This window comes from Cupressus sempervirens, chromosome 7 (assembly GCF_028749045.1).
Source record: "Cupressus sempervirens isolate cs-2001-9-10 chromosome 7, ASM2874904v1, whole genome shotgun sequence".
NCBI classification, from domain to species: domain Eukaryota; kingdom Viridiplantae; phylum Streptophyta; class Pinopsida; order Cupressales; family Cupressaceae; genus Cupressus; species Cupressus sempervirens.
The window spans coordinates 12,792,779-12,936,957 of NC_143124.1; the positions used below are offsets into that span (position 1 = coordinate 12,792,779).

At 34.6% G+C, this 144,179-nt stretch overlaps 1 pseudogene; it reads left to right on the plus strand.

The window, feature by feature from the left end:
* The first annotated feature begins 13,707 nt into the window (after positions 1–13,707).
* Positions 13,708–82,704, plus strand: LOC149545164 (cytochrome P450 703A2 pseudogene; annotated as a pseudogene).
* The last annotated feature ends 61,475 nt before the right edge of the window (positions 82,705–144,179 follow it).

A 144,179-nucleotide genomic window follows, 5' to 3' on the forward strand; every position in this document is an offset into this window, starting at 1 on the left:
ATCTCGTTTGAAGAGATGTGTTGAACCAATTTTATGTTTTGAGTTCACTTCTATAAATATATCATTGACATTGTCTTACTTATATTGTGAAATATGTTGTACAAACTAATTCAAAAATGAGAGTTTACTTCTATTTGAAAGTTAAAGGTATTCACTTGATAAATTATAAATTAATTGTCAATTTAAGTAATTACCTCCTATTTTGTTCCATTACTTTTACATTCAAGCATGCTTAAATTAATGTTTGTTTGAAGTTTCAAATTACTATTGATTGTAATATTAAAAACAAGTCACTTGTACATGATAATTTAAAGATCATTATTCATTGTATTGATTATACGTTAGATCATTATTCATTGTATTCATTGTATTAATTATATCTTACATTACCAAACAACACATTAAGATCACTTATGATACATTGTTAGGTACGTTATCTATACATGTGTGTCTTAAGGGGACATGGGAATCCTAATAGGTCATAATAATTTTTATACGTTTTAATAAGTCTTAAAATGTTTACTAGCACATAATAGGTATTATTAGGTGATAATGAGTCTTACATTACCAAGCAACACATTAAGATCACTTATGATACATTATTAGGTACGCTATCCATACATGTGTGTCTTAAGGGGACATGGGAGTCCTAATAGCTCATTATGTCTGTTATAGGTTATGATAGGTATTCATATGTTTACTACCACATAATAGGTCTTATTAGGTAATAATGACTCTTACATTACCAAACAACACATTAATATCACTTATGATACATTGTTAGGTACGTTATCCATACATGTGTGCCTTAAGGGGACATAAGAGTCCTAATAGCTCATTATGTCTGTTATAGGTTATGATAGGTATTCATATGTTTACTACCACATAATAGGTCTTATTAGGTAATAATGACTCTTATATTACCAAACAATACATTAATATCACTTATGATACATTGTTAGGTATGTTATCCATACATGTGTGTCTTAAGGGGACATAGGAGTCCTAATAGGTCATTATGTCTGTTATAAGTTATGATAGGTATTCATATGTTTACCAACACATAATAGGTATTGTTAGATGATAATGAGTCTTACATTACCAAAAAACACATTAAGATCATGTATGATACATTTTTAGGTACATTATCAATATATTTTTTAATCTAGTAGGTCAATTTTATTTGTATGAATCTCAATGCATAAATTTGATGTGATATTTATCCAATAATGCTCTATAGATAGTTAAAATTATCGTTCATCTTGCATATATACTTACAAAATGTGTCATATGTTCATGAATAAAATATGTCAAAATAAAGAAAATGGTTTGAATATATTTAAAACATGATGAAACATAATAATATATACTACATACACAAGCATGATAAGAAGTCGTAAAAAAATAGTATATGGTCTAACATACATCATAACATGATCTATGAAGTGAAAAAATACATGGTCTAACATATAGTTTTAACTATCCTAACACAAAGTGTATACATCATAAAAACACAATCTACTAGTGCCAAAAAGACCTAATCTATCTGATCAAATGTCCTCTTTACTCCACTCGAAGAGGACTCGGATGGATCATCATGTGTAATATGAGTCGTCTCGTTATGTCGGACACCCTATGAGGTAGATGGATCACCCTGTGTAACATGAGGCATGTCTCATTATGTACATGCTTAATTGAAATGGTTTTCAAACTCTAGCTTGCAAATAAATTAAATATTCACTAGATAATAAAATAAATACCACATGAGATTGGTGTCCCTCAGTAACGGGAGGAGGCACACTGTGAAAACTACCAAATGTAGTAGTGGTGAGGTCTTATAATTTACAATACATATATTTTTAAAATTTGATTTTAGAGCATAATGAGCTATACATTATGTACATAAATCACAATACTGACCTCAAATGATGATGTAGGTACCTCCATCTAGCTAACTCCTATGCTCTCAGCAACACTCATGGTGACATAGCCCTAAAATTATGGATACATAAACGTTTAATCAAAATTAAATATACATGAATAATTACAAAGTACATAATTTCTACACTACATTTTTTATACACTATAAATTTAACATGTATATATATGTGTGTGTGTGTGTGTGTGTATATATATATATATATATATATATATATATATATATATATATATATATATATATATATATATATATATATATATATATATATATATATATATATATATATATATATATATATATATATATATATATATATATATATATATATATATCATACCTTAGTGGTAGCCAATGTCACAGATGTGTCTATAGGTATGCTAGCATGATAATCATAAGATGGAGTCGAAAATAGACTATACTGAGGCCTATATGGATGAGTATGATATGGCTCTTGTTTGTAAAATCAAAACACATAAAATATATATACATGTGAGTCAAAATTGTTCAAATTATAAGTTAATAATAATGTACATACATAAAAATAATACAAATTATTTGTCTTTAGTCAAAAGTTCATAACACATGTATTTGAGGCTGTGCCTCAGTGGTAACTGGAGTAGGACCTATACTAACATCAATCTGTGTAGATGTAGACAATACCTACAAAATCATATAAAAAGAACATATGAGCACATGTTTTTAAATTCGAGTTCAAATGTACATTTTTACAGTGTAATTCAAAGTGCATACCATATAGGGATGCCAACATCTATAGGTCTTAGAAAAAGATTATATTGCCTCCTAGGAGGAATAGTATCATCCATCCTCTGTTATTTCAAAAGTACAAATTAATATGGTTAATACAATTACACATGTATGTAGAAAGTAAATAATTATGTGTACTTTATAGTTATATTAAAATCAAAATTTTACTTGCTTCTCTTGACTCTCTCTAGGCTCTCCCTGCTGCATGAGGTCAATAAATGATGACACGTCTATCTTGTCACTACCATCACCATGGGCAGCATATATATCATCGTCAAAATTTGCACCCTCGGCATAATGGCCATCATGTGCTGCATTAGGATTTCTCTAGGGGCCTATGCATATGCCTCCACAGCTAGTACAAACATGTCCAAGTGGAAGAGCATGTATCGCTTGTGTCCATTGATGTACTAAATTGCTTGAAAGGGCACTCAAATGGGTAAGAGAAGATGAAATTGCTTGATGATGGTGAGGACCAGGCACAACAGGCATATGAAGAGGTACAAGGGGCTTAGTTCACCTGCAATTTCTCATTCTATCGCTCATCTTTGCCCCAGGCCTATCCTAAGGCATCCCTCTACCAACCTCCTAAAATGCTTTCATATCAAAATAGTTGGGTTTCAGACCTAACTCAAACTCAGCCCATAAATTCCTAAGGAAGTACATGGGCACCTCATGGTTAGCATGTGGTGGATGGTCAAATACCATCCACCACCACTCCCAAAAATGTGTTGCTATACGTGGATGTGTACATCACCTGATGGAAATGTGAGGCTTCTTCTCATTAATTTTTTCACCCATCTTAGGGTCTACAAAATAATGTTTAAAATTCCCTTTACCTATATGTAGGTTATAAACCTGTTTGTATGATAAGCCGTAAGAGTAGAAGTCACACATGCTTTCCCCCCATGATCTAAATGAATCAATTTCTGAATCAAAATGATTGATGGAGTCAATCACACCTTGCATGCTATCTGCAAGACATAGTAGGTGAGGGGGGGGTGCCTCTCACATCGAATAGCCTCTATATCACACATGAGGTCATTGAGGTTACACATCATGGTCTCATGGAGCTCATCTGTAGTGGGTGGTGGAGGTGTGGGTGGAGGTGGAGGTGGAGGTGGAGGTGGAGGTGGAGGTGGAGGTGGAGATGGAGGGGCAAGAAGTGAGGGTGTGGGAGGGGGACAGGGTGGTGGTGGGTTCATCAAATATAATTTGCATATATGTTTAAACAACATAAAACATGACAAAAGTACTATTTAATAAAATTTAAATCTAAAATTTATCAACTAGATCTATATAAATGTGCATATCTTTATTAAAATCATATCAATCAAATAAATAAAGTTAAACACTTAAGTCAAATTAAACATTAAATACCAAAATTTTAAGTCTAATCATAAAATAATACTCCAAAAAACTATATCTAGGTTAGTTCAAGGTTTCTTTTCTTAAAATAGGAGCCACCAAGCTAATTTTTCTTTCATGTACACTTTTTTTGTGACACTGGGGGATTGTATGAACTCATTATGGATTATATGTTCGTCTCAGGATGAAACAAGGTTAAGATTATGGAAAGGTTATGGTTTACAATTTTGTTATGTTAATGGTTTTCATGATGGCTAAGCTTAAGATTATTATAATGATTATGGTCCTTTAATGTTAGGGAACTTACCTAGGATTATGATTTTAGTTAAAATTATATTTAGGTTTTGGATATTTATTATGGTCTTATTGTTTATAGGATATATAATAGATGGCATTAGGATGAGAGTTAAGATTACAATTAGAATAAAAGCTTAGAGATAGAATTATGATTTGATTAAAAATTATGTATGATTGTAGTTTGAATCCTAAATATTATCCACTTTTTAATGCAAACTATAAGTGTAGATCATGTCAAGTACTGAACTAATAAATGTTAACCCTATTCCTATCCATATAATAATCCTAATTCTAATCATAATCCATAATTCATTACCTTATGAAGCTTTGGCTATCCATTTTATTGCCAGAGTAATCCCTTGACCTTTCTTAAAGTTTTCATTCCAACTTACTAATCTTCTTTCTTTATGTGAACTACTCCTGGTAGCACGATTCTTCATATTTCCTTTTCCATGTGATCACAAAATGTTCCTAATAGATTTATATAGAAGACCAAACTAATTTAAATAAAATAAGCAGGAAGAAGAGAAGTACACCTAATATGAGTAGAGAATCTTTTAGCATACTTGAATTCTGCCAACCAAAGTGAGATAATTAGAGTTCCAGTTGTTGAGTTTTCCAAAGATTTTCTTGTTGATATAAAGACACATTTCATTTATATGTTAGGGTTTGCTACAAATAGAATCACTGGGTATCTAACCACTTAATTATAACATCTCCATCTAATACCATATTTACTACACAAGGTAGGGGACTCAATATTTAGCCCCAATAAGATAGATGTAGAGATATAAATCTTACTACTTGATACAAAGAAAAGAGGTCCAATTTGATCATTAAATGACTTGTGTTGCACTCTTCTAGCTTAAAAAGAATACAAATATTATCAACAAACAACAGATTAGATACTTATTAATTATTTGGAGAGTAGACCTTCTAACTTTTAGAGACAACTGGTTATCTCTAAGGAGATAATGTAATGAGTCAACAACAATAAAAAAATAAAGAGGATGCAAGAGGATACCCTTTCATAATTGATTTAGAGAGTCCTAAAAATTATGATCTAACCCCATTAATTTCTCTACTAAAACCTTGACACCAATCATAAGAGAGGACACCATTTGACATAATATTGGATGGAATCTTGGGCTTGCAACATCATCATAGTGAAACTCCATTCCACCCTTTTGTAGACATTTTTATAATCAATTACTTAAGCATGCCTACACTCTATCTTGGAAATGTTTCCCAATCCAAAGTCTTCCAATAGGTTATCAAGTTCTCTAATATGTATAAATATCCTTAGCAAAACACTTTTGTGTAGGGTTAATGATCTTGAGTAGGATATCTTCTAGTCTAGAGGCTAAGACCTTGGCAAGAATTTTGTATGATGTGTATTTAGGAGTCTCATGTCTCTAATTTTTAATGAGATTCTTATCTCCCCTTGGGGATCAATTTTATGAGCCCTCCATTGATTACTTGACCTAGGGATTTCTCATTACTATTTTTTTGGATGGAGGAGTTGATTTATGATAGAAATGGGTTTATCAAGGAATAATGCATCTTCATTAGGAATGATGGTTCTCATTTTATCGCTATCTTCTAAATCATTTTTCTATCATCATCTTCTAACCCAAAAAATTGATAGTAAAATTAGGGAAAAGATCTTACTATATATCACTAGGGGGTGGGTATTTCTTTTTATAGAATAAGGCAATATTTTCTTATGTGGCCTTCCATTCTACAAATGCAATAAACATTTAGGCTACCCATACAAGAAAATAGGAAACAAATAGGGGAATCTCTAGTCTCCAAAAAAAAACTTTTAGGCACTTCCAACCCAAGATAAATAGAAATTAGTCCACCCTAACATAATTATCTAGTTAGGGATTGGGGTGTTAGAGTGCTTCAATACCCTCCTAATTAGATATTACGTGATGAATACTCACTTAGCATATAAAGGTTTAGGCATCTAGTGGAAAGACGAGTTATTCACTTCTTTAGATATATTGTTAGGCATCCAAGGGTTTAGTTTGGGCTCCTGCTCACACTAATGTTCCACCTCCACCTCTTGATGGTGAGGGAGGGTTACTTAATTAGATGCCTAACTCGTTCAAGTCTCTTCTAATTTTTTTATGATGTATCATTTTGAGACCTTGATATCAATGTTTAATTAGTTTTAGGATTAGGATTCAATTTGGTTTACTATTTGATTAGGTTTACATACTTAGGTTTCAATTAGGACAAGAGTTAATACATTTAATTAAGTTTTAAAGTGCTAAATTTGGTTTTAGATATAGAATTATAGTTAGAGCTTTTAGATTAAAAACCAACATTAACTCAAAAAATTTAGGTTTGAATTTTGTTTTGAAGTGTTGAATATATTATCGAGTTCTAGTTTAGGTTGATTTGGTTTAGTCTTAAGGTCAACGTTTAATTTGGTTCAATCTTAGGGTAATGGTTCAATTTGGTTAATGGGTTGGGAAAGGATTCAAGGCTAAATTCAAGGTTTGTGCTGTTAAGTTGGGATATATAATTAGGTTTATGATCATGGTTTAATTTAATTTGGTTTATATGTATAATATTAATTAGTTAAGGGCTAGGGTTACCTTTCAATCTAGTTTGATATATTCAATTTGGTTTAGGGTTACTCAGGGGTTAGTTTATTTTACTGTTAAATATTAAGATATAATGCTTCAATATCACTCATTTTTTGATATTTTGATTATATCACCCCTATACATTGATAGTATATGTGATGAATCTTACAAATATTATTTGATCTCATTACATGTGTCATGGTAAATTTTTTTAGTTTATGTACATGAGATGCTCCTATATATGGTGTTTTTCTTTTCTTATAATATATAGTGTTATATATATAAATTTACCTAAGTACCCTTCTTGATTATCTATGATGGACATGTCGTAAATGACATATCTCTATATGATTATTTTGATATGATATGCATGGATAATATTTATAATGAAAATTTCAAATCCTTCCTATGCAATAAATGATGTAATTAGATATGTACAAATGTTTTTAGATTCACATGTACATGACATGTAGATGTAGATATGATGTTCCTCTAGGATAATTTAGTTTATCATAAATAAGGTTACAATTTTAGGATTTGACATTTATAAAATTAGTACTCAAGGTAAGATAGGGAAGTTATTTAATTATTTATATATTACCTAGTGTAGGTTTTAGCAAATTAAGATTAAGGTTAAGATGGTAGTAAGGGTTATGATTAGAGTTAAATTGAATATAGATTGACATTATAGTTAATCCTAAATGACGCCCAGCCAAGGGATCCAAAGAACTAATCAAAAGTTTTACTACGCAAGCAATAACATACATACAATAATTTACATTTATAAAAAACATAAGAGATTGCATTCCTTAATGAGCACATTTACATTTCATTTTTAAATAATTATAAGTACTAAAAGTAAAATAAATAACACATCCACATGAAAGAATATTAACTACTTCAATTTAATCCATTTAAATAATATATACATTTGTTCTGAATGCCACTTGGCAAATTAATTTAGAATGCATAATCATCCACTATACATGTCACAGTGTATGAAAGGCTAAAAGAATATACATTTATAAAATAGTTTACATCATCCAATTTTGATCTATGAAACAAAGTACAATACAATTTAAGTAAAATCATTTTAAATACTAAGTTTTTTGTTTGGATCCCTTGGCAAGGTGTTATGTGATTAAGTACTTAGTTATATATGTTTAGGGTTTTATTGTACATAACTATATGGTTAGGTTGAGATTATAGTTTAAACAATGAATTTAGGTCGAGGTTATAGTTTAAACAAGGTCGAGGTTATATGGTTCTAGGTTGAGGTTATATTTATTTGTAATTACATGTTTAAACAATGAATTTACATCTAATATAATCATTCAACATTGTAATAAATACATAAATTAAATACATTTCAAAACATCTATAATAATATTTTTTTAAATAAACATTTACAAAACTATATTTTAATTAACAAATACAAAAATTTAAACATCTACCCATTAACAATGTAAATTTACAATTTTATATATATTAAAACTATAAAAAATTAAAAAAAATTAACATACATATAAAACGTAAAATTGAAAAAAATAAAGTAAAATAGTCAAAAACATATTAAAATACCTGGTATATCAAAAACTAGAAGCAAGGGGGTGGTCGATAGGGCTAAAAATCGGGCTCCCATATTCGTCTCTAATCGGGCTCCCATTTTTGAAGTCATGAAAATGACTGCAAAAATGCCAAAAAATGGGTTTAATAAAGTCTTTCAAATCAAGTACCTGATTTTAAAGAAATCGGGTACCCGATTCTAAAAGCAATCGAGCGCCCAATATTTGAGCAGCTTGGGCACCCAATCCGCTTTTAAATATCGGGTACCTAATTTTTGAATTTTAGCTCAGGTGACCAAAGTTTGGTTTTAGAAATGAGTACTTGATTTTAGAAAAATTAGGTACCTATTTCTAAGAAGTACAATTCTGCAGATTTGACTTCCATGGAATTATGACCCAACTTCTTGCGGTCAGCCACTAAGGAGATGTTTTTCATGCATTCTCTCTCATATTGACATCAATGACAAGGGTTTCATTATGTTTATCATCTACTCTAAGTCTTTAATCAACTCAAGTTTCCAAAGACACTAAATTCTAAACCAGATATCAAGAGTCCTAGATGACGCTACTCATCTTAGGTACTCCCCATATAGGAGCATTAGCATTCAATCCAATCAAGCAATAGTGCTTTGTAACCCTGGACTAATGAAATCTCTACATCATCTACTTAGAAGTAGGTAGGGGCATAACCCCAAGCATACCTCATAAGTACTCAAATATATATTTAGGTGAAGGCTTCATAAATATATCTATAATCTAATCTTTTGTACTAATATACTCCAATATGATTTCTTTCTTTGCAACTTTTCCTCTCAAAACATGATACTTAAATAGATATATACTTAGTCTTTGAATGCAATACATGATTCTTAGGCATACTCACTATACTTGTGTTATCACAATGTATGATAAAATATTCAAAAAACTCTATCCCAATATTGTTAAGCATCTGCTTCATCTACATGATCTGATTACAATTGTTTCCTACTGCTACATACTCTTCTTCTACTGTACTTTGTGAAATACAATCATGCTTCTTGCTTAGCTTAGAAACCAATCTTCCCCCAAAAAGGAATGCTCCACCACTAGTACTCTTTTTGTCATCCATATTGTCTACCTATTCCACATTAGTATAAGCACACAAAGTGAAATCACTTGATCTATCATAGCATAATCCATAATCATGTGTACCCTTCAAATATCTAAATATTCTCTTTACTATTGTATTGATTGCTTCCCTCCAAAATGTATTGGATAGATCATACTCAAACATCATTGATCTTGTTCTAGTAGGGTCACTCAAGTCTATATGAACAATCTCCAACTTCTTTGTATTAGTAAACTTCTTCTTGGGAAATGATGCCTTCTTCTTCTTAGCCATGATACATTATTTGCAAACAATGTTAGCAGGTTTCATGATTCTAAGAAAATCTATAACTGTAAATGTACTACTTGCCTTCACAATTTATCAAGGTTTATATGACAAAACATCTATGCCATAACCAATTTTTATCCACTTTTGCAACCAAACAAGTCATCTCAGTAGGATTTAACTGAAATACATTACATCTGGATCTTGTATTTGTCCCAATCATATTATCATCCTTATCTTTGATAATACAAGTCTTCTCTATAAACTATAATTGATAACCTTTTTCAACCAATTGGCTAATGCTCAACAAGTTATGCTTCAAACCATCAACAATGTAAATGTCATCAATTTTACTCTTTCCATCAAGATTAATAGATCCTATCCCTGTTATATGATAGGCCACATTGTTACCAACTCTAAGAATGCCTCCATCATGATTTCTAAATTTAACAAACTTGTTCATATCACTAATCATACAATGTGAACAACCACTATTATAATCTAATCAAATTTCTTTTCAACTTGATAAATTATAGATTTTTCTTCTCTAATTTCAATTTTAGAACTCTCTTCTTTTATAGCCACAAATCCTAACTCGTCATCACTTTCACTTAGATTTATTTCCTCTAATTCATTATCTTCATTTGCATATAAACAATCTCTAGGTCTTCTTGGCTTTAAAATCTTCTTATACTTTTTCTCTCTTTTGGGACACTTAGAAGCATAGTGACTAAATTCATTGTGAGTTCAACATTTAAAGATTTTCTTACCATATGGTTATTTTCTCACAAGAAAAGATATACCATCTTCAATCATTTTGTATTCTTTAGATTCAGATCTGATGTTGTTGGCATAGTATCCATGGGTGCCTACACTTCTTGATAAAAAAGGACAAACACTTAATGCACTAAAAATTGTCTCCACTCTTGTCAATTCTCTATACTACCTCAGACTTGATTCTTTTTCTTCTAGTCTTCCAAGAAAAGTTTCCTTGGGGAACTTCTTATTATAGAGTATCAAAAGCTCAATAATCTATGCTATGTAGTGGTGTCAAATTTTTCAAAATCTTCCATACAAACTCATCTTCCTCTTTGGATCTGTCATAAGACTTAATTCCTATAACAATGTCAGATATTTTATCAATATAGCTTCTCACATATTTATCTTCCATCATTTTAGCATCTTGGAACAAAAATATCCAATTCTATAATCTTACTCTTTTTGAATGTTTATATCCTTCAAACATAGATATTAAATATTTCCAAATCTTATGAGATGTTTCTAGTGATTTTACCCAACTATATTCATTTTGAGGAATATTTGTAGTAAATCTTCTCTTTGCATATTGCACATAAACATATCTCTTTCTACTTCGTTGCATTCCTCATGATTGCTTTCTTCCACAATTGCTTTTTTACTTTTTGTCAAAAGCCAATATCTTGGACCCATACATAGTAGATTATTCTTCATCTTTTCCTTCTAGTTGTCATAGTTAACTCCATGAAACTTGGGACTTTCCTTTCTGAAATGAATTGTCATTGATCTCCTAAAGATGTTAAGCTTTTTCTTCAAGGACTCGATGCTTTAATACCAATTATTAGAAAGTAAAGTCCACCAATATAGTTATACAACTATTATTACATTTATCAACCTTATTAATCCTTATGCATTTGAAAAATATAACCAACAAACATAAAAAGATACTCATACACAATAACACCAAATATGTTAACTAGGGAACCCTTGATTAGAGGAAAAACCCTAATGGGGAGGGTACCCACAAAATCATGTATGTAATTGATATAAATGTTCCTTATTAGAGGATGGACCTTATTAGGAGTCAATGAAATAAATTTAGTACATATTAGTCCTTGATAGTAGATTCCAACCATGTTAGGAGTTGTGCCAACCCTATTAGGAGTTGTGTCAACCATAGTAATCATTCTCACCATGCTATTCATCACAAACTTCACATCAATCTACTACCACCTCCTAAAATTCTCACCATGGCCAGGTAGGTGGCCAATAGTAGGAAATTTACTACAACTAATCTCACTCTCCCATAGAGACATGATAATCATGTGCAAGAAATACAACCCTCTAGTCTACCTCTGGTTGGGCATCGTGGATGCCATAACTAAAGATGACCTTGAAATGATAAAAGAAATCCACCTCAAGCAAGATGATGTCTTCACCTCAAGGCACATGATGGTAGCCTCCACCCATCTCACCTATAACAGTCATGGCATAGCATTTCCCCCCCTTGGTCCCCACTAGAAACACATGCACCACATCTACATGGAACACCTTCTCACCACCAGATGGTTTAAACATCACACGCTAAGTGAACCACCTCACAATAGGTGTTCCATAGTCATGCACTAGGCCTAGCTTAGGAATAATCTATTCAAGCTAAGGACTACTTTTCCCCTACCATGAGGTGCATTTAGATTGTCAACCCAAGGACGTATACTTGAAATGGTCAGCACAGTATGTGCACTAGGTACCTTGATGAGTCATTATGCTTGTGCTATAGGAAAGTGAAAAATGAAAAAGAAGGAAACTACACTACTGTTGTGGAAAGGAAAATACTGAATCTATGAATGTTGAAAACACAATGACAAGATAACAGAGATTCCATCTTGACTCATCCACTAGACTGTTCTCGCAGATGCTGCAGGAACGTTCATGAAGTGTGATGCTACAGGAAGGAATTAACTAGCTATGTCTTACTTAAAATACTGCTAATGCTAGTAAAATGAATCTATTCTATCCTAATCTAATCCACCTTCCAAGTGGGCCCCCTTGGTTGGCTTCTCTAATCTACCAACGCGGGATAGAAGCTAAAGAGAACTAATTCATTTCATTAATTAGTCATTACATGATTCAAAATTGTAAAACACAACTGCAACAAACTGTGAATCAGTGTTCTCTCTTACTTGACAAAACTTATCAAAAACCAAAACTTCACACACAGAAGTCGATCCCGACATATATAGGGAATCTACTCTTTATTACATAATACAAAAGTAATTGTCCTAAGTTAAGTTTGCAGGAGAGAATATAGGAGAACAACTGAAAGCGAAAAGGAAGGATAACAGAATTGGGGAGGGAGCAATGAAGTCTCAGCATCCGCTTGTTACAACATAAATGTAGAGAAGGCAATGGCTTGTAGAAGCTCCTCCTTATTCGCTTCCATGTTTCCTAGAGTGGTTATAACTTCCTTTTCGTGGTTGTTCCTTGATGCTTGTTTCTCCTTGAATGTTGTCGACAACCAACTTCTGGATTCTTTCGCTCATCCTTTAATCCTTATCATCAGGTTAGTTATGATATAAGACATATTTGCAAATAAACATCCATCAAACTAAATTCAAGCATAAAAATGCACATTTGGATATTTATATGAAATACTACATATTAGATATAATTTAGGAAAAAGATGACATAGTTTTTCTACCCCATAAATCATCAAACATAGGCTTATAAGTGTTAAAACAAGGATAAATGGAGTATCACAAAGTATCTTAAACATAACAAAATAAAGGAATTTTTTAGACTCATCACTAAGCTTCATTCCAAGACTAAAAGTGTTAAATAGTCAAAGTCAACTTAGTTTTCCAAACTTAATTTTCTCCTAAGTGTGTGATGTTTAAGGGTGGCCCCTCACCACTCGTTGCCTCAAGTCCTTTTTTGACCACCGCACCAAGAGGCCACTTACATGGTTTCCATGTGCACCAAGAGGTGACTTGCATGGACACCCATGTCATCAACCTATACTAAATTCTCAATATATTTTCCATAAACAACATCACTCAAATGCTACTTGGGAAGAATTATCTCGATGGTGATGCGGTGGACTTCATGGACATCACACATGAGCTTTTCTAGCTATTTGATGTCCTCTATGTTGGAGACTTTGTCCCACTTTGGTGGGAATTTTATTTTCATTTCTATGAGAAATTAATGCAAAATCTCAAATTTTGCATAGATGCATTTCATTGCCACATTTGCATCAACACCATAATGGTGGTGTCACTGCCAGAAAACTTCATCAATGTATTATTGTATCTTCTAGGGCTAGACAATTCCTTGTGGTTGGATGACATAGAATTCAAGGCTCTAGTGTAGGACATGATTGTGATGGCCAACATGTCATTGGTGACCAATGAGTGGGCTATGGTAGAAGTCATGAAGTAGCCATGGATCTGGGAGAAGATCCACAAGGAGCTCGATATATTTTTTGGGCGTGAGTTGTTGAGCAATCTAATCTAGGTGAGCTTCAATACCATTATTGTGTTGTGTGTGAGACTTTTAGGACTCATCTTATACCTCATGAGTTGGTTGTGGATACTAGTCTTGGAGATATCATGTACCTATTGGTACTAGAGTGTTTATCAATACCTATGCTTGTGGATGGAATACTAAGAGTTGGGATAGGGTTGAGGACTTTTTTCCTCAGAGGCACATGGTGGTGGGTTTTAGGATTGAGATTATCCATGGGACCGATTTCAAGAATTTTCCCTTTAGTGGGGCAAAGAGGAAGTTTCTTGGGGCTCCTTCTTGGTGTGTGCTTTGTTTCATTGGGTCTTGCTAGGTTTTTTCATTCCTTTCATTGGGTTGCTCCTTCTAGGGATGAGATTGATACTAGGGAGGTCTATGGGGTCAAAATGTCTAAGGCTTCTTGACTTCTTTCCATCCCCACACCTCATTTTCCTTCTCATTTGTATTCCAAGGTGAGGTTATAGATTTGGGAAAGGGTGGGTTCCTTTGAGTCAGTAGGTTTAATGGTGCCTAAAATATTGCTTACTTTTCAACTCTTCTTTATCATTATATTTTTTATCAATCATTACATAGATAATATATTAAATATAAAACAATGTAAATTTTCATATATTAAAGATACAAAAAAAATTGTGTATTTGAAATTTTATGAATTTAATTATCTAATATTTAATAAGTAGGTGATATTCTTTACAAGTTAAATTGCAAAATTTTGATATGGATTATATTTTCTAGTTATCAAGTCAAATTGATAATTGTATCAAGAATTACTCTCAACTAAAATAGGAGAAAAAATTCCTTAGTTCTATGGAAAATTTGGTTGAGCCATGTCTTGAGCTAGTTCTTTGGAAGATAAAGCATTAACTTTCTTCAGAGAAAATTCTAGTGTGTTTTCCCTTGTGAGCCATTATGGTCCGACCTACATCCAATTTATCTCCATTAGAAGAATGAAGTTTTGGTTTCTTATGAGGGGATTTGGATTTTAGGAATGACCAATGGACAATGTCCAATCCTGTTATCTACAAATTGACCCATAAAGAAGGTGCTAAGAAAATTTAAATAAATAATTTTGGGGTAAAAATGTGACTTCTCAATTGAATATTAATAGTCTCTTTAAGGTCATGAGATATAGGACCCCCTTACATTAGACCCATTGTAAAAAATTGACTTCTCAATTGAACATTAATAGTCTCTTTGAGGTCATGAGATATAGGATCCCCTTACATTAGACCCATTGAAGGTGGGAAGAAATGGGAAGGGACCCAATTCACAAGAATAGTAGCAGAAGAGGTGAAGATACACTAAAAGTTAAGCTTTTAACCTTGACAAAAAAACTAGAAACCTCTAACACCTTCAAAATAAAGTTCCAATAAACCTTTCATAAGTCATTGACATATCAATCTTTAAGAGGAGACCTTATTTTCTTCAAAATTAGAGAGTGTTTATTCTTATGAATACTAATAATAGAATCCAAAACATGTCTCCCTAGCACAAACCCTTTTTGTTGAGGGGATTTTAGGAGAAGGAGAAGAGATAGGATCCTAGAAGTGAGGACTTTAGAAATACTCTTGTAAAAGGAATGACTTAAACTGATGGGTCTTATCATATCCAATGAATCAAATCCAAGAAGCTTGGGGATAAGGACTATGAATGTAGCTTTACTTTCCTTGAGTGGATTCCTAGCACCAAACAACTCCTTCACTATGTTGGATACATCCTTATGGACAATGTGCCAAAATAACCTAAAAGAAAAACATAGGGGAACCATTAGGATTGAGGAATTTCTTACCTTTAAAGGAAAAACTTGTCTCCTTTATTTTCTTCTTAGTAGAGATAGAAACAACAAATTTATTTTGATCTTCAAAGATCCATAATTGGATAGGACCCAAAAATTTTCTTTGATCTTCCTCATTTAATTTAATACCCATATATAAAAGAGAGGAAATATACCTCACAGACTCATCTCTAATGTCATCATCTTTCCTTAGACAATCCCTTTATTATTGAATAACAAAAATTATAATAAAAGCTCTAGGTTTGGTAGTTGAAAGTGAAATAACTTGGTGTTCATATCTCTAGAATTTAACTAAAGATCACAAGACCTATGTCTCCACTAAATATAGTCCTTGATAATAATATCATGATATTTGACCAATATTTCCTTTTCCTTCTTCATATTATCAAGGTTACTGCCTTCTTTCTTGATTTTTCTTTGGATTTCCTCTAATTCCCTTTTAGTGGCATTCTTATTTTGAAAAATATCTCCAAAGAACCCTCTATATCCTAATGTTGAGTTGAAACATTATGAAAGGTTTAGAGATCAACATGGAAAGAGGACTTGTTGCACACTATGGACGGTTGTGAAGATGACAATTGCAGGAAAGGATTTGTAGAAATAGAACAAAGTAAAGAGTGTACAAGTTGATGTGGTGGAGGACATGTATGGGAAGAAATATTTCAAGTATTTTTTACTGAACCCTAAAGATGTTCTTCTTGTTGTTAAGAACATATTTTCTTTGCATGTTGGGTGTCTAATGCAAGATCATCCTCGGGAAGTTAGCAATCTTGTATACAGAGGCTTTGAGCTTGGATTTGTGGAATTATGGTTCACGCGATTGGAGATATGTTTGAGTCATACTATGGAATTTTTCCTAAGTGTTCATAATGATTGGAGTTATCATCTTAGACTTAGAGTCATTTTGGTGACTGTTGATCGTATGTTCCTAAGTTTGCGATCTAGTATCAAGATATGAAGGAGAAGAGGTTTAGTTGATAGGAAAAAGGAAGTGGAAGTAAAAGTATATCTCAATTTTATTATTCTAAAAAATAATACAAAGACCAGTTAGATAGTGAGTTCAATGGTCTTGCCCCTGAAGTTGTTTGGATAGTTATTTCATCTGCCTTTTACAACTCCTAATATGCTTAGAATCTTCTGATAGGAATTCAAAGTATCCTAACATGGACTAATATACATTGAATTTATTTCATTGACTTCTAACAAGGTCCATCCTCTAATAAGGAACATTTATATTAGTATGTATCATTTTGTGGGTACCATCTCCACCAAGGTTTTCCCTCTAATCAAGGGTTTCCCTATTGAAATTATTTAGAATAAATGAGAGGGGGGTGAATTAGTTATCCAAGATCTAGATGTACAAATAAAACTTTTCACAACTTATTCAACCCATATCCATAAATCATTTTCATCACACATGCATCCATTATATCATACAATTATTCAAACTTGTAGGTTATTGTCAAATCAAGCTTGCCAAATGTAAACCTAAAACATAATAGATTCAGTAACACATTTGAGACAATGATTTAACATGGAAACCCAATTTGGGAAAAAAACACTAGTAACATGGTACTCATTCTCACTCTTCTAAAGTGATGTCCTGTGAAAAGCCAACCCTATTAAAGGTTACAGTGCACACTATTAATGTTACATGATTAGAGGACTTCAATCACCCTATTAGGAGTGGGCCTTGTTAGAGAACTTTATGTCATTCACTTGGAATTTCACCAAGTTAAAGGATTTATAAATGACTATTAGGTCAACCTTAATCCAAAGGATTTACCCTAGACTGATACAATGATTAGAAAGTAATATTAAGGCTTGATTTGATAACAACTTACAACTCCACTTTATAGATTATAAATCTTTGTTTTAGTCCTCCATTCTACTTGGATTTCACACACTTCAGCTCTAATAGGTTGTTCACCCTTCATGCATCCATACCCTTAATACTTCTTTATTTTCTTTCCAATAGCAATCTCTTCTCTTAGGTCACTGAATGAAGCAATACCATGGATTACTTGTCTTCCTTAAGTTCTCACACATGACAACCCTTATTTCTAACCAACCATCTCTATATATAGAAAATTTAGATCTTTTTTTGTTTAACCTCCATCATCCATTTCAGGGTTAGATTAGATTAGGTAAGATTCAATGAATCTACCCATCAATTTGTTTTATTCCCTTCTAGAAAATTATCCTTTAATCCTCTTTGAATTCATCTCAAAGCATTTCATCTTGAATCTTGTGCCACTAGCTCATCAAGCTTATCTTCTACATAGTTCACAAAATCCAAGAAATCAAACTTGTCGGCTCAAATTCATTGAATTTGCGATGTTTCTCATAATGTTCACACTCGACACTAACTTGTTTATGATGCACAACAAATATTGCATTGCTCAGCATCCACTATCAAAATACTCAACATGAACTAAAGTTTATTGGTGCTCAGCATCAACTAAAATTTACTCAGCTTACACTCTATCAATTGGTATACATTGGAATTTGACTTTTCCCAGCTCGAACTAATTTTTTGCTCAGCTTACACTAAATTTTCTTGGCACCTTCTATGCATATTTTTAAGCTTGGCAAACATACTTTGTTTAACTTGTTCTTCTAAAATTAATTAGTGTATCCATCCTTTGCAACCTTAGGTAGATAACCAATGCACTATAATATCATTGTCTTAACTAATCCTTGTACTCCTTTTCCATATCATAACTCAACCTTTCCTCTAGGTGCTATTGTTACCTCATTTTATCAAATCCTCTTCATCAATCAAACAAATGATAGTACTCAAATCATCTAAGCAATTATCTTACCAACAAGAAGAAAGTTTGACATTGATGACAAAACAATGATTGAAACACATTTTCATAAATTTATCAATCTATTTTCAAAAATCTCACTCTTTGGCATTGATGCAAAACCAAACTTACCAAGCTTAATCAGTGCAACCAACAAAATACCAAAAAGAAAATAATTCCTTGTATTGTAATCTCTCCCTCTATTAGCAAGTTTCATCTTTTGAATAGGTTACAAAATTATAAACTGATTAATGGGCAATCAATTAATTCATTCTTGTGACTCCCACTAGATCACTTCTTATATTTCCCTTGACATTATCTCCCTCTGACTAGGTATTCCATGTTTCTTCTATAACTTCTTTCTCCCTTTTTGGATTTCTGAAATGCTCCCTTTATTTATGTTTATCTCCATTTATTTCTACTCTTTAGGATTTCTCCCTCTTTGACAACAATACCAAAGACTTGTCATCTTGATATGCACATATGAATATTTTTAGTTTCTTCTTAGGTCACCTAGCTTTTGACTAATTCATAGTTCCAGCTCTTTGATTACTTTTGGCAACTCCTAAAGTAAGATCCACTACATCAATGTGTAACATTTATCAATCATCTTGTTTGATGCAATTTAATTCTCATACTTCTTAAATAGACTTTGATAGGGGTATCACCCCTACTTTACCTCTTAGATACTCATGACGATCCTTGGGTAATGCTTTTATGAAGATATCAACTATTTAATCGTTTGTGTTAACATATTCCATCTTCACCTCTTTATCTTGAACTAACTCACTCAAGTAATAATAATTGATTAAAATGTGCTTAGTGTTTGTATGCATCATAGGATTCTTTGATATATTTATAGCATTTGTATTATCACAATGAAGTATCACAGATTTAGTGATTTCCTCCTTCATACCTTTGAGTAGTTGATTGATCTATACAATTTTTGTACAATTTATTGTAGTACCAACATATCTAGCTTTAGTAGTAGATTGAGAAATATAGTTTTATTTCTTGATAGTCCATGTAACCAGTCTTTTTCCTAAGAAAAATGCTCCTCCACTAGTGGTCTTTCTATCATCAATATTTGCATCCCAATCAACATCAATTTAGGCTCTCAACTCAAATTTTTTATTTTTCTTATAGTAAAGACCATAGTCTTCTATTTCTTTAAGATATCTCATTATTCTCTTAATAGCCATTAAATGATTCTCATTGGGATTAGTAGAGAATCTTGTAACTATCCCAACAAACAATACACTATCAGGTCTACTATGTACTACATAGTGTAATTTTCCAATCATAGACCTGTACAATTTTTGATTCACCTAATATGAATCAACATTCTTTGAAAATTTATGTCATGTCACCATAAGTGTGCTTACTGGCTTGGAATCTTCCAATACAAAAGTTTCTAGTATCTCCTTTACATATTTTGACTGAGTGATTTATATACCATATTTCATCCAATGTACTTGCAAACCCACAAAGAACTTGATCTCTCCAAACATAGACATCTCAAATTCTTTCTTCATTTCATTTTCAAAAGCCTTACATAAGGTATCTTGACCTCCAAATATGATATCATCAACAAAAATCTCAATAGTAAAATACCTTTTCCTTTCTCTATCTTTAAGTATATATTCTTGTTATCATCGGTCCTCTCAAATCCAATCTTCACAAGATAATTATGAAGCCTTTCATACGGTGCTTGCTTCAAACCATATAAATATTTATGTAGCATACATACCATGTTTCTATTGTTAGCATCAAAAAATCCTTCTAGCTATTCTATATAAACCTCTTCCTCTAATATACCATTCAAAAATGCTGACTTAACATCCATTTGATAAACTTTGAAATCTTTGTATGCAAAGTAAGCAAGAAGAGTTTTTACTCCTTCCAATCTTGCAATAAGAGTGAATGTTTCTCCATAGTCTATCCCTTCTTTTTGTGCATATCCTTTACAAAATAATCTTTCCTTGTTCCTTGTGACTTCACCATTTTCATCTAACTTGTTTCTATACACCCATTTGGTTCCAATCATATTTTTATCTTCTCGTCTAGGAACTAGAGTCCATGTCTTATTTTTCTCAATTTTTTCAATCTCTTCTTTCATGGCTTTACTCTCGACCACGTCTTCTAAGGCATCTTTCACTTTTCTAGGTATTTGCATACTAAGAAAACATGTATCATTTCTCAACTTGTTCCTTCTCATTGGCCTTGCATCTTTATCTCCAATGATTTGTGTAGTAGGGTGGTGTCTCTTGACATACTTTGACAATCTTGGTTTTGCTCTATTTTCCTCAATTGGTCTCTCAACTTCCGAATCACTATGAACATCTCTATCAGGTAGTTCAAGATCTCTTTCATGTATACTAATATCAAAATCAAAATGTGCCTCAAGTTCATTATGTGACTCAGCACCTGAATGTAGCTTGGTTCCTGAATACAACTCAAAGTTCATAGTACGTGACTTGATAGTTACTAAAACTTGTTGTTGATTTGCAACTTGATTTACAACATCTTCATTAGTAGGCATACCTTCATAAAAGTATACAAATGATTTGTATTCCTTTGTTTCCTTTATAGGTTTAGCCTCATGTACTTCTATATATTCATCAAATTTCACATTTGAACTTTCTACAACTTTGTTAGTTTTAGTATTTAAACACTTATATGATTTACTTCTTGTGGAATAGCCAACAAATATACCTTCTTTACTTTTTTCATCTAATTTACCATTCCTAAAATCCTTGAGAATATAACACTTGCTTACAAATACCTTAAAATATTTTACATTGGGTGAGTATCTATACCATAATTCAAAAGGTGTTTAATGAGTACCCTTCTTGACTTGTATATGGTTTAAGGTATAGGTAGTTGCACTTACAACTTCTTTCTAATATTTCAAAGCAACACTTTTCTCCATCATGATTGTCCTAGAACAATCCATTATAGATATGTTCCTCCTTTCAAAAATTACATTTTGTGGAGGGGTCCTAGGTGCAGATGTCTATCTTTTGATTCCTCTATCATTACAAAACATCTCAAACTCATTTGATGTAAATTCTCCTCTGTTAGATCTCAAACATTTTAGACTTTTACCCATTTCCTTCTCAACTCTTTCCAAGTACCACTTAAACATTTAGAAAGCATTAGATTTCTATTTCAGAAACATAACCATCATCATTCTAGAATAATCATCAACAAATAGCATAATGTACTTATCTCCTTTTTATCTTTGCACTTTAATTGGTCCATATAAGTTAGTATGAACAATCTCTAATATTCCTTTAGAGGTATGAATCTTACTCATAAAACTTGACTTTGTCATTTTGCCAAACTAACATTGTTTGCAAATTATATTGTCAAGTTTATTCAACTTAGGAAAACATCTGACTCTTCTCATTGTACTGATACCAACCAAGTTATCACAATTAACATGAGATAACCTTTTGTTCCATAGCCACACATCATCACATTCTATAACTAAACAAGTAGCATCCTCTATATCAAGGTAGAATAGATTACCTCTATTTTGTTGACCTTTTCCAATTAGTTTTCCATTTGTATAATATATCTTAGCAATCTTATTTTAAAACTCAACCTTACAACCTAAATTATTCAGTTGTGACACACTCAACAAAATGTAGTTAAGTCCTTCAACATAATAATAATTATCACATAAAATCCTTTCTATTAGTTTGATAGAACCTTTTCCTTTTATCATAGAGGGTGCATCATTACCAAAACTTACACTATTTCTTTCATAATAATAAGGTTATGAACTTACTTTTATCTCCAATCATGTGATGTGAACACCCATTGTCAATGATCCATCTACCATTCTTATTCATACAAGACATCGGTATAGTTGCCTCATTAGAATCATAATCATCCTTCATTGCAACATACACCACTTCATCATCATGATCGCCAGATCCCTCTTTAGTTTTCTCTTTAGCAATGTAGCAAGACTTCTTTCCTCTATCTTTGTAATCATTTTTGTCTTCATCTCTTCTACTTTTGTACTTGTCTCCAACTCTATAATTCTTCTTCTCTATACATCTAGCAGCAATATAATCAACCTCATTGCAATTGAAACATATGATAGGTAACTTACCTTTAAATTTTTCTTTTCCTCTAAGAAATGTCCTTGCTAGTAGTGCTTCAAGTTGTTCTACATCTTTCTCTTCTATATCACTGTCACTAGACACATATTTTACCTTTTTCTTCTTCTTCTCATTAGGTTCTTTCAATGGCAGCTTGGCTTTGAAAGTAGATACAACATTGTTAGGTTTGAAATTATCAAAAACTATGAGCCTACCTACCAGACCTTCAAGAGTCAGATTAGAACCTAGTACACATCTTAGTTCTTGTATTACAAAAACTCTAGTGGCATAAATGAATAGTAGTGTTCTCAAAAAATTTCTTAGTACAGTCTCATCATCTATTTTACCATTAGCTCCTCTTATTCCATTAATGACATCTTTTATCCTAGAGTAATATTGAGCAATATTCTCACCTTCTTGCATTCTCATATCATCAAACTTACCTCAAAGACTTTTAGATTTGGCTCTTAAAGCATATGTGTCTCCTCCATTAATAGTTTGAAGAGAATCCCACATTTTTTTTTCATTTTCATAACCCTTGTTGTTGTCAAACTTGGCATAGCTTAGGGAAGAGGCAATCTCTAACATTGCCTAGTTGTATTTTATCTTCTTTTTCAAATCTTCAAAAATTAGGGCTCTAGCAAGATCAACATGCTTTGTAGTGATGGTAGATTGTGCATGACCTCCAAGACCTCGTAGGTATAGCTTCATCATACTTTTCTATGTAGGGAAGTTATCTCTATTAAGCATGGGTACCTCTCTTTTTGACATGTTGATCTTTTTGCTTCTAGTACCTTCAAACTAGTCCTCTTAAGCAAATGATTCTAATACCAATTGTTAGAATTCTTTAGAATAACTAAGAGGGGTCTGAATCAATTATCTAAGGTCTAGATGTACAAATAAAAATTTTCACAACTTAGTCAACCCATATCCATAAATCATTTTCATCATGCATGCATCCATTAGATTAGACAATTATTTAAACTTGTAGGTTACTGTCAAATCAACCACTCTAAAATGTAAACATGAAACATAACAAATTCAATAATAGGTTTGACACAATGATTTAACTTCGAAACCCAATTTGGGAAAAACCACCAGTAACATGCTACTCATTCTCACTCTTCTGAAGTGATGCCCTATGAAAGTTCAACCTAGTTAAAGGTTACAATACACACTATTAAATGTGACCTAGTTAAATGATTTCAATTACCCTATTAGGAGTGAGCCTTGTTAGAGGAATTTAGGTCATTCACTTGGAATGTCACCTAATTAAATGATTTAAAAATACCTATTAGGTCAACCTTAATCCAAAGGATTTACCCTAGACTGGTACAATGATTAGAAAGTAACAATAAGGCTTGATCTGATAGAAACCTACAACTGCACATTACAGATTGTAGATCTTTGTTTCAGTCCTGCATTCAGCTTGGCTTTCACACAATTAAACTCTATTAACTTGTTCATCGTTCAAGCATCCATACCCTTAAACCTTCTTGATTTTCTTTCCAACAGTAATCTTTTCTCTTAGGTCACTGTATGAAGCAATATCTTGGACTCCTTGTCTTCCTTAGGCTCTCATACATGACAACCCTTGCTTCTAACTAGCCATCTCTATAAATAGAAAATTTAGATCTTTTTCCATTCAACCTCCATCATCTATTTTAGGGTTAGGTTGGATTAGGTAAGATTCAATGAATCTATCCATCATTTCATTTTTTTCCCTTCTAGAAAATTTTCCTTCAATCCTCTTTGAATTTGCCTCAAAATAGTTCATCTTGAATTTTGTGCCACCATCTCATTAAGCTTATCTTCCACATAATTCACACAATCTAACAAATCAAACTTTTCAACTCAAATTCATTGAATCCACAATCTTTCTCATAATTTTGACACTCGACATTAACTTGCTTCTGATGCTTGATACATTCTGTATTGCTCAACATCCATTATCAAAACACTTAGCATGAACTAAAATTTACTAGTGCTCAACATCAACTAAAATTTACTTAGCTTACATTGTATCACTTTCCATATACTGAAATTTTTCTTTGCTTGGCTCCAACTAATTTTCTTCTCAGCTTACACTAAATTTGTTCAGTACCTACTATGCAGATTTTTAAGCTTGATAGACATGCTTTTTTAAACTTGTTCTTCTGATCTTAATCAGTGTATCCATCCTTTACAACCTTAAGTAGATTATCAATGCACTATAATATCACTATCTTAACTGATCCTTATACTCCTTTTCCATATCATAACTCAACCCTTCCTCTAGATGGTATTGTTACCTCATTTAATCAAATTCTCTTTGTCAATCAAACAAATGATAGTACTCAAATCATCTAAGCAATTGTCTTACCAACAAGTAGTAGGTTTGACATTAGTGACAAAAAAATGATTGAAACACATTTTCATACTTGTATCAATCTATTTTCAACATTCCCTAGTTAACATATCTAGTGTTATTGTGTATGAGTATCTTTTTATGGTTAGTGATTATATTATGGTTAAGGGAAATAAGGTTGGGAATTATTATATTAGTTCTATAACTAATTCACCTCCCCTTCCCCCAACCCCCTCAATTATATTGGTGGACTTTAATTTCTAATAGATTATGCTCTAGTTTTATTTTAGGTGATTCAAGTTGGAGAAATCTTGGAAGTTTTGGATCTATTAAAGTCTTGTGAAAAAAAGAGTTCATCTGGTTTTGTGATCAAATTTTGTATTGGAGCATTCTCCATTTCTTATCATTGTATCAATATTTTTTTTTAAGTTGAGTGATGTAAATCTCACTCCAAATGTCATTCCCTTATACTTTATGTATCATGAACATTGGAATAAAGAAGCATGTTAGTTTCATTTGAAATGTATCAAATTGAGATGCTCATATGTGTTGTATTTAAAAGAAAGAAAGCATTGTTGTATTATGTTAAATAAAGATGTAATGTATTGAAATTATCCCTTCAAATAATTCTCTTTCATTGTATGTAAAGTCCCTTCAAATGTATATAATGGAGATGAGTTAATTGTAGAGTTTATATTATAATGCTTGGTAGATGTATTTCAATACTTTTATTGTAGAGGAGATAAGTTATTATTTTGAATTAGCATTCTTGTTGTATTTCAAATGCTAGTATGGAAATTTTAGTCATTAAATGTTGAGTAATTGATCTATCTCTACAAATAGCTTCATTGGTTGCAATAGGCATCAATAGTTTCATTAAAAAAATCAATTCATTCAATTACTAAAGCACTAATAAGTTAGTCCTAGTAAACCCAAAATTATTTGTTATAAAGTCACAATTTGAATATATCATGTGGACGAAAAAATGGAAACCTTAGTGCCCCTTGCTAAACTAATGCTTGTCCTCAAGCATTCCATTTTTTTGTTAATGACCTAAACTCTCCAATCTCAATCCTTCCTTTCCTACTACTCTTGAAGGTGTAGTAAAATCCTCTTGTTCTTTCCCACACTTCCCTTCTATGATCTTCCTATAGCTTGTTGATTCTATCGGCATTAATGTAATATAAAGGCCACAGGAGCATTGAAGGTTGCATGGTTAGGGGACACCACAATTTTGGTCTGACCTACTTCCCTAACTCTAGATACTTTGGAACCCTATGAAGTCTTGCCCTCAAGTTGATGGGACTATGTGGTTCTAACTTTTTAAGTGACTCAAGAAATCTGGCCCATCTACTTCTAACACCAATCATAGCTCTCTATCGCAAAACAAGGCAAGTTCTCATAATCAACATAGGCTTTGGTTCTTGTAACAAAGATTATATCCCTTACTTTTGGATTCTTCTCTCCATAAGTTAATGTGAACCAATCCCTAAGAACTTCATCTGGCTTGCTACTTTTGGCTCTTAAAGGCAAGGGCTCTGTCCTTTCCTCATCCCTATAATTATTTAGCTACCTATCATAGTTTGCTTCATTAGACATCCAAGACATGAGGGCTCTTAAATGTATATCCCCTATATAGAGCAAGGGATTCCATTGAGTCTCTAAAAGGATAACAAAATTATGAACATATAATTTACAAAGCAAATTTTGCTACCAGGGTGATAAAGTCTGATATAATCCATAAAATTCTTGTGCTAATTTGAACTCTGCATTAATATCCTTAAGAGTTAACATTATTTGAAACAAAAGAAATTGTTCTTTTAAACAGAGAGCATAAACTCTTGGTGATGGTCTACAAGCAAGTGCCTAGTCAGCCAACTTGAGGGCATGATCCATCTGTTGCTTTTGACTTGCTAATTGTTCCTTTAAATCTATGATTTCTTCACCATGAGATGCTATGACTTTATTCATATTTTTCCTCTCTTCTTCCCATGAGGCCTCAACAAACATATGTTGTCCAAACAACTAAAAAAGGAGTTTCTACAATGTAATAGAACCATTGTCTTCTTCATGATTTCTTTTCATCTTCCTTTGTTCCTTCCATAAATGTTCTACAAAACCAGTAATCCATGTTGATTTATGGGGAACTAGAGTAGTGTTTGGATTGTCTTACTCAGGAACAATTTCATCTTTACTACCTGAAATATCTGATTGACCTGCTAGGGTATCATTTGGATTTTCTTTGATTTCATCCCTACATTCCCCATTAGGATTTTTGGGAATGCTTGTAATTCAGGATGGGGAGAAGAGTGATCAAAGATAATTTGCACAGGGGATTCCTTAGTAGATGTTTTGGACAAAGTAGAATCTTTAGAAACTTGCCCTCTCATCCTAGGGCTTCTTCTTATGGGGGTCTCTTCTTGTATCACATCCTTTTATCTACCTTTCCCTTTGGGTGTCTCTACTGCAGGAGTAGTTGTTGCAAGACTTTTCTTAGTTCTCTTTTGTCTCACAACTATAGGGTTTGGCTCTTCCTTTTCCTAAACAGAGATTTCTTCTTGTAGTTTTCATTTCCTCTTTGCTCTACTAGAAGTAGGTTTCTAGGTTTCTTGAACAAGTAAAGGTATAGTCTCTTGAACAAGGATATTTTCTTGCACATTTTCTTGGGCATTTTCAGCTTCAGCCTCTTGGGTATTTTGTTTAGTAGGCTCATTGGTAGGGCCTACATTTTCCTCACTGGGTTGTTCACTAGGGGCAGCTTGGGGTTGCAGAGTTTTGGCTTGTACAAATTCATCCCATGTCATGGGAGACACATCCCTAAGCAACCTTTCTATCAATAATTTAATTAGGGCATGATGAGTAACAGAATTATCTTTTCCTTTTTGAGTTTCTTTTGCACTAATATAGAGCATATTGTACAAGAAATTTGGAATGTTTACTGAAAGATTATGTCTTATACAACTAAGTAATTTGAAATGATGTGCATGTAAGTATGATAATTTCCCTTCGCATGTAAGGTACCTAATAATATGCATGGCTAATTAATTGTATGGTGGAAACAATGACATTCTCTTGCAACCTTGCTTTGTAATGTCCATTTGAGGATTAGTAGGTCTAGTAAATTGAGCTCTTGCTAACCTCACATCATGTGTGTTGGGATAATGTTCTCCAATTGTAGGCAATGTAGTTACTTCAGCAATGCATTCCTCTATTGCAATCACCATTAAACCCCAAACGGAAGCTTCATCTTCATCAAACTCAAGAAATACCCTAACCATCTGCATGTATTAAACCTTCTTACGACCTCTACATCTGAAAGCAACATAGTATGTTCCACTAGTTCTCACCTCTACAACTGTCCACCCATTTTCTTAACACTTTCTCTATCTACTCTATTTTCCCCCTTTTGAATTCAAGTTGCTTTGTTGTTTTACAGACTCAACTCATATTTCTTTGTTTTAATAGGTAATTAATGTCATAACAAATTGTTATGCACAATAATATGGCTTTAATGAAGGTAAATCATGAATATTTGTGAGAATCGTCCAAAAATGAGGTTCAGATCACATAAAATTTAAACACAAGCCACATCATAGCTTGACAATAAAATCATTACTTGAAATGGTCGACACAATATGTGCACTAGGTCTCTTAATGAGTCACTAAGCTTATGTTGTAGGAAAGTAAAATGTAAGGAAAATAATTTACACTATTGTTGCAAGAAACTAACACACTTGCTCTATGAATATTGGAGATACAATGAAAGGCTAACAAATATTCCAACTCAGTTCATCCACTATAAGTGTTCTCACATATGTTGCAAGAATATTCATGAAGTGTGATGCTATAGGAAGGAGCTTACAACTCCTAATTATAATACTAAGAATGCTTGGAAATAAATCTATACTATCCTAATCTAATCCACCTTCCAAGTGGGCCCCCTTGGTTGGCTTCAACTAAACTACTAACATAGGATAGAAGCCAAAAATTATTTCATTACATTTTAGAAATTCATTACATAACACATAGAACTATAAAAACACAACTCACTATAAAAGTTAACAATCTATACTCATAAACTCTTTCTTCTAAGTAACCTAACACACTCGGTCTGATTCCTATATATAGGAGATCAACACTTATTCCAAAAATAAATAAATAAACTAACTAACTACAAATCCACAAGTGAGAAAGAAGGAAGAGTAATAGTTCAAGGTGGGAAGAATAAAGTCTAAACAATAACTGCTTGACATAAATGTAGAGAATATAGTAAGTGTTCAAAGTTTCTCCATTCTTGCAATCGTGTCCTTTGATACCAGCATGATTCTTCTCCACCATGACTTAAACTTCAACATTCTTTCTCCTCTTGAATGCTATTAACTATATTCAACATTCATCTTTAACTTTGCCCAATCATCTTTAGCTTCATTGCTATCAGGTTAGTTATTATGCAGAGACATGTTTGCAAATAATCATTTATCAAATTAAATTCAAATATAAGAGCACACATTTTGCTAATTATATGAAATTTTGCATAATATATATAATACTAGCAAAAGATGGCATAGTATCTACCCATCGGTTTATCATAGGTTTCGGTAAACATAGGTCCACAAATGTTTTGACAAAAATAAAACAGAGTATCAACAAAGTGTTTTAAGACTATCATGAAATAAAGGTAATATTTGGCCTCATTACTTAGCATGTTTAAGAAAATATCCTTAAACATTTTGTGCGAGAGAAAATTTACTAAATTAATTCATTCATTCTCAATCAAAAGTCATTCATAGATAATATTCTCTTAGAATATCCTCTTTTTTAAAATAAAAAAAGGTACCTATCCTAGCCATGAAAATATAAAAGAGTAAAAATAATTAAATATTATATATGTCATTATGGTGTGACCCCATGTGGGCCCCACCACTCCCCTTCTATTCATTTCCATTCCCCACACACATCACCTCATACCTTTGCACATAAACCAAGGAAGTCAAATCCCTACATTGGTAGCTTGGGAGAGTGTGGGGTTCCTCTATTTTGTAGACCTCTCCATCTATTTGAATTTCACTTTCCTATTAATTTCTACTAGGAACTATAGCAGAGGCTTTGATGTTAATTGGTGATTAAAACAAATATCTATATCCAATTGTATTTTAGTGTTTTCTAAGAATTGTTCTACATTTACTTCTTCCTTGGATGAAGTTGCATGCTCTTTAAGACCAATATTATTTTTTTTTTTTCTAATATACTATTATTGGATGCATTAGCAGCTGTAGGATGTCAGGTAAGATTTATATATTCCCAATGGAAAAGAACACACTCCCTTCAAGATGCTACATGAAGCTCTACAAAATTGCACAGGAAACATTGTTGACTAGTTTCTAAAGATCACCATCTCTAGAGAGAAAGTATGGATGAACATTAAAAAAATTAAGGTTCACTTTTTTCATGCAAGTAAGAGGTAGATATATTAGAAATAATTGAATCAAGTTTTCAAGATTCTTCATTCATTATTCACACCTTGGCCACACAATACCATGATATTCTATCCAAGAAAATCCAAGTGTGAAGGTGGCATTGAATTGATCCAAGTTGAGCATCACTCCAAGCATGTAGAACATAATATGCCATATTGTGAAGCTCAAGGAGCCTATGGAATTGTGAATCAAATCATAAACCATAAGCATCATTTATTGTGTTGCTCCTCCCATATTTCAACATCCTCCTACTAATCCATTTGTTCAGCTCAATGTTGAACATTAATCTCATCAAGAGCTAGCATGACACAAAAGTTGCAATTGAGAAGCCTCTAAAGAAAGGGATGAGGATGAATCCTTGTGCACAAAAAATTGTAGCAGTGCCTACAATATAAATAGGAAATTGAGGCCCAATGCAAATGTTTTCTATGGTTTGTAGCACAATATTTGTGGTTGTTTTTTTTTAACTCGATTTCTTTTAAAAACCCAATTAGGAAATGACAAAGCACTACCTTGTTTGCACAATAATTGAAAGAGATTTAGAAGCACACCAACCAAACTTTGACAACCATGATAAAATGGTGGAGATCATCTAATGACCTTCATATTCCAAATTATTGTTTCCTTGCTTCAACAAATCCTAGTACATTCCCTATTTAGGAAATTATTAATTACCATTTGAATTGATAAAAGAATGGTTATTCAATTTTTAATTCATATATTTCATCTCTATTACAAATAATTGATTTTTAAGGTCATGCTAATTTTTTTAGCTATCCATGATAAATAAATTGAATTTAACAACTTGTCATATGAAACATTTGGATGGAGGGAGGTTAGATTTTAGAAACCTTTTATGTGTTTGGCAATTTAGTTTTTACTATTTTCACTTAGATAGATTTGGGATTTTAGGTTTTATATTATTCTATTAAAAATGATAATTTGAATTGAAGTTTTAAAATTTTAATTTTCATTGTTGAGCAAGATAGTTGTTTGACAGTATGGCTTTCACATTCATGATTTTTTTTGAGACCATATTTCAAAGTCTTTAACTTGATTCTTTATTTTTTATTGTAAAAATTTCAGAATTCTTTTATAGGGGCCTAATTGTCCATTTCATAAATTCTCCTGAAATAGTTAGTGTTATCAACTTATTGAGATGAACTCTCCTCAATATTTGATGATCTATTATAAGTCTAATGATAAAGTTCTAAATTCTCATGTATTCTCTATATGGAAATTTTTTGGTTTAAATCAGATGATGATAACTTCTTTGTCCTCATTTTTCAATATTGACATTTCAATTTTATGAATGATAGTTCCTAATATAAGAACAAGTATGCTACTTAGTTTTCACCTCTTTTAGAAACTCGGTTGATATCCTTCTACATGATGCTTAAGGTCCAAAGTTTATGTTGTAAAGATGATGAAAAAAGTTCAGTGAAATATGTTCTTTCATTATATAATAAACTCCTAAAAATGATTATTTTAGATGAAACTATCTCCTCCTTCCATTCAATAGGCAAGCTCTATTATGATCCATTTGACTACTAATAGTCCTAATGGTGCCTATCTACATAAAGGATGTTCTAATTGCAAAAAACCACCATTGCCATCCAAATTGAAAATTGCTTCTAATATTTAATTTATTGCTTTTAAGATTTTTATATATCTAAATAATCCAATAAAATACAATTGGAGGAAGATGGAATAATTTCCCTTGTACTGTTTATGCAAATTGTACCACATACTACAAACTTTTCTACATAGCTATTTAGCCAACTAGGTGAGCAACTTCTTTTTATACTTGTCTTTTTATATTCTCATATTTACCTAATATTTAACCTAGCTTCTCCTCACACTTGTTAAGAGGAATCACCTAAATGAGCCCTCTTTTCCATGGAAGGAGGCCCAATTTTCATCTTAGGTCTTGTATTCCTAACATAAGTATTACATGGAAATTTAGGTTTAAATATCTAATGGTGTAAATTGTAGTTTAAACCTATAATCTATTGTGATTGTAGTTAAATGTACTACTTTTGATAGTTTATTCAATATTATTTTTATAGGTTGAGTTTGAATAGTTGAAAACTTATGATCTTCGTCAATTTCAATGTTGCTATTTGTTATGAATTTTTCTTATAGTACATCATGTTTCAATGATTTATTAGCCAATACAACACCTTATATACTAGCTATTTTGAGATTACTTTATAAAAAAAAATTCTTTAGTTTAAAATAGTAGTTGCACCATTTTTTTAAACTTACAAGCATAAAAATTTAAAATAGAAGTTGGATCATTATTATTATTTTAACTTATAAGAAAGTCTTAGTTTGCATTCAATCTATGCAGTGTGAGAGTATCCAATGAAATTTTTGAGATTTCATTTAATCTTTGTAGTGTGATAGTATCCAATGAACTACCTATTTGTGCAACCATTTGGCAAGAACTTTTCTACATTGCAAATCTTGATTTATGTGTCACCCCTTTCTCCTTAGTCTCCTTAGTGCATGACATGGGAAGGGGGGGTGGGGGGAAATGTGAATGGGTAGGTGGGGGGATGAGGTGAGAGGGAAGGTAGGTTAGTTATCTTGTTTAATTTTATTTTATTTATTAATTCTATTAAATAATATATATCTTATATGTTATTTAATATATATAATATTTAATATTTAGTAATTAATGTATTTATTAGATAATATAAAATATATTATATTTAATAAAACATTTTATATTATTTAATATATGTATATTATATAATATATTTTTTATTTATTCAAAATTGAATATTATTATAGATTTAATGGAATATTATATAATAATTATTATACATGGTTTTATATATTATTAATAATATATACAAACGTATTATTGTGAATTTAGTTAATGAGTATTTTATTTTAATTACTAGCCATAATGTTTAAACATTAATAATATTATTTGTAAATCCTTGTAATATATGGTTCTTGTAATGATGAGATATGTGATGTCATATTAGGTTTATTAAATATATTAAGGAATGTCTTTATAAATGATACTTGCATAGGAGACTTGGGTCTATAGAATGACATTGTGACATGGTAGTAACAACTAGGTCCTTAGTTGAGTTATTTTCACATTTCAATTATGATTGTAATAAGGGTGTTATTGATTGACCTTAAGGCTAACAATTGTTCCACTCATTTGAATTGGATGTTCAAAACATCAATTAACCTTAAACCAATTTAAAAAATCACAAGCATGATTTTGTATAGCTAATCTAGAAACAAAAAACAAAAATCTTTGACCATATATGGGTATGAATAATAGAATGATACCATCACATTTAGAAAGCTTGATCTGGGGGATAAAAATTAGTGGAAATTGAAATGTCCCCAATGCTCCAAGAATCAAAATCATTACAAAGTGATCACAATTCTAACTCCAAAGCAACTTGAACAAGCAAAATCAGAGTTTGGATGCCAAAGTTATGGCTGGTCAAAGTTTGGTCAAACCAATAACAGAGGCTGAAAAAAGGTGAAAAAATAATCATCTCAAAAGTGATCAACAATGGATTTCAAATTGAGGTAAAATATCACTAATACTAACATCAGCATGATGTCATTATGCTAACGTGACACCTTCAAAAAATTAACATTTGACACGTGGCATGTGGCATTTGGAGGGAAGGTTTGTTTTCAAAAAGTACATGGTCAAATTTGAACCCACAACCACTTTCTAAATGGTTTCCTAATCAACCGCCACACCACAAATAGAATTTACTAAATGACATTAGGTGACATTTGAAAAATAGAAAGGGGGATACTTTCAAGATTATTTTCCCAAGGGAGATTTTTTTTTTTTGATGGTTTAAGCCTAATTATGGCCAATTTTATATATAAAAAGAGGCATTAGTCCTTTGAAAAACCATCCAAGTGACAAGAAGGAGATTATGAACTTGAAGGCTTGTTGATTATTCCTACACATTGGAAAATAATGTTGCCATTGTGTTTGAAGGGAAAATCTTGTAAACACTTGTAATTGATTTTGGAGCTTATTGAATTGGTCCCTCTATTGGAGTAGTACCCAAAGACATAGTTCGACTCGTGGATGAGCTTCATTGTCAATTGTGTTTTGTCTTCTATCTCTTTATTCTACTTCTTTCAGATCATTACCTTATTATGATTTGTTAATTTAAGCAATTTAATTATGTTAATTTGCTAGTTATGTAATTATGTTAAGCATTCCTCTATAATAGTCCTAGATTCTAATCATATCAAGTTTGATATAAGAGCTCTTATGTGACTAGTATTGCAGATTTGAATGATAATAAGATCTAGGATTGAGAAAGGCAAAGGAAAGCTCTAGGAATACAATCCCGAGATTAGAAAATGAAGGACTAAACCATCATCACAAATGGTAGATGAAGGTGGTGGACAAGTTTTTCAAGATAAGAGTATCCAAAAGACTCTTCAAAATTTGCAAACAATGGTAGAAATTTTGGTACAAGAAAGAGAAGAAAAGATGCAAAGACATGCAACTTAGAAGGACAAAGGAAAAAAGAACGGAGGTGATTGTGATCCTCCAAATACACCTCCCTCTTCTCCTTCTTTTCCCTCTTCTCTTTCTTCCCCCTCTTCTCCTTCTTCTATGCATTCTGAGTCTTCTAACATTTTTAAGGGTGGACATAAGCCTCAAATCAAGTTGGATGTAAAGTTTGACTTGCCAAAGTATTGTGGGGAGTTAAATCTAAAAAATTAGACAATTGGATTCAACAAGTAGAAGTCTACTGTAGAGTTCAAAACCTTGTAGATGATGCTAATAGCATTCAGTTAGCCACTCTTTGGTTAGGTGGTATAACTCTAACCTAGTGGGAGAGTAGGACTCGGGATGAAACTTCATAGCACAGTAAGTTGAATTTGTCTTGGTTAGAATTTGTTAGTTCTTTAAGGAATCAATTCTACCCCCTAGGCCATATGCAATAGTTAATGATGAACTAGCAACAATTTAGGCAAGGGAAGGGTCAAACTATCCAAGAGTACACCCATGAATTTCACAAAAAGGCTATTTCTCTAAATGTTCCATTGTACACCTAGGATACTTTACTCAAGTACATAGGTGGTCTTCATTCTTACCTTAGACATTCTATTTTGGTTTTGAATCCATGTAATTTGGATGAAGTATGTGTACAGGCTACACATTTAGAGTCAAGGGGTAAGGGTACTTTCATTGATAAGGTTGATAATAAGCCATCTAAGTTTGAAGGTAAATCCAAAGACAAAGGGAAGGCAAAAAATATAGCTAGAATAGAGAAAGAGGGTGAAAAGCCTACATGCTCACATTGCAAGAAAGAAGGGCATGATGATTCTAAGTGTTGGAAGCTACACCCAAAAAAAGGCCAAAGAGATATGGTGGAAACAAAGGCAAATGAAAGACTGTTGCTATAATTCAATAGGATCTTGGATCTAATTCTGGAGATGAGATAAAGATAGTTTCTATTGGGATCCAAGGTAAAGGAAAAGGTTTATCTCTTGCATCAGCTACAAGTTCTTAAAATATAAGTGCAAGTACAAGTAAAGAATCTTCTCCTAAGAATGATAAGAAAAGGAATGAATTATTTCATATTTAGGTTGTTATCAAACATACTAAGGTTGATACTTTGTTTGATATTGGTTCTCAAGTTAATTTGATATCTAAAGAGCTTGTTAAAAAACTAGACTACAATACCTCATCCATAACAATATCCTCTTGGATGGATTTGCAATGATGCACAATTTCAAGTAACTAAATAATGTAAATTGAGATTTGTTATCATTGCAAACTTTGTAGATGAGGTAGAAGTTGATATAGTCCCTTTAGATATTTTTGGTCTTGTTCTTGGGAGCCCATACTTATATGATCGACAAGCTACCTTTTACAGGGGGGAGAACAAGTATCATCTTTTTGAAGATAAGACTGAATACATTGTATGGGCACATAAGATAAAGACTAATCTTGCATAGTTAATGTTGGTCAGATGAAAAGTTTAGTCAATTCTAGTAATAAATTTGTGTTAATGCTTGTAAAAGTCAAAGAAGATGAAACATCTAAGGCATTCAAAGGATGTGATTCTAAATAGAAATATAAAATGGTCAAAACTATTTTTGCTTATGATGACTAATTTCAAGAACCAAAAGGGTTGCCACCTAAGAGAGAGATTCAATATGAAATTCAGTTACAATAGGTTGTGCCACTTCCTAATATCAGCATGTATCATTTATTAGTTATGCAAAATAAAAAAATAAAAAAGTAGATTCAAAAGCTAGTTGAGAAAGGAGTTATTCATCCAAAAATTTCTCCTTGTGGTTCTCCTATTATGTTTGTTCCAAAAAAAGATGGGACTTGGAGAATGTGCACTGAGTATAAGGCTCTGAACAAGATAATGGTAAAGAACATATGTCCTATTCCTAGAATAGATTATTTACTTGATCAATGGAAACATGCAATTTATTTCACTAAGTTAGACTTGCGTAGTGGATGTCATCAAATTTGAATTACAGATAATGATATTTGGAAAACTACTTTTAAGACAAAACATGGACTATTTGAGTGGCTGGTCATGATCTTTGGGCTTTGCAATGCACTAGCTACATTTATGAGAGTCATGAATGATGTATTTTTTCCCTTTATTGATGATTTTTTCATATTCTATTTAAATGATATCCTTGTATTCAATAAGTCTTGGGATGATCATGTAATTCATGTAAAAAGAGTCTTGGATGTATTAAGAAAAGAAAATCTTTATGTAAAGATGTATAGATGTGAATTTGCTAAGACATCATTAGTGTACTTAGGCTATGTCGTAGGGGACTATCAATTGAAAGTAGACCTTGCAAAGGTCAAATGCATTGTAAAATAGCCCATGCCAAGTATAGTTACTGAAATCAAGAGCTTCTTAGGTGCAATTCAATACTAGAGGAAGTTCATTTCAAACTTCTCTTACATTGCATCACCATTGCATGCATTAACTAGTATGAAGGAAACTTTTCAATTGGGAGGTCCACAATAAAAGGCTTTTGACACTTTGAAGGAAAAGTTGAGCACTGCACCAGTTCTAGCTCTACCTGATTTACATCAACCTTTTGAAATTGAGATAGATGCAAGTGGGTTTTCCATGGGAGTTGTATTAATGCAAGGAGGTAAACTAGTATGCTACCACTCTTCAACTTTTTTAGAAGAATTAAGTAACTATCCCACTTATGATAAGGAACTTTATGCTTTAGTTTGGAGTGTTAAAAAATGGGAGCACTATTTAATGTGGAAAGAAACTATAATCCACACTGATCTCCAGCCACTACAATATTTGCACTCACAATCTAAGCTGCAACAAATTAGGCACTTTAGGTGGATAGATTTCCTATAATAGTTTCATTTGGTAATTAAGTATAAGAAGGGTGTCCATAGCAAAGTAGCAGATATGCTCTCTAGGGTCCTATTAAGAATGCTTTGATAATCCTTCATAATAGTTATATGGGTCATGAAAGTTTTTAGGAACAATATGGTAATGATGAGAACTTTAAGGATATCTATGCAGCTTTAATCTAGGGTAAACATGTAGAAGAGAAAGATTACTATGTGTAGGATAATTTATTTGTACCACTTGGAAAAACTATGCATTCCTAAAGATGAGTAGGCACATGAAATCTGTGAAGCACATACCTCTTTGATTGTAGGACATTTTAGGGTAATTAAGACATTGGTTGAATTACAAAAATATTGTTATTGGCTTCATATACAAGAAATTGTCACTCAATATATAAAAGGATGTGTAATGTGTGCAACTAGTAAACCAAGTAATAGGAAATTGGTTTTGTACACACCTTTACTTGTACCATCTCATCCATGGGAAAGTGTGTCTATGGACTATGTGGGGGGTTTACCTATGTCTACTAAGGTTCATGATTATATGTATGTAGTAGTTGATCGATTTAGCAAAATGTGTATTTTAATGCCTTGTAAAAGGCAAGTCACTATTGAACTAACAACTCATTTGTTCTTTCAATTTGTATAGGTTCATTTTGGGTTACCTACTTCTATTGTATCAGATTGAGATTCTCAATTCTTGGGGGAATTTTGGTCATCTTTGTGGGGACTCATGGACACCAAGCTAAAGAAGAGTACAACCTTCCATCCACAAACTGAAAGACACATAGAGGTAGTCAACAGGACAATTGTTCATCTGCATAGAGGTTACTGCAATAAGCATCCTAAGTTGTGGGATGAAAGTCTTCACTGTTGAGATAATGGGTGTTGCACACATTGCATAATATTGTTATTTTATTATTTTATTTTATTATGTAATGTTGTACCTAGATGGACATGCAACATGTAAAGATTCCCATGGGATATACTTGATGAGTTGTATTGTAACATTGTGATAATATTTGATGTAATTATTTAATATTGGGGAAAAGAATTTAATGCCCAATATTAAATGTGGGATCAGTGGGTTAGGTAGCACATGGTTTTAGCACATGGTTTATGTAATACCACTTGGTGGTTTTGTGGGACTTGCTACTATATAAGCAGCCACAAGGGTAGTTGTTATATATAGAGAGTGACAAGGAGAAGACAAAAGGCAAGAGTCGAGCGGGACAAGGCTTGACAGGTTAGCCAAGGGAGCATTTGTGAAGGTTGAAAGCATGGCATGGGATGTGTGGATTCATGCTTGTTCACATAGTTTGCTCGATTGTGGCTATGGCCATGAAGGCTTCCATGGTTGTATGGCAATGGTATTTTTTGCTGAATAATACATGATGATGGATGCTTTTAGAGGCTGGGTTTTTCCCTCAATGAGGGTTTCCCAGGGTATATCTTGTGTCACAATTTTGTGGGTATGTTTTCTATTCTCTTTCATGTGGATTTTAATTCCGTGTTTATTTTAGATCTATTATGGGTTATGTGGAAACAGTTATATTCTTTGTTGCCAAGTTTCCTTACATTCACTATGTACAACATGCTTACAACCATGTTGCACCCTCTTCCACAAAGAGGTCTCCTTTTGAGACTTGCTTCAGTTACTTGCCTAAGACGCCAATGGATTTTTCTTTTGGGAAGGACAATATTTTTGATGGATGTCATGATGTAGAAAAGTCTTTAAAGTTCATCTAAAAAGTCCAAGCAATCCACTAAGTAGTAGAAGCGCAGTTGGAGCAGAGCCAAGCAAAATACAAGGCTTGCCATGATAAGCATCACATCGATCACCCTTTCCAAGTTCATGATAGAGTTTGGTTACATAACAACAAGGAAAGAATGCAAGGTGAAGGAAGGAAGCTCAAGACTATCCAGTATGGTTCTTTTGAGATCTTAGAAAAGATCGACACCAATGCCTTTTGCCTTAATCTTCCTCCATACATGCAAATTTACTCTGTTATCAATGTTGAGAATATGAAGTTGTATAAGCCTCCAATGATCTTGGATAAAGACACAGACATTCAGGTTCCATCCATTGATGATCTTTCATTAGAGTACATGTCATAATTGTTAGAAGATGTTATCCTTGATAGGAATGTCAGAACTTCACAAAGAGGACTAGTTGAATATGTCCAAGTAGGATTGAAGGGGATGCATCAAAGCAAGGAAAGATGGATGGAGATTGGTAAAGTAAGGGAACTATACCCTCACCTACTTTCTAAGTAATCAAACTTTTAGAGGTTCAAAAGGTCTTTAGTGGGGAGGCTTGATTTGTGGGATAAAAATCAGTAGAAATTGAAATGTCCCCAATGCTCCAACAATCAACATCATTACAAAGTGTTCACAATTCTAATTCCAATGCAACTTGAATGAGAAAAATCAGAGTTTTGATGCCAAAGTAATGGCTGGTCAAAGTTTGGTCAAACCAACAATAGAGATCATTACAAGTTGAAAAAATAATCATCTCAAAAGTGATCAACAATGGATTTCAAATTGAAGAGCTTGTCAAGAGCTTTCCAATGACATTTGTTTCATTGAAAACAAAGTCCATATGAGAAAGTTATACTCATTTGAAGATTGAGGGAAAATGTCACTAATGCTCACATTAGCATGATGTCATCATGCTAACGTGACACCTTCAAACAATCAACATTTGACAAGTGGCATGTGGCATCTAGAGAGAAGGTTTGTTTTCCAAAAGTACATGGTCGAATTTGAACCCACAACCACTTTCCAAATGGTTTCCTAAACAAATGCAACACCACAAATAAAATTTACTAAATTTTGGAGGGAGTTTGTCTTTAAATTATAAAACTACCGAATGGAGTGAATGGAGGCTGGCAGAGTTGAACCCTTGACCACTGACCTCCCAAAATGTTGGATCACTGCTGTGCTATTTATATCAATAAAATATGTTGTGGTGCATATTTTATTCAAAAGTTGTTTTAACTACCAACCTTAGTTAAATAAGGTTTATTTGTTATGATAGCCCCTAAAAATGACATAAGGCCACATTTAAAAAATGGAAAAGGGGATATTTTCAAGATTATTTTTCCAAGGGAGATTATTTTTTGTTTTGATGGTCTAAGCCTAATTATGGCCAATTTTATGTACAAAAAGAGGCATTAGCCCTTTGAAAAACCATCCAAGTGACAAGAAGGAGATTATGAACTTAAAGGCTTATTGATTATTCCTGCACATTGGAGAATAATGTTGTCATTGTGCTTGAAGGGAAAATCTTGTAAACACTTGTAATTGATTTTGGAGCTTATATGATCAATCCCTCTATTGGAGCAAGACCTAGAGATGTAGTCTGACCTGTGGAGGAACTCTATTATCAATTTTGTTTTGTCTTTTATCTATTTATTCTATTTCTTTCATCTTATTACCTTATTATGCTTTGTCAATTTAAGCATTTTAATTATGTTAATTTGCTAATTATGTAATTATGCTAAGCATTCCTCTCTAATAGTCCTAGATCCTAATCAGATCAAAGCTAAACCTAAATATAATCACATTTAAATTTAGACATTGAATCTCAAAACATGTAAACATTCATTTAGTTGTTAACCTAGTTGCAAACTCAATCAAGTATAGGTGGTAGTCAATTCAATTTAAAAATTTAAAAAAAAAAAAAAAAATTGTTGGTGTGTTTTTGCCTTAAATTTATGAGCATGATAGGTTTCTTATGATATCTACTTAAATCCTTAGATATGCCAAGAAAAAATTCAAAAAGTTATGTACTTAACTCAAAAATATTAGAAAAGAAGTCAAAAGTTAGTATTAATTAATGAAAGGAAATGGATGCATGTATGAAAGAATTAGAAATAGATTATTTCAACATGTTAGAATAACCCCTTATAAATTATTGATAATATAACATGAATAATATGTAAGGTTGCTAATTTATTGATCTTACACACTTTTGAGGTTTCTTATAATAACCTAATCTTTTTAAGGGTCGTACTATTGACCTCATGATCACTTGTTACAATTATTTTTATGTTTGAAGATGTATAAAAACTTCCACAAATAATTTGTTAGTTAAACTTTGTAAAGGAGACCCTAGAATATGGTTCAATCTAAGAGGTAGTTATTGTTGGGAAAGGTGTCTCAATTTACATTTCATCTAGATGAAAATCCTATTTTATTGATTGTTTTTAGAACTAGGAAATATTACTTTTTGGCACCCCAACTTGGTGGGGTTATATATGTATTTAACATATCAAATTTCTAAGTTGTTGAATGCATTGGAAATTTCAACAAATCTTCTAAGTAGGAAATAGGAAGAAAAAAAATTGTAAAAAATGGCTTAACTTCCTAGACCACTCAAAACCTAAAGTTTTTACAAAGGCCTCCAAAAATAGAGAGTGATTGTATATAAAATATCAAAACTTAGAATTTTAATATTTGTTAGATTGGTCCATATAAATGGCATAATAATGCTCCACAACCATGTACTAGATCATAGGTCATCTTTGAATGGATTGAACATGTCATTAAGTGAAGCACTCATAATAAATTGTTATAACAATTGCAAGACCATATGTTATTTGATCAAAGGAGACCATAACCTACTTTATATTTTGAATGTGGAATAAATATGATGCCACTTTTTGGCCATACTTCTTCTTCACAATCTTGGTAAATAACTCTTTCTTTGTGATTTGATATGCACTTAATTATTTGTGCTATGGGTTGGAATATTGTATGGGTACATGTTCTTGATTTTTAAGAACTATTATTTTTATTAAAATTACTCTAAATTTACATGTTAGTGATAGTGTTATGAGAGAATATCTTTGATATTGTGTTGCAAATGTTACTATTGGGTAATATGACTAGTCTTTCTTTTCGAGTATGGTGTTATCTTTTTGAAATATTTTTCTATACAAACCTAATTTCTTTTTTTTTTTTTTTCTTCTGTACTCCTTTTTTAATTATAAATATCAAAATTTCTTTGACATTCCTCCCCCCCCCCTCCCATAGTTTTGTGCAGGAGTGTGTTCTACATGTTTACTATCTTTCAATTTTCGTGATCATCCATCTTGTAAAGAATTGAATCACCAACTCATGCATAACAATTGTACTAGTATAACATATTAAAATATAAATTTAAAATGAATTTGAATATCAAAAAAGAAATCACAACCTCCAATATTATAAAATAACATAGGAAAAATAATTATCATTTGTTAATAGGAAGAAATGGAAGTTAAAATGGGAACAACAGAAAGCAAGGATAATATGGAAATAGGGAGCTCAAAAAAATAAGGTATGTTGGTACCAAAATTAAGGGAAAGAAAGGAGAGAGTATATGAGAGGCACAAAGATAGTAATAGGACCTCATGAAATCTATTACATTGCTCCAATGCTATACGATTAAATCCATCTTTACAATGATAGTCAAAAGTTTCAAAATTACATCAAGAATTGCCTAAATTCTACAATTGAAGTATGCATGTATTATACAGGTGCTTCTAAATTAGATAAGAAAGTAATCTTTAATAGATTTTAGGGATCAAAATTCATTTTTAAATGAAAATAATTGATAAGGGTTACTAAATTTTTATTTCGAAGATAGTAATAATAAGTCGTAGAAACAAACGAAGGCATGTTCCTAAGTGACCAGAGAGAGTAGACGAATGATTTAAACATCACACACTAGTGATTGAATTCTAGACTAAAAGTGCTAAATAATCAAAATTGATTTATTTTTTCCAAACTTAATTTGTTCCTTAATATGTATTGTTATTTAAGAGTGAGAAAAAGAACAAAATATACTGCAGTAGTATTTCTAAAAGACATCACCGCCCTTAAAAAAACAGTTCATAAATGACTCCTCAAAAAGCGCAACAAAAATGACATAGTTAAAAAATAAAAATTTAAAATATAAGTTCTAAAGGCATTGATAGCATTTCACGTATATAAAGCTTAATACCACAAGTCACCCATTAAATTTGGACCAAGTTTGTGACAGCCACTTTGGAAATTCTATCAATATCTATGGAAATTTTATTGCACATTACAACTCGATAATATTTGTATTATGTCAAGACTTATAATAGTCCCCAACTACTCGAATGATAAACCAATCATCTTAGGAGACTTGGAGCATAATATTTTTTCACAATTATGTCCCATGGCTTCTCAATTTATGTTTCATGGCCTACTTTTATAATGACAACCTTCAAATACTTGAAAATGTTTTATTGTTTTCTATTGATAGACACGTGCCTATGTGTCAATAGAGCTTATAAGTGATTGTATGTTCTACCTATACTTTTGCCTTCTCTTATTTGTAATCACTTATTAGATTTAACCCACTAGAAAATATACATGATGATGACTTCAAGAATAAGTTTATTTATTATACTTTTAAAAACAATTCAATGCTTCTTTATAGGATAGTCCTTGTCATATAACAATTATAGTCATCAATGTTCACTTTTGTTGTTATCAATATTATGATTTTATTGTTTATTCATTTTCGCAATTAATGACTTGGTCAATATGATTTTTCAATACCAATAAATTTGTTCCCTATTATCTATTAAATGTGAAATAAAGATCAGTATTTAATATTAATAAGTAGTTGTCTTTTTTATTAATGTTTTTTATTTATTTAAAATTAAATAAAAACTTTAAATGATGTGCTAAAAAACTTGTACTTACCTACTATTTGATTGTTCAATAATGACTTTAATAATAATTGATATGATTATTAAATAATAATATTTATATACTTTATAATCTATATTTATAAGACAAGGCATGAGGCTCTACAATATTTATTGTTAGTTACTTTTTTATTTGACATAAGTATCTATGTTAAATATTTTCAATACATTTTCTTATTATTGTAACAATGAAATTATAATACTTATGGTTGTTATTAAGGTGGTTAGGTATTTTAAATGGACTCCATCCCTCGTACAAAATAAAAAGAAGATAAGCATTAAGAGAAATAGAACAACATATAATTCAAGAGACCAATGATGGACAAAAAAATAGTACAAATCCTTACAACCTACCAACCCAAAGTTAGGGTGGTTTGAAGCCAAGAAATTTTTTTGTTGCATCCTAGAGCAAGCATCCAATAGATCAATATTTTTTCTTTTTGGAAAAAGGGATATGATCAACAATACAACCTTTAACTATTTGGGAACCATTAAAGAGAAATCCATCATTATACCTTCTATAGGATCATATCCCTAATTTTCATGCTTCTGCACAAATTCAAAGGAAGTGGAGCATTTCTCAATAACAATAGGGGTAACTGCCTTTTTCTTGGGGGTTTGAAGCCATGCTAATGAAATTATTTTTTGTTGCATCCTAGAGCAAGCATCCAATAGATCAATATTTCTTATTTTTTGGAAAAAGAGATATGATTAGCAGCACAACCTTTAACTATTTGGGAACCATTAAAGAGAAATCCATCATTATAACTTATGTAGGATCATATCCCTAATTTTCATCCTTCTACACAAATTCAAAGGAAGTGGAGCATTCCTCGATAACAATAGGGGTAACCGCATTTTTCCTCCAATTCAATATTTTGGTAATAGCATTGTCCATTTTACAATAGTATGTACAAATGGTGGAGAATCTTCAAAGTTGATCTATTGAATCCAACCAACAAGTTTAAAGGATAACAATAGGACACTAAGGACTCCCTAAAAAAGAATTGAGTGGAAGAATAACCATCCATTCCCCATGATTGTTACCTCCCATTGTCAGGCTGACAAAGGTAAACGGGTTTAAATGGATGAGGTCGCCATAAGGAGTGGCTAGAAAGGTTTGGATGTAAGTGATGAATGTACAACCAATGAGGAGGTTATACCAAACTCAAGGAAGAGCTAAAGACTATAGACATGAGGTACACTAGACTAGCCATCTACATGCTTAGGGATATGCACTCCCCTTTTATTATCCTAAGCTTGTCGTAGGAAGCTAAAGACAAGAAAGAGGGCTTTGGTGGTGAGGCAACTAAGGATTTGTTTGCCTTTCTAGTTTAAGATTGGACCTAGCTACTATTGACAAAGCCCAAGGAGTGTGATAATCTGAATTAATGGTTTTTACTTTGGTTATGATGGTTTACTCATTGAGAATCAATAGTATCATCAGTTATGTTTTTAATACTAGCCTTACGTGGCACAATACTCTTATTAATATGTTTTGGCTTAATTTTGTTAAAAGTCATAATGGCTTTGATAGTAGTTATATAGGAGGCTAGATTGCTATTTCATTTTTCTTTCAGTGAATATTCTACTTATTGGTAGTTAAAAGAAAGTGATACTTATTTGGCTCTTTGGGGTGGGGTTTTTGAAAATAAAGAAAGTGATAATCTGGTATGAATCATTGTGGCATTCTAGTTGCTAATTATGTGTTGTAACTGATGTTTATTCTTTTATGGGTCAACCCCCTTATTTTGGCTACAAATTTGAAACATAAGTCATTTTAGAAGGAAGTACTTCATCGTTTTCCACAAGCATATACTAAATGTTTCTTAATTTAATGATCTTATCAATATAAAAGAATTACCTTGTGGTATTAGCAATAAGCATAAAAATAATTATTTTTTAAGAGTCCAAGGTAAGGCCAATGTTTTTAGAGTAAGGTCATTTCACCCCATAAAATTGAGACTATCTTGAAGGACTCCAGAACAATATTCATGAAAGGAAAAGGGAAACAATAAAATATATTCACCATGGATAAAACCTCTACATGTAATACTTTACTTTATGAATATGTAACACCCCTATTCAAAAAAACCCAATATTGGGGTAATTGTACTAAAATCTTTCAACCAACAAGTTCTAATATTTTGTCAATATCTTAACCAAGAGAAAATTACAGACACAAAAAGAATCTTCCCATTCACTATGCCTTGGGTAGGTGAAGAAGATCCATGCCTAGGAAAACTCTAGTCAATGTGATGACATAATAATGGATTACACTTTTTAGCCAAACTTCACATTGAAATGAACATTTTGAATTAAATCTTCATTCCTAAGACCCATTGCAGCTAAAGCATTACAAATTCGAAGATGATGCAAGATAATGATTCATGAGAATTTTTTGGTAGGTATTTTTTTTTAAAAAATAGTTAAATTACAATTTATTTACTTAACTATTAATAAATTTCTTTTTTATTGTAAAATATATATTTAAAAAGTATTGCTTAGTATGCCATATATAACCTTTTTTTTCTACACAAGATAAAAGTTTATTTGTTTCCAATTTAAATTTATAAAATTGACATCTGATGCTTGCATTTGGTTTCATAATTTTTTTTTGATATTTCTTAATTAATTTTTCAGTCAAACCAATAATAGTTTTATATGTAGGCTATGTTATTGTGCGCAACTTATTTTACATATGCAATGAGATTCAATTATTTTGTTAGAACAAGCACACTAATATCTAGTGCATAGATAGTTTTGGATAAAAGTCTCTAATTTATTATTTTTCCACATGTGTGGAATAGAAAATTGGATGTTTCATGAAAACCTAAATTTAGAAAACATGAAATATATAATAAAACCATTTTTCAAAAAATTATACTTCTTGCAGTTCTTTCTTTGACAAACTACAAACATACAAGTTGATTCCATTTGTAGGTTAAACCCTAGCTTTGAAAGTTAAATTCCTCAAAAACATGAAGATGGTGGAAAGAGAGGATAAGGAAGGGTTATTTTTTGGAAGGTAATCTCATTCTTGAATGTGTCTTCAAGAGAAAAAAATTAAGGACCTTGATTTGAAGGTGCTTTTAACAATCTAAAAATATTTGAAACCTTCAAGTAAAGATAAATAATAGTTTTGGTGAGGGCGAAATCTACAGCCAAGGAAGGATTCTTCCTTGATAATCTTGTAGGATCTCCTCAATCCACTTGTGTACCATTTATCATGTTTTGGGGTGTTATGTTAAGTGTATGGTTGATTGTTTGTGTTCTTGTTACTGTAATGGCATTCCCTAGCTTTTTAGATTAATTGTCTATTGAAGTCCTCTTGTTGCTTGTACAAGGATTTTTACTTGTTGTACAAGTGTTATGGAAGGCATTGAACAAATTAATGAAGGGGTGGATGTATTAGAAGATGGTTCAACTTTTAAATATGAAAATAGAGGGACTAAGAATTTTATGGAAAGTTTGCAAAAAGAGGAACCATGAGTGTCATTGAGGAAGCTATCTTTAATGTGGAGATAGTGTAGCCCAGTTTGGAGGGGTTAAGAACCTATCATCCATATGGAATTGAAACTAAAGGAGGTTAAAAACCCATCCTCCATATGGTTTTGAGGATTTGTAATAATTAGGCTATGTTCAATACCATCGATAAGGAGTCATCCATATTAAAAGGCTTTTCTTTTTTCCTTTTTTTCTTAGATATTAACAATCCACCTTCAACAATTTTTTTGATGGATGGGTCAATAATTTATATGAGGAAAAAATATGAAATGTATATTTCATTTTACTTCTAATTATTTAAAAAGGTCTTTTTTTATTTTAAAAAAAAAGCTATAATACAAATGAAAATATTGGAAAATAAACATTGGAATATAGGTAAATTGGTCTTTAATGATATTCCATGGCCATCAAAAGTAAACAAAAAAGAAATTATCTTTCAGTCCATACCAAGGTGGATTTTTTTAAAAATGTGCTTGTACATGTTGATAGTGGGTTGATTTCCCTTGCTAGATTTGTGAGATGGTTTAACAACCTCTTGTGTCTTCTATAAATCTATTGGTTTTATCAAGCATTGACATACCAATTTTTGATGCAATGACAACCCTAATGTTAACAAGTAGTATCAAAGCTTGGTCACATATTTGAATCCTTAATTGCTATGACAAGTAACATTGGTAGGGGGATTGTTGGAAGTGGTTCATCATCCATCACTAGATTCACAACATGGTTTAATAGTCTCTTGTGTCTTTTATAAGGCTAGCAGTTGTATTGGGCATTGATAGGTTGATCTTTTAGTGCAACAACAACCCTAACAAGTTGAGTATAGTGTTGGGAATTCATTCCATAGTTTCTCCAACCACTTAAAAAATATTTGTAAGTGGGAAATTGTAAAGTTTCTCTCTTGCATTTAAAAGGTAAGGTTGTTATCATCTTTACTAAAGGTTTAGATATACAATATAACATTTGTTAGAAATAAGGAATACTAGGGAAGGGGGTGCAAATTAGTATTCTAAAAACTATTTTCGTCAATTGGATATTATTAATTACTTTGTACCATGCATAAGGAAGTAAACAAGTAATGTTGAACATAAATAATAACTATGCATAAAGAGAACTCATAACACCATATTTTGTTAACTAGGGAAACCTTGGCCAAGGGATGTTGGAATTATAGATGGAGTAACTGAGAAGGGGGGTGAATCAGTTACCACAAAAACAAATCCATAGGTCCCTTAGATGTCTTTAATACTAATTTACTGTTGATACTTAGTAAATACTGTGTGAATGTTGTAACTTGGTAGATTAAATAGTTACTAATCATCTAGCATTCATTAATATGCATGCAAAAATAAAATAAACACAAGAGACGCCAGATTTAACATGGAAACCCAATATGGGAAAAACTACCAAGTAACTAGCTACCAATTTTTCACTCTTCTAAAGTGAGCCCTATTAGGAGCCAACCCTGTTAAAGGTTACAATACACACTGTTAGGTGTGACCCTGTTAGAGGATTTAATCACCCTATTAGGAGTGGCGTTACTAGAGGTCTTTAGAACAATTCAATTGAACTGTCGCCTTGTTAAAGGATTTACAAAATGGCCATTAAACCAACTCTGTTAAGAGATTTGAAATCACTGCTACAATTGTTAGAAAGCAACAATGAATTAACCTAAATAAGATGCAACTGAATTTGCTGACTACAGGTCTCTTTTCTATATCATTAGATCCTCCTTGATCAAATATGGCTTTGCTATTCCTTAATGATCTCTGATCATCCTTCAAGTTCTCTTCCACAATAATCAGTCCTCATTTCATATTAATTCCACACACTTGTATCTTTATACTTTTTGAATTTGCAACTTAACCTCTTAATTATACTATTCAGATTGTCAAGTCGGCTCATTCATATGTTATATTTACCAATAAACCATAGATCAGTCCACTACAAATATTATTCTAAAAAAATAAATGTTATTTCATAAAATAATGAAATCCTTTACTGGCCGACCCTGCTCAATAAATACTGCTACCAAAAATTTCCTGAGTTAACCTTCTTGACTTGGTTAACATTGCAATATCTGTAAAATCCTTTGACTGTCGAGTTTACTCGGTAAGAACTGAATTCCTTCATGAGAGCTCGGTAAGAACTGCTTCTACCAAATTTCCTTTGATGATCGAGTGAGCTCAATAAAAACTAAATTTCTTTGATTACCTTGAAAGCTCGATAACAACTGTTTACTCAGTAGATACTGCAAGTTTTCTTTTACTAACCTTCTAAGCTCAATAGACACTATTCTTTTCCTTACTAATCATCAGAGCTTGGTAGACACTATTCTCTGCCTTGCTGACCATCTGAGCTCGATAGAGGTTGTTCTAATAACTGATATGACATTTGTGTGACATCAAAGACAATACACAATTGAACAATTGTATCCAACAATCTCCCTCTTTGGCATTGATGGAAACACAACATGTCATAGTAGAATGAAATTTGAAAACAAGTCTTTACTGACAAAATAATTCACTTTCTACAGAAAACTCCCTCTTTCATAATAATCTCTCCCTCTTACACAAACTCTTATTATATTGCAAATTTCAGAAAGATATGACAATATATTCTCCCTCTTTGACAGCACATGCCAAAGACAACATAAATCATCTGAATAGCATTGTACTTGATGTACCAATTCATATGCAATGTCTTCATTACTTTGCTGCATCAACTGATAGATCTTCAATTTTGTTTCTGTTGATGCATCACTAAAATTGTATTTTAGTGAGCTTCAGATAGGGGAATGACCCCTAACTTACCACTAAGATACAAGAATGCATCCTTAGGTAAAGGCTTTGTGAATATGTTAGCAATTTGTTCCTTTCTGTGGACATATTCCAATCTAATTTCCTTTTCTTGTACCAATTCTCTAACAAAGTGATACTTTATGGAAATATGCTTGGTTTTTGAATGCATCACTAGATTCTTGGAGATATTAATTGCACTTGTGTTATCACAAAACATAACAACAGGTTCTTTGATTTCTTGCTTCATAGCTTCCAATAAGTTTGAAGCACACAATGTTTGAACAGTTTACTGCTGCTGCAACATATTCAGCCTCTACTGTGGATTGGGATGTACAATTCTACTTTGTACTTGTCCAAAAAACCAATCTTTTTCCAAGAAAGAAAGCTCCTCCACTTGTGCTCTTTCTATCATCAATATTTCCTGCCCAATCTGCATAAGTGAACACTTTTAAATTTAGATTTCCTCCAAGTTTATACCATAATCCATAATCTTCAGTTCCTTTTAAATATCTCATGATCCTTTTGATTGCCATCATGCGATTTTCTTTTGGTTTTGCTGAGAATCTTGCCACAATTCCTACTACAAGGGCAATGTCTAGTCTTTTATGCACTACATACTGCAACTTTCCAATCATAGATCTATATAATGTCTGATCCACTTCCTTCGATTCATCATCTTTGGTAAGTTTTAGTCCAGTACACATAGGAGTCCCAATTGGTTTGAAGTCTTCCATACCAAACTTTTTCAATATCTCCTTGATGTATTTGGATTGAGTGATGTAGATGTCATTCTTGCTTTGTTGAATTTGAAGACCAAAAAAGAATTTGATTTCACCAAACATTGACATTTCAAATTCCTTGTTCATTTGTTCTAAAAATTCTTTGCAAAGATCATCATTTCCTGTGAACAAAGTATCATCTACGAATATCTCTGCTAAAACAATCTTATTATATGGTCCTTCCTTTATGTACAAATTACTGTTATCATTAGTCCTTTGAAAACCAATCTGAATAAGATAGTTATGCAATCTTTCATACCATGCTCTAGGGGCTTGTTTTAGACCCTATAATGCTTTATACAGTTTGCAAACCATGTCCTTTTTGTTTTGATCAACAAAACCTTTAGGCTGTTCAATGTAAACCTCTTCATCCAATATGCTATTGAGAAATGTTGACTTGACATCCATTTGATAAACTTTGAATCTTTTGTATGCAACATATGCAAGTAAGGTTCTGACACCTTACAATCTTGAAATGCATAATACCTAATCAATTTTGAAACCCTAAAATTGAAGAGGGAGAATTGAGCGGTAAAGGAAAAATCAGACTTCTATATGAGAAGACATAAGTTAATAAGAGAAAGAGAGAGCGAGAGGGGATAGAAGGAAAGGAGACAGTTGTCAAGCATAAAAGCATGAAATGCTGAAGAATGTGCCTAGGAGAAGATAGCGCAGAAATTCTATTTGTATAGATGACCACAAAGATGATTGCATTGGCAGAATGAGTTAGAAGACTCAAGGAGACGAAGCTTGAGAGGAAGACAAGCCGTCAGAGCTAAAGAGATTAAAGCCAAGCATAAGGATTGAACTAAAAGTGTGATCTGAAATCTACAAAGTATTTTGTAAGTTATATCATACCAAAAGACCATTATTGTTACTTTCTAGCAATTGTAACTGTAAGTCTAAATCCTATGGACTTAGGTTGGTTTAACAACCATTAGAAAAATCCTTTAACAGGGTGACATTCCAAGTGAATGTTCTAAAGACCTTTAACCAGGCCCATTCCTAATAGTTTGGTGAAATCCTCTAACAAGGTCACATTTAACAGTGTGTTGTAAGCCTTTAACAGGGCAGGCTTTTAACAGGGCATCACTTCAGAAGAGTGAGAATCAAGTAGCATGTTACTGGTGGTTTTTCCCAAATTGGGTTTCCACGTAAATCATTGTGTCATGTGTTGATCTTGAGTGTTTTATCTTTGCATGATTGATTTATTGTAACTTGCTTATATGATTGATTTAAGTTTGAACAGATAAAAAGGGTATGGATTCATTAAAAGTAGTAAAAAGGTATTAATAGGGCATTTGGACCTTGAATAACTGATTCACCCCCCCCCCTCTTAGTTATTCTAAAGAATTCTAACAGCTAATTCAATGTTTTTGGCAACTGGAACATAATTATCATAGTTATCTAGCTCAAATGTAGTCGATCTTCCAACTGTGGCCTCTAGATTTATCTTATGATTTGCTTCACATCTTCTTTCTTGAATTGCAGAGACTTTGATTGCATAAATGGGAAGTACGGTTCTAAAAACTTTACTTATAACTATCTCCTCCTTGATATCTCCTCTAGATGCTTTGATTGCACACACACATGCTTTAACTCTTTCAACATATTTTGCAATGTTTTCATCCTCTCTCATCCTCATTTGATCAAATTGTCCTCTCAAACTTTCTACTTTGGCTCTTCTCACATTATCATCTCCTCCATAGATTTTTTTCAGCTTGTTCCACATTTCAAAGGTAGTTTTGCAGTTCTTTGCTATCATCAAATTCTTCATAACTCAAAGCAAATGCTATATCTATCATCATGTGGTTGTGGGTCTTCTTTTCAGCAATACCATTGATAGATAATGTACCAGTAGGTTCCACATATTTTTCATCAAGGTACTTTAGTCCTGTATCTCCAATAGAAGCTAGATGAAGTCTCATCAACCCTTGCCTTGCTAAGAAGTTATCCCTGTTAAGTCTTGGAATTTCCCTCTTATAAGACATCCTAACCTTCGGCTTAGATCCTTGAAATATTTTCCTAAGAGCACCAAAAGCTCTAATACCAATTGTTGGAATTATAGATGGAGTAACTAAGAGGGGGGGTGAATCAGTTACCAGAAAAACAAATCCACAGATCCCTTAGATGTCTTTAATACTAATTTACTGCTGATACTTGGTAAACACTGTGTGAATGCTATAACTTAGTAGTTTAACTAGTTACTGATCATCTAGCATTCATTAATATGCATGCAAAAATAAAATGAACATAGGAGACACTAGATTTAATGTGGAAACCCGATATGGGAAAAACCAACAAGTAACTAGCTACCAATTTTTCACTCTTTTGAAGTAAGCCCTATTAGGAGCCAACCCTATTAAAGGTTACAATACACACTATTAGGCGTGACCCTATGAGAGGATTTAATTACCCTATTAGGAGTGGCCTTGCTAGAGGTCTTTACAACAATTCATCTGAACCGTCACCTTGTTAGAGGATTTACAAAATGGCCATTAAACCAACTCTATTAAGAGATTTAAAATCACTGCTACAATTGTTAGAAAGAAACAATGAATTAACTTGAATAAGATGCAACTGAATTTGCTGACTACAGGTCTCTTTTTTGTATCATTAGATCCTCCTTGATCAAATATGGCTTTGCTATTCCCCAATGATCTCTGATCATCCTTCAAGTTCACTTCCATAATAATTAGTCCTCATTTTTCATTAATTCCACACACTTGTATCTCCATACTTTTTGAATTCGCAACTTGACCTCTTAATTATACTATTTAGATTGTCAAGCCAGCTCATTCATATGTTATATTTACCAATAAACCATACATCAGTTGGCTACAAACATTATTCTAAACAAATAAATGTTATTTCATAAAATAATGAAATCCTTTACTGGCTGACCCTGCTTGGTAAATACTACTACCAAAAATTTCCTAAGTTAACCTTCGTGACTTGGTTAACATTGCAATATCTATAAAATCCTTTGACTATTGAGTTTACCCGGTAAGAATTGAATTCCTTCATGAGAGCTAAGTAAGAACTATTTTTGCCACATTTCCTTTGATGACCGAGTGAGCTTGGCAAAAACTAAATTTCTTCGATTACCTTGAAAGCTCGGTAACACTGTTTACTCGGTAGATACTGCAAGTTTTCTTTTACTAACCTTCTAAGCTCAATAGACATTGTTCTTTTCCTTACTGATCATTAGAACTTGGTAGACACTGTTCTTTGCCTTGTTGACCATTTGAGCTTAGTAGATGCTATTTTGATAATTGATATGACATTTGTGTGACATCAAAGACAATACACAATTGAACAATTGTATCCAACAAGGGAAAACCTTGGTGGGAATGATACCCACTAGATAGTATACTAATATATATGTTCCTTGTTAGAGGATGGACCCTATTAGGATTCAATGAGAAAATTCAATATAGAGATTCCCTATTAGGAGACTTTGAATTCTTATTAGGAGATTCCAACCCTATTAGGAGTTGTAGAATAGTAGATGCAAGATGAGCCCACTACCCAAACATGCACTTCCAATTACAAGAAGAGCTCGCTACCCAAACAAGTAATTAGTCTTCATGTATATAGGTGTTATAACTTCTTTCTTGACTGATCTTTGACCTCATCTTGATCTCAGATCACAAAATCAAGTTCTCAAAAACATCACATACATCGCTTCACAAGAAGTTCACATATCACTTATCACAATACAATTGCACATTAAAATATATAAAAGAATTCATAAGATTTCATTTGCATAAATACCATGCCTTTTCAAAAATTACTACTAGGTCAGCTATGACCATAATATAATTTTAAAACTTAGAGTAAACATCTAGGATGTCGGCCCTAATTGGTCAAGTAATTATTTTGTAAACAAAATAATTCCTTTACCTAATTCTGATGTTTTGTTTCACTAGTAAAATGTGAATATCTTTTTTCTATATAGCCTGTACTAATCTCCAAGGTTACACATCATCATCAATATGTATAATATCTCTATTAAACTTCACTAGTCATAATATGACATCAATAACAAGTTACATAGAGAACAATACACTGCTATACACCAATTTCATACTTAGACAATTTTTTGGTTAGCAAAAGCTAAGTATCTTTATTTCCAATGTTTTCCACAAGCATGTACATCACATGTTGCCATAAATGACAATAATTACATATCTTCATTAGCCAATTTTCAACAATCTCCCCCTTTGGCATTGATGGCAACAAAATAGGGAAAATTAGCTAAGTATCAAAAACTTGTCAAAACATTACAGTATAAATACATTAATCATCTTTTACAACTTATCCATCTTACATATGCTCTCCCTTTTGATATGATTTCATGCCTTACCTTACTTACAATTTTCTTATGCATCTTCTCCCCCTTTGACATCAATGACAAAGGTCAAAATGTCAAAATTGTCAAAAACTATTCATTTGCTATCAAAAACTCTGTTCATCTACCTTAAACTGATAATATCTTTATGCAATTGTTAGAATTTTTCGTGAGACTATTCAAACCTTTTATCCATGTGTCCTTGGCTATTTCAGCAAAAGTGAGAATTGTGCATAAGGCATAGGAGGGAATCTCAAGTACATTGAGATCATAGTATAAGAAGTTTGAATAGGTGTCCTTGGCTTTGACACATTTCTCCAACTATCTCTCAGTAGTAGATATCTTCAGAGTAATGGACTCTTTAAATTCTAATAATCTCTTCAAAATATGTTCTTTTTAAAGTTCCAATTTCCTAATATCATTGTAAACACTAGCCACTTTTCCTTCAAAGCTATCAACTTTTTTGGAAGGTTGATGTATCTGGCTTGATAGAGATTCTATCTCACTCATCTTTCCTTCAATTTTGTTGTCAAAATCCTTGGTCAACTTATGAGATAAATTACATTTAATGTACAATACCTTTCCATCTTGTTGACATCTCTGAAGTTCCTAATATAAGTATGAAGACTTGGCTAATCATTCTTGATATTCTGACAAATGGTGCTAAATAGATTAGCATCATGTAAAATCTAGGCCTTTGACTCTACAACATTCAATAAATTTGTAAATTCTTAATCAAAATATTTTAACACTTCTTGTGCCCTCTATTTAGGATCTCCCTCTATATGCTTGATTGCTAGAGTACTATGTAATATGTCAGTTACCTCCATTAAGGTTCTTTTAAGCTCTTTACTTTTCTATTCTTCTCAATTAGTTTTGTCAGAGATAAGATCAAGTTAGTTTGATCATCATCATCACTTGTTAGGCTATCAAGAAAAAGTGGAGTAGATGAACTAGATGGTTTATTTTCATCTTCCTTTTGCTTCTTCTCTGCTACCTCCTTTTTCTCCTCTCCTCTTCCTCTTTTTCTTTTTTTTCCTTCTTTTTCTTTTCTTCCTCCTCTACTCTTTTCTTATTTTCTTCTTCTACTCTCCTTTTTATTTCTTCTTCAAGTAATTTCTACTTGGATTCTTCAATCTTTTTCTTTTCTGCCTTTAATAGCCTATTTTATTCTTCAATTTGTTTATAGTCTGAGATTCAAGATGATTAAAACTTTCAAAAGGGTTTGTGTCATCAATCTTGATAGTAACATTGGTCTGGTCAATCTGCAGAGTGTCACCACTTACAGACACTTCTAAAGTTTTAGCTACTAATGTAGGCATTGTATTTGACTCTATCATCATTTGACTAATAGCTAAAGTTGTTTCATTCCTCATTATACCATTCTCACCCACCATAAATAGAAATGGTCTTACCTTGTTTCTCAAGTAGGGTGCCAACCTATTCAACAATTTCTTAACTTCTTCCTCATCATCTGTTTTGCATATAATCCTTAACATAGACTTCTGAAGTTCCATATCCTCTTCTCGTGCTAGTGCTTTCTTCTCTATAAGTATTTCATAGACTTTCTGATTTATTGTACCTTCAATATTCTTAAGTTTTAGATTGTTAGAAATCATATAGCTCATAGTAGAGATATCAATCTGATGTTTCTCAATATCATTATATAGATCATAAAATTTGTTCATCTAAAAAAAGTTCCCTTCATTTACAATGGCTAAGTTTATGTTCTCAATCTTTGGCTTCCAAGATTGCCTTGCTTTTCCTACTATCTATTTAGAAACAATAACTATTTCTACCTATTTTTCTTCTTCTTCTTAATTGGATTCTAGAATTGTCAGTAATGACTTCTGAGTTTTTCCTGGTCCAGTAACATATTGCTTTACTATTTTAGTTTTTCTAGTCACAAATTCTACTAATCTTTCAAATTTTCTCTTCATCACATGGTTGTTTAGCTAATACTACAACATATTGAATGCTTTCTTCTGAAGAAGGTTCTGCAATAGACACATCAGATGATTTTCCAACTGATAATGGTTGCACATACATTATTCCTTGTTTCATTTTTTGTCTAACTACTTGTGACTCACTTTCTATCATATCAGCCTTAGTTAGAGATTTCTTCATTATTGTCTCAATCTTCTTGTGAGATGCTTTCTCTAAGGATTCTTGATGAGTTAATTGGGTATCTCTTCATATGTCCCAAACCTATACTCAGCTTGGTCCTTCTCAAAGTTCAGGAATAGATCAATATATCTAATTGCTACATCATCACATAACTCATAACCTAAGGGATCAAGGAATTTTTCTTGAGGTTCTACTGCTTAAACACAAGTTAAATCTATATCAACCATAAACATATATCATTTTTGAAACTTTCTACAATTGTAGGTGCAATTCTGAATATTTGTTTCATCCCATTCTAAAATGTTTTCATGATCAAATTTTTGCTATCCAAGATTTTTTCTTCTATATGTCTTCTACATACATCTATAATCTTGTCCATGGTACATCTCTCACTACTCATAATCTTAGTGACTGATAAGTATGGAAAACTCTTAAGTACATGAAAGAATATATGATTGATCAATGATTGAAATCTAAACACACCATTCCTATTCCTCTTGATTTTCTCTAAGTTTTCAAAAAGTTTCATTCTCAAATTTTCATTTAGGTCAACTTGTTCTTTCTCAACAAAAATCTTATAAGCTACATAGATGAATCCTAGTGACAATTCATCAATCTTAGAACTTGCACAAATAGAATAGGCAATGATTCTGCTTAGGAATCTTACATCATCTTGTTTAATGGTCCTGATCACCATGGCCTTCCCATTATAAACTACCTTAGTGTAGCTTTCAACCTTCTTCTTAACTAGTTTCTCACCTATAGGTACATTTCCTTGTTTGCTAAGACAAGTTACCTCATGAATAAGGTCAGTTAAAATGCCAACTATGTTGTCTTCCATCCACAATTTTCCATCATGAATTCTACTTAGTATGATCTAAGTCCATTCTTCATTGTCCAATTCTCAATAGAACTGATATTTGAATAGGTCTAGTTCTTTCAAATGTTCAAATCTGGGCTTTATTGTCATATCATGGTTAAAGACAATTTCCATAGCTTTGTTCATATACTCACTCCCAATAGTTTTAAACTTGCTATTAAGATAACTTCCTACATCTTCCAAATACACTATTTTGTTTAGAGTAATAGATAATGTTGAATTAGGGTTCCCTTCTATGGGTTTCATGGAAACAACCTTCAATTTTAGTGTCTCCTCATTCTCAACATTATGAACTATTGACATATCCATGATTTTATCATATATAAACTTTATCAAAGAAATTCATTGGAGAAATGACAAAATAACTCTTTTTAAAAATAGGGTTTAGTTTGAAATTACCTTGTCAAGTCACTTATGAGTGCTCTATACTTTTGATGTAATCACAATGAAGTGGTAATCAAGTCTATACTCCATTTTATTCATTCAATTCAAACTTGCATTAATTGCATATTTTGCAAACATGAAAAAGTTGTCAATCACATTCTGAAATCAAATATCTACTTGAAATCTTTGTTCAATCTTCAAATGCTATCTAAGGTTTATCATAGCTTCCTTGCATCATGACAATGCTCCAAGAATCTTTTATCCATGAAATTCTCTATAAAAACATAATTTTCATATTTTTCTATAGAATTAACTTTCTCTATAATAATAGTAACTCTTAATTCCTTTGTAACAAGTTCCAATAAGCTCAAAATTGCAAGTAATCTTAGCTATAGTCTAAAATTATTTCAATACACCTTTTCCCAACTTCACTACCCATAGTTCAATCTCTAAATGAAGTTTCAAATTCTCGTACTGTGAACAAGCTTAATTCAACTTAGTTGAATCAAACTTGATTACTAACTTTGATCTTCTTGTCTCACCATATTCTAACTTCTCTTCTAAGATGTCTAATCCTTTTATGAATGCCTCATTGAGATCTTCTCAAAGCTCACTAACTAAATTTATTTGTTCCTCATTGTCTTTCTTAGTTGCAGAGTTATTCTAATCATTACTTTTGTCAATGTCGACATTTCTTCTATCATTCCTTCTACTTTTGAAGTTTCTTCCATTGTTCCTTCTATCTCTGAAGTTTTTTTCCATTCTACAATACTTTATTGTATGTCCATAGTTGTTGCATAACTAACATGCTAGAGTTCTACTTCTAGGATTCTACTGATCAATAGGTGCATGACAATTTTGGGCTATGTGTCCAAAGTTGTTACACTTATAACACACAATCTACCTTCTTTCTTCATAAGGTCTTCCTTCTCTCAATATCATCTCATTAGATCTTCTTCTATCTATAGGATTAGTATTTCTAGACATTCTACTACTCCTATCATTATCATATTTAGGTTTCCTACAATCAATTTCTTTATGACCCATACCATGAGAATTATGACAATAAAATCCGTAACATGATTAAATGACTTATTTGTACAATCTCTTTTTATATGATCTAATTCATTACATGAAAAATACTTACCTCTAAATTCATACCTAGTTTCTTTAGGAGATTTAGCTTGCTTTGGTTCATCCAATATCTCAACTTCCCTATCTTGTCCAACTTCTTTAGTTCTATTAGAAGATTGATTGAATTCAATATTATCATCAGATTTATCTTGTCCTTTCAGATCTGATATATTTTCAAGTTTCTTTGTAGACATGTTAAATAGATAACCATGACTAGTCTTATCATTGGTAGGTCTTTGTATTGACATACAATCATCAAGATTTTCTTTTCTAGAATAAAGTTTTTCAAGTTGTTGCTTGCATTGAGTTAATTCATCTTTGACAATAGTATTATCCTTATGAATTTCTTCATGATCTTCTTTCAATGTTTCAAATTCAAATGCCTTCTTTGCCAGACTCACTCTAAGATCTGTATTTTCAATCTTCAAATCAAATTAAATTTTGCTAGGATCACTCTTCAAGGTCAACTTTAGATTGGTAATGTTCAATTCATGCTTTAGGACTTTAGGATCTTGTACTCTATCTTCAGTTTTGAATAGTCATTATCATTTGTTTCAAATTTAGAAGATCCAGGCTTGGATTTGAGATGTTCAATCTTGTCCTTCAATTGTCCAATATACACTTTGGAGTCTTCATATCTATTTTTCAGCTTATCTCTTTCTTAAGTAAGGAGATCAATTTGTTCAAGTGCCTCTTCAAGGTTCTCCATCACTTGTTCTATATCCATAGGGATCTTACTCAAGCTGTTAAGCCTCTTCTGAGTAACTTGGCTCTAATACTAATTGTTAGAAATAGGGAATACTGAGAGTTGTGGGGGGGGGGGATCAGTATTCTACAAACTTTTATTTCCAACTGGATATTATTAGTTACTTTTTACCATGCATAATAAAATAAACAAGTAATGCTAAACAAAAATAATAACCATGCATAAAGAGAACTGATCACACCAAATTTTGTTAAATAGGGAAACCTTGACCAAGGGAAAACCCTGGTGGGGATGATACCCATTAGATAACATACCGATATATATGTTCCTTGTTAGAAGATGGACCCTATTAGGATTCAATGAGAAAATTTAGTATAGAGAGTTCCATTTAGGAGACTTTGAAACCTTGCTAGATGATTCCAACCCTATTAGGAGTTGTAGTATACTAGAAGCAAGATGAGCCCACTACCCAAACATGCACTTCCAATTACAAGAAGAGCTCACTGCCCAAACCAGTAATGAGTCTTTAGGTATATAGGTGTTGTAACTTTTTTCTTGATTGATGTGACCTAAATTCAATCTTCGATCACAAAATTAGGTTCTCAAAAACTTCGCATATATCACTTCACAAGAAGTTCCCATATGACTTATCATAATACAATTGCACACTAAAATACACAAAAGAATTCGCAACATGTCCTTTGCATAAATACCATGCCTTTTCACAAATTTTTGCTAGGTCAGCTAAGACCATAATATACTTTTCCAACTTAGAGTAAACATCTAGGATGTAGGCCCTAATTGATCAAGTAATTAATTTATTTAAAATTTAAAAAAATCCTTTACCTTTAATTTCATTGTTTTGTTTCATTGGTAAAATGTGAATATCTCTTTTCCATACAGTCTGTACTAATATTCATAGTTATACACATCATCATCAACATATATAATATCTCTATCTAACTTCACTAGTCATAATATGACATCAGTAACAAGTTACATACAAAACAATGCACTGTTGTACACCAATTTCATACTTAAACAATTTTTTGGGTACCAAAAGCTAAGTATCCTTATTTCCAAGGTTTTCTACAAGCATGTACATTATGTGTTGCCATAAATGACAATGATTACATATCTTCATTAGCCAATTGTCAACAAAATTGAGTTTCATATCAAACAAAATCTGGTGAAATATGGGGTTGAAGCTTTGGGATGTTTAGATTCACTTTTTCTCTACAAAATCAATGGCCACTTAATAAGATTTTTTGCTTTATGGACATATAGAAAAACCCAATAATGTACCTATAAATAATAAAATATCCTCTAAGGATAACTCAAAAGATTCAAACTAAAAAATGTGCAGAAACTATTATGAAAAATGACTCATAATGCAACATTGGTTTAAAAAGGATAACGATAATATTGATGATGATTTATATACATGAATCCCTAAAAGTGACAATATGAAAAATTTGAACAAGGCTCATAATTGTACAAAATATGCATAAGAATTTTATGTAGATAGATTTGAAAAAATAATCAACAAAATTAGAATGTTATCCATGACCTTATGGATGAAAGGAAGTCATTAGACATTAATTTTCAAAGTAGTGTTATTAATAAAATAAGATAAAGAATTGTATAAATCACCCCATCATGGAAAAGAATCAAAAGATAGTGACATGATAGTTGAATATGGTTGAGATAAATTCAATCTTATCATTATCCTATTTGACAACTCTAATCGACACATATCAATTAATTTAGAGGGTGTCCCATTTGACTATGAAATAAAAAAGTTTTCCTCCTTAACATCTCCAATCCTTTATTTAAAGAATCAATTATGGGACAAAAATTAGATGAAAAATAAAAAGGATATTGAAGTAATCAAAAGGAAAAGGAAAATTGTGAGTAGATTAAACAACACCCAAGAATGGGTTAAAAGGGCACAAATGGGTTTCCATATCATTTTGAAAGCCTTTGTAAAAATCAAAAGCCCAAATCCCCTAATGATATTTTGAACATGATTAATTCATGAGGTCATAACTTAATGAACCTGGGTCATAGCATGTGTTTTGATGGAATACCAAATAATACCCCTATTTTCAAAAGATATTACTCCAAACTCACTCTTTGTCACTCTCTTTGAATACCCACCCATACCAACTCACCAATTTTCCTATATACACCCCCCACCACCACCCCTGCACCACCTCCATATAGGAAATATATTCCCCTATTTCTATCCCATGTAAAACCCCCAATATGAGCACATGTGATATTTTATTACCCGATCAATGAAGACACTATAGATTAAGTGCGTAAATTAGAATATAAGGGGATTAAAATATCTTGATTTAAAATATGTCATTAGAGATCTCTATAATTATAATAGAAATCAATATTTTCTTCTACTACATGAAGTTAATTTCACTAGTTTTGAATAATATAATAATCTAAAATTTATATGGAGAGAATAAATCATCTTTCATGAAAATCATAAATAATGGAAGGGAGGCATTGGTGTACTTGTTAGAAATGAATTAGACAATGGTGTCAAGTCAAATGGGAGTTTCAGTTAGAATAGATGTGTTTAGATAGAAATAGAGAAGAATGAAACAAATTTTAGTAAATGTACAATACATACTTAGAATGACTTCAAGAAAGGATGAAGTTATAGAAATGGATGATTGGTTATCTCCCAAAGATTCCATGGATTCTGGCAAGAGAATTCAATATGGTTCAAAGAAAAATAAAAAATCAAGAGATGTTTGGAGATAGAAAGGAAATAAGCTATTTTTTTATAGATTCAAAAAATCAGAAAGCTAAATAATCTTATGGAAAGGTAGATTTTTTTAAAGAGAATATGGTACACTCAATGCAATAATAAAGGTCCTAAAAAGTATATTGCATATTAGATAGGTTTTATGTTGATTACCCTACCTTCTTGATGTGACAACTAGTCTTGCTCTCATGCTAGCTACTTCTAGGGATACCTTAGGTCTTTCTCTAGACCTAATAGGATTACTAGCTACCCTATTCTCTTCAGGATCCTAACAAGGAGGTCCTAGGCTTTTCAACTAGTGCACACCAATGTAAGAACAATAACTCTCCAACATCACAACCAACCCAAAATACTCATTTGACTCCCCAAATGGATGAATGGTCACTTAAGAAGGCATTTGGATTTCCCTCAAGATTCGGAACCATAAAACTTGAAACCCTAATCAATTTCCAAAAATCATGTAAGATTTCACAAAATTGCTTGAAATAGGGCTACAAGAAATTAGCCCTCCTAATGAAGAATATTCCAAATATCTTGCAAACGTCCTTAACAACGGCTCAAATAAACCATTAATATAAACACCCTTTTGAGAGACCTTAAGGATTTTGGTGGTCTAGGGTTCTCAACATGTCCGTACAATGCAAGCACAAATTTATACTTAAAATAAGGGTTTTAAGGTTTTACCAAGTTGTTCGGTGAAAAAATAGTTTTTCCTCCTATAGGGCTTCCCTCAATGCCTCCCACTAAATTTGGCACTTCACCATAATATCCTCCAACATATTCCAAGCTTTGGTTGAATTATCACCAACATTCAACTACTCCAAACACTTGTGTACTTGACTATGATCCTTAGCCATGCATTTGTGGCTTGCCTAGGGCATCACCATAAAATCACTTTCTTTGATTTCCATGGGACCTCATTTTATATATAGTATATACAAGGAGTCATCTCCCAAATTTGAAGAGGCCATATAGATCCTATAGTAGGAGAGGGAGTTATGACCCCGTCTTGCTCCAAGACTAGATTCAAAACAACAGGCACACAAAGTCCAAAATAATTTACACAGACAACTAATACTTCACAAAAACAAAAGCTAGTAGTGTATAGAAGCTCACAACCTCTTCTAACACTTCAAGCAATAACAATCCTCAATATAATTCATTAAAGTTCCAAAAAACTTTAGAAGCATAAAACTGTGATAATAAACTTATTCTTTAGTATATACACTAGAATCTCCTCAAACTTCCAACTTTTCCAAAAGGTTGAGGATGGCCTTATAAACACATCCCCACACTAATCCCAACTAATTCAGATAGTTACCAAGCTCCAACTAAAAATTTTCTTGATTGTAACAAAAAGTTTTCAGTGTTAGCAATGACAACATTGGTAATTTTGGAGCAACTTTTACATCTTTTGGAGTTTGACTCTTGAACTTGCTCCAAATGTTGCCAATGTTACAAACTAGGATCTTTGTTGCACCAAAAGATTGACCTATCAATGCTTGATATAGCCAATAGACTTATAGAACATAGGAGGCAATTGAGCCTTGTCACAAATCCCAAAGGGGAACATTGGTAGTTAGTCCAACAATCTCCCCCGCCCTTAGTGTTGCCAGAGGAGATTTGAACCTGTGACCAAGCTCTGATACCACTTTTTGCAAGCTAGAGCTATCATTGCACAAAAAGACTAATCTGTTAATGCTCGATACAACCACTGCACTTATAAAACACAACAAGTGATTAAGCCATGTCACAAATCCTAAAGGGGAATATTGATGGTTAGTCCAATAGTCAAAACTTACCAAAAGCCTTAAATGGTTATAAAACATGTATAAGGACCTTCAAACACTTTTTTGACCATTCTACCCTTCAAAACACAAGAATTCTCTGTTGATCAAATAAGTAAGATTGACAAATGAGTTTGAACATACTTAACCATCTTCACTCTACATGTCGAGTATACAATGGAAGCCAAGCTAGAACTCTAACACATGTCGAGTTATAGATGGTCCCAAGTAACACAAGAATTCATCAGGTGCCAAGTAACTGAGGATCCAATAGGAGCCGAGCATTGCAAAGTCAATAGGAGCCAAGTGATTCAGGAGTCAGTAGAAGCCAAGCTATATAGAAAACTAACAAGTGCCAAGTAATGCAGGAACTACAGAGGATGTTGAGCAATCCAGAATAGATGGTGACAAGCATCAGTATTACTTCATGTGCCAAGCAATGCAGGATCAGCATGAAAGTTTGTGCAATCGTAAGCCAAGATGTAAAATGGTTATGTATGACTCATGACAAGATAAAAGGATAAGATCAAATCCTCACAACCACCTATGCAATCTTCATCCAGCCAATCAAAAAATTGGAGTGAATTTGAAGGGTTTGAGTGGGAACATTTGAATCAAGGATGGATAACAAACCACTAATATTTATAAGGGAGTCTTGATGCCATTGAAAAAAGAAAGTACAGTCGTGAGAAGAAGGAAAAGCAGAGCCTATTATTAAGGTCATTGCAAAACATTGGTGTCAAAGATTTAGTGGAAAGGATAGCATTTACACATCTAGTTGATCAAAATAGAACAAGGAACACAATCAGAAGATTAGATCTAGCAGAGGTCAGTGATAGAAGAGCAGATTAAGTACTTGAGATCAGCATCAGAGATTGCATTAGATCAGGTGTATTATTCTAATGCTCTCTCACAATTGTATTAGGAATTCGGAAATCCTATTGAGTTAGGTGGGTTTAATAGCCTTATGTAAATCCTCTAATAGGGTGGAATTCCAAGTTGAATGTTCTTAAGTTCTCTAATAGGCACACTCCTAACAGGGTGTAGAAATCCTTTAACATGGTCACATTTAACAGTGTGTTGTAGCCTTTAACAGAGCAGGCCTTTAATAGGGCAAACCATCAGAAGTAGTTGAAATCAATTGCTGCAATAATTTTGTCAGTATCATCCCCACCCCAATTTTACCTTCTTATTTGTGGAGGGTTTCTGAGTCACCAAAATCTCAAGTGTTATGTGGTGATGCATGTTTGTTTCTCATGATTGTTTAATGTTTATATGCATGCATGTTAATTTTAGTTATATGTTATTAAGGATTTAAAATATATGAAAAGGCCAGTACTTCTGATTCACCCCCCCCCCCTCTTAGAAGCACTCTTCCCATTAAGACATTCCAACATTCTCTATAGCCTAATTAAGAAACAACAAGAAAATAAGACCTTTGGAGACTTCTACAACTTAACTAACCTCAACCTAGGGCTAGGTTAGGCATATTTTGAACCTAGTGGTGTTGCTAGCACCACTACAAGAAAAAATACCGTGGGAGCCCTAGGTCTTTCACAAACCTACCTAGGTACCCTTGCACCATACTCCCCCACAAAAGAAAACTATGTCACTCCTATAGACAATAGGTCTTAGGGAATGCTTTCCTTGTTGATATATGCCTTAGCAACCCTAGTTTCCTTTGAATCAAGCTTTCCCTTCCACTTGATGAGGTGCTCCATGTGCACCTGGTGTCTAGTGGCCTTCTTCACTCTAGAATCCAACAATTTTTCATCTTCCAACTTACTTGATGAAGGTGCTACTATTGGTTTCAGATCAGTAGAAATTCCTTGACTACTTTGAGGTAGTGTACCCTTGAATTCAACTGAATATTGCACATTAAAAATAGGAGAGATGCCCAAGTCTGATGGCAAATCGATTTTGTAGGCATTTACTCCATATTTGGCTATGATTTTTTAATGTACCACTATTTTCATCTATAGCTTGGTTGGCATACCCTTTTGTAATCTAGATTTTTTTAGATGCACCATGACATAGTCACCAGCAAAAAACTAAATGTCTTTTCTTCTTTCATCCATCTTGGCTTTCAATTTTTTGTGTATTGTCTTGAATAGTCTTCTTGACTTGCTCTTGGATTTATTTCATGGTTTGTGAAAAATCCTTAGCATGTCCACTCCTATGGTCCATCCCTCCAAGATCCCTCAACTCATACACACCCCTTGGATGAATTTCATAGAAAATTTCAAAGAGACTTTTGCCTGTGGTCCTATTCCTACTATCATTATAAGCATACTTTTCTTAGGGAATAATGATATCCCATTTTTTCCCATACTCCTTACATAGGCACCTCAAAAGTTTACCTAGCACCTTATTAATCACCTCAGTTTGACCATCTATTTGGTGATGGTAGGTTGATCCAAATGACAAGTTTGTACCAAGTCTTCTCTACAAAGTCTTACAAAAATAACTCATGATTTTCACATCCCTATCTAGAACTATGCTCAATGGAAGTCTATGAATCCTCACAAGTCCTTTGAAAAACAAATGTGCAATGTGGCTTGCATCCTTAGTAGTCTTAAATGAGTGAAATGCCCCATCTTGCTGAACGTATCAACAACTACATATATACTATCATAAACCCTACTTTGTCTTAGGCTAACCTACTCTGAAGTCTAAGCTCACACACTCCCATGGGCTATTTAGAACTGGTAGGGGCTAATAAATACCTGCATTACTCATTCTTCCCTTAGCTTTCACACATACTATACATTTCTCCACATACTTAGTCACATCCCTGACTAGTTTTGGCCAATAATAGAACCTTTGGACTAATTCCAAGGTCTTGCTCACACCAAAGTGTCCACTTCAGCTTCCATTGTGCTTTTCATGTAGTAGGTTCTCCCTTATTTATCCTCTTGGTACACATAATTGATTACCCTTGAATAACAATCCATTCTATAATGTACATTCAGAGAACTTTCTATGAAAGTGATTCTCAAAATCAGAACATACCTTATATGCCTCAATAGAATCTTCATCCTCCTTATAGAGACTCTTGAATCTCTCTATCCCAATGCTATGTAGTTGTACCTCTTGAACTATTAGCAACCTTCTTCTTAATGCATCTGCCACTTTATTCATCTACCCTTTCTTATGCTTGATTGTGAAGGTGAAATCTTGCAAGTAATCCATCCACTTCAAATGCCTATTACTCAACTTTTCTTGGATATTAATATAGTTGAGAGCTTGATTATCTATAAAGACAACAAATTCCTTGGGTAATAGTAGTGTCTCCACTTCCTAAGAGACAAAAATAGGGAATAGAGTTCTAGGTCATAGGATGAATGCTTCTATTTGGCCTCATTAATTTTTTCACTGAATAAGGCTACTAGCCTACCTTCTTGACTTAAAACTCCCCCTACTACTAGGCCACTTGCATCACATTCTATGGTGAAAATTTTCTTGAAACTAGGCAATTGAAAAATAGGTTGGGTAGCCACTTTCTTCTTCAACATTTCAAATGATTTCTCTACTTCTAAATTCCACTTGAAAGTTCACTTCGCCCCACCCTTTATGGTATCTAGAAAAGGTGCACATATGCCACTAAAATTCCTAATGAATTTCCTATAGAATTGAGCTAGACCATGATAACTCCATACCTCAGTAGATGTAGTAGCGGGTGGCCTATTGAGGATAGCAATAACCTTCTCTTAGTCCATCTTGAAGGATCCCTTAGACACCATTAAAAAAAAGTACACTAGTTCTTTCTTGAAGAAGTCACACTTCTCAAGGTTTATAGCAAGCTTCTCCTCATGAAGTCTTTGCAACACTACTTACACATACTTGATGTGTTATTCCTCGGTCTTTCTAAAGATCAGTATATCATCTAGATATACCACCAAAAGTATTCCTATGAATTCTTTAAGTACTTCATTCATGAGCCTCATGAATGTTCTAGGAGAATTTGAAAGACCAAATGGCATCACAAGCCATTCATAAAGCCCATATGTTGTCTTAAAAGTTTTTTTCCATTCATCTCCCTCCTTAATCTTGATTTGGTGGTATCCACTCTTCAAATGTAGTTTGGTAAAATACATAGCTCCTCCAAGATAATCCATGAGATCCTTAATCCTAGGTATGGGATACCTATACCTGATTGTGATCTTATTTGTGGTCCTTAAGTCTATACATAGTCTCTATTTTCCTCCCTTTTTGGATGCTAGTACAATAGGGACTGCACATGGACTTATGCTCTTCATGATCAGACCTTGGTCCATCAATTCTTACACTTTTCTTGCCACTTTGACCTTTTATTCCTTTCACACTCAAAATTATTCTCCATACCATCCAACCAATCCATCACTATATCTATGCCCATCTTTCCACTGAATAGTTACACAGTTGCAAAATCTTTTCCAACTAGGGCTTTTATAGCTTTGAATAAAGGTTCCTCATTCAAGATAGGGACTCATTCAGGGATAACATCTTCTTTTGCTACCTCCTCACCCTTCTCATTATCTTATTTTTCCTTCTTTTTAGCTGCATCAGCAACTTAATCCAAATTTGTCTTCACCTCTTCTAAGGCTAGGTTAAGGAGTCTCTTCTTCTCCTTTTACTCATCAACTTCCTTAGCTAGCTCTGCATTAGTCACCATTCTTGACTCACCCACTAAATCTTGAGTAGATGTAGACATACACCTTCTTCCCAACTCTTTAACTTGCTCTGATACCACTCTAATATGATAACTAGTCTTCTTCCCACCCTAGCTACTTCTATGGATACCTTAGGTCTTTCTCTAGACCTAATAGGGTTACTATCTACCCTATTATCTTTAGGATCCTAAAAAGGAGGTCCTAGGCTTTTCAACTAGTACACACCAATGTAAGAACAATAGCTCTCCAACATCACAACCAACCCAAAATTCTCATTTGACTCCCCAAATAGATGAATGGACACCTAAGAAGGAATTTTGAGTTCCCTCAAGGTTCACAACAATAAAAAAAACTTGAAACCCTAATTGAGTTCCAAAAATCATGCAAGATTTCATAAAATTGCTTGAAACAAGGCTACAACAAATTAGCCCTCCTAATGAAGAAAATTCCAAACATCTTGCAAATGTTTTTAACAAGGGGTAAAATAAACTACTAATCTAGACACCCTTTTTAGAGACCTTAAATATTTTGGTGGTCTCAGGTTCTCAACCTATCCATACAATACGGGCACAAATTTAGCCTTCAAACAAGGGTTATAAGGGATTAGCGGGTTGTTTGGTGAAAAGATGGTTTTGCCTCCCATAGTACTTCCCTTAATCCCTCCCACTAAAGTTGGGGCTTCACCATAACATCCTCCAATACATTCCAATCTTTGGTTTAAGTATCACGAGCATTCAACCACTCCAAACACCTCTACACTTGATTGTGATCCCTAGCCATGCATCTCTAGCTCGCCTATCGAATCACCATAAACTCACTTTATTTGATCTATATGGAACCTCCTTTGATCTAAATTATTTTCAAGGAGTTATCTCCCAAGGCTCAAGAGGTTGTACAAATCCTATGGTGGGAGAGAGAGTTATGACCCCGTCTTGCTCCAAGACTAGATTCAAAATAGCAGGAACACAAAAACTAAAATAAGTTATAAAAATCACAAAAAATTTACAAAAACAAAAACTAGTAGTGTACATAATCTCACAATAACCTCTTCTAACACTTCAAGCAATAAAAATCTTCAATATAATCCATTAAAGTGCCAAAAAAATCAAACACATAAAACTGTGATAATAAACTTGATGTTTAGTCTATACACCCAGAATATCCTCAAATTTCCAACCCTAAAAAAGTTCAAGGGTGGCCTTATAAAAAATTGCCCATGCTAGCTCCAACTTCTTTAGATAGTTACCAAGCTCCACCTAAAAATTTGTTAATGTTATCAATGGCAACATTGACAATTTTGAAGCAACTTCTACATCTTTTGGAGTTTGACTCTCAAAATTGCTTCAAATATTGTTAAAACTTTCCACAAGCCTTAAATGGTTATAAAAATATGTAATAAGGACCTTCAAAAACTTTTTTTACCATTCTACCCCTTAAAACACAAATTAGCTCTATAGCATAATTAAGCAAGAAGGAGCAAATAAGACCTTTGGAGACTTCCGCAAATTAACTAACCTCAACCTAGGACTAGATTAGGCCTATTATTCACCTAGTGGTGTGGATAGCACTACTACAATCAAAAATACCCTAGGATCATTAGGTCTTTCACAAGCCTACCTAGGTGTCCCTACACCACTTCTACTTCCATAGTGGTGAAAAGAAGATAGTGTAGAAGTCAAACCTAAAGCCTCATTTGATCACTCACATGTTATGGTAAGGATTATGATAAAACATCGTATTGTGTTTAAATGGAATTTCCCATCATTTAAGGTCTTCTAGCACCCATCCCAAATTGATTTCATGGACCATGGATAGACATGTACTTGATGTTTTGCTTCTCCTATTCCTTTCTACTTTTCCTAATTCTATTTGCACTCTCTCTAAGACCTCTATGACCTATTCTAGAATAGGTCAACCTAGTTTACCTACTTTTAATAGGTCAACCTAGTTTACCTATTTTTAGTAGGTCAACTTGGTCAACCTATTCACAAAAAGAGGTCAACCAAGTCAACCTCTTCCCTAATGGGAAGAGTCCTCATGGTCTGGGGTGCCTCAAGGTTTCCAATTATTTTCTTTTGATCTCTTGTTAGCCTACTTGATTTTCCTACCTAAAAAATAGTATAAAAGGAGGCTTGGGCTCTTCATTTTGACATACAATAAATCCTTCCATTAATCAATTTCAATCCATAGTCAATCCACTTCCACTCAAGGAATTCAAGCATTCAAAAAAAAAAATTATTCCAAGAACCATAGGAACTCAAAGTTTCAAGGATCCTTTGTGGACATTTCCTCATCAAGGTCTAGCATTATTTTTTTCAATAAGCGGGGAGATATACATTGAGGAATTTATCATCTTCTTCATTGATGTGAATTTACATCCATGGCTCCATAATGTGGTTTTGGTATACCAATTGCAATTGTGAAGATATCTTGCATCCTACATAGTGAATTCAACATATACAACATTCAACCAACACAAATCCTTATTGATAAGGGTTTCCATGAGCAAGTTGAATATGTACATTTATCTTGTCTCCTTTACATACATTTACATGTTAATTTCAAGGTTTATTCCTCAATCTCAAGGTTGACCAAGGCAAGCCCTCATCCACCCCAAAAAAAAATTATTATGTACTAGAGAAAGTTAGTGAATTTGTGTTTGAAAATATGGAAATAACTACTTAAGAGATTTCAAAAAAAGTCAAATTGATCTAGTTACAGGATCCTAGGAACATAGTGAATTAGTGGAATGGTGTCCAAACACTTTTCCTCCAATTCAACCTATTCCTAGAGCCTCGACAAGAAAAACCATTTCTAGGATTTCTATTTTATTTAAGGATTCCTAGATGGAATTTCAAAATTGGGCCTAGATCCACACTATTTGGAGAAAACACCACTTTTCTATTCATGCTTCAAGGTGAATACTCTATCATTCATTTTAATTTTAAGTTTAGACATAACTACATATCTTAATTGGGCTGATTGCATAAATTTTGCATTTAAATTTACATTATATTTCATACTTAATTGGTTCAATTGCACAATCATAGTCGCATATCACACATAGTAAAAAGAACATTTCTTTGCATTGCATACATTTTCACAATTCTAACTTAGTACTAACATCCCTTCCTCTACTTGGGTCTTAATAATCTAATTTGAATTCATAAGTGGATTGTGCTTGGAAATTTTCCTTCTCCCCACACAAATTTCAATGTTTTACAATGAAAAGTGGAGGCCTCTATGATAGTAAGAACCTCTTCTATTTTTTAACAAAACAAAGACAAAACCCCCAATCCAATCCTAAAAATTGGAGGCCTATTTAAGATTAACACAAAAAAATTTAGTAAAAAAAATTATTTTTATCAAATCAAAAGTGTCAAATTTATTACTAGTGGACTATGTAAACAACAAGGATTAAGGGATTTGCTAAAATACACTTAGTAATAATTTGAAATATATATATATATATATATGGGTAAAAGAAATGAAATAGAGAAAAGAAGAATGAGAGTGAACTTACAAAATAATCTATTGAGGGTGGAGAAACAACTCCAAGAGAGTATTGATAACAAAGGCCTTATTAAGAGAATAAAGATAACTCAAATATGCTAGCTTCAAAATCGTGACAAAGCCACCAAATATTTATTTAAGATTTTAAGGAGATTTTTGGCAAATGAGACCCACTAGAATTTATGTGGAGTGAATGATCCACCAATTATATCTTATAGGGATAAAATGGATTAGATGGTAACAAAATTGATGGAGATCTATGAAGAAGTAGTTGAGTATGGTTTCTAAACAAAAATTATCAATGGGGGTGCAATTAAATTATTTCTTATATAAGGGGATAAAAATAACACCAAAAATTAGAGGTCAATCAAATTAATGAATATTTCATACAATATACATGATATAGTATTATCAAGGAGGTTGATTGGTATCCTTCCAAAGGTCATCATTAATTAATGTTACATCCTTTATTAAGGGTATATGTATCTAGGAAATATTAATTACAATTTGGAAAGGGTTAAATTAGAAAAATATGATAGGGTAGAATTTCAAAAAACTCTTGCCTAATTTTGAAATAGTTATATGGCTAAGTTAAATGGTCTTTGGTTTTCATCATTCCAGAGACAATTGGCTTGATGAGGTTCATAAAATGGTTAAAGTTCTCTTCAAGGACTCAAATTCTTAAGTGAATATTGATGGAGGATTGACTAAATCCTTCTACTTGCAAAGATATATAAGATAAGATTTTCTAATTGAACCAATAATTATTGTGATTTCATTTAAAGTACTACATTATTCTCTTTAATGATTTTGTTGACTAACGGAAGTATAAATAACATAACAAGATACTAAGAGGAGGGCCTGGTTGAATCTAAATCTTAAACACTTTTACTTTTCAACAATTTATTCACACATTTTCCAGTTAACTTGTGCATATAAAACTTGTAATAATAAACTTCTTGTAAAATGTGAATCTAATATACCACATGCATGCAAATAAACACATAACACATTATTTGTTACCGAAAATCCCTCCAAGGTGAAGGTAAAACTAGGGTGGGGATGACACCCACAAATCTTCACTATTGTAGTAATAAAGTTAACCTATTATAGGGTTACAATGTTTGATCATAATATATGATCTACCTTGTGAGGGTTCTACCCTATTAAAAGAACTTGAGACTACTAGGTTTCACCTTGTTAGAGGATTTAGCACTTATAATAAAGTAAGGACTCTATTAGGAGATTTACAAAGATCTATTAAGAGATTTACCCTAATTCAAATTGGTTAGAACTGATTCAGTACCTAACTCTCAGTATGCTCTGTAAGCTGATTTTGAGTCTTCTCCTTACTAACTAATCCTCTCTTCTAATATGATAATACTTTTATTCGCCTTCACTTATCTAGTTATGTCACTTGCTTTGTTAAGACATACCATAACATTTTCAATGGCTTATAACTTGGTCTCAATCTTTCATTTTACTATTTGCATATTACTACTTATTTGCATACACACTCTTCTCTTTTCATATCCACACTGATAATCGTCATATGATCTAGGTTAAGATCTTCTCTATTTAAAGAGTTACACAAAGATTTATCTAGCTAACCAATCCATCATTTTTTCATTGGATTCCATATCACTAGCATTTACTTTCTCAACAATATTTACAAGCTGGGTAATAATTGGGGTTTCTTCATCAAACTTTTGAATATCAAAAGCATCAACAAAAATATTTTTCACATCATAAAGTACCTGCATTTGTTTATGCTCTCTCCTCAACTCTTCTTGTCATTTATTTTTTGCCAAAATCTCTTGTAACAAAATTATTTGTTCCAAGGTAAGATTTTCAAAATCTAACTATGACATCTCAATTATTTCATCAAGACTCACCTCAATATCTGGTAAAATGTCCTTTATTTCTTTTTCTCCTTTTGGTAAAGGAGTGCTACTGCTCAACACTACTTTGGGAGTGGATGAGGGATTTTCACCACTCTATCATGTTGGTGCATCAATGCTCGAGATAACAATGTTCATACTCAATTCAACTCTACTTATCTCTTTATTCTCCTCAATGTGAGGTGTTGAAGTAATCTAACTATCTACACTTGTGTCTTTTACCTCATTTCCTATCTATGTAACTATGAGCCTTGTCTGCTCAACCTCTGGCATGTTAGGGGTGTTAGCACATACTAGTGACATGTTGCCTTGCGGACTTAGCACACCAAAACTTTCTCCACTATTGTGATCATCTTCAATGGTCATAGTTCCAGTTTCTTTCTCTGTCTTTCCTCCCTTGGTTAATAGCCCAAAAATGATTTTCCAAAGAAATTACTCCTATTGTGCTATAACTTCTATTTTATTCTATAAAATCAAGAACATTCTATACTTAGGCACAAATTTAATCTTGTAGTTTACCAAAGATGTTTCCTATTGATCTTGGGATAGATCCGATATAACTCTGAGTAAGGTGTTAGTCCTTATCTTTTTCTCTTCTTCTTCTTCCTATTTCCATCTTCTTTCCAAAATCACATATAAGTCCTTAGGTTTCTTCTTCTTAATTTCACTTGGAGCTATCCTAGGATTAGAAATTATATCTACCATAGCCTCAATTTTTTTTGTCAGTATTATCCAATGTATCATAGTTTACAAATCTAAAGCTAGATAATCTTAAAGATCTTCTTAGATCTACACATAGCTCTCCAATAGACTTATTTTTTCCTTTTGGTGGTCCTTTTACCAATGTCCTTCTCTTAGGTTTAGATGCACTAACATCAATAGTCTTTATTTCTCTTTGGTTTGCAATATGCTTGGCACTAGTAGCTTCCCTAATTCTTGGCTTAGTTGGTGCTAGATGAGAGAGGGGTGTCACCACTAGCTTCTTCTTAGTTCTTTTAGCCTTCTTACTTAGTGAAGTGACAACAACTAGGGTTTTACCCTTTTCTCTTCTTTTTCTTCCTCTTCCTCATCACAACTATCTTTTTCTTCATTTTCTCCAAGACCTTGTGTTATTTTCAATGGTTAATTTCCCTTGCCTAGGGTGCCTAGCTTTTCTTCTAGGTCTTGAATCATTCTTTTCCTTTTCTTCTCCTTAGAAGATATCTTGATAATTATAGTTATTCTAGCCTTAGCTTCCTCATATTTTCCAAATGATTCAACCTTAGTATTTATTTCTTCTTTCAATAGTGCAACAATCTTTGCACTCACTAACTAACTATCACATTCATAATTAAAAATTTATAACTAGGCCTTCCTCAAGTTTACTACCTGCACAAATGTATAATTCATGTCTACAAGAAAACATATGTCATTGTAATACTTTGTAACCAATTCTTTAGGTATCCTCATCCTTCTCCTCATTCTTTGATTGAATTCCTCAACATTAGTATCCATGACATTCTCAAAACTTGCTTCTAATTGAGTAATGTATTTATTTATCTATCTAGTCACTAGTTTTTTTTATTCCCAAAAATATCACCAACACTAGGAAAATACTTCTTTAAGTAAAAGAAAATACATATAATGAGGGATTCAAACTTACACGTTGAATTCTTTTATTTTCTGATAAATGACATATTATTTGCTAACTGAAGTCTTTGAAACTCAGCAAGATCATATTCATGATCTTGCATCACTATCTTCCATGATTTATCCACTTCCATACATGACACACAGTTCAATCTTCTTGACTGGTAAAATTTGTGAGCTATAATCCTCACAAAAAATTTGATCAGTGGATTACAAATGTTTGTAATGGAAAAACCCTATCCATTCAACTTGACACCTGTGTTTGCCTCAATTTCCTCTTGACATAGGCACAACATGGTTTTCTTTGTATCTAGGGTTGGATAGCCTATAACTCTGTGAATCATTTTCTTTATGATCTCTATAGTTCCATTCTATAACCAAAATTTTATATCATGGTATAGGGTATCCGTAAATAGTATGGGGTATTCGTAAATACCCTATACTTTGTATAGGGTATTCATAAATACCCTATACTTTGTATAGGCCTACAACTGGTAAGCCTATTGCCATAGTCGATGGGATGCCTTTAATTTAATGGGCCCTGCTATTCAAGCCTATCATCATAGTCAATGGGATGCCTTAATTCTACAGAAAACAATTTTATTCCATTCAATCTTGAAATTCTTTGAAAATTCTAAGGCACGGGTTAACCCTTTCCTTTCAACAACTTTAAATTCATCCTTCAAGATTCCTTCATTATGAAACTTCTCATATGCTTCTCTTATCTCATATTATCCCACTTCTCTAATCTTACACATATAACAACTCCTAACATGATGGATCATAACAACTTTGGTCGGTATTGAGTTTAGTGCATACATTGAATCTCCTTTCATTCCAATTTTAAGAATAGCACAAAACTTTATTGGAGGACAACCATCACTCTTCAACAGTTGTATTTCACTAACCTCTTGGTGTTGGAAACTTAGAGTTGGAACAATTGTTTTTTTTCAATGATGTCAAATTAATGGATGAGACATATTGCTACTTAATCTTAATTTCATATCTATTTAATTGATGAAGAGGATTTGAGAAATTGCTCATACCTATAGCACCTAGAGGAAAGGTTGAAGTATTGAAAAGGAAGTTATAATGAACATTTGATTATATAAAATTTGATAATGCAAAGCAATTGTTTATGTCAAGAAAGCTAAGCCAAACTCAGAAAAAGAGTGAAATACTAAGGAGTGTCGAGTAAGGCTAGTGTCAACCGAACCACAACTAGTGCTGAGAAAATCTAGTGTTGACTGAGAATTAGCATCACCCAAACAAGTTAGTTGATAATGATCTAGAAAAATGTAAAGTAACCAAGTATTTCAATGTTGACTGTGTATTAAAAAGTAATTTTTGAGTGACAATAAAAGAAAAAATCCAAAGAAATTGTAAGATCAAGCTGACTTAGTTGATTTCTTAGGAGAGTTAAAATGTGTTGAAGATAAGATTTATGAGTTTGATCATTAAATTCAAGAAGGAGCTTAGGTAAAGACCTAACAGATAGATTCTAGAGAATTATCTAGAGGGCAATCAAGAAGACGAACAAATGCATTAAATCAAATGTAATATGATCGTAAACCCTAAGATGTACAGTGGATGTAGCAAATGGTAAAGCATGAATTTCCTATTAATAGAGATATAGAGATGAATATTTGGTGCCTTGTCTATCTGGTGTATGTGTGAGTTTGTATGTGGAGAGAGACATACAAAGTAAGGTTGATTAGAAACACACAAGTGAGTGAATGTGAAGATAAAGGAGAAAGCTTGTAGATATGATGTTTTTTTTTTATAAGTGAATTAGAGAATAAGGCTTATGTGTTGTGAGAAGGGTATACTAATTTCTTGAAGGTTGTTGAAGAAGATCAAGATAAAGATGACAATGGAAGGCTTATCAGTGAACCAAAATAAGGACTAAAGAGACATCTAAACCAAAAAAAGTGAGTTGTAATCACACAAATCAAACCTACTATTTTCTTTCTTATCATTGTAAATAGTATGTGCTGAAATCCTTTTAACAGAGGTTGGCCTAATAGTTATTTGAAGACTTAACAATCTATGTAAATCTTTTAACTAGGTGACATTCTAAATGGAATAACCAACGCCCTCTTACAAGGCCACTTCTAATAGAGTGATTAAATCCTCTAACCAAGTCACATTTAATAGTGTTTATTGTAACCTTTAATAGGGTTGGCTCCTAATAGAGCTTAGTTCAAAAGAGTGAAAAAGAGTGACATGTTGCTGGTATTTTTTCCCATATTGGGTTCCCTGTTATATCCTAGTGTCAAACTATGATGAATGTCTTATGAATATTTTCTTGGAATTACAATAGGAAAGGCAAACTCTAAGAGGGCGGTGAATCAGTGCTTTAAACTTTAGCCCATAAAAACATTCACCATATATCAATCTCACAATTCAATAAGTAAATTGAAATACCATGTAAAGCATATACATCTAAAGTATGTAAATAAGTAAGCATTCACACATATATGACAGAAGATATTATTACCAAGAAACCCTTTAATGAGAAGGTAAAACTAGGGTGGCGATGACACCCACAAATCTTCACTACTGCAGTAATAAAGTGTATCCAATGAAGATTAAATAATATTTGATCATGAAACATGATCAATCCTATGAAAGGTCTACCTTGTTAAAAGCTTACAAAGACTGCTAGGTCTTACCCTATTAAAGGATTTAAACACCATATTAGAAGCATGCTTGATTAAAGGACTTTAACTCATGATTAAGTAAGCACCTTGTTAGAGCATTTAAATATAGCTTGTTACGACTACTCTACCAAGAGATTTGACCAATTCACCTATTTGAATGTCTCATCAATGATCTTGTGATTAGCACTCTATCGATTGATGTCAGATCACCTCTATACTGATGTATACTTGATCCTTCTTGATCAAATGTCTCTTTGTTGTTCACTATTTCCTTCTCTATTTTCCTTTAAGTGCTTCTATAATGCATTTTAGATCATAATACCTTGGTCACCATTATGCGCTAGAAAATGTGACCTGTTAGGAGCATGAGTTAACAAACAAACATTAGTTAAAAACCTTGAAAGTGTATCAAAGATTCATCAAAATGAAATGAGTTAGGCTCTAGATTAGGCTTAAGATTAAATTAAATGAGATTTAATTTAATCATGGGTTTAGAGGAATTAATGGGGTGTGAGGATTTAAATAAATAAAATCTATTTTAAAAGGAAGAAACATGGAGGATCGTGTGTTAAATTAATTTAACACATTAAGGCTAAGAGTATTCAAATTAAATTTAAATACTTAAGAGAATGAACTCATTTAATTAAAATAACTTAATAAAATAAGTAGAAGAATTTGAGCAATATAATTAATTAATTAATAATTAATTACAATGTCACTGGCAATATTAATAAATTAATATAGTCTTTAGGGATGATTTTAAGCATCTACATTTTGCCCCTCTTTGATGTGATGTTAAGATGACATCATATCAAAGAAAAGAAAATATAGGTTTCCCTAAAGAAGGTGGGCGTCCTATGGCGACGACAGAGGAGGAGGGTACCCCCTCGCGAAAATTGTGCAAAAAATAAATTTTGGGCAATTTTCGCGAAAAGGTCTTGAGAAAGGAAGAAAAGGAGAGATAACTACAATAAATGACAACATTTGCATGACTTGCAGGTAAATAGGGGACAGAGACAGTTTAGGGAAGACATGGGCTCAAACGGGGTCTATGGGGGCCTATATAAGCCTCTGAGGGGCCCAAAGAAGGTCATTGTCACACCGCAAGTAGAGAATCTAGAGTAAACATGGACCCATTGATTATTTGCAACTTGGTGAGTGCATTCGAGAGTACCAGCAAGTAGCCAAGATGGGCCCACTGATAAGTCATCTGATCCTCTTCATGTTTTGGTAGGATAGGCTAGGCTAGGTACATTTAGTAGGCCATAAATGCACTAAAAAAGTGGCCCGAGTGGAGAAGACAGTCTCCACCCTGTCATTTATGTAGACAAAAAAGGGGCGATCTCAATGTCCGTAGAGATGACAAGATCCATACTATCATCTTTGCAGACGCCGAAAGAGTGAAAGGTGACACGGAGACAATAGGGTTCATCTTGTCATCTTTGCAGACGATAAGGGGTAGCAAAGATGCTGAAGAATAGTTCATCGTCTCTGTAGACGACAAAAGGTTATCATCTATGGGTATTGGCATCCAAGCGGATCAACATTTTCACTGATTAATGTCTGTGCATATCAGCGTCTGCACCGATTAGCAGCTCTACCAATTGGGTTAGACTGAAAGGAGGGAAAAGAAGATGCCCCATTCTAAGAACATTAGAGGCTAGCAAAACTGACGCTCTGCATGTCTATGCTGTAGGAGGACACAGTGGTGTTTAGGTCGAGGGAGCACTATTTTCTGACCATGGCAATACAGGAGAGACTTACAGACATAGATTAGGGACATGTGAGACTATGTGACCTAGAGCATGTACATGAGTGGCTGAATGAGTGGCTGAATCTGAGAGCTCATTCAGCATAGCTATCAGCTCTTATAGAGCAATGGAACACACCTATAAGGAGCTTTCATCTGCTGACGGGGGAGGCTATAGTCACACTCCTTGATGTGTGGTGGATCCTCTGAGTATCGATCAGAGGCACATACCCAGAGTATTTACTAGAGGGTTCTGATCCATTCCTGAGGGAGTGATTTAGCAAACGGCAATAGTGATTATCCGTCCAGCGATCATGGTTGTTGTGTAGGGGTGCACTAGAGCAGAGGCTACCAAGGCTGGCAGTATACCTAGCCTCACTGATGTGGTAGATGCTGCCAGATTATGCAGGACACGAGTGGCTGATCGGTTGGGCACGAGTGCTAAGCACTCTGTTACAAGAGGAGGGAGCAGTCTACTGCTAGGGACAGACCATCCTAGCTGAGCTATATCATGATTTGCACATGTGTGCATATCGGACCCTACACATTGTAGGACCAAGACTGATGCTATTGATGATCTGGTCATAGGAGCATATCAGAGTCACATGACTGATCACTTGGTGGGAGACCAGGCAGCTTGGAGAGTCATTTGCCTATAGATACTGACCTCCCATCCAGTATACATTGATTGAGTCTGTGGGGTTTTGGCGTCAGTGCCAAAATGTGTGCACAAAAATGTGACCTGTTAGAAGCATGAGTTAACAAACAAACATTAGTTAAAAAACTTCAAAATGTATCAAATATTCATCAAAATGAAAGGAACAAACACTAACTAATTCTTGCTTGGGTTTCACAACCCTAAGCAACTAACAAACCCAATCTTCTAGCCACCTCTACAGCTCAATAAGGGAACCCATAAGAGGCCTTATTGGTGTGTTAAGATGGGTGGGTATGTTTGGTGTGCTCTCCGAAACATAACAATGGAGTGAATCTCTTGAGTGGAGGTGCAAGTGTGAGTGAAAATGAAATATGAATCTAGGCTAGATGAAATGAAGAACACCTCAAGAAATGGCTATAGAGAAAGCCATACTTGAAGGTATTTAAGGATGAAACTATGGAATGCAACTAAGAAATTAATGAGATGTGCAAGCTAAACTAAGATGTAAATGAAATAGAGATGCTAATACATGAAGAAACTAGACTAACAATGCATGAGGCAAACTAAATTAGCTAACAAATGGTTAGTATGATCCTGAAAATCTCTATGAAAATCAAACTACAATGCAAACTCTTAGCATGAAAACTCAAAACTCAAAATCGCATGGTAACCATGCAACAATGGGAGATGCAAATGCTTGAGAAAAGGCTTCTATTTATAGGCTCAAGAGAGGGCTTGGTGAGGTAGCATCCATTTAGATGCCGCATAAGGTGATATGCAAGCCATACAAATGGTCAAGAATTCAAAGTTTTCTCACATATGTGTGAGCAAACTTGAGAAGAGGAGTGGGAGACAAGAGGGCAAAGAGGACTGTGTAGGCATGCCATCTCACACATGTGTGAGCACACTCTTAAGCTAATGAGGGGGATTAGGAAGGAGATTAGGAATAATTAAGTGGGATTAGAGAAGAAATAGGCTTAAGAAGATGAAAATGATGGTTATAGGCTAGGCTCTACGTTAGGCTTAAAATTAAATTAAATAAGATTTAATTTAATCATAGGTTTAATATGCCCTCTCAAGTATGACGGTAGTTTGGCAAGATATAGGATATAGAACTTCCAAAAAGATTTTTATATCCTATGGTGTCGCGAGAGTATGGCCGACTATGGGGACACAGGACCACCATACAATTGGCCTAAGCTTCTTGGTTGGGGATGACAGCAGTGTCATGCATGCATGGTCAGGACAGGGGAGATGCAGGTATGACACCAATGTACACACAATGATGGGCAGCCCACCAGTAGGTCAGGCTTACAGTGCCAAGGGCACCTCCATCGACAAAGCAGGCATAAGGGGAGGGGGATGGAGCAGGGGATAGTGGGCAAGTAGCTATGATGCCACCACCAGCAAAGGGGGCATAGGAGGGACCACACGGGTGTAGAGCCTGAGTGAGGAGAGGGCCAGGGCCAGGACCAGCACAAGGGCCACCACAGATAGCACCCCCAAAAAAGGCATAGGCACAACCCCAGGCACCACTGCAGGCACCTCCGCATGCACCACCACAAGCACCTAGACAAGGATAGGTATAGGGAGAGGACCCAGACATGGTCAGGGCCGAGAGGGATAGCTTACGAATAGAGGTATCCTACCTACAAGGGATATCACACATGCAATAGGCACGAGCCGACAGTTTAGAGTAGGCCATAGGGGCCATACAGGCAGAGCTACAGGTGTAGAGGGCTAGGGGAGACAGTGCACATGAGGCCTTAGCGGCCCTATAGGCACAGGTTGATGGCAAGGAGTTTGCAGGGATGGGCATCCATACAGGGGTGGAGGAGCAGACAGAGCTAGAGAGACTCCGAGGGGAGGTGGTTGCATTACATGCCGAGCGGTCCACCCATCAGGCACAAATTGGACAAATGTCGCAGGGAGAGGGACGTAGCTAGATAGATGCTATAGCATGGCGTAGTCATCTTAGTGATGCAGGAGGCCATCGCAGTTAGCCGGGCAGAGGCATGGGCCATATGAGAGATAGCTTATTATAGGTTGCTTTATATTGAGGCCATGCCTGCTGATCGATAAAAACCAAGTTTTGATAGGGGAGCTAGCTCATGGATCTTGGGTGGCAGAGCCAAATCAAAGTAGTCTGTAGGACAGCAAAGACCTCCTCGAGGGGGGGGTTCAAGGGGGGGCTGGGCCCTCACAACCAGTGGCTTGATGTTATATAGTGATCAATTTTTTGACAGATATGTGCAAATGCAACGAGTTTTTGATGATGCACTTGTACTATATGATTCTACATTATTTGTATATGGACTGTACGAACATTATTTTTTGAGATATATACATGACATGAGTTGATGATTCTATGTGTGTATGGATGTATGTGATGCATATATATGGATTTATGTGATGCCTATGATGTTTATGATGTGGATACTAATGTTTGTGATGTAGGATGTGATGCTATGTTATGTTTCCTATGATGTATGCATATGTACATGATGCCTAACATCTGTGTGATGCAGATTAGTGGGCGATTATGAGATGTATGCATTGTTGTATGTTACATAGATGCACTATATATGTGAGATGTGATTATGATGTATATGCCCCTAGATGTGATGACTAAAATGAATGTATGCAATTAATGAAATGAACTAATGCAATCTAATAAAATGAACTAAAAATGCCTAATGAACACTAAATGAGATGAATCAAATGAACACTAATGCAATGGAAAATTAATGAATGCCAAAAATGGGAAGCTAATGCAACCTAATGGAAATGAACTAATGAATGAATATCTGTCATAACTATCACTCATATAAACCCAGTAGCGTAGCATAGGAGGGGAGAAATAAATAGAACCTTGTCTCAAGCACGACTTGAATGAAACCCTATACTACATGCATCCTAACTATATGATATCAAGAGATTCCATTGTGTTCATATGGAGAGCACACCTTAAGTTGATTTTGCAAACGAGTTTATGCATTATATGCTATAGAAGGATAAATGACATGACTCTTTTGTGTGGACTAAACAAACCATAGAGACTTTAGAATGATAGGTGTAGTTTGCATAGTTATGATGGATCAAATGTCATATACGCAATAGAGAGGTCTGGGCACACCCAAAGTTTTTTAGGGATCTTTAGTGGGACGTGTGCTAACCCTTTACCCCCATTACGCAACGTATTAACTTAACCTAAAACTAACAAATATGAAATAAAGCCTCAAAATAGATCATACCACAAAGACACGTGTATTTAATGAGAGCCATTCAGGTATGACCAAAATATGGAAGATCAAGGTGCACCATAAAAGGCTTTCAATAACACACACAAAAATAAAATCAACGAACAACAGACCTCATGACCAAGTAGTCATTCAACCCACAGTTCCTACAAAGAACCTTAGGTCTAGAAGAGAATGTCACAATGTTGCCTATAGGAAGGATTCATCCTATAAAAGTGTGTCGAGCCAAAATGTCAATGATCATAAAATTGTGTGTTTCTGGCAAGGGCTGTGAAGCGAACAAGTTTCTTGAATAATTACATCTCAAATGGTGATTTTGTGTAAGTCCAAGTGTGGTCACTATTGTGAAAAAGCTCAATGTAATGGGATTGACAATCACTCGATGGAAAAATGCCTCACAAACTAGAGGTCTTGCAAAAGATGGCAATGAAGCGAAGCCTTGCAGACAAGAGGTCTTTTATTGGATGCATGAAATGGAAAAGGCTAGATAAGACTTTGCACAAGGGAAATGGAATGGTGGAATGGAGTGAAGCGAAATGAGCCTTATAGACAATGGATCAAACCATACTTTTTTCAGGCACATTTTTCTACTTTTTAGGGCTTTTTTCAAGGACATTTTATGATTTTTTTTTGGATTTTATGATTTTCTAATTTTTTTGGATTTTTGTGGGACTATAAACACTGTACAAGAACTACAAAGGCTCAAGCATAGAACCACTTCAGATGCTAGATATTTATAGGCTCAAGGAATGTTAGAATCTGAAAAGATTAATAACCCAGAAAACTAGTGCAAAGAGTAAATATCTAAACTATGAATGCAAATGATACAAAATCAAAATAGCATCATAGAGTTAGTCTCCAAGAGAGTAATGCAAATGCTGGAAGCAAAATAGCATTAAGAGGATGCAAAAATAAGAGATGCAAATACAAGCCAGGTAGCATGCTTATATAGGCTAGGAAGAGGGAGGAGGTGTCAACACCAACCAATGAGGAGCAACCATCTATCGGACTAAAGATAGCAAAGTATCTTCCCAAGATAGCTAATGGATGCTCACATGTAGGAAGGTGACACCTCACAACCATTCACCTAATAAGACATGCTTTATTAACCTAAGCGAGATTATTAAAAAGTGTAGGAAAAACCTAGCAAAAAAGGAAAAATAAAAACCTACACTAACACCCCCCCATAAGCGAAGCTTAGGTGGATGTAGAAATGGGTCCCGGCAAGTCAAGCCTGATGAGGTACCCATGTACATAAGATTTCTCAAAAGAGAGAGAGAAAAGAAACCCCCCCACAAAAAAGTCAGCACTCCGAGTGAGAGGAAGAAGCCCCCCCAAAAGATGAAGCATCTAACACCCCCAGTAAAGCTCGCAAATGAAGGAACTTGCTCTCAGTGAAGGGTTTGGTGAAGATATCAGCAACTTGCTCAGAAGTCAGACAATAGCAAAGGTCAATGACATGACCATGGATGAGCTCCCGGATGTAGTGCATGTGGACCTCTATGTGTTTGGTCTGTTGATGATGAACTGGATTCCGTGAGATCTGAATGGCACTCTGGTTGTCACAAAATATGACTGATGGCCGTCTGATCTGGATACCAAACTCGGTGAGAAGATGTTGAATCCAAATGGCCTCAGTGGCAGCATTTACAGCCCCCCGATACTCAGCCTCAGTAGAAGACAAAGCAATACCAGACTGCTTTTTACTCGACCAACAAACAGGACCTGACCCAAGTGAGAAGCTATACCCTGAAGTAGACTTGTGATCCTCAGAATCACCTGCCCAATCTGAATCTGTGTAGCCCACCAAATCAAGCTCAATACCTGCTGCATAGTGAATCCCACAACTATGAGAACCCTGAATGTAGTGAAGGATCCGCTTGGCTGCTTTCCAGTGTAACTCATGGGGCTCCTGCATGAATCGAGAGACCATGCCTACAGCATAGGAGATGTTAGGTCTCGTATGAGTCAGATAAATGAGACTCCCAACAAGTTGGTGGTACAAAGTGCCATCAACAAGTGGAGAAGAACATTGAGCCTCAAGTTTGACTCCAGAAAGGAAGGGAGTCGGAGCAGGCTTACAGTCAGCCATATGAAACCTCAAGAGTAAATCTAGAGCATACTTGGATTGTGTGATGGTGATCGCAGAAGGAGACTGAAGGATCTCAATCCCGAGAAAGTAATGCAACAAGCCCAAGTCAGTCATCAAAAAACTGTCCTGAAGGGCCACTTTGACAGCCTTAATGGTGGGTGAAGAACTTCCTGTGATCAGCAAGTCATCAACATACAAAACCAAAAATAGAAGTGAATCACCCTATTGCAAAATGTACACATTAGGATCAGAATGGCACCGAGTGAACCCAACTGATAGAAGGAAGGAGTCCATCTTGGCATACCAGGCCCGAGGAGCCTGTTTGAGGCCATAGAGAGACTTTCGAAGATGACACACAAGTGAAGAATCCTGAAGGAAGCCCTGTGGCTGCTCCATGTAGATCTCCTCATGAAGGTCACCATGAAGAAAAGCACTCTTCACATCCATCTGATGTACTTCCCAATGATTAGCTGCAGCAATGGCAAGAACAATTCGAATGGAATTCATTCGGGCAACTGGTGCAAAAGTCTCAGAGTAGTCAATCCCCGGAACCTGGGAGAATCCTTTGGCAACCAAGCGAGCCTTGTGTTTGTCAACTGACCCATCTGCTGCAAATTTTGTTCGATAGATCCACTTACATCGAACAAGTTTTCTTCCTTTAGGAAGAGGGACAAGATCCCAAGTGTGGTTCCTCATCAAGGAACTATACTCTTCCTGCATAGCTGTATCCCACTCAGAAATACCAGAAGCCTCATGAAAGGACTGTGGATCTGAGGCAGTAGCAATGAAGACATGTGGAGCATCCTGGAATTGTGAACGAGTTCGCCTGGTGTCTGATGGATCCCCAACCCAATCACCTGCAGACTGCAAGGTCTGTCTAGCCCAAAGTGGGCAAGAAGATGGAGAATCTGGAGGGGAATCATTAACCTCTGAATGATGACTAGGAGAGGAAGGAGGTGAGTTCTCTGAATCACTTTCTGCATCAGAAGTAGAGGTAGAAGACTGTTCAGGTGAATCTGACTCATCAGAAGATCTGTCATGTATTCCAAGTGACTCTAATGTCAAGGTAGAAGTTGGAGAAGTGATAGAAAGTGAGCTTGAAGATCCCTCCTCAAACTGAACACTCCTCTCAATGAATAACTCATGTGTAGTAGGGTGGAGCAACCGATAACCCTTCACACCATTAGGATAACCTACAAATATGCAAGGTCTGCTTTGCGGATCCAAGGCCTTACGTTTCTCTGTAGGAATGTGGGCCCATGCAGGGGAGCCAAAAACTCGAAAGTGCTTAACTGATGGTTTTCGACCACTCCAAGCTTCAAAAGGAGTAACTCCCTTCAAGGCTCGGTGAGGAACACGGTTCTGGATATAACAAGCACAATTAATGGCTTTTGCCCAATACTGTGGTGCAAGAGATCTAGAGTGAATCATACAGTTTGCCATTTCCTTCAGGGATCTATTCTTCCATTCTGCAACACCATTTTGCTGAGGATTGTATGGAACTGAATGCTGTAAATCAATCCCCTCTGAAGTGCAAAATCTTTCAAACCGATGGTTGACATACTCACCACCATTGTCTGTGCGCAAAATCTTGATGGCTTTCCCAGATTGCTTTTCTACAAAATTTTTGAAGTCTTGAAAATGGTCAAATACCTCTGACTTCTGTTTGAGAAAGTACACCCATGTATATCGAGAAAGGTCATCAATGAATGTGAGGACATATCGGGCCCTGCTGAAAGAAGGATGTTGAAATGGACCAGCCAAATCACTGTGAACTAACTCTAGTATCTGTGAAGCTCTCCATGCCTTACTTTTGTCAAACTTTTCCTTAGGATGCTTACCAAGAATGCAACCTTGGCAAACACCTCCTGAGAATTGAACCGAAGGCAACCCTGTGACCATGCTCTGCTGGTTGAGCTGATGCAAATAGCGGAAGTTAAGATGGCCAAACCGCTCATGCCATAATTTACTCACATCATTAGAGTGAGTGAGAAAAACAGATGAAGGAGGATCAGGAACAAAGTGAGAAAACAGATAGAGCCGTGACTGATGATCTGCTCTCCCAACTGCAACTACAGAATCACTATGCAACTCACGTATCTCCACTGAATCAAGAGTGAACTCAACCTGCTTGCCTAAACCTGTGTGAGTGATTTGGTATATTGATAGGAGATTAGTTGATAATGAGGGTACACAAAGAACATCATGGAATGTGCCATCCCCCACATCAACAGACCCTCTCCCACACACCTCAATAGGAGTGTCATCACCCATCAAAATAGAAGGCATAGTACATGGCTCTAAGGATGCAAGTTCTTCCTTAGATGAAGCCATGTGGTGTGAAGCACCCGAATCAAGAACCCAAGTGGATGGTGAGGAAGCAACTGCAACAAGAGCTTTGCCCTTTCCTTTCCCCTTGTTGTTTTCTTTTGCCTTGTTAGACTCTTCATTAGAACTTTGTTTGATAGACTCAAGAACACTAATATTATTCTTCTCAAGAATGTATGTCAAGTGATCAATTTGTTTCTTCAAACATTTATGTTCATCATGACCGGGTCTTTTACAATAGGCACATTTAACCTTTTCTTTCTTAGGCTTATCGCCCTTGGAGGATGAGGTATCAATAGTTGCTTTTGAAGCAATTGGTATCTGATCCTTCTTTTCCTCACTATTATTTTGTTTCTCATCCTTACTATTGTTGTTACTACTTTGTCCTTTTTGTTCTTTTGTGCCTTGGTTGGTTGCTAAGGCATGTGACTTAGAGGACTTAAGAGTGCCCATCTGGATTAGCTTGTCCTGTTCTCGAGTAAGATTGACAGCAAAATCATCTAGAGATGGCATGGTGAATTGAGTACCAAGTGCACCCTTAGTAGCATAGAAGGTAGAGACAAACACAGAATATTCTGAACTTAGCTTAGAGAGAATACTGAGAATCAGTTGTTCATCTTTCTTTTCAATTCCACATTGTTTTAACTGCAGCCTTAGTGATTTCAATTTGGTGAAGAAATCTTGGATTGTGTTGAAATTGCCTGGACTCAAACTAATTAATTCATTTTCCAACATATGACCCCTCATTGAATCTTGTGTGCCAAATAATGTTTCTAGCTTTGTCCATACTTCATTTGGTGTATCCAAAGACTCAATGTGAAATAGCAAGTCAGGAGAAACAGACAAACACAACGTTCCATATGCCTCATCACATTTGTTAAACCACTTAGGCTTGTCTTCATCTTTAGCAGGTTCAGTTTCAAGTCCCATAGTTATCCTATTTAATCCAGCTTTCCTTAAGTGAATTATCATTCGTGATTTCCACTCAAAGTAATTGTATGGAGTTAGGATGGGCATATTTGTTTGATCCATGATGAAGGAATGCAAAGAAATGCTAAAAGGAAGAGAATCCAGCCACGACAATGCCCCCCCTTTTTACTCAATCAAAGAACCCCCCCAAAGAAATATGATTTGGCACTTTATTTTAGTGCATTTACAATTACCACTAGAAAGAGATGTTTAGTGGTCTTGATTTCAATGCATTACAAACCCTCATGAAGAGCATATGCTAAAAGTGAAACTTGGGCACAATAATCAAGGAAATAAATAGCACCACTGCGATCTACTCAAAAAATCATGCACTTTCAAAAAAAGAATCGCCTCGATACGAGGCCGTATGAGAAAGTTATGATCCTCCGAAGTTTCCAAAACGAGAACTGTGCACAGTCACGGCTGAGAATCTGCAATTTCTGAAGAATTCATGCATGAAAATCAAAAACTAACTCCATTAGTGGATAGAGCACAAAAAAATAGCCAAGTTCATAACAAGAATCATCAAAATCAGAGTTCGTATGAGCAAGAACGAGACATTTGAAAACTGTATTCAGATCTGCGGCTGCCAACGAAGAGGGGTATGGCTGTAGCTTTGCATGCTCGATTTTGAAAAATATACAACTTGCATGCAAAATCTAAAAGATACCCAGATGGTTTTTCGGGGCTGCGAACAAAACCCAGAAAGCGTTTTTCTTGCTGATGAACAGAAGATGTTGCTGTAGTGTAAATTAGATGCTTTTAACAGTAAAAACCGACTCCAAAAATCAAAAAACGACCCCAGCAACCAAAATATGACATGCAAATGCTGGATCAGCTTCTTAAGTCCATCAATGGCATGCTGGAACCTGCAAAACTGATTGAAAACTCCAAATATGCAAGTTGGTTGTCAAATTTGAGATTGAAACCTCAGAGAAAAACTGTTTTTGTCAAAACTTTTCTGATTCTCAGGATCATCCAAAGATGCAAGAGAAGAGCATACTTCATTTTTCAAAAAACTACAATAAAGTTTATTTTCCCCCCCCGAATCTCTCAAATAAGGAAACTAAAATCTACTCTTGCACATAGAAAAGCTCTGATACCATGTTAGAATCTGAAAAGATTAATAACCCAGAAAACTAGTGCAAAGAGTAAATATCTAAACTATGAATGCAAATGATACAAAATCAAAATAGCATCATAGAGTTAGTCTCCAAGAGAGTAATGCAAATGCTGGAAGCAAAATAGCATTAAGAGGATGCAAAAATAAGAGATGCAAATACAAGCCAGGTAGCATGCTTATATAGGCTAGGAAGAGGGAGGAGGTGTCAACACCAACCAATGAGGAGCAACCATCTATCGGACTAAAGATAGCAAAGTATCTTCCCAAGATAGCTAATGGATGCTCACATGTAGGAAGGTGACACCTCACAACCATTCACCTAATAAGACATGCTTTATTAACCTAAGCGAGATTATTAAAAAGTGTAGGAAAAACCTAGCAAAAAAGGAAAAATAAAAACCTACACTAACAAGGAACAGGTCTCCCTCTAGAGTAGCAATCTGGTACGCCCCAAAACCATATTTGGCTATAATAATAAATGGACCTAGCCAATTTGCCTCAAACTTTCCTTTCTTTTCACAGTTCTAGAGGTTCTTCATATTATGTTGCAAAACTAAGTCACCCACTTCAAATTCTTGTGGCTTGACTTTCTTATGATACTAAAGCTGAAGGCGATTTTGATACACATAGAGGTGGTTTAGGGCATGGAGTCATCTCTCATTGAGGAGTACCAGCTCTTGCAAGTGAGAAACTTGGTATTCTTCTTCAAATATCAAATTCTTGAGAGAGATTATGAGGGAAGGGAGCTCAATTTTGATGGGCAAGACGGATTCGGAACCATAAATAAGGGAAAATGGAGTGGCTCCTATGGGGGTATGGATAGAGGTGTGATAGGCCCAAAGGGTGGGAGCAATTTGGATGTGCCAATAACGGCCAGCTGCATCAATGATTTTCTTTAGGATTTTCAAAATGGTTTTATTGGTAGCTTGAGCTTGGCCATTGCCTTGGGGGTAGTATCTGGTGGAAAAGTGTTGGGTAATTCTGAATTTCCTACATAGTGTGGCAACCTCTTGATTTTTGAAGGGGGGTCCATTATCAGTCATGATATCTTGAGGTATACCAAAATGACAAATAATGTAGTTCAAGATGAACTTCAAAATCTATTTTCCAGTGATGTAGGTTAATGGAATAGCCTCGACCCACTTTGTGAAGTACTTAGTGGTGGCAATAATGTACTTCTGGCCATTTGATGAATTTGGGTATACTTGACCAACAAGATCAAATCCCCAATGGGAAAAGGGCCATGGGATGATGGTGGGCTGAAGGTCTTGGGCAGGAGCATGTATCAAATCACCATGCTACTAACATGGAACACATCTTTTCACAAACTAATATTCATCTGCTTCCATAGTGGGCCAATAGTAACCTGTGCTAAGAAGCTTTTTCGCTAACATAAGGCCACTAGAGTGGGCATCACAAATGCCTTGGTGAACCTCTTCTAACGCCATTCTGGCTTCATCTAAATTGAGACATCAGAGGAGGGTTCCATCAAAGTGTTTTCGAAAAAGTGCATCACCTAGGATGGTATATCGGGCAATTCGATGGACGAAGGTTTTGCTTTGATTTGGGGTGAGGGCTATGGGAATGGTTTTGTGACGTAAATAGCCAAAGATGTCAATGTACCATGGAGACTCAAGACCAACAATCTCACACACCAACTCTAAATAAGTTTGCTCATAAGAAAGAGTAAAAAGATTCTCAATGGGAAACTCACATTTAGGACTATATTCTGGCATGGAAATCATAGAGGCAATAGTGGCCATGGCATCTGCTACTTTATTATTAGCCCTTGGAATCTGCTGAAAAATAATCTCTGTAAAATGTTGCTTAAGCTCCTCAACTATTCTACGGTAGGGCAACAATTTCTCATCCTTAGTGTGGTATTCATCTGTGACTTGTTTAATGACCAATTGTGAGTCTCCAACGACAAGAAGGTTTTCGATATTCCATCTAATAGCTTAACGTAGTCCTGTGACTAAACCTTCATACTCAACTATATTGTTTGTGCAAGGGAATGAGATTTTATCAGATCCCCTTGTGGTGTCACAAACAAAATTCTTGCCCCCAATCCCTTTTGTGTAAAGGATCCATCAAAAAATAATTTCCGTGGTGTAGTAGGGGTTAGGGTCATAATTGTGCCATCTAGAAAATTGGCTACAATGGGATGGTCACCTTGAGGAGGAGCTTCAACAAGCTGATCTATAATTACTTTTCCTTTAATGGCCTTACGATCCTTATAAACAATGTCAAATTCACTTAAAATTAAGACCCATTTTTCTACTCGTCCAGTGATGGCAACTTTTGATAACAAATACTTGAGTGGATATATCTTAGCAATGAGATATGTAGTATGATTAAGCATATAATGACGTAGTTTTTGTGTACAAAAGACTATAGCCAAACATGCTCTCTCAATAGTAGTTTAGTTTAACTCATAGCCAACTAGTGTTCGACTGAGGTAATATATGGCTTTCTCATTCCCATTGTCATCTAATTGTGCCAAAAGTGCTCCTAGGGAAACTGAAGTAGCTGAAATGTATAGAATCAAGAGTCATCCTGCAAATGGAGGTACTAAAACTAGAGGATTAGCCAAGTATGTTTTAATTTGTTCAAATGCTTTTTGGGATACACAATCCCATTGAAACTTATTTCCCTTGCAAAGCAAATGCTGAAGTGGATGGACTTTATCTGCTAGTTGTGACACAAATCTCCTAATAGATTGTAACTTTCCTTGAAAATACGGAGTTGTTTCAATATGGTAGGTGGAGGCATATCCATGATGGCCTTCACTTTTGTTGGATCCACCTCAATACCTCTTCTTGACACAAGGTAGCCTAACAATTTTCCTAATTTGACCCCAAATACACACTTCTTAGGATTAAGGCACACTTTGTATTTCTCCAACCTATCAAAAATAGTGGTAAGAACATCAATGTAGGATTCTCTTGTCTTGGATTTTCCTAGGATATCATTAATATATTCCTCCATTATGACATGTAGAAGATCATGGAATATGGTAGTCATTGCGCATTGATAAGTGGTGCTAGCATTTTTCAAGCCAAAAGGCATGACTTGATAACAAAAGGTTCACCATGGGGTGGTAAATTCCATTTTATGTTGATCTTCTTTTGTAATTCGAATTTGGTTATAACCAAAAAATCCATCCATCAAAGACAACATTTCATGTCCAGCAGTCAAATCCACTATGATGTCTATGTTAGGAAGTGGTAAATCATCCCTAGGACATGCGAGATTTAAATCTTGAAAATCTGAACAAACACAGATGCCCCCAGATGTTTTCCCTATAGGAAAAATGTTGAAGACCCACTCAAGATAGTCAATAGGATGGTTGAACTTTGCCTCTAACAGTTTCTGCAACTCTGCTTTGACTAGGAGTGCTACCTTAGGGTGCATTTTGTGCAACTTTTGCTTCACTGGTTTAATCTTGGGATCAACTATCAAATGATGCACAACCAAATCTATGTCTAACCTAGGCATGTCTTATTATGTCCATGCAAAATTGATTTTTCCCCTTTTCAAGAATTATGTCATGGCTTTTTGTTCCTCAAGACTTAAGGTAGCAGTGATGTAGGTGATTCATGGATTATCCTCTGTTCCCAAATTGATTGAAATTGTGTATTCATTCAAAATAGGTGACTTTTCTGGTGGAAAAGATATGAATGGCAAGTCAATCTCTCCCTCTTCTGGCACCTCTAAGAGGTTGTCACTCGAAGATGCATCCTTTATTTTATCTTTTTCTTCATCCAAAAGTGCCCCAGGGGAGTTTTCACTAGAGGATGTTTCTTTTATTTTTCCATTTTTATTTTCTTTTTCAATTTTGTGACTAAGAGAGTTGACTTGGCTATCAAAGTAGGCTTCCTTATTGTACTGGATCTCATGTTCATCATCTCAGAGATTCTTAAGGCCAAAAAGTGCCATCACTGCTTCATCAGTCTTACAAATTTCAAGAGGTGGTGGTGTATCTTGAAGGTCCCAGTCTATCATGTCAGGATTGGTGAGAGGTAGGTCAATGGATGAAAGGTCATCTATGGTAATGGTGTGGACATAGTTATCTAGGTCATCTTCAATGTATTGGAAAGGTACTTCAAAAAATTCCTCCTCTTTAGTCTCAGAATCAGGTTCAACTGTACAATAGTTGTCAGCAAAGGATACCTTAGGTTTAATGGAGCCCAATCCACATCCTTTAGGATAGCTATTAGCTTCTATGGGTTGTCTAATTCCATCTTCTTTTGGTCCAAGGCCGGTACCATGGTACCCCATGCTTTCAATAATGGGAGATGCCTTAACATATTTATCCTTAGGAAACTCCACAGGTTCATCTTTTCCATCATAATATAGCCAATCTAGAATATTATCTTCCATGTTCTCATCACTAAGTGAACCCCAATGCTAAAATGTTGTCTTGCTAACTTGCATGGTTTCCTTATTAAGAGAAGGTGATAATTGAGAAGGTTTTCCAAAGGAACGAGGGGAGAGTGGTAGTTGTCCAACACACATGGCATTTTCAAACTTATACTCTCCCATTCCTAAATCAGCAAAAGTAACCTTATTCCCTGTCATGCTAATTTTAGTATCTTCAACCTTCTCTTTTCCCTTACAGGAATTTGAATCTTCATTAGCTAATTCTGGCATTGTTGTGGAAGGTAGTTCTATTATGGGGAGAGATTTAGGTGTAACTTTGGCAAACTCACTTATTGGACAAAAATTTACCGGTGCACCTTCCAATCTTTTACAAAATGAAAAAGGAGTGGGATCCCTTGGGATTGTGACCTCTTTTCCTTGGTGAGGGAATTTCAAGCATTGATGGTAGGTAGATAGGACCGCCTTTAGTGTATGTATCCATTGTCTACCAAGCAAGATGTTATATTGAAAATCCAAGTCTAGGACATGGCATTCAGTATTTATGATGGCTGGTCCAACTTTTAGAGGCAACATGATGACTCTTTTTTATTCTATTTCCCTTTCACCATATGCTTTTATTGTGATCCTTTTATTAATATCTAGGTTGTCTTCTAGAAGTCCTAAGAAATGAATTATTTTCAATGTACAAAGGTTCAAACCGGATCCATTGTCTATAAGGACTCTTTTAATCTTATGTCACTGTATAAGGACTTCAATGTGGAGCGAAAAATTATGGTGGGGATCAAGACCTTGGAAGTCTTTATTTGTGAAGACAAGGTGTTGTTGGGCAGCAAGGTTTCCAATCATAGTGGTGAATTGGGAAGCATTAATGTTTTCAGGAACACGAGACTCTAAAAGAGCCTTCTCCAAGATCTCTTTATGGATGGGTGATGTGGTTAGAAGATCAAGAATAGATATTTGTGTAGGAGTCTTACCTAGCTAGGACAACACATGATAGCGAGAGGCAAGCCTTTGTGAGGTGGATGGTGCAGCAGGTGCATGTGGCATTGATGGATTAGTGTTATTGGGAGTGGCGGCTTGCAAAGTGAGTCTTCCTCATCGAGTGGTGGCATCACAATCAATTTCTTGTAAGACAAGGGTATTCACATGAGTGTCTACCTCTTCAATGTGACCACACAAGGAGTCAAATCCACATATATCATTGGTTTCTATCTTACCACACAAGGATTCAAATCATGATATGTGGTTAGTAGAATAATCATAAGGTAATGCATTTGATGTGGAAGCTTGATTCACATTGTTGGTGTTGTTATTATCATTGTTGTGATCGAGAAATGGTTTTTGAAATATCTTTAATTTAGCATTTTTAGAGGTTGGACCTCCTTCAACTTCAATTTCCCCATCATCTACAAGATTTTGGATAAAAACTTTGAGCTTGATACATTTTTTGGTGTCATGTCCTTTGATACAATGATATTTACAATATTTGTTTTCCCTATACCACTTTGACTTTGGTTGATTTTCATCAAAAGGACGTGTGTTAGGAAATACCATCAAGTTGTGATTCACTAATTTTTGAAAGATGGCCTCCAAAGGTTCCCAAAAGTTAGTGAAATTTCTATTGTGATCATAGTCATTATTGTAGTTGTTGTTGCATGGAAAGAATTGTGTTTGATTATAGGATTATTGATTGCCTTGATTGTCATGATTTGAATGGTTTTTGTTTCGATTGCGGTAGTTGTTGTTGTTCCCTCCTTGGAGATTTTTGACATCAATAACACCATCATGTGTAACACCCTTATTCTTGGACCAGAATTTGGGTTTGCTATTGTTGTTTGACTCATTGTTGGAGGATGATGAGCTATAATGTTTAATGGTACCTTTTTCCAAAATTCCATTTTCAATATTCTTGCCCTTTTTGACTAAAGTAGCAAAGTCTTTGGGGCTAGCCATTTTCATGTGGAAAGACATTTCGGGTATCAAGTTCTTGATAAATAAATCCACAAGGTGGGAATCTTCAATTTTATATGGCATACGATTAGCAAGATCTCTCCACCTTTGTAGGAATTTGGAAAAAGTTTCTCCATTTCATTGTTTTGTGTTGCACAAGTCACTCAATGAGGCATGATGTTCAATGTTATAAGAGTATTGTTCTATAAACTTTCTTGTCAAATCATTGAAAGAAGTAAAGGAGCCCTTAGGTAAATTCATTAACCACTCAAGTGTGGGGCCTCCAAGACTTCATGCAAAGAGCCTCTTAAGATAGTCATCACTGTAGGCTACTTCTTGGCACAAAATGGAAAATTCCTTGAGATGGGTGATAGGGCATGTCTCTCCCGTATACTTGTCAAATTTAGGAATTTCAAAATCGGGTGGAAATGATACCATATTAATGGATTTATCAAATGGAAAAGGGAAAATTTCCTAAAAAGAGACATCATTCACCCCTTTGTTGTTCATGTTAAGGACCAAACTTTGCAATTCTTGGATTTGTTGAGCCAAATCTTGATTAGGTTGCACTTGTGATTGTTGGGAGTTAATAAATTCACCTCCTAAATTGTAGGGAGTTCCAAATGTAGAGTGAGGTGGTAGAGGTATTCCACTTTTCCCAATGTATTGATATGCACTTGTGGGAATTGGCATGGATGTCTTTACCATAGTGGTTGGCACTTGTAAATAAGAGGAGTGCATTGGTTGTGTTGGAATTGTCATTGGTTGAGTAGGCACTTGTCCAATGTGTAAGCATCGCACAGTTGAGGTTGTCAAGGTAGATTGTGGAATACTAGCATGTGTGGTAACATTGGGCATGGCACTAATGATTTGTTGAATATGTTCTGCACTCAACTGAAATGTGGATTGTGTTGAAGTGCTAAATATAGGCATAGCACTAGTTGTTACCATGGTTTCTTTCCCTTTGCTAAAAGTTGGAGCTGCATTTGAAGTGGGCAATACGGGAGCACCACCTTTTGTAATTTGTCTAAACAAAGTGTTCTCGTTAAAGCTTGGGGGAACATTAACACCATCCTTGACCAAATTTAGGAATATCTCAGTTTTGTTTGCCCTAATGGATTTTACCATCATTTCCACATTGTAGGGGTCTACAAGGAATGTCCTGACATCACTAGGTACATTGTTAGGGTTAATAAGATCTTCATCTTGGTATACTTCTTTTTCATTATCCCCCAAAGTTGTGTTATGGAAGGGATCTTTTGGTTCTCATGCGGATGTTGAGTTAGTTATACCAAGGTTTGAACTAGAGGGAATTGTTCTCCCTAATGAAGTTGTGAGTGGAGGAAATGGATTCTCCATCTCTGATTGCCTCAATGATTCCCACAAACGTGACATGGGATTAAATGTGAACCTTCCTAATCGTGTGTTACCATACAAGAGTGGTCAAGCCAATGGGTGGAAGATTATGGTAGAAAAAGAAAATGAGGATAAGAGCTATTAACCTTATGTGATTAAGGGATCAACTACCCAAGTGTGAACAAAAGACCTTGGTTTAGAAAACAATGTGTGATTAGAGGATAGTAGTATCTTTCTCCTACCAAAGATAGCCAAGTGATCTTGTAGGCAAGATAGGACACCAAATTGATTACTCACTATTTGGAGATGGACTTGTGATCCCAAATAATTAAGTGTGATTAGGATAAATGTTTGCTTATAGATGAAAGGTCTAGTGTTGCAATGTGAAAAGATGTTTTAAGGTTTAAGCTCTCTAGAAGAAAATTTGAAAAATGGAAGACTAGGAGTTTGGAAAAATGGAGGTAGATATAGAAGATAAAAGTGTTGTAGTTACTAATGCAGTTAACTCAATCCTCGTTCACTAGAAATAAAAACCTTAGGTTTACTCCTAGGAAAGAAGACCAGTTTCAAAGTTTTCCATTGTATTCAATTCTATCATAATGGTCTTGTCTAGCTTCTTCCTTTTGAATGTCTTTGATTGCGTATCGAAATTGTTTGTCACTATGTGCTAGGTTCTTACTTTCCTTGTAGACAGGTGGTTTGGACAACTTTACTTTCTTATGTTTGATTTGGTTGACTTTATCAGTCACGACAGGAATAAAACAAGACCCCAAATTTCAAGTACCCAAAAACTTTGCAATAAGATGTGACTAGACTCAAGCAGTTTCAAAATGAAAACTACCAAAAGTAACTGTGAGTCAAGAAGACCTCACTTAACCTATCTCACTCAATGAAAGGTTACCTCACAATTTCACTCGTTTTAGAACTTGTTTGATGTTTTGGCTTTGGTTTTAAAAGTTTAAACAAGCATGCTAAACACACCAACAATCCTAAGAAGGCTATCTCTAAGATGAACAAGGCTTATCTAAAAGGGCGTCCTCAATATACACAAGGTACATGAGGCCCAAATCTATAGATGAAAGGAAATACTGCCACACAACTGAGGGGAGACAGTAACCCAAATCTCCTCCTTCACTTTCCAAAGGTATAAAGTTCTTTGGGGCTTAGCCAAGAGTGATAATATTCCACTTCTAAGAGAGGTGTCTTTCAATTCACCTCCTGATTCTTATACGCTGCTAGAACACTGGAGTTGAGGTCATCCCAAGGGGTGATGAAATCCCCAAGTAGGCCTCCTAAAAAAAAAAAAAAAAAACCACTTATTTCTTGTGCACCCAAGATTTCCCAAAGGCACGAGGGGAGAGAATACGTAAGTGATATTGGGGTTTAAAAGACACTTGTTCTTTCCCAATGAAGCTTTAAGTTTTCTATCTACTTGAAGACACTCGTGATTAAAATATGCAAGGTTCTTTCCAACTTGAAATAGCGCCAACATAAATAAAAATGTGGATTCGTCAACAAGAAAGTAAAGTAAGTGCATGAAAGTAAAATGCAAAAAATAAAAATGCAAAAAAATAAAAATAAAGTCAATTCACTTTAGGGCATTCAAGAGTGGATGACTTCATTTTATGTACCAATTCTAAATGTTTTCTAACCTAGGCATACATGTCCATTTTAAGCACCAATTCCAAATGTTGTCTAGCCTAGGCATACATGTCCATTATCCTTTAAAACATTCAAGATGTTGTGAATCCTTTTGAAGCACCAAGTATAAATGTGTCTTCTACCCTAAACATTCATATCCATTTTTAAGCACCAAAGTCCAAATGTTTGCTACTCTACACATTCATGTCCATTTTAAGGACCAAGTCCAAATGTGGGATAATTAAAACATTCATGTCAATTTTAAACACCAAGTCCAAATGTGGGCTAACCTAAACATTCATACATTCAAATGAAAGTGTTTAATCCATACAAGTTCATTAGCCCTTAAGGTTTAACTGATAAAAATCACTACAAATCTCTTTTAGTGATAAAAATCACTATTAGTTTTGCTTTTTAGGTTTTTTTAAGGTTAACTCTCTACATCAAAAACCATCAGTAAAAACCTGCAAGTGAATCAATTAGCAAAAATTATTGTTAAAAAATGCACAATTCTGTTAAAATGTGAAGATGCCAAAATCCAGGCACAGACGCTAAACTACGCAAACCAAAAAACACACAAATGCTAAACTATGCCAAACTACATAGATGCTAAAACTCGTAAATGACAGAAGACACTTTGAGCATTTTTAAGCAGACTAAATAATTATCAAACGCAAATGAAAATGTGAAATGTAGAGACACTAGAACTCAGAGACGACAAACAAAGGTCCACAAAAAATGCAGACAACAAACTTAACTTTGCAAACGACAAAATACTCCTCGCAAACAACAAAAATAACTTAATAGATGACAGAACTAACTTCGGAGACCATAGGAGAAATTTCAGAGATGATAGACTAAAAACCTAAACAACAGAATGGTTTTCCTACGTAGACACTAAAGCAAAAATGCAAATAAGTATGGTATTGGACCATTGCGAAGATGCTGGTCTACGCAGATGATAATCTCAGATGACGTTGCGGCCTACATAGACGACGATGCGATATTTTACAACTGAACCAGGGTTGTTTGCAGACTTTTGAAATTAAAATAGGAACGTGGGTCCCACCGAGCATGCCAAAATGTGTGCTAGAAAATGTGACCTATTAAGAGCATGAGTTAACAAAAAAACATTAGTTAAAAACCTTGAAAGTGTATCAAAGATTCATCAAAATGCAAGGAACAAACACTAACTAATTCCTACTTGGGTTTTGCAACCCTAAGAAGCTAACAAACCTAATCTTTCAGCCACCTCTATAGCTCAACAAGGGCACTCATAAGAGGCCTTGTTGGTGTGTTAAGATAGGGGGTATGTTTGGTGTGCTCTCTCAAACACCACAATGCAGTGAATCTCTTGAGTGGAGGTGCAAGTGTGAGTGAAAATGAAATATGAACCTAGGCTAGATGAAATGAAGAGCACCTCAAGAAATGGCTATGGAGAAAGCCATACTTGAAGGTAGTCATGGATGAAACTATGGATGCAACTAAGAAACTAATGAGATGTGCAAGCTAAACTAAGATGTAAATAAAATGGAGATGCTAATACATGAAAAAATTAGACTAACAATGCATGAGGCAAACTAAATCAGCTACCAAATGGTTAGTATGATCTTAGAAATCCCTATGGAAATCAAACTACAATGCAAACTCTTAGCATGAGACTCAAAACTCAAAATCGCATGGTAACAATGCAACAATGGGAGATGCAAATGCATGAGATAAGGTCTCTATTTAAAGTCTCAAGAGAGGGCTTAATGAGGTGGCATCCATTTAGATGACACATAAGGTGACATGCAAGCCATGAAAATGGTCAAGAATTGAATGTTTTCTCACACGTGTGTGAGCAAACTTGAGAAGAGGAGTGGGAGACAAGAGGGCAAAGGGGAGTGTGTAGGCATGCCATCTCACACATGTGTGAGCACACTCTTAGGTTAATTAGGGGGATTAGGAAGGAGATTACGAATAATTAAGTGGGATTAGAGAAGAAGTAGGCTTAAGAAGATGAAAATGATGGTTATAGGCTAGGCTCTAGGTTAGGCTTAAGATTAAATTAAATTAGATTTAATTTAATCATGGATTTAGAGGAATTAATGGGGTGTGAGGATTTAAATAAATAAAATTTATTTAAAAAGGGGGAAACATGGAGGATCATGCATTAAATTAATTTAACACATTAAGGCTAGGAGTATTTAAATTAAATTTAAATACTTAGGAGAATGAACTCATTTAATTAAAATAATTTAATCAAAAAGTAGAAGAATGTGAGAAATATAATTAATTAATTAATAATTAATTACAATTTCATGGGCAATATTAATAAATTAATATAATCTTTAGGAATTATTTTGTGTCTACAACCATGAATGTCCTATTTGCACATGTGAACTCTCCTTTTCACTCATACTCTACACATAGAACATTTAAGGTTTTGCCCTTAAGAAAAATTAGGTGACTTACAGTCAAGTATGAATCAATAGTTGTGATTCATCCTTATTGCACTTAAACCTTCCCTTTATCTAATTGGACACATAGGGATTTGCATATAAGATTTGTCCTTATCAACAAAATATCATAATTCAACCTTAAGTCAGCCCAAAAATGATTTACATAGTAGTTTGTGCTAATACAAACAACTATGTCAAAATTGTGTTACTTGGCATCTAAAGTCCCTAATGCTCGGCACTAATTTTGACTTCAATACTATCACTTGGCATCTGAATGACTCAACATGCATTGTTTGCTCAATGCTTGAATCACTTAGCACATACTATCTACTTGGCACTTGAATGACTTAGCACCTGAGTGACTTGGCACTCACTGTTTACTCATCATGCTCTAACTTTTATATTGTGCTCAGCATATGTTACTTGTTTGGAATGAACTAAGTAAATGACTTAAGTGTATAAACACTCACTTGTCAAAACCAATCTAAGATTAAAAATCTTCTCCTTTGACATGACTGTCAAAAACACTTGCTCATACATTAATAATCTTATTCCTACAAGCATAACATAAATTTCTATTTGGCTTCTATAAAAAAATTCAAAAATATCAAAATTTTGCAACATGACTTACACCTAAAAATCTTATAACTCCCCTTGAGTTGTTTGATCTATTTCGTACTATACTTTCTATCAAAAAATTTCTCCTGCTGAGTAGATTTGCATCAACTAATACTATTTCTTTATTTTCTATTTTTCTTGCTTGCTTTCTCTCCCACTTGCTCTTACTCCCCCATTCTTTTATTCCCATTCTCTTACTCTCATTCTCTTACTCCTTTTTGACATTGATGTCAATGCATTATACACCTATAGTGTATTTTTCCAAAAAGGATTTATGGACCTCAAGTATAATCTTAAAAGTTACATCCCAATTATCACAAGCTACCTCCAAAGACTTAATTTGGATGGCTAGCTTGGCAGCAAGGTGTACTAATCCATCTAATCTAGAAAGATTGGGGTCTTTCTTCATAAGTATTTATGCATAGCCTAGTTCCTTTTGTAAAATCTGCATATGAGGAGTCAATGTAAACTAAATGCTAATTAGTTTAACCCTTATATTGGCTTCATCTTCTTGTAATGTTGCTAATTGAATTTGGGATTGCAAGAGGGTCCTAAAAATTTTCTCACTTTGAGCTAGAGACTTGGACAATAGAGCACCTAATGACTACATTTGGCTCTCCAAACTCAGGATGTGATTCCTTATCTCTTGTGTGAAGAGTATAGGATTACACAATTTGGTGTACAAAGAGAAAATTTTCTCTGGTACCTTCTTCACACTATCTATCTTAGTGGCCAACACAACCTATGCTAGTGCAATATCACTAGATATCTTCTCATTCACTTTGTTTTGAAACTTTTTTTCAGACCATTCAAATAGTTTGACATTAGTATCTAGGTTTGTATCACTAACTCTTTCCACTATATTGGTTAGTTTTTCAAAGATTAGATTTTTCTCATCTGGAGTAGGTAGACTAAATGCATCTAAGAAAATCTCTTTGATATCAATCAAATATTTCTTCTACCTATGCTCCCTTTTGATCAGTTCTTGATGTTTCTTCCTTGCTAGGACCTCTTGTAGTATGCCCATCTACTCAATTGTTATTGCTACATAATCAAATTTGGGCAATACAATCTCTTCATCTATACTAACATCTCCATAAGTAATTACCTCTTTTTCCTTAGATGAGCTGGGAGTCAATATTAAGAATTGCAAAGGTGTTGCATCTATGCTAAGCTTTTGAAGAGTTTGACTGGAAGGAGTTCTAGATTTTGGTAATGTCACCAGTGCTTGAATTGCTACTAGTTCCTTTGGCTTGGGTGTCAAACTTGTCTCTTCAGACTTGTCCTTTTTTTCCTCTTTGTTTTTTGTTTCACCTTGATCTTGTGCTAGACGTGCAAGTGTATCTACTTGACCTGTTTGGCTTTGTGTCACATCATTTTTTAGTTTTTCTACCTTGCCTTCTCCAATTTTCTCAAACTTGTCTTTTTTAGGTTCTTGTACATTTTCTAATACTAGAGTGCCTTCCATGACTATATTGATAGTGCAACCTATTCTCTCCTTCCTTTGATATACAACTATGGGTTGTGAAGGTTGTACACTTGTGACTTGAGGAGTGATTGTAAATGTTTCTTGTATTTTCACTTCCTCTTTGTAGTTATGGTCTCTAACTTCTAAATTTCATCCACACTTACCATTATAGGGTGTTGGCTCCTAATTTACTAGAATTTGAATCACCAAGTGTGCAAGGCAAGAATGCATCTATGGGCAACTATCTCCAATAATGGACACAATTCACCAAGAACCTGGGCCAACTATAAGGCTATACTCTTTCTTCACTTCAGGCTCTATAAAACCTAGGTGAGTGAACCTCTTAAGATCTGATTATGTGACTAGTGCAATGAGCATAATTAGGATCTAGAATAACAGATGAAACCCCAAAATCATCTATACTTAACCAAGAAATCACAAGCATGAAATAACTAATAGCATAGTGAGTGTCGGACTTTGAATAACTTTCAACATAAAAGGGGGAAATGATTTAATATGTTGATATGAGCAAGACCTAGGTATGAGTAACAAAACTAAATGATCCTACAACTGATCAGTGCCTTACCTATTGGGAAATTAAATGAATTACAACCATACATCTTCTGCAAATCTTTGACATAATTTTTATGTCAAGATCCCTAATCTATCTTTCACCCTGTGAATAGACATCTGCATCAAAATGAATCTCATACTCAAACTATCCTATCATGAAATATGCAAACCCTAGGATAAATATCAAGCAATTACATAGCTCTTTTCTCCACAAGCAAGACATTTCAACCACATGCATTTCTAAACAAAATGCAACCTAATTTATGCACTTGGTTCACAAATTAGAAGAAATTACAGACCCATGAACATGAGACAAGATTCAAAATGAATGTAAACCCTTTGTTGTGTTTTATTTATTCTCCTTGAAAACAAATACATGAAAGATGTACAAAAATACTTCACAAATCACCTAACAAGTAAGAAATATAGACACCTAAAAACCTTTAGAAAATAAAGTTTTTTTTTCCTGAAAAATTCCTGATGACATCATCATTTATTAATTTATTTATTTATTTTTGTTAATGTCATTAAATCTCTTTATCTTAATTAAAAATATTTAATTAAGGAATCCCTCCCAAAAATGTTTAAATCTTATTTAAACATTATTTCCTTATTTATTAATTATTTAATTAATAAATTGACCAAAAACCCAAAATAAATTAAAAATGTATTTTTTGTCCAAAACTTGGCCTATTTCCTTAAGACCACTAACCTCTTCCAAAATCTTCTAATCCTTCTTTAATTTTGATTAAAGGCTAATTCCATCATTTCCTACCCCTAATCCCAACTCAACATATTTAATTAAGATTAAATATTAATCCTCATGTTTATTAAAAAAGTTTTAATAAATATCTCCTCAACCCAAACCCTTGAAATAAATAAAACTTTATTTATTCCCTAAAAATTTAATTTATCATCATCCTAAGAAGTTCTAGACTCTTCTAGAAAGTCTTCATCCTCATCCTAGGAAGTTCTAGACTATTCTAGAAAGTCTTTATCCTCATCCAAAGTCTAGACTCTTCCAGAAGATGTCTTTAAACCTAATCCTAATCCCCTCCTAACCGTGTCACATTTCCTAAACATGGGTTAAAACTTACTAACCTAAGCCAAAGTTAACAAATATCTCCTCCTTCACCCACCCTCATTAAATTCCATCCACTTGCCTATCCCTAAGCTAATCCTAAACCATCCTAATCCATCCTCTAATCATTTGTACAAGCCTAAGCAAGCTTAAAACCTTCCTAAACAAGCCCAAGTCAAAATTCCTCTCATCTCCTTCAAAATATCCCAACCATAAAACTTTATGAAGCCCACTAGGCCATAAATGACTCTTCCAAGCCCTTTTATTGCTCTTACAAGCCATTATGAGGGTCTTTATGAAGATTTTATCCCTTGAGCCTCCTTTGTTGACTCATCATTCCCCTTTCCTCCATCCTCTCACCCTATGACATGTGTCACTCCCTGATTGGATGTAAGGAAGCACAATCCATGTGCTCTCCTCTCATGCAATCTGAGCCCTGTATGAACTTTTTTCCATCCTTGCATCTTAGCCCTCAATCCCTCAAGCCTCTTGCCTATAAATTGAATCCTTCCCCTTTGCAAAATAACATAATCCATAAAGTAAAGTCATAATTCCATTTTAAGAAGCCATTTTACATCAAAACCATACACTCACACCCAAATTCCAACTCCATTTGAAGCCCTTTTTGAAGCATAAGCTTGAGCATACATCCTATCTATTTAGATGAAGCCACTCAACAAGAGAGCTTCTTATTGAGAGAGTCCATTAATGGCTCATCTTCTCAATTGAGAGCTCATCTTAGTCTATCTTGAAGTTTATGAATTTTGTTTAGTTTGTAGAAGCTTTATTTAAATTTGGTTTCTATTAGCATACTAACATTGCTCATATACATTTTGGCACGCCCGGTGGGACCCCACATGGGTCATCTTCATTAGCTTTTTTAGTCAAGTTTTGTATGTCATTTGCTAATTTTGGCTAATTTTGGTTGTTTTTGTGATTGGTAGGATTGTATAAATTGGTTTTGTAGGTCCACATGAGCATGAAAAAGACAAAGGAACTCATAATCTATCTCATAGTGTTTGCAGATTTGTCAAGCTTATAGGTGGACAAAGCACTTGGAATTCTTCTTCCTCTTCTTGTCTATATTCTTCTTATTCCATCTACTTCTTCTTCTTCTTCTTGTGGGAGATCTTGGCCATTTTTTTTGAAGGAAGAAAAATCATACACACTTCTTTTTAGTGCTTAAAATGAACCCCTAAATCATACTTAAATCCATTAAAAACTAAAAATTTGCAAAAAAAAAAAAAAAAGCCTTTTAACAAGTGAAACTAAACCAATTCAATCATTTGCATCCTTGCAACATCAAGGTTTTAGATGCATTCATGCAAAGTTAGGAACACTTCATTTTTGGAAATTTAAAAAGAACTTCAAGTTTCTATTTCAAAAGGTTCAAAATCAACACTAAGTGCACACTAAAATCTAAATCAAACTCAAAGCATCAATCAAGGATAAAATGAACCTCATTTGCAAATATTTTAAAGTTCTTTTAAAAATCTCATGAAAACTAAGAGTCCTAAATGGTTGCCAAAAATTGTCCTAAAAACTTTGTTATTTGTTCCAAACAAATGTCTTGTTGCAATATCTTGAATGTTTCTTAGGTTTTTCATGCATCAAAACAATCTAGGAATATCATTTTTGGGCTTAAAATATGCAAACTAGAACACAAAATCTTGAATTAAAACCAAAGTCCAAAGAGTCATTTTCACTTTTGAGTCCAAAACAATCTTGAATGATCTAAGGTTAAAACAAAGCACTTCAAAGTTCTTAAAACAACATACAAAACCTCAATCTTGAATGCTCAAAGGAAAAAACATGAATGTTTAATCACTTGTCTTTGAATGCATGTTGCTAAACACACTCTTGAATACCATGGATTACAATCAAATTTTTCTTGAATGCATGATTAAAAAAACAAATCCAATCTTGAATGCCAAAGATCAATTAACCATTGCAATATCAAACACTTCATTTGAAGCTTCTAAAAATGAACAAAACAAATCTCTTTTCCACATGCAATTTAGGTAAAAATTGATTTTTAGAGATTTAAGAAACTTTGTTAAATTAAATACAAATTTGAAAAAATCAATTTGAGTAGTTCCTTGGACTCACCTCTTTTCTAATCAGCCATCAATTCAACCATTGGTTACAATCTCAGCACCATTTATGGGGATGGGTCTACTTGAAAAAGGTGTTAAATGTTCCACAATCTAACTCACTCACTTGGTCTTTGAACGTTTTCTTTAACTTTATCAAAAAAATTAAATGACCAAAACTCTAGATTAAATAGATCACACTTCAAGTTTGGGCACTAAAATTGAACAACTATTGACATGGAGGGCCTTCGGGCGCGCGCTTGACAAATCGAGTCTCACACATCTTTGCTTTGGACTTAAAACAAAATCACACCAACTCTTGAATTCTTTAAAGGAAATTAATCGATACTTGACATGGAGGGCCTCCGAGTGCATGAGTTTTCTTTTGTTGACCCTAACTCTTCTTCTTGTTTGCATTCTTCGATCGATTTACTTTTGTTGGCACTTCAAGTTGGAATTAAACATTGTCTCTTAAACATGAGTGCTTGGAAAGTCTAGATTAGCACACATAAGAGTCAGTTGGTAAAAGAACAAGCGTATTTTTTTAGCCCAAGGTCATCCAAGTCTTCTCTCCCCTTTTCATCTTTCGAGACCATCCTGGGTGCATAAGATTAGGATCCAAAACTTTGTTTCTTTTTAGGAGGCTTGCTTGGGGATTTCATCACCCCTTGGACGACCTCAACTCCAACGTTCTGGCAGAGAATCGAGAGGTGAATCGAAAGACACCTCTCTTGGAATCAAGATTTTTGTCACTCGGGCTAAGCTTCAAGAAACTTTATACCCTTGAGAAGTGAAAGAGGAGAAGTGGGTTACCACTCCTCTCGGCTGTGTGACATCTTGTTGGTTTCATCTACAGATTTGGGCCTCACGTACCTTTGGGTATATTGAGGACTCCCTAGCTAAACCAACTGTCAGCCTTGTAGACAACCATCTAGAGTGTTAATGTGTTTGAAGTGACTGATCAAAACATTTGTAAAACATACACACTCCTCAGTGCAAGTATCACATTCTGAGAATCAAAAACTTCTATCTGGTTGTTCCTATCTATTGCTTGCTTTTTTATTTGTTGAATGAGTGTTTGCCAAACTTGGTCAATCCTAGCTTAGGGTACACTTAGCGTAGTCACTACCTATTCCAGAAGTTGAACAAGTTGAACCAAAATAATTGAGGTCTCTCAAAGCCAAGTAGATTCAAGAATTGATGTCAGAGCAACCCAAACCCAAACAGAAGTTCTACAAAGTTAAACTCAAACCATCTTAAGCATACCAAGAACTTTCAGCCAAGAGAAAGGAACTAACACCAAGTCCTCAAATTTCCAAACTCCACAAAGCAGAGGATAAAGCTGTCGACAAAGCACTTCAAGAGGCCTAGTTAGAGCACACCATCAAATTTATCCAACATCCAAGAGTTAATCCAGCTTATGCATTACCAACTAGGCATGATTTCTATGATTAGACACCCTTGTTTCTCCACACCTTCTTGGATAAGCTTCACCTTAGAGTCATCTTTGTAGAAAAGTTAGCCATCTTAGGTTATCCCCTTAAGCATTATTAGCTCATCCATCTCATTTAGGACCAAGCCATCTAGCCAGCAATCCAAAATCTTCACATCGAAGCCTTCAAAAATTGTTGTCACCTTGCTAAAAGTTTGCCACTCCTAAAATCTTTCAAAACCACCAATCTCACCAAGGTTATCCCTTTGAAAAAGCTTTGTCTAGGGTAATCTAGCTTTGCCACTTGTTATCCCTCATCACCTTGAGCTAAAGGTTGGGATCCACAAGTGGTCAATCTCGTGTTCTTCCTAAAGGATCATCAGTCTATCCTTAAGTTGACACAATCACCACCAAGCTTGCACATAGGAAAGCAGACCTTTTGTGCTTTGGAAATATATCTTTGAAGTTAGAATCCCCAACCCAATCCTCCTTAGGTTTTTTCATATAGCTTTGCCTCAACCTAGGAAATCATTTGCATAGAAAACCCTTCCTCCCTTTTGCATCCACCAGCATTTGTTGCATCTCATCCCTAGGAGCATTTTTCATGCCACCTGTCACTCACTTAGCTAAGAAGAAAGAAACAATGGAGCCCTATCATTTGGATCGAATAGCCTCACCCCCCTTGAGCACTCAGCCATCCTTCAGCCCAGAGAAAGCTATGCCATCATCTACTGACATTGAAGCTTTCATGAACCAATTGAGAAATGCAGTATTGGTAAACGCCATTATAGACAAGAACAAAGAGACAATCATGGCTAATTTTCAAAGGGACAATGTAGGAACCTTTGACTTTGGAAGACCCCCTCCATTATCAGATCCATCTCACCCGTTGTTTGGGCAGCTGCTACCACCCATAGGCTCTTATGATCCAAATTATCCTCAATATATGCCAAAAGAAGAGCCTCTAGCCAATCCATATGATCCAATAGACCCAAACATACCATCATCCACCCAAGTTGAAATATCCATGCCGCAAGCCAACCTAGCCACCACCACTCCATCCTTGGTTCATACCTCTCCGCTCCAAACCCCCTTTACCCAAAACACCTCACCGTTCACGCCCTTCACTATTGTTGTTGCTGCTCCCCAACCCAGCCTTCCAAATCCACCCATCTCCCAAATCAGTGCTAGCATCTTTGGCCAACCTCAACAATATACAACAGGGATGCCGCCCATGGGGCCAAGTAATCAACCTTTCATGACCCCCAGCTTGTTCACCACAGCCCAAAGCACAATCCCATCATTTCCATTAGGTCTTGGGAGCTTAGTGCCATCAGCCACAAATCAACAAGCTACTACCCTCACTCCACAAAGCTATCAAACCCCACAAGCTACTACCAATGTTCTGCCCAACTCTCAAGTGACCCAAGCTCTCGCCACCACTCTACCAAGCTTCCAAATCCAGCCACCAAGCTATCAAACCCCATCAATTCCATTTCCTAGCTTTCAATTCCCACCACCTCCACCACCAACTAATCCATTACCTCCTATTACCAACTACTTTTCAATGCCACTTCTAGGAGGTAACCCACCAATCCAGCCAACCACCAATTATTTGCAGGTACCATCCCAAATGGGGGCACAGCCCACATACCTTGGTCAAACCCCACAAGCCCCCGGATCCTTTCCCCAAGCTTCATAACCATCTTATACCTTACCTCCACAAAGAAATTCATTTATCCCATAGCCAGCTTATGTTCCTTAATCCCAACCTCAAATCCCATATCAACAGCAAGCCTCACAGCACATGCAGCACTATGTGCCACCTCCCCCTCAGCAAACTGTCATCTACCATGCAGCTGCCCAAACAATGTACAATCCCTATCAGCAAATCCCTTACAGCCATCCATATTCAGTGGCCCCATCTAGTGCATACCTACCTCAAGGCACTCCTACATTGGGGGCACCCCAGCCATCACCCATTAATTCAAAATGGGAAGCCATGAAGACAACTTTGAAGGACATCCAAGAGGGAAATGATCCAAAAACTTTCAAGTTTGAGAATGTGTGCCCTTACCCATTTGACAGAGCCATTACCATGACACCACTCCGCAAGCATTTTGAGACACCCAAATTTGACAAATTTAGAGGAAAAGGAGACCCTGACACACATATCAAAGAATTTTACGTGCACTGCCAAGAAGTGGCATACGATGACGTCTTGCTCTTGCGTCTCTTTCCCAAAAGCTTGGTTGGACCAGCTCTTGAATGGTTTTATAGAATCCCCTATGGCACAATTAAAAATTTTGCTGAATTATCAGAGGCATTTGTAGCCCAATATGCCCATCTTGTTGAAACAGAGCTATCAGTAGTTGATCTTTTCAACACCAAGCAAAAAGGTGGAGAAAGCCTTCCCGAATATCTGCAAAGATGGCAAACCCTTACCACCCGCATATCTTGCACCTTGCCAGAGTGCCATTTGGTGAAAATTCTTATTGATAATGCCCATCCTAGCTTGGATCACCACATGACCATGAACTGTTTGCAGACCTACAAAGATATCAAAGAGAAAGGAATGATCCTTGAGCAAGGACTCATTAAAGATGGTGTGGTCAAGATTTACAAGGAAACCAACCAAAATCAATCACATTCCAATGACAAGTCTAGGTATTGGAACAAAAACAAGCATGTTGCAACAGATGGTGTCACTGACACCAGACATGTGAATATTGTTGGTCCTTCTCACAACCAGTCCAACCCACCCTATCAACCAAACAATCAGCAAGTTATCAACTGCCAATAGCAGAATAACCACAGCTATCAAAACCACAATCCAAGACCAAACTTTCAAGGGTTTAGCAATCAAGTTAATGCCATCAATGTAGTTGCAGGACAAAAGCCCAAATTCCAACCTACACCTAGAAACTATACACCCCTTGGTGAGCCATTGGATGTCATTTTTGAGAAATTAGTCAAGGAAAACCTCATCAAATTTCCTCCTACCCAGCGAATTGACCCAAGCCAATCCAAAGCTACATGGTACAAAGACAATGAGTACTACAAATTTCATAGGGTAAAAGGTCACACTACCCTTAGATGCATGAAACTGAAAGACTATGTGCAGGACCTCATTGATCAGAAAGAAATCACTGTTGGTGCCCAAACCTCTCCCAATGTAGGCTTACAGATCTATCAAAATGCTTTTCCTCCTCACAATAATCAAAATCCTGAAAAAGCACCTATCCAAACCAACAACAACAACACCAACAACCGTCAACCAAACTAACAACATGGGAAGAACAATGACCACACTTCATCCTATATAGACTATGGTAGCCTTATAGGTTGTATATCCAAGAAAGAGCCTTCTATCAATGTTATCAATATCCAAGGACCAAACAATGAGTGTGCAGTCACCACTCGAAGAGCCTAATTTAACATCGTAGGCCCACCTGTTTCACCAGCACCATCAGCTCCATCAAAAAGCCAGTACAATATCTTGGAACACCTTGGGAACATGTCAGCCCAAATCTCCATTTTAGACCTTCTTCGCACTAGTCCTATGTACAAGAACATCCTTGACAGTGCTCTCATAGAATCCTGTGTCCCTTCTGATATCAATTCTACTGATTTTCGTAATCTTGTTGGACACCTTCCATCCTCATGTGCTCTATCATTCAAATCCACCAACATACCCGTGGTCGAGCCAGATCACACCCTTCTGCTTCACATAGCCATCATGGTATCCAATTTTGCTGTGAAAAGAGTAATGATAGATAATGGATCAGCCTTGAATATTTGCACCCTAAAATTCATAAAAAAAAGCTAGGTATACTGAGGTAGATATCATCAGTGAGGTTATCACCATCAAAGCTTATGACAACTTGGAAAGAACCACAGAAGGAACTATTTTGCTGCCAATCAAGGTTGTGCCAGTCATCCAAGAAACACTCTGCCATGTTATTGATCTAAACCTACCATTCAACATCCTCCTCGGTCGCCCATGGATTCATGCCATGAAAGCCGTTCCATCCACTTACCATCAGTGCGTCAAATTTTTGCATCAAGGCACTGAGGTAACCATCCATGCTGATCCAAAACCCTTTGCTTACTGCAATGCAGTTGAAGCTTCATATACAAACCATTTCCTTGGAATTGATATCGGCACATCCATCGCCAGCTCATCCCACACTTGTAATGACCTAGAAACCATCCTCGCCTCTACCCTATCTACCGTGAAGATCAATAACAAGGGCTGTGGAGAGTATAGTCTGTTGGATGCATTTGCTATCAGGGCACTCCCACTTGATCCACATGCCCATGGACGACCGACATATCACAAAGCTAAGGAGATTCCACCTCCTTGATACAAACAGTTTGGCCCAAAAACCTTTGTATCCTCGAAAATCCCTCTTCATGAGGAGCTCACTCCAGATATCAACAATTGGTTACATAAGGATGCACCTCAAAGGAATCAGGCATGCCTTGATCACTTTAGCCAGAAGTATCCCTAAGAACATAAGCTCATCATTGACAAATGGAACTATCAAGGTAGGATCAGAAGAAAGAGGCATGCAATGCCCCATCAATACACACAAGTGGGAATCGAAGTCAGGTCTTGGCTTTGGCATACCCACAACTAAGGGAACCAATCACCACGACCTTTTCAAAATTGAAGACATTCCTGAGGAAGTTGAAAAGAGAGCCTACGATGATATCCTAGACCAAATCTCCCTCGGAGACTCTGTTCTCCAAGAACTATCCATCCACCTCATTGACCTACCACTCGCCCATCCACAACTCATAGATTGGGACCAACCAAGCGTCATACACATTGATGAGTTCACATTAGAGGAAGCACTTCTGAGATTCATGGGAGCTGAAACACCTCACAAGAAAATAAATCCAGATTCTACCTATATCTACAAGCTAGATCCTAAGGGGTATTTTGGAGAAAATCCCCAACCTAGTTTCGATAAACCCAAAATTGGAACTAAGGTGAATCTGAGACTAGCTAAGGCAGCAAAGATAAACCCTTAGCAAGAAAATCTAGAACCACAAGCAGAACATGAGGATTTAGCATTACCTCCTCAAGATAATCGACCAGAGATATCTTCTGTTCTAATTGAGGATACTAGGGAAGTCAACATCGGTTCTTTAGAGATCCCTAGGCTTGTTCACAGTGCTACATCCCTATCACAAGACCAAGCTGATCTCCTCTTTGAGGTCTTAAGAGAGAACATTGGCCGATTTGCATGGTCATATTAGGACATGTCAGGGCTTGATCCAAAGCTTGTAGTTCATCATCTTGCAGTCAATCCACAGATCAAGCCCGTCAGACAAAAGCTTAGAAAAATGCACCCCAAGGTGGCATTACTGGTCAAAACTGAGTTAGAAAGAATGTTAGCTGCTAAGGTTATCCGACCTATCAACTATTCAGAGTGGATCTCCAACATGGTCCCCATCACTAAGCCTTCTGGTGACATCAGAATCTGCATTGATTTCAAAGATCTTAACAAAGCTTGTCCAAAAGATGATTTTCCCTTGCCCAACATAGATATGATTGTAGATCTTACAGTTGGACATGAAATTTTGTCCCTCATGGATGGATTTTCTGGGTATAATCAAATCAAGATTGCAGAAGAGGATCAACATAAGACAGCATTCACTACCCCTTGGGGAACCTTTTGCTACAACATGATGCTTTTTGGCCTAAAGAATGTTGGGGCTACCTATCAAAGAGCTATGATAGCCATTTTTCATGATCTCATCCATAGCATTTTGGAGGATTATGTGGATGATATCTTGGTCAAGTCTCATACCTTCATGCTTCATCTTGCTGACCTAGAGAAATTCTTTGATAGGTTAGCCAAATATCATCTCATGCTGAATCCCAAGAAATGTGTCTTTGGGGTCACATCTGGCAAGCTTCTAGGCTTTATAGTTTCTAAACAAGGTATAGAGATCGACCCAATAAGGTCAAGGCTATCTTAGACATGCCTCCTCCCTAGACACTGTGACAGCTTCGTTCTCTTCAGGGAAAGCTTCAATCTGTTCGGCGCTTCATCTCCCAGCTTGCAGATAAGTGTACACCATTTTCACATTTACTAAAGAAGGATGACAACTTCAAGTGGGATCTTTTATGTCAGTGTAGCTTCAACCATCTCAAGTAGTATCTCATCAATCCCCCTATCTTGGTTCCACCAGTTCCTGGTTGTCCCCTAATTTTGTACATATCAGCAACACCTACTGCTCTAGGGGCACTTCTAGCACAACTCGATGACTATAGCAGAGAAAGAGCCATTTACTACATCAGTAGAACCCTAGTTGGTTATGAAAACAATTACACTCCTATGGAAAAAGCTTGTTTGGTAGTTGTTTTCTCAACTCAAAAGCTTCGCCATTACATGCTAAGTCATACCATCCAACTGGTCTCCAAGATTTACCCTCTCAAGTATATGCTCTCCAGAACAGCACTTACAGGCTGTTTGGCCAAATGGGTTATGCTCCTTAGCGAATTTGACATCCAGTATGTGGATAGAAAGGCAATCAAAGGGCAAGCTATAGCAGATCACCTAGCTGATGCACCTCTAATAGATGCTTATCCGTTGATCACAAAATTTCTAGATGAGCATATCTATCTAATTGAAGAACAACCCCCATGGAAACTTTATTTTGATGGCTCATACACATCTCATGGATTAGGGGTAGGAATATTGTTGGTCACACCTCAAGGAGATTACATTCCAAAAGCTTTCAAGCTACAATTCCCTAGCACCAACAATATAGCTGAATATGAGGCCCTCATAGTAGGATTAAAGATAGTTGTAGAATGGAATATTGCTGAGCTACAAATCTTTGGTAATTCTCAGCTCATCATCAAGCAAGCCCTAAATGAATATCAAACCAAAGATGAAAAGCTATTACCCTACAAAGAGCTATTTTATCAGCTAACCCAGCATTTTACAAGGCTTCAGTTTACACAAGTGCCTCGAATATAGAACAAAGCAGTAGATGATATGGCTACTATAGGCTCACTCTTGGAAATTCCCCAAGCAGCTACACAGTATGAGTTTTTAGTGGAGCAGCTCCTCACACCCGCCTATGCGAATGAGGATTCAAACCATGTTTGTATCTTGGTTGGTTCCCAATCCCCTTGGTACCATGAGATTCATGCTTACCTTAACGATGGTATCATATCCCCTCACCTCACACGTACCCAACACCAGAACCTCATCCAAAAATCATCCCGCTATGTTATCATAGCCAATACCCTATATTGTCGGGGTTATCACGATACTCTCTCTCGATGTTTAGACCAAAATGAGGCCACGATGGTGTTAAAGGAAGTACACTCTGGACTTTGCAGTGCCCACACGAGTGGTATTGTCCTAGCGCAAAAAATCCTTAGATCAGGCTACTATTGGCCTACCATTGAAGAAGACTCCTATGACTTTGTCATAAAGTGTCTCCCATGTCAGCAGCATGCAAATCTTGTGCACACTCTAGCACAGGATCTACAGCCTATTGCACCACCTTGGCCTTTCGCTTGTTGGGGCCTTGATCTAGTTGGAACTGTCACACCCCTCTCATATGATGGACATAAATGGATAATAATAGCTATAGACTATTTCACTAAATGGGTGGAAGTAGTCCCCCTAGTCTCAGCTACAGGAGTTCAGGTCTCCAAGTTCATCTTGTACCACATTGTTTGTCGCTTCGGCATCCCATCCACCATCTTCACCGACCACGGAGGTAACTTTGAAAACCTCAACATGGAAGAATTATGCACTTCCCTCTACATCCATCACCACTTTTCTAGCCCATATTTCCCACAAGGTAATGGCCAGGAAGAGGCAACTAACAAAACCCTCCTCAAAATCCTAAAGAAAGTTGTCAATGATTCCGGCCGTGATTGGCACCTACAAATAAATCCAGCCCTATGGGCATATCGAACTTCCTTCCATACATCCATAGGCACAAATCCATACTCCCTAGTCTATGGTGCCGAAGCGGTACTACCTATAGAGGTTGAACTTCCCTCCTTGTGCATATCTTTGCAAGGGCAAATATCAGATGAAGAATACAGAGTAGCTCAACTCACCCAGCTAGATCTCTTAGACGAGAAGCGACAACAAGCCTATGATCATCTCACAGTCTATCAAACTTGTCTCAAAAGGAATTTCAACAAGAAGGTGCTTCCATGACACTTTCAGCCAGGTGACATGGTCCTCAAAGAAAACATGAAAGTCCAAGAAGATCGAGAAAAGAAAGGCAAGTTTGAACCTACATGGCTTGGTCCTTATGTTGTCACTGCTTCCTTTGGCTCCGGAGCCTATCAGCTATCTACACCAAAAGGAGAACTCTTGAATGATCCTACTAACATCATTCATCTCAAGAAGTTCTATGCTTGAAGATCCTTGGTATACCCAGCTTTTGAAAAATACAAAAAAAAATAGTAAAGAGAAATAAGTGTCCAATGGTGAAAACTTGGCAATTCAAGCACCTTGGATAGGTACCTTGGTGAAAGCCTGATAATTCAGGTGCCTTATCTACTAAGACTAATCCATTATCTATCACTATCCTATCCCTCATCCATTCACCCACCATCCCATAAAACACTTGCTTATTCCCTTGGTGTTCCAACCAAATATCCAAAATCTAATGGAGCTTGTAAATACCTCCTATACAGCTTGTAAAATCTTGTACCTTAGCTTGTAAAATCTTGTACCAAAGCTTGTATTATACCTTGTAAATCTTGTACCATACCTTGTATATCCGAATCTTGTCCAAAGTTTGTACCATATTCCAACCTATAAATAATCTTGTATACTATCACGTGCACACACAAAACCCAATTTTCACTTAAGCTTTTTGCAAACCATCTACCTATCCACCTATCACCTATTACAGACATCCCATCCTTCACAAACATTTCCATCTCACAAAAACCAAAACATGAACAAACTTGTACATTTGTAACATATCTTGGTCCATCAGCTTGTACATCCTCTTTAGCTTAGTACCATTGTATCTATCTAGCGTTTGTGTCAGTTCATCCTTGATCAGCATCTTGCACCCATCATACATCTTGGTTAGCTATTCCAATGCATCCTTTAGCTAGATTTCCTGTCACCAAAGTGTTATCTTTCTTAGTTCATCTTGCTAGACACATCACTCATCCAAATCCACCAGCTTAGGTGCTCTTCGATAGGTCCTTGTAGGATATAGCTTTCCTCATGTCTGATCTTGGTTCGTTAGTACCTCGTCCTACCCATCTCGTTGGCAAATGGTTCTCTTTTGGATTTTCACTTTCTTTTGATTTGGACTCTTCCCTATTGGGTCTTGAAATATCTTTTCCAAGCAATCTCCTTGTTCCCTCCTCAAGGTTGCCACAATCTTCCATATCATGGTATACTGCGAATGGGGCAATTAGAGCGTAAGGTCTTGATCATGTCTTTTGCTTGTTTTCTTTTCTTCTTGTGGCTTACCCAGTGTCGTTTCCACACTGCTTCCTCTGGGATTCATGTGTGATACTGGGGCAATCCTTGCGTGTTTGTTTTGAGTTAGTTCATCAGTCCTCTGGACAGTTGGTGAAAAGGCCTTGATGTTCTTGGTAACCTTGGCAATTAACCAACAGTCCTATAGCAAATCTAGTGCTCAACTACATGGTGGTACTTCTCTTTGAAGTATCTCCCCACTCAAAAAGCTTCAATGGTTTTCCTTCATCTCCATTATCCTCCATCCATATCCAACATCCATCTCTCCTACCCTAGGTTATGCATCAGTATCTCTTTGAATCACTCCTCACCTTTAGCTTTAGGGATCCACAATCCTAGTCTTAGGAATCCACCAAGCCTCATCTTTCAAGATCCACAATCCTAGTCCTAGGGATCTCCGAAACCCATCTTCCATCAATCTGACTCTTTGAAATCCTGTTGCATCAGCTTTATAATCCCCTCATCCATCTCCCCATCCTGGATTCCTTTTATAGTGCCTGCTCCTTCATCCTCTGCAATCCCTGAGAACTTAAGCTTGCTTCCTCTTGTGCCTTTGATTCTCCCTTTATCATTCTCCTGTAGTGAGAGTTTGAGCTAACTAAACCTCTTCTCTTAAGCCAATATGATTCTTCTTGCTCATCTCAGATTCTTGTACTTTTCAAGAAGTCATCGAGCCTCACTTTCTCTCCCCGCAACCTTCTTGAGGGGGCATCTTGCAGTCCATTCTCTCCTCTTCTGATCTAGCCTTGGGCATCTTATTTTTGTATCTTTGATGCCATGCCACTTGCGGCATCACATCAAAGAGGGGCAAAATGTAGACACCTAAAAACCTTTAGAAAATAAAGTTTTTTTTCCTGAAAAATTCCTGATGACATCATCAGTTATTAATTATTTATTTATTTAATTAATTTATTTATTTTTATGCCATTAAATCCCTTTATCTTAATTAAAAATATTTAATTAAGGAATCCCTCCCAAAAATGTTTAAATCTTATTTAAACATTATTTCTTTATTTATTAATTATTTAATTAATAAATTGACCAAAAACCCAAAATAAATAAAAAATTTATTTTTTGCCCAAAACTTGGCCAATTTCCTTAAGACCACTAACCTCTTCCAAAATCTTCTAATCCTTCTTTAATTTTGATTAAAGGCTAATCCCATCATTTCCTACCCCTAATCCCAACTCAAAATATTTAATTAAGATTAAATATTAATTCTCATGTTTATTAAAAAAGTTTTAATAAATATCTCCTCAACACAAACCCTTGAAATAAATAAAACTTTATTTATTTTCTAAAAATCTAATTTATCCTCATCCTAAGAAGTTCTAGACTCTTCTAGAAAGTCTTCATCCTCATCCTACGAAGTTCTAGACTATTCTAGAAAGTCTTTATCCTCATACAAAGTCTAGACTCTTCTAGAAGATGTCTTTAAACCTAATCCTAATCCCCTCCTAACCTTGTCACATTCCCTAAACATGGGTTAAAACTTACTAACCCAAGCCAAAGTTAACAAATATCTCCTCCTTCACCCACCCTCATTAAATGCCATCCACTTGCCTATCCCTAAGCTAATCCTAAACCATCCTAATCCATCCTCTAATCATTTGCACAAGCCTAAGCAAGCTTAAAACCTTCCTAATCAAGCCCAAGTCAAAAAATTTCTCATCTCCTTCAAAATATCCCAACCATAAAACTTTATGAAGCCCACTAGGCCATAAATGACTCTTCCAAGCCCTTTTATTGCTCTTACAAGCCATTATGAGGGTCTTTATGAAGATTTTATCCCTTGAGCCTCCTTTGTTGACTCATCCTTCCCCTTTCCTCCATCCTCTCACCCTGTGACATGTGTCACTCCCTGATTGGCTATAAGGAAGCACAATCCATGTTCTCTCCTCTCATGCAATTTGAGCCCTCCATGAACTTTTCCCCATCCTTGCATCTTAGCCCTCAATCCCTCAAGCCTCTTGCCTATAAATTGGATCCTTCCCCTTTGCAAAACAACACAATCCATAAAGTAAAGTCATAATGCCATTTTAAGAAGCCATTTTACATCAAAACCATACACTCACACCCAAATTCCAACTCCATTTGAAGCCCTTTTTGAAGCATAAGCTTGAGCATACATACTATCTATTTAGACAAAGCCACTCAATAAGAGAGCTTCTTATTGAGAGATTCCATTAATGGCTCATATTCTCAATTGAGAGCTCATCTTAGTCTATCTTGAAGTTTATGAATTTTGTTTAGTTTGTAGAAGCTTTATTTAAATTTGGTTTCTATTAGCATACTAACATTGCTCATATACAAGAACTATCTACATAAAACTTAAAATGTTGTTCATACAAGAAGAAATGCTAGGTATGTGGCTTTCACAACCTAAGTAGAGCTCCTAGAACTAAAAATTGAAAACCAACCAACAACCCTTTCAAAGGAGAAGAAGAAAGAATATATAACAAGCAAGCAATTCCTGGATTTGATAAAAAGATGACATGTGTCCCCTCAGAATTATTTTTGAAGAAGCTGAATAACCTTTCTCTACCTTCTCCCATCAACTGCTAATCATATCCCTTCTATTTTTTCCTTTCCAAATGCAAAGTATCTCAGTAAAAGAAAGAAATCTAATAACTAAACCTAGATATGTGCCAATTAATCAATTTGAAACCAAAACACAACAAAGACTCAAAATAACTAGATGCAAGAGTCACTGAATGTGTTTAAGGTGTTTTTCCACTAAATTCTACAACTGACAACTCAAAACACTTGATAAAACACACAAATCACTCTAAGAGACAAAACCTCTTGTAGCATGTACCAGTGACATCCTATACAAAAACCAACTTCATAAATGTATAGCTTTTTTCTCCTGGTTCCAACGGTATATTGGAGTGTATGCTTTGTGTAAAAATCAGGCCTCTGGTCCACATTTGAAAATCAGGCTGCCAACTCCAATTTTGCATATTTAAATGCAAAACTTTTGAAAAAAATTTAAAATCACTATAGTATAAACTATAGGTTTTTCTTGAATTATAATTTAAAATTTTCAAGTAATTAATAAAATATTAAAACAAAATATTTTATTAATTTTTCTAATTTTTCCCTGAGTCCACCCAGGCCCTGACATGTGCCACATGGCATGCTATCATTGGCCTAATTTTGGCCATGTCACCTGCTAACAAAGTTCACCACCTCACCTTGATCCGAGCCCATTGCCACATAGTGCTCGGGCGCTTCCCCACTTTACTTAATGGTCGAGCATCTTCATATTGTTGGAATGTGTCGATCGTAGGATGTGACACATGGCACAATCCTGTGCATCTACCACTTGAGCCTACCACATCATCACATGAGCATCTTTATTTAAAATATTCCTCCTTACTAGTGCCAGCTAAATATCTAGACAGGCCCCTCATCACCTCCTCAGCTTACAAAAGCCCATGTCCTTAAAACAATGTGCATAATGCACATTGTTATATTTAAACATTTTGATGATTTGATCCTCACCCAATCTGGGATAAAGTAGATAATTTTTTTTGCTCTGCATAGCCAGCCATTTCCTTTTTCTATGGAGCTTCTATTAAATGTCCTCAAAGATTACAGCTACACCTTTCACTTTGAAGACATTCAAACTTATGTATTCCATCAAATGAAACTTCCAAATGTGGGCTCCTCCTTCTACGACAAGACTGGAAACTTCTATTGTATGTTGTGGTGGTTTTCTTGCTTTTCTTTGTGGCTTCTTCTTGGCTCACGCATGTGATTTGGCTTTTCTTGCATGATCTCCATCTTAAAACCTCTGCCTTTTCCTTTTTTCTTAAAAAAAAGTCCCCCAACTATTTTCTTCAGCTATGGAAGAATAAACAATAGTTGTTGTTGCTAATTTACATTAAAAAGGGTTTAAAATGTGGGTATGTTTCCTTTCTTCACCCACGCATTTTGATGGACTTTACTCCCTTGTGTGTTCTATAAAGAATCTTCGTCCTTTTAGCATGAGCTTCTTCTATATTGCTGCTTTGGACTTTTATAGCGGCTTCCTTTAATTGGTGTTGGAAGCTTTTTTTCAAATTGTGGATCTCTACTAAAAACATGGCAGCACCATAAAAAACATAGCTCCCTGTAGGGCCTTCATAGCATCCAAAACTTGTGAGGCTGAGAACTAGAACACGCAATTCTACTCTAGCCATTTCATGCCTTCCTCCACAAGTTCTTTTAGTTCCTTTCTAATAGCATTATGCCAATGTAATATTTCATGCATTGGATATTCAAATAGCCCATTGGAATTCTTATCCATGTAATTATTTGCAATAGCCTGTGACTTTTTGCATTTAATCTTACAGCAATCCCTTAAACTAGAACATTGTTCAATTTGATTTTTTGTTTTGGTAACTTCTGAAGACAAAAATCTTTCTTAAACATATGTTGTTTTATTGTCTTCTCTAGAAACTTCTTCTACATCAACCAACAAGCTTTATTCTTTCATCCAGGTGAACACGACCTATTGAAGAAGCTTCTCTTTGGAAACAATTTTTTTTTTCATACACTTAATCATGTCATGTAAATCATTAGAAGAAAGATAGGAAGTAAGCCATGAAAGAAACTTTTCCATCAGGTTCACAGGGATGTTGCACATGAACTACCACACAAGTGTAGCCTACTTCTCGAAGGAAAATTGTTGTATAAGCAATGGGAAAATTTGGTCTACTTCTTTTGACTATTTGTTGCATGAAACTACCTTGGATAAAGCAGCTGTATGCAACCCTCTTTTATATTATTCAAATCCCACAACTTTTGGATAAGGTCAGTTTGGCATTTAAATGAAACTAATTAAATTCTTCAATGTTGTGCAAGGAAAGTCAGCATCCAATTTTCAAGACTCTTGAAGTCCTCTATTTCATGGTGCTTTGCTTTAAATGTGTCCTTCAATTTCTTTGCCATTTATTGGTGAGTAACTTGTAAAAAGCTTCATTTTTAATATTACATCATTCCATGAACTCTTACATATTAGCTTTCTTAAAATACAAACACTTGAAGGCCTTTAGCATTCTCGCTTTAAAGCATAACTTTATTTGCATATTGTATATCTTCAAGATGCTTTGACTCTGTAATTATGATTTTGTAATTTGATGAGAATAGTCAGACCTAAGGTGGGTCCACCTAAAAATATTCATTTTCAAATGACTGATCAATCAAATTGACTCATTTGGATGTCTCAGACTGATAGGATTCAAATTCAATCATTGATTCATTATTTAAAACTCACTTTTAATCAATTCTACAAATTGTGAATTGATGTCCGGAGGCCCGCCAACTGGCCTTAAAAATTGATTCAATCAAGTAACTAGGCGACAAAAATTAGCATGAGTGTTCAATCCTACATGCTCTACCATACTGTAAATTCTCAGCTCATGAAGAATTCCCAGTCAAAAGATTTTAATCGCTAAACATCTATACTTCAATTATCCTACAAGTAAACAATGTTAAAAAGACATAAACTAGGCTCGGGTTCGGCATTATAAACTAGGTTATTGATCATTTGGGGTTTTGAAAACCAGGGTATAGGTTATTTGCCATTTAAAGGATAAGAATCTATAATTAGGGCTTATGATAAATAACAAGAGGAATTTGGCAAATTTCTAAAAACAGGCACTTGGAAATTTTTAACTACGAAATGTGTCAAAAAGTAATTTTTGGTAAACGGATGGAGATAAGAAAGTATGCAGATGGATCCGTCATGAGTTGAGTATTGGCATACTTCAAGGATTTCTAAGACCCAATGTGATGATACAATCTATTTAGGCTTACCAATCATAGGATCAAAGTTATAACATGTTGAATAGGGGTACGAATCAATTTGGATACCTTAGTCATAACAAAGCAATGTAAACTGGTTTTTAATCATGTTAGCAAACTAATCAAATGGATTTTTCATGATCTCAAAATTGGAACATATGAAGTGTTTGACCCTTGGAACATAATGCAAAAAGAATTTCTTCATTTGGGTCAACTAGATCAAAGATATAATTGGTCGAACAGGGCTTCCCAGAATTATGAACTACACAAATCACGAAATAGTAAATGACCAAATTTGAGGGTTTTGAAACCTAGTGAAAAAGATTCAAAAAGGGCTGAAAAAAAATACATGTTCTTTGATATGCATACTAAACATCCCCAAAGTGACGAGTCATGACACATTCCTAGGTAAAAGATATTCAAAGACAAACTGGGCTATTGTACACATTTTGACACTTGGGCAAAATTGTGAATTTTGATACTAGCTCAAAATGAGACTTCACCAAATGATTCAAGATGGAAAAATAATAGTGTGAATCACATGCATATGTCAAATGAAAGGTGTTAAGCCACTCAAACACCATCTAGGCCTCAAATTGACAACCGACTAGATATGCATAAAAAGCATCCATAGGGCATTGATTCTTTAAAATTTTCAATATGTGACTGAAAATTGACCATGCAATTTGCAGTCCCAATAGTGGCTCTATCTACGGATGCATGTCCCTTGCGGGAATGGCAAGGGTTTAGATCTTAGGAAGAAGCAGACCACCCACAAAAACTTCCTCTCGAACAACTTTATTGAAAGCAAGGAAACAACTACTCCTACTATGTACAAACAATGACCTTAGGCCAAACTCATTAGCATAAGACTCACCAACCTATAGAGAAGATTTAATTTCAGATTCATGTGTACTTTTGTCAATATTCACTTCACTATGTGAGTCATCAAATCCCATCACACATAACTACATATTACTGTCATAAACTCCATCCAAATTAAATAAAAAATAACTAATCTCTCAACATTATCAATAACATCAATCATAGGAGTCTCTTCATTAAATGTTAAATTAGAATCAAGAGATATCAGCAACCTCTCATTATCATCTATATAACATAAATCTGATTTAACATCACTTATGACAGCAATAAATACATCTCTATTGGTCTTCGCTTATTCAAACAAATCTTCATGCTTATGCTGAAAGTCTTCAAAAGAATAGTAATGCTAATATGTAGGAGAACTAACATAGGGGTATACATCATACCTTACATCATACTTAAGAGATGCACACAATAATAAAGGCAAAGTTGAATCACACATTGATGCATACCTTTCAAAATAATGTTGTAACAAGGCTGAAACCTCATTAGTGTTCAACAGATTCCTTTCACTAATTTCTTCATCTTGATTGCAATTACATCCTAAATAATCAGAAGAAACTATCATAGCAATACCATTAGTCATACAATCTAAAAAAATAAATAGTACTTTCACAATAAGTATCCTCTTCCCTACACCACATCTTAACAATCACAGGATCAAAGTGATAACATGCCAAACAAGGGTACGGATCAATCTGGATACCTTAGTCGTAACAAAACAATGTGAACTGGTTTTTAATCATGTTTGTAAACTAATCAAATGGATTTTTCATGATCTAAAAATTGGAACATATGAAGTGTCTGACCCCTAGAACATAATGCAAAAATAATTTCTTCATTTGGGTCAACTGGATCAAAGATATAATTGCTCGAACAAGGCTTCCCAGAATTGTGAACTACACAAATCCATGAAACAGTAAATGACCAACTTTGAGGGGTTTGAAACCTAGTCAAACAAGTTTGAAAAGGGCTAAAAATCAGAATAAATGTTCGTTGATATGCATACTAAACATCCCCAAAGTGGTAGGTCATTACACATTCCTAGGTAAAAGATATTCAAAGACAAACTAGGCTACTTTACGTATTTTGACATGGGCAGAATTGCAAATTTTGATACTAGCTGAAAATGGGACTTCACCAAATGAGTCAAGATGGAAAAATAAAATTGTGGATCACATGCATATGTCAAATGAAAGGTGTTAAGTCACTCAAACACCATTTAGGCCTCAAACTAACAACCAACTAGATATGCATAAAATGAATCCATAGGGCATTGATTCTTCAAAATTTTCAATGTGACTGAAAATTGACCATGCAATTTTTAGTCCCAACATAGGGTTGTCACATAATTTGGCTTGGAGAGTTGATTGGACAAGTATCCTTTTCAAATCTTCCTCTATAAGGGGATTGATGTTCTGATCAGTAGTATCTGAAACATCCTTTACTTTGATAGTTTCAGTGTTTGCACTTATCACTTGTGTAGTGTTGACACTTGACATTTGTGTATCTTGTACACTCTTTTTTGTTTGTTGCTCTACCTCAACTATTGTGTGATTATCAACATTCATATCAGTGCCTTCCTCAACTATGCCTTGTTCATTATCATCTTCTTCATCATCTCCCATCTCAATAGGCTCTTGGTCAGCTTCTTTGGCTGTGGACAATCCATATGTAATCTTCTACATTTATTTGGAGTTTTGTACAGCATCCTCTATGTTGTTTTGTAATATGATAAATGCCCTATACTTTGGCACAAATTTGACAACATATTTCTTAATGGCTTTAGACATTTTTTCCTTGCTAAGTTCTGGCATAACTTGAGAGAGGGATGTCTCCCTAATTTTCTTCTCTATGTATAAATAATAATGCCATTTTTTCTCAACTCTATCATATAAACTCTTAGGCATAGATTTGGAAATTTCTAGAGGATCCTTCTTAAATGTAGCCATCATGGCATATACTACCTCCTCTACTTGATTCTTCTCAATATTTTCAAAATTATCAAACTCAATGTGAGAGAAACATGATAAATCAACATTATTTCTAACACTCTCATATAAATTATCTAGGTCTAAGGATAGATTGTGACTCACCACTTGGAATTGGCTATTGTCATCTTATTCAGTCATCTCCTCATTAGTTTCATCTTAGGAAACATCTTTTCTCCTCAATCTTTTTCGTGCTCCAACTTGCTTCTCTTTAGACTCGACTACCTCTTTATCCTTTTGTGCAGTGACTCTTGTACTAGCCCTTGTGGTAGATGCTTTAAGTTTTAGATGATTAGGTTTTGCAACCTTCTTGGGTTTTGTCATTACTTGAGTCGTTTCCTTTCTTTTTTTCTTGTTAGCAGTAATAGGTGATTCATTGGCTTCTTCTTCCTTGGCACCTTTTGTAATTTCTACTTCCGCCTATTGCTTATCCTCTCCTTGACCTTGTGTCAGTGCTAATGGTGCTTAAGCCTATGTGTCTTCTTCTTCTTCCTCATCTTCCTCTTCTTCTTCCTTCACTCCACCAAATTTTTCTTTCAATTTCTTCACCAATTTGTTCTTCTTCCTGGTCATAGAAGCAGTCTTGAATTCCATGGTGATCTTTGATTTCGCCAAGTCATAATTACCAAATGCTTTGGCTTCCTTGTCCACTTCTTTTGTAATTAATGTTGTTATTGTTGCAGAAGCTTCATCAACATTGATCTCATATCCTAATGGCCTTAGCCATCTTACCCTAGGAATTGTTGCTTGTACATAAGTGAAATCAATATCAACTAGGAAGTAAACACCATCATAATGTTTCTCCACTAGTGAGACTAGTATCCTTAATCTCTTCTTCATAGATTGCTTAAAATCTTTAAAATAACTAGTCATCACTGACTCAAAGTTATCACCTATTTGTTCAATGAACTCTCCTATATGTACTACAATTGATCTATTCACCTTCCATGCAACCTTACCAAATGTAGGAAATGTATTTTGCACATAGAAGAAAATACATACCAGAATAGATCCAAATTTACATTGAGCACTCTTGGTTTTCCTTATGGCTCCCAAATTTTCTATCAATTGTTGCAACTACAACTCGACAAGATCGTAAGTATGATCCTTCTTCACAATTTTGTAGCCCATATCCACTACAATGCAAGGTGCATTGTTCAATCTACTTGACTGATAAAACTTGTGTGTTATTACCCTAACTACAAAATCTATCAGGGGATCTATGATAGTGTCAATAGTCATTCCCCTCTTATTCCATATAGCCCCTATGTTCTTTTCAATGACTTCCTTTGACTCACTTCTCATGGTCTTTGGTTGATCTAGGGTTGGATACCCTGTTACCCTATGAACAATTTTCTTTGTGATTTTAACTGGCCCATTCTCTAACCATACTAAGCTATCATGAATTTTTCTTAAGACAATCTTAATCTACTTAGTTTTGAAGATGGTGGGGAAATCTAGGGCACAAGTTAACCCTTTCTTCTTGACAATCTTGTATTCTTCCTTCAAAACTTCATTTTCACATAGTTTTCCATATTCTTCTCTGATTTCCATGTCTCCTATGCTTCCAATCTTGCAATTGTAACAATTCTTGACATCTTTAATCATCAAGACTTGTGGTGGTATCATAGACAATGCACTAGAGAGATCCTACTTATAAGAAATGTCTAGAATAGACTTGTAAATAGGTTGTTTGATTTCATTGCTAATTAACTAAACATTCAAAACCTCTTTTCCCTCTACACCTTTCACTTTCAAAGAACTAGACACCATTAGATATAACTAGGGTTTGTGAAATTTGAAATTGCCTAGCTTGTCACATAGTAAATAACTTATAAATTATATTGAAATAGTGTCAAACAGTCATTTAGATCTCCTACAAATGCTTAGATGAAGTTCTCTATATTTCCTTTATCTCTTTGTGTTCTTTCTCGAATTCAAATTATGTTAAATGAGTAGAAATTGATAATTAAAAAAATCCCTTAAAACACTGCAATTAATGTTAAGTGCTTACACAATTGTAAGCTTAGCATCAATTGATTTGTGGCTCACTTGACATCCACATGCCTTTGCATATGCTTGGCAACCACTATGAGCTTGGCCTCAACTAAAAAATTTTCTAGTTTGGCATCCACTAACATTTCACTCAGCAACCATATGAAACTTTTTCATGTATAGTAGTAACATGAAAAATTGACAAAAACTAAAGATTTTTTTTCTTGACTTCTAACATCACTTTGCATCTTTATTAATGCATATGTAATATTTTCAAAACTAAAATATTTCGAACTAATGTATGGTAAATCTATTAAATATCATTCCCACATACCTCTTGATTGCTTAGTTTGATGAGGTGTGATCACTTAACCCATTGGGTGAAGTGATCCCATCTGCACTTGATGTGCTATAATCCCCCTTTCTCTTTCATGTCTTGTTCATCTCATTTCTAACATTTTCAATATTTTATTTTCCTTTTCCTTTGTTGAACTCATAACTTTGTGCCTTTGACCTTGTTGGATAGTATCTACTGATGTGACTAGTTTTCAAATAGCTAAAACATGTAGTTTGACTCAACCACCTTTTGTAATCATTTCTAAAATGTGTTCTAATACAATTCTCAGCAACATGTCCATGCTCTTGATAGTAATGACAACTATACCTTGTATTATAATCCTAATTATAAGAGTTTCCATTGTTCTTTACCTTTTTCTACTAATTTCATGACCAGTTAGATTTGGATCTATACTCAAAAACTTTATGTCCATACTTTTGACAGTTATAATAGTATCCTTCAAATATTTGAGTGTGCATGGTCTTAGCCTTGCATTCATGTGCCTGATGAACTTGTCTGTTGCACTTGTGGTAGTGACCCATGTTCTTTTTCTTAACATTTTGATTTAAAGTCTTACTCCTACACACATTAGCACTATGTCCTAACTTACTACAATTATGACAAGTAGGTTTTGAGTTATTACCTTTGTCACTTTTTTCTTCAGCACTTCTACATGATTCTCCTTCTTCAATACTAGTGTATCCCAATCCAGATGTATCATTGTTAGATATAGGAGATCTCATTAATTTTTTTAAGTACTTGATGGCTTCACTAGGTTTATTGAAGCTTTCAGCAAACTCCTTTTCCCTTCTCAGATCATTTCTCAACTATTCATTTTGCAACTTTAGTTTTGTGATCTCAATATCCTTTGCATTCAATTCATGATTTGTAATCATCATTTGACCCAAAGTTTCAAAATTCATGTTAGTAATCCTAGTCACTTCTAATGTTCTCTCTTCTAGTCTACTAGTCAAAATTGTTTTTTCATCTTCAATCATGACTTTGTCTTCCATATCTTTCCTTTTTTGTTCAATCACCTCACATAATATTATGGCTTGTGATTCTTTCTCTAACTTAAGATTTCCGATCTCTTTAGCTAGGGTTCTATTCTTTTCCTTTAGATCTGCAACTATTGCATCAAATTCATTAGAGTTTCCATTTTGAAATAGCTTAGTAGTTTCCATCTCTTGGTATTGTGTGTCATTCTCCTCAATAGAAATTTCCTTCCTCCTTCTCAATGATTTTTTTAGATCTTCTCTTGCTTCATTCAACTAATGTAGAATGAGTTTTATTTCAATTTCCTGGTTCTCAATAACATTTCCCAACTTGTAGACTTCCATTTCCAATATCTTTCCTCAAAGATGTTAGACTTCACTTTTAGAGAACAAATCTCTTATACCTATTGTTGGAATTACAATAGGAAAGGTAAACTTGGAGGGGGGTGAATCAGTTCTTTAATCTTTAACACATAAAAACATTCACCACACATCCATCTCACAATTTAATAAGTAACCTAAAATACCATGTAAAGAATATACATCTAAAGTATGTAAATAAGTAAGCATTCACACATATATGACACAAGATATGATTACCCAAAAACTCTCAAATGAGAAGGTAAAACTAGGGTGGGGATGACACCCACAAATCTTCACTACTATAGTAATAAACTATATCTAGTGAAGGTTATAATGTTTGATCATGAAACATGAACTATCCTATGAAAGTTCTACCCTGTTAAAAGCTTACAAAGGTTGTTAGGTCTTACCCTATTAAAGGATTTCAACACCCTATTAGAAGTGTGCCTGATTAAAGGACTTTAACTCACAATTAAGTAAGAACCTTGTTAGAGGATTTGAATATAGCCTGTTAGGACTACTCTGTTAAGAGATTTGACTGAGTCACCTATTAGAATGACTTAGTGATGATCTTTTAAGTAGAACTCTATTTCTTGATGTCATATCAGCTCTATACTAATGTGTACTTGATTTTTCTTGATCATATGTCTCTCTATTGTTCACTATTTCCTTCCTCTATTCTCCTTTAACTAATTTTGCAATGTAATTCAGATCATATACTTTGATCACCATGAATGTTTTGTTTGCACATGCAAACTATCATTTTCACTCATACTCTACACATAGAACATTTAGGGATTTTTCCTCCTTAAGAATACTTGGGTGACTTAGGGTTAGGTATGAATCAATGACTATGATTCATCCATATTGCCACTTAAAACTTCCCTTTATCTAATTGGGTGCATGCAAAACATAGGGATTCACATATAAGATTCATCCTTATCAAAAAAATATTGTAATTCAATCCTTAAGTCAGCCCAAAATTGGTTTACATATTAGTTTGTGCCAATACAAACAACTATGTCAAAACTATGTTACTTGGCATCTGAAGTTCCTGGTGCTTGACACTAACTGTGACTTCAATACTATCACTTGGCATCTGAATGACTCAACATGCACTATCTACTCAGAACTTGAATTGTTAGATTATGGTGACTGGTTAGGAAAGTATTGTACATACTTCATAAAAGAGTTTAGGGTTAGGTATTTTTTCATTATGTTGTGATGAGAAATTGCTTCTTGTGGCAGTATTGAGCTGTAAGGGATTATGGATTGTAATCAGGTTGTAATCACTGGATTGTAATAAGATTAGACTTTCTGTTTGGTGGACGTAGCCTAGGGATTGGGTGAACCACGTTAAATCTTGGTGCCTTGTGTTCATTTCTGTGTGATCTATTATTTTCTGTTATTGGTTATATTTGCATGTAGTTTTTATTTATGTATGTGGTTTATCCTAACATGAATCACTTAGCACATACTATCTACTTGGAACTTGAATGACTCGACACATGAGTGACTTGTCACTCATTGTTTACTTGAGATGCTCTAACGTTTACGTTTTTCTTAGCATATGTTACTTGTTCAGCGTGAAGTAAGTAAATGACTTAAGTGTATAGACACTCAATTGTCAAAACCAATCTAATATTAACATGTTTACATTTAATAATGTTTTCATTATGAAATAAAAGTCAAATTTTATGATAGTTTTATAGAAGAGACTAAGCAACAATAGGATAAGTAGAATAGTGAAGTTTTTAATGTTTAGTTGTTAAAGTGGTACATATAGACCTTGAGTAACTGATTCACCCCCACCCCCCATTTATGTTATTCTAAACATTTATGACAATTATTATCAAATATGAGTTCTTATAGAGAAAATTTTTAAGGTACTTAAAGATAAAGATCATGAAAAATAAGATAGATGTACCCAAGATTGATAAGGAGAACTTTCTTGCATGGTAGACCCTAATGAAGTTACACATATCTAGTATCAGTGATGCTGATGTCAAATTTTAGGACAATGAATATGTAGAGGTAACAACTTCTCCTCTAATTGTTGAGGAGCTCAAACAAAAGTTAGATCACAATCAAGCAATGTTTGAGATTGCCTCAACCCTAAGCTATGTCGAGTTTGATGACCTAAAAGATTGCTATGCTACAAAGAATATGTGAGATAGATTGAAGAACATATATGGAGGTGATGAAAATGTTCTAAGAGCCTAATTAGAAAGCCTAAGAGTAAAATTTGATGATATGAGAATGAGGGAAGGTGAGAACATAGTATAAATCTACATAAGAGTTAAAGAGGTTGTTAATGCTATTCAAGGTGAAAATGGAGAAATCAAAGATGAAATAGTGATAAGCAAGGTATTGAGGACTCTACTCCCTATCTATGCCATTAGAGTCTCTACAATTCAATACTGTAGCGCTTCTTAGGTCAGAATATACCTTATCAATATTATTTTCTCTTCTAGGTAATGTAACCTATTCATTTGATTCTATCCTCTATGCATCATCTTCTTCAACTTATTTTATATTTACCATTCTTCTCCACTTTGGCTAGTTCATAGAGGCTTGTGATTTTCTCTTCTATGCTTGAGCCGCTTGGTTTAGTAATTTTCACTACTCCTTTCTAGCAAATAGCTTGGCTCTTGCTACTATTCCCCTGGTCCATAGTTTGGTTGGTGGTGGAGGAGAGATGGGCATCACCAATGTCTTCTTTGTAGGTCCCTTTACTTTAGGCTTGATATATTTAGCCTTCTTGGTGGGTGGTGCAATAATAGCTAGGGTTGTACCCTGATATGCTTCTTCTTCTTCATCTTCCTCATCACCACTATCTTTTTCTTCATCTTCTCCAAGATCTTGTGTGAGTTGCAAAGTTTCTTTGCCTTTACCTTGTGTACCTATTTTTGCCTCTAGGTACTCAATAATTCTCTTTCTTTTCTTCTCCTTAGAATTTGTTTTGATGTCAATAGTAATTCTTTCCTTAGCTTCTTAATATTTTCCAAAAGGTTCAGCTTCAATGTCAATTTCTTCTTTTAATAATGCAACAATATTTGCACTAACTATATCACTATCGATTTCATAGTCAAATGCTTGTATTCATGCTTTCCTTTGCTTCACTACTTGCACAAATGTGTTATTTATGTCCACTAAAAAGTATACATCATTGTAATGTTTTATTACCAACTCTTTTGGTATTCTCATCCTTATCTTCATTCTCTATTTGAATTCCTCAAAATATGTGTCCATAACATTCTCAAAATTCTTTCCTAATTGAGTTATGTGTTCACTAATTTTATTTGTCACTAGTTTTCCTTGTTCCCAAACAACATTACCAATACTAGGAAAATATTTCTAAACATAAAAGAAAATACACATGATAAGTGATCTAAACTTACATGTAGAATTCTTTTCCTTGTTGATGGATATTAGATTTTCAGCTAGTTGGAGTTTCAACAACTTGGCAAGATCATATTCATGACATTTCATAATAATCTTCCATGCTTAGTTGACTACCATACACAGTACACTATTCAGTCTACTTGAGTGGTAGAATTTGTGAGAAATTACTCTCACTATAAATTCAATCAATAGATTAGAAATGTTTGAGATGGACAATCCTTGTCCATTCCACTCAACTCTTGTATCTGCCTCAACTTCCTCATGACTCAAACATTGCATATTCTTCTTCTTGTCTAGAGTGGAATAACTTGTAACCTTGTGAATCCTTTTCTTGGTTATCTCAACTGGTCCATTATGTAGTCATAACTTCATGTCATGGATCTTTCTTAGTACAACCTTGATCCATGTGATCTTAAAATTCCTTGGAAACTCTAGGGCATGATTTAACTCTCTCCTCTCAATAATTTTGAATTTTTCCTTCAAAACTCATTTGTCACACAATTTCTCATATGCCTCTCGAATCGCATAGTCACCAACCTCTACAATCTTACACGTGTAGAAAATTTGTACATCATGTATCATGATTACCTTAGGTGGTATTAAGGATAACACACCCATTGAGTCACCTTTCATTGCAATCTCTAGAATAGCACAAAATTTAGGTGGAAGACAAGTGCCACTTCTCACCAAATGAATGGTACTAACCTCTACTCCTTGACTCTTTCCTATGGATGATTAAGCTACCATATTTCTCTGTTAGGGTTTGAAACTTCTTCTTTCTAGATAACACAACACCAGTCAAATCTTCACTCGATCAAGCTTTTGTCCCAAAATTTCTCTTGATTTCCTTAAGATCTCTTTTGTAAATTACTCAAATGCTATGCTTTCTTGTAATTTGTATGCAAGGTATGAAACAATGTCTTCAAATATTGATATATACTTCTTTTTTCTTGATTTAGGGTCTCTATTAATGTTGTGTACTTAGGTAGGTGGAAGTCAATCGTCTTAGTCAATATTATGCCTTATGAACTAGGTTTTCACTCTACAACTTGAAATCTCTTCCATCTAACTCTACCTATACACCAGTTTAGTATTTGAAGTACTCTATCCATATTGCAATGCTCATTCAATACAAATAATTTTACTGATGTTTGATACTAACTATGTAAATGATTTCATTTGCACTAGTCCTTTCATAGATCTGTTCTTATGCATCTTTACTTGTGCAAATATGAGCTTTAGCATATTTTATATTTGGAATTGATGTAAGATATATCAATAAATATAAAGTTCCTTACATACCTTTATTGATTAGTTTGAGATGATATGATCACCTTCTCCATTGGATTGGGTGATACCAACTACATTTGTTCCACTATTTCCATCTTCTTTTTTCTTCCATGTTTGGTTCATCTCCTTCTTTGTTTGATCAATCCCACTTTTCCTTTACACTTGATGTTATTATGATTTGTTGTTGGTACTTGAGTCCTATAGTTTTTGCTTGAATGTCCAAATTTGTGACATTTTGAACATACATTGTTAGGTGCATAATTCTACCTTTGTTTAGTCCAATAGGGCCTTTTCTATGATCTATATTCATATTATCTATGGACTTTTGACAATTGTAACAATAGCCTTCAAATCTAGGTGTAGTAGATGCATTCTTCATTCTTGATCTACACTCATGTATTTGATGTCCCTGCTTCTTGCAGTAAAAATAATAGCCAATAAACTTAGGTTTATGGTTTTGCATACCATTTTTTCTTCTACAATTTTTTTTAGTATGACCAAGTTTTCCACAATGATAACATGTTGATTTGCCTTTTGACTTTTCATTTCTCAGTTATCCACTCTTGGATGACTCTCCTTGCTTGGTGGATCAATGTGATAACCTCATTAGTTTCTTAAAGTATTTCATTGCTTCATTAGACTTGTTGAATATTTTCACAAGTTATTTCTTATTTTTTAGTTCATTTTTCAATAAATCCTTCTATGATCTCAGATTTTCCATTTCCACATCCTTTCTATTTAATTTTTGATTTGCAAGCATCAATTGATTCATTATGTCTAGTTCAGTGTGTGTAATATTTTGTAATTAGATATCATTTCTTCAAGTATAATTGGCATTTTCCTTTTGTCTTCCTCAACACCAACCTTGTTTTCCTCACCTTTCTTCTTTTTCTTGGTCACTTCACATAGTCTTACTAACTGAATCTCATGTTCCTTTTTAGTCTTCTAGCTTCTTCATTTAGGATTCTATTATTTCCTAGTAGATCTATAATAGTTGTATCACAGTTACTTGAATTTCTATTTTCAAATAATCCTTAAATATCAACTTCTTCATAATTCAACTCCTTTATCTAAATAACCAACTCCTTTCTCCTCTTTAGGGATTTCCTCATTTCCTATCTTGTTGCCTCAAGTTTTTGTAGTATGATTTACATATCAATCACTTGATTATTAATAACCTTTCCCAATTTATAAGCCTCCAATTCCATTATCTAATTTCCCAAGTTGTTAGACTTTTTCAAGAGAAACTTGGCTTGATACCAATTGTTGGAAGTCTTTATTAGGAAACTAAGATATTGAGAGGTTAGGATCTATAACACTTATTTCCTCTTAACAATTCTTGAGTGCATTCACCATATTTACCATCTCATATCTAATGCATGCATAACATAGCTTGTAAAATTAAACTACAGTAACATATAGATCTAATCTATCAATGACATGCATAAAATGTATGCACATAACACAAAGATTTGGTTACCCATAAACCCTCCAAGGTGAAGGTGAAACTAGAGTGGGGATGACAGCCGCAAATCTTCACTACTATAGTAATAAAGTTAATGTGTTAGGGTTATAATATTTGACCATATATGATGATCTACCCTATGAGGGGTATGCCCTATTTAAGGTTGTTAATATTTTTAGGTCTTACCCTATGAGAGAATTTTACACTTAGAAAAAAGTAAGGACTTGGTTAAGAGATATACAAATATCTATTAAGACCACTATGTTAAAAGATTATCCCTAACTCAATCTATTAAAATTGTGCTTCCAACTTTAAGTTTTTCCCTATGAGTTTGTAGTCATTGGTATATATATTGAGATTCTATTCATTATTTCATTTCAAAGTATCCTCTAAGTGATCTACTTCTCATCAAATTTTGAAGGTTCTCACTTTGCATCTTTCCTAGGTATCCTTTTCTTTTCCTTTCCCTATCCCTCCATGTAGGTTTCTTGTCATTTTAATGCATTCAAGGTTTAGGTGATTTAGGTTTGGTTTGAATGTGTTTAAGCATCTTTTCAATGAGAAGTATGTTCTCCCTATTGACATAACTTCTATCCTACAACAACATGCTCATTACCTTCGAATTCTGAATAATCTAGCTAGCTTTCCACTTGGCTAAGCTCATCAAGCATACACCCAAGGAACCAATTCACATTTGTATTTATATGTCTACACTTTTTTTTCTTATAATGGAAAGATCTAGGAAACTACAAATTAGAATTGTGAAGGTTTCAAGCCAAGATTTAGAGGTAGAGTTCACCTTTATGAAGAAAGATAGGTCTCTAGGTTTCCAACTACTCACTAATGGAAATGAAGGTTTTATGTTCTAATTCTGAAGCTAATATGGCTTGTGCCCAATTCTAAGTCTTTATGTATAATCAAGGCCTAGACATTATGCTAAAAGAATTAATATGAACCTATAATGAAGGCTCCACACTCAAAATCCCATCTCAAGCTATCAGATCAAAGAAAAGAGAAAATGTTGTAGAGTGTTTCCTTCCTCCAAAAAGTGATGCCTTTAGAGGAAGTTTCTATTTTAAGGAAATATTAAAGGCTACTTCTCTGAAGACTTAAAAAGTTAAAGGGTAAGTGACTATAATGTGTGAATATTCCATGGAGATGCCCAAAAGATGCTTCCAAAAAATTTAGCTATAGAGGTGTAACCTCAATATAAAGGAAATCAAGTGTTGGATGCTCAATGTAGAGAATAAGAAAATGAAATACCCAAGGTATTGAAGGATCATCCCTCACACAACATTTCCAAATCAAAAGAAGTTGGGCTTATGGAAAGATAGATATATGCTCTCCCTTCCATATACGATGAGTTATCATCCTGGATCTTAAAGAAAAAAAAGGAAATTTTTGTTAAACAAGAAACCGTTAGTTCGATAAGTATCATTCCATGATACTAAAATCATTGTAAGTGAATTGACTTCCAAATTTATAAATGTTTATGTGTATCGAAACATAAAGCTTTAAATAGTCATTGATTGTCAAATTTATTGCAAATCCTATCGTATAATCATTGGTTGAGCTGAATTTCATTCATGTGGTGCCAACATTTAGATTTCTACATCTATTTCATCAGAATTGGTTCAAATTTGTTTCCTCACCATTTTTAAATAGCTATTTATCAAGAAGTGCATCCTTTTGAAATCATAGAAAATGACAATTAGATTAGTAGGTTATGATAAGCTTATAGGTCTAGAAAATGAGTTAAAAGATCTAACTTATATCTCATTCAAGTTCTACAATTTGGGTGATCCCCATAGAAGGCTTAATTCTCAGCCAATTTATTTGATTACCTAGAAGTTAAAGGAGAGTAGATTGGTGGAAGATGCCATATTTTCCATGGTTTTGTAGCCTTAGGAGCTAGTAAGGGAATGAATTGAGAGATATAATCCAAAAACAAAGAAAATTCTACTTCCTGATTGGTCTATCCTTCTCTAAATTAGCAATGTCTTGATGCAGTCTACATTTAGTGTACCAACGAAGGAGGAATACTATGATATTGATTTTGGGTCTTTTTTATCTATGTTCAATGAGAAAAATACCTTGAGAAGTGAAGATATGTAGAGAATTGGGTTCTGAACTCCTTGTTCTAAGAAGAGAAAAATGATGAAAACTCTCTTTGGGACCAATTTGAAGAAAGAATTCATTGATATCCTGGCACTACTACTCAAATTAAAAGGAAAGGAGGTAATTCTAGAGTTCGTTGAGCATCACTTCTTCCTAGTTTAAGCTATTTGTGTCAAGGGTATGCAAATTGACTAGGCCCAAATTATATGTGACGAGCTTGCCTTGTGGTTGAACTTAGTTCAAGCATTTAAGAAAATCTACATGTCTTCTTATTTAATCTATACCTTGACTATGTACCACCTATGACTGGGTCTTCCATGCATTGAAGACTGTGATGAAAATATGAGTGTCTATGAGTTTTACCCACACCTTCACCTATAGAGGAGCTTTGAGGAGTATTTTAAAGTGAATGATGCCTCACAATGAGATTTTATCAAGAGTTACAATGCTGCACTAAGACAAGATTTTCACCAAAAGCATTTTTGGCTATTAGCCAGTTTGGATGCTCTTTCATCTAATTTCTAAGTTTCTCCTACCTGTAGATTGGCACTTTTGATGGTTTTCCAAAAATACTTCCTAAGTACCTGAAGGACAAGGTTGTTCTTGTCAAATAATGTCAAAAAATACTTGAAGTGAACATCTTGTATTCAAATTTAAAGAAGATATCTAGGATTTACTTCCCCATAGTGGTTTGACCCTATTCATGTGCCTTTAGATCCGAAGCTCAAAATATAGTCAAGAGTTTTGAGAATAAGATCAAGTTGATTGATTATGAGGTTCTTTGGCCTCAGTGTGACCCTATCAACTTCGTGAGAGATTGATTGAAGATGGTATATGCCCATAGACATGTTCCAAATATTGAATATTTATGGGTAGAATGTTTCAAAGAATATCAAACGTAAGAGAAGTTTTGGTCTTGGTTGATAATCAATGGCTTTAAATTATATAATGATTCTATTGATGTTTTTTATCTTGCAAATGATGTCTTCTATATGCATCTATCATCCTATGAGTAGATTAAAGGCACTCCCATTATGTCTACCCTACTGACCGGTCCTATCATTGATACCATGGAGGTCCTAATGCAAGAAATTATAAAGAGGATAGAAAAATTGGTAGAGTGGAGCTGAGTGAGAAAGAAGAGAATGGGAAGCAAAAGCTCCACTATTGGAGTAGCTTATAGAGCTACTCAGTAAGCTGGCATGACCTTAAACACTACTACCACTTCAACATTGATGAGCTCAACCTAGTCCATCAGCCATGGTGGACACTAGCCTCTAGACAATAATTTTCTAATCATCCCTACTTGTGGGGATGGACCCCTTCTAGATACAGGAAAATTTAGGGATAAGGAGAAGGAAAAAGAGCAAGATTAAGACAAGTTAGTAGCTAAGCATGTCTCTATTATCCAAGTCATCAATCTAGATGGTGACACTAACCCCATGGATGGTCAAGAACAAGATAAAGCATAATAGGGGGATACTTTGTCCCTCTTAGTAACCAAAGTCTATGCTTTCCCCACTATTTCTCAAAGCAAGTAGACTCCCCCAGTTGCAAGCAAGCTCTTTGATCCTACTACACTGCAATCAGCAATCAATGTCCTCTCAACTAAGTCATGGTTGGTGGAGACCATTGATTAGAAGAAAAAAACATATGAAGATGCCACCCCATCCAAGGACCTTATCACATGGGCAACTTCTTCTCAGCTACCATCAAAGAAGAAAAAGAAGAAAATGTCCATAGCAACATTGGCTACTAATCCTTCTACTAGCTACATTTTGATGGAGATAGTATAGCCTTTAAAAGAGGGAAAATTTCATGACCTTACTGCTAATGATTTTCAAATCAAAATGGTGGACATCGACATTCATGGCGATGATTCCATGGCAAATATATGGAAGTCTACCAATAAGAATATAGAGGATAGGCTAAAGAAGTTGAGGGTGAAGAAAGAGGTGCTCAAAGCCTTAAATAAAGAATCAAAGGAATACATCATGTCTACACTTGAAGGCACTTCAACTAGCACATTTGACGTGAATGCAAAAGAGAACAAGAATATTCTCTTGAAGGTACAACAAGAAATCCAATTTGTGCAAATTGGTTAGTTTTGGATTAATTAGATGAAGACACAAGGTCCCCCACTAATTGAGAATCTAGGAAATCTATTTTTATATGTAGACAAGTTGAGGGAGGCAGCTTCAAGCCATCAAACTACAATGCAAAATGCAACAGTTTGATTAACAAAGCAACTGACACTATTGTGGGAGGTGATCAATATGAAGACCAATATTTCCATCTCCCACAAAATCCTCAAAATAGACCAAGAGACATTTTTTCATTGGAAACAATCTCTATATTTTATAGTGGAAATC